The sequence below is a fragment of the Natrix helvetica genome, assembly GCF_964273705.1.
Source record: "Natrix helvetica genome assembly, chromosome: W".
Lineage (NCBI taxonomy): Eukaryota > Metazoa > Chordata > Lepidosauria > Squamata > Natricidae > Natrix > Natrix helvetica.
Window position 1 is genome coordinate 77,084,772 of NC_138555.1, and position 141,761 is coordinate 77,226,532.

The 141,761-nt window shown below is 48.0% G+C and overlaps 4 protein-coding genes across 5 annotated transcripts; 1 reads left to right on the plus strand and 3 right to left on the minus strand.

Annotated features, from left to right (window-relative positions):
• Positions 1-298: 298 nt before the first annotated feature.
• On the minus strand, positions 299-32,049 carry LOC309400717 (ras-related protein Rab-2-like). The gene is made up of 8 exons (XM_081969355.1): positions 31,916-32,049; positions 23,641-23,712; positions 18,171-18,238; positions 16,676-16,758; positions 10,994-11,086; positions 4,442-4,553; positions 2,883-2,951; positions 299-777 (listed from the first exon to the last, which is right to left on the minus strand). The coding sequence occupies exons 1-8, from the start codon at positions 31,959-31,961 to the stop codon at positions 673-675; spliced, it is 648 nt and encodes a 215-aa protein (XP_081825481.1). The 5' UTR covers positions 31,962-32,049; the 3' UTR covers positions 299-672.
• A 321-nt stretch (positions 32,050-32,370) lies between these two features.
• On the plus strand, positions 32,371-72,749 carry LOC309400711 (TOX high mobility group box family member 4-like). Its single transcript, XM_081969345.1, has 9 exons — positions 32,371-32,613; positions 44,138-44,206; positions 57,197-57,439; positions 60,719-60,982; positions 64,388-64,666; positions 66,921-67,001; positions 68,643-69,347; positions 71,336-71,499; positions 72,335-72,749. Exons 1-9 carry the CDS (start codon positions 32,608-32,610, stop codon positions 72,396-72,398), a joined length of 1,875 nt encoding a protein of 624 aa, XP_081825471.1. The 5' UTR covers positions 32,371-32,607; the 3' UTR covers positions 72,399-72,749.
• A 6,012-nt stretch (positions 72,750-78,761) lies between these two features.
• On the minus strand, positions 78,762-109,455 carry LOC309400712 (N(6)-adenosine-methyltransferase catalytic subunit METTL3-like). The gene is made up of 11 exons (XM_081969346.1): positions 109,275-109,455; positions 106,744-106,946; positions 102,630-103,010; positions 102,150-102,325; positions 97,797-98,013; positions 92,173-92,360; positions 86,418-86,456; positions 86,189-86,297; positions 84,518-84,583; positions 82,968-83,080; positions 78,762-79,026 (listed from the first exon to the last, which is right to left on the minus strand). The coding sequence occupies exons 1-11, from the start codon at positions 109,366-109,368 to the stop codon at positions 78,915-78,917; spliced, it is 1,698 nt and encodes a 565-aa protein (XP_081825472.1). The 5' UTR covers positions 109,369-109,455; the 3' UTR covers positions 78,762-78,914.
• A 6,482-nt stretch (positions 109,456-115,937) lies between these two features.
• LOC309400707 (sal-like protein 2) lies at positions 115,938-135,826 on the minus strand. Of its 2 annotated transcripts, none has more exons than XM_081969340.1 (4): positions 135,642-135,826; positions 123,588-125,926; positions 117,115-117,555; positions 115,938-116,233 (listed from the first exon to the last, which is right to left on the minus strand). In XM_081969340.1, the coding sequence occupies exons 1-3, from the start codon at positions 135,706-135,708 to the stop codon at positions 117,130-117,132; spliced, it is 2,832 nt and encodes a 943-aa protein (XP_081825466.1). In that variant the 5' UTR covers positions 135,709-135,826; the 3' UTR covers positions 115,938-116,233; positions 117,115-117,129. The 2 variants fall into 2 exon arrangements, with proteins under 2 accessions (XP_081825466.1, XP_081825465.1); XM_081969339.1 differs by having other exon boundaries at positions 117,110-117,555; positions 135,642-135,825.
• Between the last annotated feature and the right edge of the window lie 5,935 nt (positions 135,827-141,761).

Consider the following 141,761-nt stretch of genomic DNA (forward strand, 5'->3'; position numbering starts at 1 on the left):
CGGGAAGTCCGGTTCCTCCACCATAGAGTCTCCTCCTAGCACGGCCTCCTTTTTCCTTTACCTGTCCTAACCAATTGATAACCCTATCAATTGTGGAGCTGGCCAGCAACAGGGAGCCACAGCAGAGGGATGAGAGAGCCACATGCGGCTCCGGAGCCGCAGGTTGCTTACCCCCGTCTTAAGAGAAACCACATCTCATTCCTGCCCTAGTGTTTTCCACCCCCAATGTTAGGTCACATCCCTGACCCCTGGTATAATCCTTCGCTTCCCTTTCCCGCAAAAAAGAACCAGATGAAAGCAAATGTGAAAACGTTTTAATAGGAAGCGGAGAAAGCGTACATCGCAGCTTAATATTAAAATCAGGTACGGCGACCTGCAAGATCCTCCCCCCCCCCCCCAAATTAAATGGAGTCCAAGGGAAGGATGTTTTCAACAGCGGGGAGAAAAGTCACTGCTGACATAAAGCCAAATTGGAGAAGGGAAATAAATACCTTTCCTTCTAGAAGAAAAAAGCCAGACGGCCCTTGATTGGGGAGACCCAAGATTAGATTCAGGTGAGCCCCAAATTCATATAAAAAGGAGAAAGGAAAACTGGGCTGGAAAATCTTTGCCTTCCCCCAATGCTGTTTGAATAAGAAATACAAAGCACCCTCCTCAGGATTTCAAGCAAACTTAGCAACAGCCCGATCGGTCCCCAGAGCCTTGTGGTCCCGGGCGGACGGATGTCCCAGCCGGAATAATCGCTGGTTGTTTAGCGCCAATCCTGATCCCGTTTCCCTGGAACGGGAGAAGAAAAGGGATTTAGCCCCGGAAACATGGAAAACAAAGGCGCTCTGACCACCCAAAGCTTATACTCTACACCAGGGGTGTCCAACTGGATTTCGTCAAGGGCCAGATCAGCGAGCGGAGATGGCGCAGTGGTTAGAGCGCAGTACTGCAGGCTACTTCAGCTGACTGGCAGTCGGCTGCAGTTTGGCAGTTCGACTCTCACCAGGCTCAGGGTTGACTCAGCCTTCCATCCTTCCCAGGTGGGTAAAATGAGGACCCAGATTGTTGGGGGCAATAGGCTGACTCTGTAAACTGCTTAGAGAGGGCTGTAAAAGCACTATGAAGCGGTGTGTGTGTGTGTGCGTGCGTGCGTGCGAAATGCTACCGGTTCGGGCCGGTTCACCCGAAACGGTAGTAAAAAAAATGCTACTGGTTTGCACAACCGGTAGTAAAAAATACTAAAAAAAAAAGTAAAAAGAAAAGTTCCAACAATCGCACGTCTCACAGCTGATCTTAGCCACTTTAAAAAAAAAAAATTTAAGCATGTTTTTTTGCTACAGGTTCTCCACAAATGGTGGGGAGGGGGGCATGTCCGTTTTTGCACAAGGTTGTGGGGGTGCTGAGAAAGAAAGGAGGAAAGAAGGAGAAAGAAGGGAGAAAGAAAGAAAAAAGAGAGAAAGAAAGGAGGGAGAACGTAGGGAGAAAGAAAGAAAGAAGAAAGAAAGAGAAAAAGGGAGAAATAAAGAAAGAAGGGAGAAAGAAAAAAGAAAGAAAGAAGGGAGAAAGAAGGGAGAAAGAAAAAAGGGAAAGAGAAGGTAGAAGGAAAGAAAGAAAGAAAGAAAGAAAGAAAGAAAGAAAGAAAGAAGGGAGAAAGTAGGGAGAAAGAAAGAAGGGAGAAAGAAAGAGAAAAAGGGAGAAATAAAGAAAGAAGGGAGAAAGAAAAAAAGAAAGAAGGGAGAAAGAAATAAAAAGAAAGAAAGGGAGAAAGAAGGGAGAAAGAAAGAAAGAAAGGAGAAAGTAGGGAGAAAGAAAGAAAGGAGAAAGAAAGAGAAAAAAGGGAGAAATAAAGAAAGAAGGGAGAAAGGAGAAAGAAAAAAAGAAAGAAAGAAGGGAGAAAGAAGGGAGAAAGAAATAAAAAGAAAGAAAGAAAAAAGGGAGAAAGAAAGAAAGAAGGGAGAAAGAAAGGAGAAAGAAAGAAAAAGAAAGAAAGAAAAAAGGGAGAAAGAAAGGAGAAAGAAAGAAAAAGAAAGAGGGGAGAAAGAAAGGGAGAAAGAAAGAAAGGAGAAAGAAGGGAGAAAGAATTAAAAAGAAAGAAAAAAGGGAGAAAGAAAGAAATGAGAAAGAAGGGAGAAAGAAAGAAAAAGAAAGAAGGGAGAAAGAAAGGGAGAAAGAAAGAAGGGAGAAAGAAAGAACGAACAAAGGGAAAAAGAAAGGACGGAGAAAGAAGGGAGGGAGAAAGAAAGAAAGAAAGGAGAAAGAAAGAGAAAGAAAGGGAGGGAGGGAGGGAGGAAAAGGGAGAGGAAGGAAGGACTACAAGCCTGGCACTAGACATAACTTGAGAGGATAATCCAGGGCTGGAGGGGTCCTGGAAGTCATCTAGTCCAACCCTGCTCCAGCAGGACATTGTTAAAGTGAGTTTCTCTCTTTTGATCCTCGAGTTACATGACGACATAGCCACATCCACCCAGTCCCATGACCCCACCAAGCCATGCCTATCAAGCCATGCCCACAAAACTGGTATTAAACTTTTTTTAGATTTCACCACTGATGAAGCGGTATATAAAGCACTATTGCTATTTTAGTTCTCCACCATGAGCTGGCGGGGTTGGGGGATTAGGGTTAGAGGGTTAGAGCTGGGGGGGGGGGGGAGAGACATGATGGATGCCTCCAGCAGCACTTTGCCAGCCAAGAACGGGCCGCACGGACGCCCCCGCGAGGCAACTTCTAGAGGCAAGTTGTCCCACTGATCAATTGTTCTACCTATCAAGAATTTTTTTCCTTAGTTCTAAGTTGCTTCTCTTCCCTGATGAATTAGAATAAGGCGGCTCCGTCCCAGGACGGAATTCCTGGCTACGGGTTTGACCGCGAGCCCGAGAGGCTTCCGTCCAGCTCACCTCATTGGAAATGTCAAGCTCGCCCTGCTGGATCTTTCTGTAGATGGCTTTCGCTGTGTTGAGGAAGGCCTGGGAACGGGAAAACGGGAAAAAAGAAGAAGAAGAAAAAAATTCAAGATCAGGGTAAGAGCCGCTAGAATATAGACTCCTATTCGTCTCTCATCAGAAGAGGTTTTGGAAACTGTTCTGACCCCCTCCTCTTGTATAACAAGTCACTCCGACACAAAGTCTCTTCCAGATGTTTATTGACATACAGGTTCAACTTTGGCAGCAATCCAGCCTGCCAAGGTCAAGATAGCACTCTGGGCAGCAATCCAGCTACAGCGACACCCCTTGGCAGCAATCCTGCTACCAAGCTCCAGATAATCACTTTAGCAGCATTCCTGCCTGCCAAGGTCCAGGGAACAGATTGGCAGCAATCCAGCCTGCCAAAGTAGGACACAGATCTGAGCTTCTCCAACTCCAATGATCAGTTGATTCCTGCAAAGGGTGTGTCCACAAGCAGTCCCTTTATAGTCTGGAGAGGAGTGTAATGATCAGCAGCTGAGAGCAATTACCTCCTGTAATTGCTCAATTGCTCCTTACGCCGGATAGCACGCCGGTAACGAGCATCTAATAGCTCACTGCTGATGTCTGACATACTGTCCTGTGACTCCTCCCCACTGCTCCAAGGCATGACATCAGGAGCCCCCTTCCTTTGGCTTTCACCACTGCTCCATGCCTCAGGCGCCTCCTGGTGGCCAACCAGCCTCTCTGCGCCCTGCTCAGAGTCGGAACCCTGTCCAGGGTCCTCCACATCCTCCTGAGCCGACTCAGAGGGACTCTCGCCGTCGGAGTCTGGTGGCAACTCCAACGGCTCCTGCTGGGCCACAACAGGAAACTAAGAAAGAGACCACAAGGTAGTCCACCTCCTCCGCCGTCTGGCTGACGGGTTCAGAAGAAGTTATGCCGGGATTTCCGACCGCCGAGTTTGCAACATTTTTTTTTTAATCCTCACTGTTCCAACCGAGGTTTCCCGAGAGCATGAAGCAAACTCCTTGTCCCGACCAAAAAAACTCCTTTTATTAATTGACTGTGAATTCTGCTCATTCACATCCAGCAAAGTCTTTCAAGGGAGGATTTACGGTCACAGACTTTCTCTGGCTTGGAGAGCTGCCAGGCCGATAACTGCAAAACTTGGCAAGGAGTCTCGGAGAGTCACGAACCAACGAAGGGAACTTCATTGGCCTCCTGCAAACTCCACTCCCCTTTCGTTCCTCTTTTATTTCCTCTGGGAGGGGCCATTCATCGTCCACTTGTGGCCTTACTCCCAAGTCAACCCTTGTTCTTTAGCTGTTCCCTTCATCTGTCAACTCTGCCCATGGGCACACTGGGAACAGGCTACAGCTGTTTGTCTGACTCTGAAGGCAGCTGATAACTGGCATATGGCTCTGGCCCCCTCTCTGCCTCCGAGCCCTCACGAGAGCCTTCCCCAAACTCCAGGACTGGCCCATGTTCCTCCCCAACCTCCTCACTGTCCAAATCTCTTCCCAGCTCTGCTGGCGGGCCACAACACTCACCTCTTCCACATTGGCTGCTGTCTTTGCCGATGTCTCCATGAAAACCATGCCATGTTCCCGGGCGAAAGCCTCCCCTTCTTCTTTTTGTACAACCCGCCGATGCTCCATGTCACTATGGGAAAAGAGGCAAACACAACGGTCAAGAGAGGATAAGAGCATGAAAAGCTTCAAAGAAAGAGTGATCACTGTCTTCGTTTAATGACCCCATTATCCAATGACGTGTGGTGAGGTTTATGGCTGGTGAGGCACTGACACAGTGGTGGGTTTCAAATATTGTTAGACTTGTGGACTTCAACTCCCAGAATTCCACAGCCAGGCATGCTCAGTTCTGATTTAAAACGACAGCACTTGTTTCTCTCTCCCTTCCTCCCCCTCTGTCAAACACACACACGCACGCACGCACGCACACACACGTTTGGACTATCTCTCCTACCCTCTTCCCTCTCTCACTCACTCTCAAACAAACACACACACACACAAAAGTTGGATTGGATATCTTTTCCAGTGGCTTGAAAGCAGCTTCCCCTGCTGCCTTCCCCGAACAGCTCCACCATTGCAAATGCAGCCTGCTGTCTGGGTGGGAAATGCCTGGAACGCAATAAAGCCCACCCACTCACCTCCTGCTGGCAGGCTAGGGTGAGAGGAGAGGCAGAGAAGCCGGATGGGAGCCGATCCGAGCCTTCCAAAAGAAAGAGGCTGGGGGAAAGTGTGTGTGCTACAGCATGGCTTCCGTGGATGACTCTGCTTAACAGTTTAAAAAAGCCTCTAAAAAAGCGTCCTCTACTATGAGGCAGGAGAACTGCGTGCCTCACCTACGTCAGGAATTTTTAGGCTTTTAACCCTTGCTTAACTCTGCTCGAGTGATCATAAAATGCCTAAAGTCAGACTAGAGGAGACATGCAGTTCTCCTGCCTCATAGTAGAAGGCGCTTTGTTAGAGGCTTTTTTTAAACAGTTAAGCAGAGTCATCCACCGTGAGGCAGCAACTAGCTCAGCTTTTTCCTTTTACATTTTTCTTTTCATGATGAGAGCGGTGAGGCTGTGCCTCCCTTGCCTCACCTGACTGCACGTCACTGCCATAATCCCTTGCAGGGTGGAGTTTGGGCAACTGAATAGAGCAAGCACTGAGTTTACTGGCCAGATGCCCTTCTTGTCCCCAATGCGGAGTTTTGTTCAGCAGATATATTCTCATTGTGCCCAGAGGGAGAATTATCTGCCTCTACTTAGGATCAAACTAAGATACAATGATGATACAGATAAACCACACCTGAAAGTCAGTTAATTCAGCCGCCTGGCCTCAACCCTCTTGGATGGACCCCTGAAGCAAACACGCTCATGTACAAAAAAAGGGTTGCAGGTAGACCTCGACTTACGATCACAATTGAGACCCAAATTTCAGTCCCAAAGCCTGACAGTTGTTATGTGAGTTTTGCCCCTGGCCACAGTAGTTAAGCAAATTGCCACAGTTCTTAAATTACAGTAGCGACGTTGTTTTTAAGTGAATCTGTCTTCCCCCGCTGACTTTGCTCGTCAGAAGGTCGCCGAAGGTCATATGACCCAGGGAAAAGCATCCATCATTAATACATAGAATAAAGAGAATAATACAGCAAATAATGCAGAGGAGAGCAATGGGAAGACTAGGGGACTAGAGGCTAAAACATATGAGGAATGGTTACAGGAACTGGGCACGGCTAGTCTAGTGAAGAGAAGGACCAGGGGAGACACGATAGCAGACTTCCAATATTTGAGGGGCTGCCACAGGGAGGAGGGGATCAAGGTATTTCCCAAGGCACCCAAAGGCCAGGCAAACTGATCAAGGAGAGATTCAACCTGGAAATAAGGAGAAATTTTCTGACGTGAGGACAATCAACATGGAGAAACATGGGCCAGTCCTGGAGTCTGGGGAAGGCTCTGATGAGGGCTCTGTGTCGGAGGCAGAGATGAGGCCGGGGCCGTCCAACAGTTATCAGCTGCCTTCGGAGTCGGAGATCAGTGGGGCAGAAGAACAGTTGGAGCCTGTTCCTGATGTGCGTGTGCGCAGCTGCCAGGAGAAGGGAACAGCTAAGGAACAAGGGCTGGCTCGGGAGTAAAGACACAGGTGGACGGTGAATGGCTCCTCCCAGAGGGAAGCAAGAGGAGTGGAAGGGGAGTGGAGCTTGCAGGAGACAATTGGTTTGTTTCATTGATGTGAAGATTTGTTCGTGACTCTCAAAGACTCCTTGCCAATTATTTTAACCCTCTTAATTTACCTCTTGTGAATCAACTGCATTCACCCACCAAAATGATCAGGCAGTAGTCCTTCAAGGAGTTAACTGCAGTGACAGACATTATCAGTTCCTTGTGATAATTGCGAAGCCGTGAGCTCCCAGCCAAAAGGCTGCAAATTAAGTTCTGGCAAGCAGTCTCTGTTGCACGAAACATGACGACCCAAATCTTCAGAAATATGAACTGTTGTCTCCTACGACCACCACTCACTCTCCTTTCCTTCTATTTATTCCCCAGCCAGGGAGGGGCCATTCAGCGTCCATGTGTGCTTTGCTTCCCGAGTCAACTCCTTGTCCTCCGTTGTTTCCCTCTCCTAACTGCTCTGTGCATACATGCATCTGGAACAGGCCCAGCTGTTCTTCCTCCTCGCTCGTATCATCTTCCAAAGGCAGCTGCCTATCCGGTGGCTGGGAAATGTCGGATGGTCCTCGCTCTATTTCTGCATCGGACACAGAGCATCCAGAAGAGCCTTCCCCAATCTCCAGAACTGGCCCAAGTTCCTCCCCAACCTCATCGTCCTCGTCAGCTGCGAGCTGGCCACAACACTTTCAACCTGAAAGGACTTCTGGGCAGAAAAATTGACATGCAGAGATTAAAGAGGAAGATGTGAACAAAAAAACCACCTGATCTCCAAAATGATCAGATGCTTGTAGGAGGCAAGCATCCCTTCCCGCTGCAAATCCCCTATGCCCGTGATGGCGAACCTATGGCACGCGTGCCACAAGTGGCATGCGGAGCCATTTGTCAGGGCACGCGAGGCACTGCCCTGTCAGCTGGCCAGCGCGCATGCGCGCGCTGGCCAGCTGAGTTCACCTTTTTAAAAGCTATTTTTCGCCTTCCCCAGGCTCCAGAGGCTTTATAGGAGCCTGGGGAGGGCGAAAAGAGACTCCCCCCCCCCGGAGGCTTCAGGGACCGTCCCTGAAGCCTTCGGAACGCTTAAAACCACCCTCCGAGCAAACCGGAAGTGACTTCCGGGTTGCTCGGAGCGTCATTTTAAGCGTTCCGAAGGCTTCAGGGACCGTCTGGACGGCGGAGGGAGGGGGGACTCTATGGCCTTCCTGCCATGTGTCCCGCACAGGAATCCGTCCCCTCGGGGCTTTGCGCGGGCGTCGCAAGGATTAAGCCGAAAGGGGGGGGGACGGGGAAAGCGAAGGGGGCTTTGTTGTCCTCCTTCTCCTCCTCCTTTCCCCCTCCGGCTCGAACGCGGTGCCAGGGCCTGGCAGGCAGCAAATGAATCGGAGCCTGCCGACTGGAGGATTGAGAGGCGGGTCCGGTGAACGGCGGCAGCAGCGGCGGCAATAGTCGCAACTCGGCGGCGGGCCGCCCTGGCTGGGAGACAAAGGAGGGGAAAAGCGGCAGGCAGCTGAGGTGCGACTATTGAGCATGGCGCAGCGCCACCTAAGGCCGGGATCGAGGCGGCTGCGCGGCCTGCCTGGCGTGGCGCGGCTGGAGGAGGAGGAGGAGGAGGCGAGGGCAGCGCGGCTGAGGCCTGACGGCCGCGCAGCCACCTCAATCCCTTGCGCCGCTCCGCCCAGCCTCTGCGCCCTCACCAGGGCCCGGCCTTCACATCTCTGCTGCCGCCGCCGCCGCCAGGACCGGCTCAGCCGAAGGGAAGTCCGTCAGGCCTCAGCCGCGCCCGCCCTGGTGGCGGCGGCGGCAGCGATGTGAAGGCCGGGCCTGAGGCGCCGCAGAGGCTGGGCGGAGGCTGGGCGGAGCGGTGCAAGGACGCCGGGCCTGAGGCGCCGCACGGCGGAGGCGATCCGAGCCCGGGCGATCAAGACGCACGTCTCGTGCCTGTTCAGGGACCATCCCGAGCTTCCCTGAAGCCTTCAGAGCTCTTAAAACGACCATCTGAGCAACCCGGAAGTCACTTCCCTGAAGCCTCCGGAGGGCCTCCGGGGGCCGGGGGAGGCTCTTTTCGCCCTCCCCAGGCTCCTATAAAGCCTCTGGAGCCTGGGGAGGGCGAAAAAAGCATGCAAAAATGGGTGCGTTGTGCGCGCATGCGCACTGGGTGGCACGTTGCATTATGGGTGCGGCACGCCCGCACACGACCCCCCCGTGCTCCCCCCACTTATGGCACGTGAGCCAAAAAAGGTTCGCCATCGCTGCCCTATGCCCTACTGGCTCTGATGATGTTACGTAGTTTGGTAATGAAACGTCTGCAAGAAAACTGCCCCAAGGAGCTTCCTAAGAGAAGTGACAGGCACTGCTGTATAAAACAGAGCAGTGCAGATTCAAATGCCTAAAGGAGGATGCTCCTAGACAATCTATCTTCCAGCTACATCTGTTTCCAAAATTGTGGGTTACCCTTTTGCAGTGGCAGCCAGGGTAGATTTTGATTTAAATTAAGTCGATTTAAATCACTAGGAAAAAGACTTGATTTGAGTCAGCTTGTTGTAAATCATAATTTTTAAAAGAGCAAACGGTCTGTTCTGACCTAGGCTTCCTCCAAAAGCAGAAGGCAGAATCCTGGTCCCAACAAAACCCCTTTTATTAAAAGAACGTGAATTCCTCTCCTTCATATTCAGCAAAGGCCTGGCAAACAGTCTTTCAAAGGAATATTTATGACTACAGACCTTATCTATCTTGGAAAGCTGCCATGTAAATATTTTCCAAATGAGGTGCTGTGCAAGGAAAGACTGGGCACAGAGTCTCTGAGATTCACGGACAGATCTTCACAATCCTGAAATGAATCTAATGACCAAGCGAACGAATTGTTTCCTGCAAAAGCCCACTCCCCTTTCGCTCCGCTTATATGTCCTATGGGAGGGGCCAATCACCTTCCACCTGTGGCTTTACTCTCAAGTCGACCCTGATTTCTGAGCTGTTCTTTTCTTCTGGCAGCTGTGCGCATGCGCACACTGGGAACAAGCTCCAGCTGTTCCTCTGCCTCACTGCTGTCTAGCTCCGTAGGCACCTGATCACTGTCAGACGGCCTCGGACCCATCTCTGCCTCTGACGCAGAGCCCTCGTCCGAGCCTTCCCCAGCCTCCAGGACCGGCCCATGCTCCTCCCCAACCTCCTCACTCTCCGACTCTGCTGCCAGCTCAGCAGACCGCTGGCGGTTCAGAACCCTGTCATCTCTGATCCCGCAGCGGCTCCTCCTCTGACCCGCTGTTGACTCAACCGACAGTCCCAACATTGCAGAAGATACAGCCTCATGCTACATAACTAAGCTCCATTTAATAAACCGAGTAAACCAGATTACGAAGGCAACTTAAATAGAACACTATCTTTAGATAGATGTTCCCTCCAAAGGCATTTTATTAAAATACATTTGATAAAAATCATTTAAAAAATTCCAATTTAAATTTGAATAAAGTCCGATTTAATTTTTTTTAAAAAATCCGATTCTTTTGATTTTTTTTTTAAATCATTGATTTTTATCCACCTTGGTTGCAAAGCCATGTAAAGATACCTTTGGTCGAAGGAACTGTAGACAGTCAGACATGTGTTGATTCAATGATACAACACAATAGCAGAGTTGGAAGGGACCTTGGAGGTCTTCTAGTCCAACCCCCTTCCTAGACAGGAAACCATATACCGTTTCAGACAAATGGCTATCCAACATCTTCTTAAAGACTTCCAGTGTTGGGGCCTTTCACAACTTCTGGAGGCAACTTCTGTTCCTCTGATTAATTGTTCTCACTGTCAGGAAGTTTCTCCTCCGTTCTCAGTTGCTTCTCTCCTTGATTAGTTTCCACCCATTGCTTCTTGTTCTACCCTCAGGTGCCTTGGAGAATAGTTTGACTCCCTCTTCTTTGTGGCAACCCCTGAGATATCGGAACACTGCTATCATGTCTCCCCTAGTCCTTCTTTCTCTTAAGCTAGACATACCCAGTTCCTGCAACCGTTCTTCATATGTTTTAGTCTCCCGTCCCCTAATCGTGTTTGTTGCTCTTCTCTGCACTCTTTCTAGAGTCTACACATCTTTTCTACATCGTGGTGACCAGAACTGAATACGGTATTCCAAGTGTGGCCTTACCAAGGCATTATAAAGTGGTATTAACACTTCACGTGATCTTGATTCTCTCCCTCTGTTGATGCAGCCTAGAACTGTGTTGGCTTTTTTGGCAGCTGCTGCACACAGCTGGCTCCAATTTAAATGGTTGTCCACTAGGACTCCAATATCCCTCTCACAGTTACTACTGTTGAGCAAGGTACCATCTATACTGTACCTGTGCATTCCGTTTTTCTTGCCTAAATGTAGAACCTTACTCTTTTCACCAGATTCGTAGGCTTTCGGTGGGTGGGTGGGCAGGAAGGAAAAACCAGAAGCAATCCTTACCTTTTATTGCCAATCAGCATAATCACCATGTGGGGACTAGAATGCTGCCGAGCGTCTTCTAACCAGGCATACAAATGGTTAAAAGTTTCCCGCCTGCAAAGAGTAAAGGGGAAAAAATCATAATGCAAAAGTCAAACTGAAGGTGAGACGGATCAAAGTGGAGAAAGTTAGCTTCATGGAGACACATCCTCTCCAGCCTTCTTTCTCCCCAGAATCTGCACTGGAGGAACACAGGGGATTGGAGAGGAGTATCACTTCCGTTGTCACTTGGCATCCGGAGCAGAGGTGGGTTCCGGCCAGTGGCGGGTTTCAAAAATTTTTAGAACCTCTTCTGTAGGTGTGGCCTGCTTTGTGGGAGTGGCTTGCCGGCCATGTGACCGGGTAGGAGTGGTTTGAGAGCCATGTGACTGGGTAGGCATGACCAACTTGTAAAATGTGATGAAACTCACTTAACAACGCTCTTGCTTAGCAACTGAAATGTTGGCTCAGGAACTCTGGCATTGAAGTGGGCAAGTCTTAAAGCTGTCACGTTACAAGACCCTTGCACCCCTAACCCTTTAGGAAAAAATAACCCCAGGGGTGTTCAAAGTTGACAGCTTTAAGACTTGTGGACTTCAACTCCCAGAATTCCTCCTCCAGTCATGTTGGCTCAAGAACTCTGGCATTTGAAGCATGCAAGTCTTAAAGCTGTCAAGTTACAAGACCTTTGCACCCCTAACCCTTTAGAAAAAAACCCCAGGGGTGTTCAAACTTGACAGCTTTAAGACTTGTGGACTTCAACTCCCAGAATTCCTCCTCCAGTCATGTTGGCTCAGGAACTCTGGCATTTGAAGCACGCAAGTCTTAAAACTGTCAAGTTACAAGACCCTTGCACCCCTAACCCTTTAGAAAAAAAATAACCCCAGGGGTGTTCAAAGTTGACAGCTTTAAGACTTGTGGACTTCAACTCCCAGAATTCCTCCTCTCGCTCTTCATCTTGATGATGTGCGGACGGGCAGAGAGAGGGAGCTGGAACCGGTTCTAAATGTCACTGTAGATTTGTGGAACCTCTTCTGTAGAAGAGGTTAGAACTGCCAGGAACCCACCCCTGCTTCCGGCTGTTGCTACTGCCACTTCACCAGGGACGCATTGCATGCACTTGAGAAACTGGGTATGCCTAGTTTAATGAAAAGAAGGACAAGGGGAGACATGATAGCAGTGTTCCAATATCTCAGGAGTTGCCACAAAGAAAAAGGTGTCAAACTATTCTCCAGGGCATCTGACGGCAGAACAAGAAGCAATGGGTGGAAACTAATCAAGGAGAGAAGCAACTTAGAACTGAGGAGAAATTTCCTGACAGTTAGAACAATTAATCAGTGGGACAGAAGTTGTGAATGACCCAACACTGGAAGTCTTTAAGAAGATGTTGGATAGTCATTTGTCTGAAACAGTATAGGGTTTCCTGCCTAAGCAGGGGGTTGGACTAGAAGACCTCCAAGGTCCCTTCCAACTCTGCTATTGTATTGTATTGCATTGATGCACAATATGCGCATATCCTCAGTACTTTTAAAAATGCTTCTGCACATGCGCAGAAGCAAAAAAACAAGATGGCGCCGCTACTCCCTACTTGGCCGAACCGGTCTGAACCAGAGTCCCTGAGGGAAAAAGTCCCTCAGATAAAGGACGTGAGACCCCCAAGTCTGTTCAAACCCTTCCTTGTTCCCTTCCTTAGCACTTTTCAAAGCAATATCGACCAATTAAACAAGGTAAAAGCATTGGCCAAAGCGCCGGGCAGAAACCTAATAAGTCACCACACTTATAAAAAAGATGTGGAGACTCTAGAAAGAGTGCAGAGAAGAACAGCCAAGATGATTAGGGGACTGGAGGCTAAAACATACGATGAACGGTTGCACGAACTGGGCCTGGATAGTGACAAGAAGGACCAGGGGAGACATGATTAGCAATGTTCCAATATTTGAGGGGCTGCTACCGAGAGGAGGGAGCTCAAGCCATTTTCCAAGGCACCTGAAGGCCAGACAAGGAATAATGGATGGAAACTGACCAAGGAGAGATTCAACGTGGAAATAAGGAAAAAATTTCTGACCGTGAGAACAATCAACCCACAGAACAGAAGTTGCCTTCGGAAGTTTCGGAAGCTTCATCACTTTAGACTTTCAAGAAGAGATTGGACTGCCATTTGTCAGAAATGATGTAGAGTCTCCTGCTTGAGCAGGGGGTTGGACTAGATGACCTATAAGGTCCCGTCCAACTCTGTTAATCTAAGCGGGACGCCTGTTGGAACGCTACGCCACCCCCTTGGTGTGTTTTTGAAACATTTTTTAAAATTATATTATAGAGTATTATATAATACGAAAGTAAAAAATAGAGCAGTGAGGGGAGAGGGGGAAGGAAAGTGAGGAAAGATAGGGAAAGAAAAAGAAGTATTGACTTCCGACTCTCCGTGTTACAGTAAAATAAGGCATTAACATCAAATCAGACAAGAATTACGGTAGTTCACTGCTCTAACAGAAGGTAGTGTGAGAAAGATGCAGGAAACAGTAGAAAACAATGGTATGAGAATGGGAATGGAGAATATAGAGTAGAGTAGAGTAGAGTAGAACAGACTATTATAGATGGAAAAAAAGAATGGGAATGGAGAGTAGAGTAGAGTAGAGTAGAACAGAATATAATAGATGGACAGAAGAAAGGAATGGAGAATAGAGCAGAGTAGAGTAGAGTAGAACAGAATAGAATAGATGGAAGGAAGAATGGAATGGAGAATAGAGTAGAGTAGAGTAGAGTAGAGTAGAGTAGAGTAGAGTAGAGTAGAACAGAATATAATAGATGGAAAGAAGAATGGGAATGGAGAATAGAGTAGAGTAGAACAGAACAGAAAATATGGAATGAAATGGAGAATAGAATAGAATAGAATGGAATGGACTTGTGTCAGGGGCACCTGTAGTGGCCAAGTACTAAGGCAGAACATCCCTGAGGCCCTCCCTCTCTCTCATTATAACCTTCCTTCCAGTGACGTGCGGTGAGGGTTATGGCTGGGGAGGCTGGTGACGTCATCAGGAAGGCGGGGAATGGGACCACGTGTGCAGACCACGTGGTCTCGTTCTCCGCCTTCCTGAGTGAACATTAAGGGGACCGCGGCGTAGCATTACTTCCTCCACCGGCACCAGTCCCTTTCACCCCGCTCAAGCCTTGCCGCCTGCAGCCACCGCCCGCCCTCGCTGCTCCTTTCGTTGCTTGCCCGCCCGCCTCTAAGGCACGCCAAAGCCTCCTTCGTCCCCCCCCAGCGCGCACCCTTTTTATTTCCCGCGACACCCCCCCCATTTCGGGAAAGCTTTCCCCATTGCCTGGGGGTTGAGGGGGGCGGCTCCTCTCCCCCCACTCCCTCCGTCCCTGCCTCTCTCCTCAGCCCCAAAGCTCCGTCCGCGCGACTCACTTCCAAGGCGATGGCTGCTCCATCCCGCTCCGGCTCTGGAAGCAACCGAAGATCAGGCTGCGTCGCTCGCTCGCTCGCCGGACTGCTTCGGCGCCATTCTGGCTCCCTTCGTCCATCCGCGCCCGGGAGACGCGGAGGGAGAAATGTTGTCGGCGCCTCCAGATGACGAACCAGTCGCTTGCTTTCGTCATCGGGAGGCCGATAACATTTCTGCCTCCATGTCTCCCGGGCGCGGATGGACGAAGGTAGCCAGAATGGCGCCGAAGCAGTCCGGCGAGCGAGCGAGCAAGGCAGCGAGATCTTCGGTCACTCGTCCACCGGACTGCTTCCGCATCTCCCGGGCGCGGATGGACGAAGGGAGCCAGAATGGCGCCGAAGCAGTCCGGCGAGCGAGCGAGCGAGGCAGCGAGATCTTCGGTCACTCGTCCACCGGACTGCTTCCGCATCTCCCGGGCGCGGATGGACGAAGGGAGCCAGAATGGCGCCGAAGCAGTCCGGCGAGCGAGCGAGCGAGGCAGCGAGATCTTCGGTCACTCGTCCACCGGACTGCTTCCGCATCTCCCGGGCGCGGATGGACGAAGGGAGCCAGAATGGCGCCGAAGCAGTCCGGCGAGCGAGCGAGCGAGGCAGCGAGATCTTCGGTCACTCGTCCACCGGACTGCTTCCGCATCTCCCGGGCGCGGATGGACGAAGGGAGCCAGAATGGCGCCGAAGCAGTCCGGCGAGCGAGCGAGCGAGCGAGGCAGCGAGATCTTCGGTCACTCGTCCACCGGACTGCTTCTGCATCTCCCGGGCGCGGATGGACGAAGGGAGCCAGAATGGCGCCGAAGCAGTCCAGCGAGCGAGCGAGCGAGGCAGCGAGATCTTCGGTCACTCGTCCACCGGACTGCTTCCGCATCTCCCGGGCGCGGATGGATGAAGGGAGCCAGAATGGCGCCGAAGCAGTCCGGCGAGTGAGGCAGCGAGATCTTCGGTCACTCGTCCACCGGACTGCTTCCGCATCACCCGGGCGCGGATGGATGAAGGTAGCCAGAATGGTGCCGAAGCAGTCCGGCGAGCGAGCGAGCGAGGCAGCGAGATCTTTGGTCACTCGTCCACCAGACTGCTTCCGCATCTCCCGGGCGCGGATGGACGAAGGTAGCCAGAATGGCGCCAAGACAGTCCGGTGGACGAGTGACCGAAGATCTCGCTGCCTCACTCGCCGGACTGCTTCGGCGCCATTCTGGCTCCCTTCGTCCATCCGCCCCCGGGAGATGCGGAAGCAGTCCGGTGGACGAGTGACCGAAGATCTCGCTGCCTCGCTCGCTCGCTCGCCGGACTGCTTCGGCGCCCGGGAGACGTGGAGGCAGAAATGTTGTCGGCCTCCCGATGACGAAAGCAAGCGACTGGTTTGTCATCCGGAGGCGCCGACAACATTGCTCCCTCCGCGTCTCCCGGGCGCGGCCGGACGGATGTATATAATATTATATATAGTATATAATATTATATACTATTATTCCATGAAGAGAGGTGAGGCCCTGCCTCCCCTGCCTCTACTGACCGCACGTCACTGCTTGCTTGCTTCCTTCCTTCCTTCCTTCCTTCCTTCCTTCCTTCCTTCCTTCCTTCCTTCCCTCTTCTTTCCCCTTCCTTCTTCCTTCTCCTTTCTTCCTTCCCCTCTTTCCTCTTTTTTCCTTCATTGCTTTATCCGAATCATTCCGGCATCTTAACGGGATGACCTGCAAGGACCTGCCTGACCATCAATGGTCATCCCAAACCAAAACGTTGGGAATCACCGGTGTTCTGCCTCGAGCCTTGTAGGCTTGCTCGGGGCATGCAGTTAACTCCACGCTTAGGAATCTCGTCCAGATCAAGTTCATTATCAGGCATTCTTAACAGCAAAACTTACAGTTCAGTGTTAAGATACTTCTGACTTTCCATGACTTGTCCCATCACGTGGTGTAAAAAGATGATGATTTCACTCCCACGCTGAGCGGAGATACAAACACTACTATTCCGATTCACAAAGGCATTTAAACTGACCGGCTATAAACTTTGCATGCAAGCAGAATGCCCTAGCGGCCAATCGGAAACACGGATGTGATCACATGTCATGGAACTACATTTCCCAAAAGGCAGTCGCTGCCTACATTTCCCATGAGGTAGTTTCTTAAAGGAGGCGGTTCTTAATTCCTACACCAGCGATCTACTGCTGGGGCAGCACAGTGAAATCCCGATCCACTTCTAGGTTGTGCGTTGCGGTTGGGCCTCACCTGGTGATGTCATAGACCAAGAGCGCCCCGGCTGTTCCTCGGTAATACGAGCGAGTGATCGAACGGAAGGATTCCTGGCCAGCCTTTGGAGCAAAAGAGAAGCACACAGAATTACGCATCACGTGTTGTGGCCGGCCAGCAAAGCTGGAAGCAGAATTGGACAGTGAGGAGGTTGGGGAGGAACATGGGCCAGTCCTGGAGTCCGGGGAAGGCTCTGATGAGGGCTCTGCATCGGAGGCAGAGAGGGGACCACGGCCGTCTGACAGTTGTCAGCTGCCTTCAGAGTCGGAGATCAGTGGGGCAGAGGAATAGCTGGAGCCTGTTCCCAGTGTGCGCATGTGAGAAGGGAACAGTTAAGGAACAAGAGCTGACTTGGGATTAAAGGGAGGGACGCTGAATGGTCCCTCCCGTAGGGAATAAAGAGGAGCAAAAGGGGAGTGGAGTTTGCAGGAGACAATTCGTTCATTTAATTAGCGTGAAAATTTGTTCGCGACTCTCAAGGGACTCCTTGCCAAGTATTTTCTTCTGCAGTGTGGCGTTTGGAAGAGATCGGCCTGGCAGCTCTCCAAGCCTGATAAGGTCTGTGGTTCAAAATTGACCCTTGAAAGACTCTGCTGGATATGAATGAGAGGACTTCACATTCGCTTAATAAAAAGCAGTTTTGTCCGGACAAGGAGTCTGCTTCGTGATTTGGTGAAGCCTAGGTCAGAACATCAGGCCTAAACCATGAGCTAAACTGCACCACAGCATGGTGCGGACCTGGGATGTGTTGAGGTCTGCCGGCACCCTGCGGAACATGAAGCACTGTCAGACGGTGAGGAGGTTGGGGAGGAACATGGGCCAGTCCTGGAGTCTGGGGAAGGCTCGGACGAAGGGCTCTGCATCGGAGGCAGAGAGGGGGCCAGGGCCATCTGGGAGTTATGTCTGCTTCTGGAGCCTCCAGAATCGGACATCAGCAAGGCAGACGAACAGGGGGAGTCTGTTCCCAGTGTGCGCATGCGCAGGGACAACTCGGCAGTAAGGCTTAGAGACGAATGGCCCCCTCCCATAAGACATAAAGGAGGAGAAATGGCACGCGATCCTTCGCAGGGTGCAACTTGGTTCGTTCTGGTCGGTTTAGATTCTGAAGCTCTGTGTTGACTCCATGTGGCCTTACCAAGCTAATTCCCAATTAAGCAGCGTTTCAAGGGAGATCAAGGTGGGTGCTTGTCAGCCTTATCCCGAAGGACTGTAACAAACTCTTGTGACCGTCACAGATTCTTGACCAACTATTTGTGACTCCCTGCGGGTGAGTCATTCACAGCCTTTGAAATAAAAAGTGGGTTTGGGGGACTTAAGCGTGTGCTTTTTACTGTCTCGGGAAGCCTAGGTCAGAACAGGAGGGCGGTTGCAACTGCTCCTTCCTCCTTCGGGACAATCCAATCCCACTCAATTGGTCTCTTCCACACACCCCTACCAACCCTCCCCGCCCGAAAAGGCTTCTGGGATTGCTCACCGTATCCCAAATCTGCAGTTTGATCTTTTTGTTTTCAATGGTAATCATCCGGGCCCCGAACTCTACACCTGGTGGAGAAATGGAAGAGGAATTAACTCAACGTGGAACTGGCCTTGTTACGCTGGGCTCCCACCTGCACCCCTTTCTTGGCATGATGCAGGCTTTGATGAGGAAGGGGACGGCAGGAATGAAAGAGGAGGGGGGGAAATCTAGAGCAGTGATGGTGAAGCTTTTCAGGACCAAGTACCCAAACCAGAACAGCCGTGCATGTGCATGCATGTGCACAAGGCGGAGCGCCAGAAAACTGAAGACCAACTGGCTGGCGCATGCATGCCTGTTTTGTGGCCATTTCTCGGGCCTGTTTTCAGGCCGTTTTCCAGACGATTTTCAGGCGGTTTTCCAGGCCATTTTTAGGACATTTTCTGTGCGCGCGCTTGAAACCAGAAGAGCAGCTGGTGAAGGTGCGCGTGGCCAAGAAGAGGGCCCTGCATGCCACCTCTGGCACGCGTGCCGTAAGGTTCGACATCATGGATCTAGAGCATTGATGGCGAACCTTTTTTGGCTCACGTGCCAAAAGCGGGGAGAGCACAGGGGGGATGTGCGCAGGAGTGCCACACCCATAATGCTTTGCGCACGCCCCAGCGTGCATGAGCACACGACCAGCACTCCCCCCCCCCCCGTTTTTGGCATGCTTTTTTCGCCCTCCTCGGGCTCCAGAGGCTTTATAGGAGCCTGGGGAGAGCGAAAACAAGCTCCCCCCCAGACACCCTCCAGAGGCTTCAGGAGCTAACCTGAAGCCTCCGAACCATAAAAAACTGGCCCTATGGGCAAACCGGAAGTTTGGGAACGGACTTCTGGTTTGCTCATAGGGCCAGTTTTAGCTCTCCGGAGGCTTCCCTGAAGGCTCCGGAGAGCAAAAAACGACCCTACGAACAAACCGGAAGTCACATCCGAGTTGCTTGTGGGGCTGGTTTTAGCCCTCCGGAGTTTTTAGGTTTTTTATTTATTTGGATTTATTTTGATTTATATGCCGCCCTTCTCCAAAAGGACTCAGGGCGGCGTACAACATTAAAAACACACATCACAAAAGTTAAAAAAAAGATTAAACCCATTTCCAAAAAGACCAAACAGATTTTTTTTAAAGAAACCATACATTTAAAATAAATTAAAATTAACATTAGCAGGCCAGGCCGGCTTGCTAGAAAAGCTAACTTTTTAGGGCGCGTCGGAAGGACCGGAGGTCAGGGATTATGCGAAGCTCCGGGGGCAGCTCATTCCAGAGGGAAGGCGCTCCCACAGAGAAGGCTCTCCCCCTGGGGGTCACCAGCTGACACTGTCTGGCCAACGGCACCCTGAGGAGGCCAACTCTGTGGGATCGTACTGGACGGTGGGAGGCTACTGGTGGCAGTAGGTGGTCTCGCAGGTACCCTGGGCCTAAGCCATGGAGCGCTTTAAAGGTCAAAATTAATACCTTGAATCGCACCCGGAAAACAACCGGCAGCCAGTGCAGGCCGCCTAAAAGGGGTGTAACACGGGAGCACCTAGGTACCCCCATGACAACCCGCATGGCCACATTCTGGACCAGCTGAAGCCTCCGGGTGCTCTTCAAGGGCAGCCCCATGTAGAGAGCATTGCAGTAGTCCAGGCGAGAAAGGACGAGGGCATGGGTGACTGTGCACAAGGCATCCCGATCCAGGAAGGGGCGCAACTGGCGTACCAGGCGAACCTGGTAAAAGGCCCCCCTGGTCACAGCCGTCAGGTGTTCTTCTAAACTAAGCCGCGTATCCAGGAGGACTCCCAGATTGCGGGCCCTCTCTGAGGGGGCTAAAATTTCTCCCCCTATCGTCAAAGATGGAACAAGATGTACAAATCAGGATGACGGGAACCACAGCCACTCAGTCTTGGAGGGATTGAGCTTGAGCCTGTTCCTCCCCATCCAGATCCACACAGCCTCCAGGCATCGGGACATCACGTCGAGGGCATCGTTTGGGTGGTTTGGGGTAGAGATAAAAAGTTGATGATACCGTACCCCAAAACCATGGATGATCTCGCCCAGCGGTTTCATGTATATGTTGAACAGGAGGGGTGAGAGAACCGCCCCCTGGGGCACCCCACAAGTGACGCGCCTGGGGGTCGATCTCTGCCCTCCAGTCAACACAAACTGCGACCGATCCGACAGGTAGGAGGAGAACCACCGTAAAACGGTGCCCCCCACTCCCAACCCCCCGAGTCATCGCAGTAGGATACCATGGTCGATGGGATTGAAAGCTGCCGAGAGGTCTAATAGGGAAGCCTCCTGAAGGCTCCAGAGAGCTAAAACCGGCCCTATGAGCAAACCAGAAGTCCGTTCCTGAACTTCCGGTTTGCCTGTAGGGCCGGTTTTTCGCGCTCCGGCGAACAAATGGCCTCAAAAAGGTCGAAATCAGTTGGCCAGCTTGCGCCTGCACACTGGCCAGCTTACAGGGTAGCGCCTCGTGTGCTCTGACAAATGGCTCTGCGTGCCACAGGTGGCACGTGTGCCATCGGTTCGCCATCACGGATCTAGAGCAAGGCGGGAAGGAACCGAATGTGGAAGAGTTTGTGAAATGAAGAATTCAACAACACGCAGAAGTACAGGATCAAAAGAAGCAATAACCACAGAGTCACAGACACCAGGTGTTGGGAAATTTAGATTTAAATCCACCTCAAAAGTGGGAGAACAGGCTACTTTTTTGAAGTTAAGACCCTTTGCCTATTGCATCAGGGAAACAGAAGGTAAGGGAAAAGCATCAATGGTTTAGCATCTTGAATCAGCTGATTTGAAATCACACCTAACTCTGTTCGCTCATTCAACTTACGTTCCTCTTTCAACTGGGTTCATGATTCACCTGTCATGCGTGGCATTGCTCGTTCCTCTTCTGGGATTCTGGCACTCATGCGCAGGCGACGATCAGCTTTGTGGATGCAGCAGTGCCGGAAACTGGAAGAGCTTCTGTTTTCCGGCGTGAGCATGCGTGCCGGCAAAGCTGATCGTAGCATACACGCCAGTAATCGGTAGACTTGCTCGCCAGCGTGAAGCGGAAACCGGAAGCTCATTTTCCGGCACATACATGCCCCCCGGGCGGCTCCTCTTCTGGGTCGCAGCCCAGAGGAGTGCCTGATCTCCCTTATCGGCGCTGGAAAGCTTCGCCATCGCTGCCATACACTGTAGAAGAAATTCCCCGCTGGTTAGGGAATTCCGAAAGTTCAAATCCACCCATCTTAAAAGTTGCTGAGTTTGAAAAACACGCCTTTACACAAACATCTCAGAGACAACTGTCTCAAAGTGGATATTCAAACTCGCAAACGAACCATTACAAATAGTTCCCGTTTACCCCCCCCCTGAATACCGTATGCCCAAATGACCCCGTTGGGAGTAATTGCGCCTAGTTTAAGAACCGCTGCTACAGATTCTACTAACCCAGAAATCAATAGGCAACCCTTGTGTGGAATACATGGCAAAATGTTGACGTTATGAATTGATTTTGAAGGGCGGGATAAGCAGACGTTATAATCCTTGCTTACAACCATCAGTTCTTATCTATCCTATCCTGGTTTCATTTAAAAAAAACTGAGCTGTTATCTATCTTGGAGATTTTATGTATGTATGTATGTATGTATGTATGTATGTATGTATGTATGTATGTAGAGGGACGTGGTGGCTCAGTGACTAAGACGTTGAGCTTGTCGATCAGAAAGGTTGGCAGTTCAGTGGTTCGAATCCCTAGCGCCATGTAATGGAGTGAGCTCCCGTTACTTCTCCCAGCTTCTGCCAACCCAGCAGTTCGAAAGCACATGAAAATGCAAGTAGAAAAATAGGAACCATCTTCGGTGGGAAGGTAACAGCATTCTGTGTGCCTTTGGCATTTAGTCAGGCTGGTCACGTTACTTCGGATTTTCTGTCCGAAGACCGAGACATCTTCAGACAGCGCCGGCTCTTTTGAAACGGAGATGAGCACCGCCCCCTAGAGTAGGTAACGACTAGCACATATGTACGAGGGGAATCTTTATCTTTGTATATATGTATGTATACATGTATGTATGTATGTATATGTGAGGCAGTATGGTGTAGTAGTTAAAGCTTTATTTCTGAACTTTCTGGACTTCATCTCCCAGAATTCTACAACTACTAATGCTAGCCTGGGAATACTGGGAGTTGAAGTCCTCTTCTCATAGTGGGGGGAGGAGTATCCAGACCCCCCCCCCCCTGACATGGTTATGTTACATGTGTTTGTTTAATGTTGCACTGGTATGTTAAGTTATTCTTCAATTAAAGGTTTGAAACCATACTAAAAGTCTGGAGCAGATGGCATAACGAGTCGGATAGAGTTCTTTGCCGATAACTGGGCGGAGCCTGGTGGGCCAGACTCAGTCCAATCAGCTGGAGGATAAGGAGCTTCTGGATCCAACCAGCAGGGCTTGCCTATGGAAGGCTTGTGCCCTCTGTTTCCTGCTTGCCCGGCTGAAATCCTTTTTCTGAGTGATACTTGTCTCACTCAGATGCCTGGGCAGCTTGTCGCCCCCAAGGGGGCTTTTGACAATTCGTTCCTTCCGCTCTGGGAGCTATTCAGCCCACTGGCGGTCGTTGCTGCTTCTTCTTTTCTTCTTTTCTTTAAATTTCTTCAATCTTTCTGGAGCTCCAGGATGGCAAACCGTCCAGTTGAGGACTGAGTCGATAACTGGGCGGAGCCTGGTGGGCCGGGGCGTGTCCCAAGAGCTTATCTGACTCAGTCCAATCAGCTGGAGGATTTTGCTCTCACAGGGAGGGACTCCTCCGGGTGCCGTCCACCAAGCAATGCCAACGGAAGGCGCCTAAGAGTAGAGCCTTCTCTGTGATGGGCCCAACCCTCTGGAATGACCTCCCCCCCGATATCAGAACTACTACCGACCTCCGCTCCTTCTGACAAAAACTTAAGACTCACCCGTTCCAATTAGCTGGCCTGGCCCATTTATAGTCCCATTTATACCTCCTGGCAAATATTTTACCCTGGGATAGTTTTTAGGGGTGTTTTTTTTTAATGTATTTTAAATTTTTAAAATTTTAAATCTAACTTTAACTATTGTACAGTAAACTATTGCTACCTCCTCCAGCCACATCTATATTTATTTTATATTTATATTATGTATATTTACTGTTTTTAATATGACTGTACACCGCCCCGAGTCCCTTCTGGGAGAGGAGCGGTCTAGAAATCAAATAAAAGTTAAAGTTAAGGTCAACCCATCCGGGATACCCTCCCCCCTCACTATGGAGAAACACTGGCTTAAAGTACCAAGCTAGAAACTGGGGGACCGTGAGTTTTAGTCCCGCTCTAGTCACACCCTAGGGCCGGTCACTTTCTCTCAGCCCTAGAAAGGAGACAAGCCGAGGCACTTTTGAAATCTAGCTAAGCCCCATTCCAACAATTATGATTCCCCAAGACTCACAGAGCCATCTGGCTTTGATTCTCACCAATTGTCAAATCATGGACAGCCATAAACCGTTTATCTGTGAACTGTAGCAAGAGGCATGATTTCCCGACACCTTAAAAAAAAAAGATAAAATATTATTGTAAACACTTCTGGCTAAAAAAAGAGATTTGTGTCTAAGCGAGGCACTCTAGGGAACAAATTTACTGATGCATTTATACTTACCAGTGCAAACTAGACCTGTTTACCTTTATAATCCCTCGGTGTTTAATAAACCACATTGCCCCAAGATATAGATAATTAGAAGTGTATTAGAAAGCTCCCCATTTACTGAACGCAGACTCTGTTTTGGCTGTCTTTCTGCATATTAGATATTTGGACTCTTTGGTGGTAAAACCTTCTAAACAATCTCCTGTTTTGAAGTGAGTCATAAAGAATCCCTCTTGTGCAGAAATACAATACAATACAATAGCAGAGTTGGAAGGGACCTTGGAGGTCTTCTAGTCCAACCCCCTGCTTAGGCAGGAAACCCTATACCGTTACCGTCAGACAAATGGCTATCCAACATCTTCTTAAAAGACTTCCGGTGTTGGGGAATTCACAACTTCTGGAGGCAAGCTGTTCCACTGATTAATTGTTCTGTCTGGAAATTTCTCCTCAGTTTTAAGTTGCTTCTCTCCTTGATTAGTTTCCACCCATTGCTTCTTGTTCTACCCTCAGGTGCCTTGGAGACTAGTTTGACTCCCTCTTCTTTGGGGCAACCCCTGAGATATTGGAACACTGCTATCATGCCTCCCCTAGTCCTCCTTTTCATTAAACTAGACATACCCAGTTCCTGCAACCGTTCTTCGTATGTTTTAGTCTCCAGTCCCTAATCATCTTTGTTGCTCTTCTCTGCACTCTTAAAAATGAATCGGTTGACAATGAAAATAAAGGATAAAGAGGAATCGGAGTACTTCAAGACATGGGGAAGAGTTTATGATTGGCTAGAAAAAGGAAACTAGAAAAAAAAGTAGGGAGAAGAAATAGAACCCAGGCAATGCACTGTTAAATGGAAAAGGGGGGGAAAGGAGAAAACAGGAAAGAAAATATTAAAGTATATATACAAGAGAGAGACACAAAGCGGGGGAGGGAAATATAGTTAGGATAGATTATCGAAGGTAAGGGAATAAGAAATGATTTGGGGTTTGGGGAAATACCATCCCAAGGAAACATAAACTGAGACCTGAAAGAGACACCTACAATAATAGAAAAGAGAGAGAGAGAGAGAGAGGAGAGAAGGAAAGGAAGACGGGGGAAAGAAGAAAGAGGTAAGGAGAGGAGGATGGAAGGGAGAGAAAGAGAAGGAGAGAGGGTAGGGAGGGGAAGTGGAAGAGTAGGAGTAGGAGAAAGGGAAGGGAAGAAGGAAGGGAAACGAGAAACAAAATGCACAGGTACAGTATAGGTAGAAACTTGCTCAGTAGTAGTAACTGTGAAAGGGATCTTGGAGTCCTAGTGGACAACCATTTAAATAGGAGCCAGCAATGTGCAGCAGCTGCTTAAAATGCCAACACTGTTCTAGGCTACATAAACAGAGGGATAGAATCAAGATCACGTGAAGTATTAATACCACTTTATAAGGCCTTGGTAAGGCCACACTTGGAATACTGCATTCAGCTTTGGTCGCCATGATGTAGAAAAGATGTGGAGACTCTAGAAAGAGTGCAGAGAAGAGCAACAAAGATGATTAGGGGATTGGAGACTAAAAGATATGAAGAACGGTTGCAGGAACTGGGTATGTTTAGCTTAAGAGAAAGAAGGACTAGGGGAGACATGATAGCAGTGTTCCAATATCTCAGGGGTTGCCACAAAGAAGAGGGAGTCAAGCTATTCTCCAAGGCACCTGAGGGTAGAACAAGAAGAAATGGGTGGAAACTAATCAAGGAGAGAAGCAACTTAGAACTGAGGAGAAATTTCCTGACGGTTAGAACAATTAATCAGTGGAACAGACGTTGCCTCCAGAAGTTGTGAATGCCCCAACACTGGAAGTCTTTAAGAAGATGTTGGATAGCCGTCTGTCTGAAACGGTATAGGGTTTCCTGCCTAGACAGGGGGTTGGACTAGAAAACCTCCAAGGTCCCTTCCAACTCTGCTATTGCATTGTATTGTATTGTATTGTATTGAGAGGAGGAAGGAAGGAAGTAGCAAAGGGAGAGAGGGAGAAAAGAAAGGAAAAATAAGGTGGTGTTACAAAAGGAGGAAGGGATGGTATTATTTACCCAACCCAAACTGTATAGGACAACCTATTAAATGAAAGAATAAATGTATAAGAATGATCAGTGAAAAGAAGAAAAACCATTATTTGAATGCATACTTAAAATGGTATGTAAGAGAATAAAAAAAATTTCTGGAAAAAAAGAATCCCTCTGTTTTGGCCCACCAGCAGCCATCGGAGTTGGCAGGGGAATCGGACAGTGAGGAATTGCCTGAATTTGGACTAGAAGACCTCCAAGCTCCCTTCCAATTCTTCTGTTCTGTAGGTTCTGTAGGAGTGCCCGTATAGGAGCCCAGGCCAACCCCATCTCAATCCCCCACCTTACTAACACTTCTTGATATTTACCAAGAAACAAATATATCCAGATTATGTTTGAAAAGCTGCTAGAATAGCAATAGCAATAAGACTAAGCGGGTTTGCAGAGCCAGCATGTTAGCACCAACAATTTGGGTCCTCTTTTTACCCACCTCAGGAGGATGGAAGGCTGAGTCAACCTTGAGCCTGGCGGGATTCGAACTGCCAAAGGGCAGGCGGCCGGCAGTCGGCAGAAGTAGCCTGCCGTACGGCACTCTTCACCACTGCGCCACCGAGAAACTTGTCTATAGAAATTCTCAGCCATCTTAGTCAGGGTTGTCCCAAAGGTGCTTTTTTAAAAAGGCAAGTCGACTTTCGTTTTTCCTTTAAGACGTTTCGCATCTCGTCCCAGAAGCTTCTTCCGTTTGGAAGAACTGGGTGTGCCTAGTCTAGCAAAAAGAAGGACTAGGCGTGCTAAGGAGAGCAGTGTTCCAGTATTTAAGGGGTGCCACAAAGATGTGGGGAGGAAAACTCTTTTCCAAAGCACCAGAAGGCAAGAGGAGAAGCAGCAGAATGGAAACCGATCCAGGAGAGAAGCAAATTAGAATAAGATAATACAATACAATACAATAGTAGAGTTGGAAGGGACCTTGGAGGTCTTCTAGTCCAACCCCCTGCCTAGGCAGGAAACCCTATACCATTTCAGGCAAGATGGCCTTTCCTAACGATGAGAACAATCAACGAGGCTTGCTTTCAGAAGTTGTGGGTGCCCCCCTCTCTAGAGACAGGCGATATTATAATTCTATAAAGACTTCTTGTTACCTAAGAGATAATTATGGATTCAAGGAAATAAGGGCCGTCCCAAATGAAAGAACATTAGTGGTAACCTGAACACATAATGGTCAATGAAATATTTCGCTAGGTTGAATGAATAACCAGCGACTTTATTTTTAATTGTAAAAACGGTGGCCCAAAAACTTGCAACCCAACGGCGTGCTTGATGAAATGGAGGAAAGTTGTTTTTTTTTTTCTCCTTGCTTTTGTTCTGTATGTGTTTTCTGGTTTTTCAAAGAAAAATAAATAAACAAAAAATTATTTTTTTAAAAAAGAAGAAGTCGTGGGTGCCCCATCACTGAAGGCTTTCAAGAAGAGATTGGACTGCCATTCGTCTGAAATGGTTTAGATCAGCGGTCACCAACTGGTGGTCCGCGAGAAAATTTTGGGGGTCTGCAGAAAAATTATTTGCGTTACATTGCACTAAATACTATTTCTCTTTTAAAAAAAAAATCGTATTATTGGTCTGCGGGATTTAAAAGTATCAATTTAGTGGTCCCTGAGATCCAAAAGAATAGAATAGAATGGAATAGAATAGAATAGCATAGCAAAGCATAGCATAGAATTCTTTATTGGCCATGTGTAATTGGACACACAAGGAATTGGTCTCTGGTGCAGAAGCTCTCAGTGTACATAAAGAAAAATAAAACAGAAGAGTAAGGTTCTACATTTAGGCAACAAAAATGGAATGCACAGGTACAGTACTATAGGTGGTACCTTGCTCAGTAGTAGTAACTGTGAAAGGATCTTGGAGTCCTAGTGGACAACCATTTAAATATGAGCCAGCAGTGTGCAGTAGCTGCCAAAAAAGCTAACACAGTTCTAGGTTGCATCAACTGAGGGAGAGAATCAAGATCACGTGAAGTGTTAATACCACTTTATAAGGCCTTGGTAAAGGCCACACTTGGAATACTGCATTCAGTTTTGGTCACCACGATGTAGAAAAGATGTGGAGACTCTAGAAAGAGTGCAGAGAAGAGCAACAAAGATGATTAGGGGACTGGAGACTAAAACATATGAAGAACGGTTGCAGGAACTGTGTATGTCTAGTTTAATGAAAGGAAGGACTAGGGGAAACAGGATAGCAGTGTTCCAATATCTCAGGGGTTGCCCCAAAGAAGAGGGAGTCAAGGTATTCTCCAAAACACCTGAGGGCAGAACAAGAAGCAATGGAATCTAATCAAGGAGAGAAGCAACTTAGAACTGAGGAGAAATTTCCTGACAGTTAGAACAATTAATCAGTGGAACAGCTTGCCTCCAGAAGTTGTGAATGCCCCAACACTGGAAATCTTTAAGATGTTGGATAGCCATCTGTCTGAAACGGTATAGGGTTTCCTGCCTAGGCAGGGGGTTGGACTAGAAGACCTCCAAGGTCCCTTCCAACTCTGCCATTGTATTGTATTGTATTGTATTGTTCACTATATGCTATGCAAGAGGAGCACAATATGCATCCATTTCTTTATTTATATTTGTTCTGCATGAATGAAAATGTATGTATGTATCAGTGGTGGGTTTCAAAATTTTTTAGAACCTCTTCTGTAGGTGTGCCCGGCTTTGTGGGAGTGGCTTGCCGGCCCTGTGACCGGGTGGGCGTGGCCAACTTGTAAAATGTGGTGAAACTCGCTTAACAATGCTCTTGCTTAGCAACCAAAATGTTGGCTCAGGAACTCTGGCATTTGAAGCACACAAGTCTTAGAGCTGTCAAGTTACAAGACCCTTGCACCCCTAAACCTTTAGAGAAAAAAAAAACCCCAGGGGTGTTCAAACTTGACAGCTTTAAGACTTGTGGACTTCAACTCCCAGAATTCCTCCTCTCGCTCATGATGTGCGGACGGGTGGGGGGAGGGAGCTGGAACCGGTTCTAAATGGCACTGTAGATTTGTGGAACCTCTTCTATAGAAGAGGTTGGAACTGGGAGGAACGTATGTATGTATGTATGTATGTATGTATGTATGTATGTATAGATGGATGGATAGATAGACAGACAGACAGATATAACAGCAGATGGGGACTGCAGCCAAGAATTGAATTGAATTGAATTTATTAGATTTGTTAGCCGCTCCCTCTCCACGAAGGGACTCGGGGCGGCGTACAATAAATAAAAACACATATTATACAATTAAAACATTGTATAATGAGGAAATTTAAGAAATTAAAAGAGGCTTGCTCCTGGGGAGGAAAGCTATGGCAAATCTAGACAGCATACTAAAAAGCAGAGACATCACCCTACCAACAAATGTGCGTATAGTCAAGGCTATGGTTTTCCCAGTTGCAATGGATGGCTGTGAAAGGTGGACCATAAGGAAGGCTGAGTGCCAAAGAATTGAGGCCTTTGAACTATGGTGGTGGTGAAGACTCCTGTGAGTCCCTTGGACTGCAAGGTGATCCAACCGGTCAGTCCTAGAGGAGATCAACCCTGACTGCTCTTTAGAAGACCAGATCCTGAAGAGAAAACTCAAATACCTTGGCCACCAAATGAGAAGGAAGGACTCCCTGGAGAAGAGCCTCATGCTGGGAAAGATTGAGGGCAAAAGAAGACGGGGATGGCAGAGAATGAGGTGGCTGGATGGAGTCACGGAAGCAGCAGGTGTGAGATTAAAAGGGACTCCAGAGGATGGTAGAGGACAGGAAGGCCTGGAGGAATGCTGTCCATGGGGCCGCGATCGGACATGACTTCGCAACTAACTACAATATACACACACACTAGCTGAAAACCCGGCCTTGTCCGGGTATTTATTTATAGGGGGAAAATGTCCGGCCCAAACGTAATTTCTAATGTTGGATTTTCCCCCTTACCAGAGGGAGCCCCCTTGTGGAGTACTGTGAAGCCATTACCATGGCAACTCCATTGCGCTGTACAGAAGAAGCCATTTTACGGTGGTACAGTAGAAGCCATTTCAAGGCACAACAGGCTGCATCTTAACAGAACACCTCCCCCAAGGGGTGTTAGGAGTGTCTTATCCCCACAGTATTTTTTTTCCAGAGAGTATGTCATCTGTGGCTGGAATACATACATACACAGAGAGAGAGAGAGAGAGAGAGAAAGAGAGAGAGAAAGAGAGAGAGACAGAAAGAGAGAGACACAGAGAGAGAGAGACAGAGAGAGACAGAGACAGAGAGCGAGAGAGACAGAGAAAAAAGAGACAGACACGAGAGAGACAGAGAAAGAGAGAGCCATATATGTGTGTGTGTGTTGCATTTGTGCTGATAAGTAAATAAATATACATATATATATGTAAAGCTCTAAGGCAGGGCTCTAAAAGGGTGTTTATATATTTAGTGACTTCTCTCTGTATTAGTCATTAAAGTGGTTAACTTTAAATGGTTCATTTCTTAATCTTTTAATACACCTGCTATTGTGTTTGTTAGCCTAGAGATAAAATACCAAACTATAAAGAGAAGAAAGGTTACGTTTGTTTCAACCGAGTGTAACTTTGCTGTGATTGTTTTATACTTGTCGTCTTATCAGGAATCTTGGGAGATTTCAAAGCAGCGTTGGGAGAGGTACGTACTGTAAAAGGAATGACTGTATACAGGAAGTCCTCGACTTACGCTAACTGAGCCCAAAATTCCTAAGCAGGGCAATTCAGTCAGTTTTGCCCAATTTTGTGATCTTTCTTGACACAACTGTTCAGTAAATCACTGCAATGGTTACGTTAGTAACACGATTGTGAAGGAAATCTGGTTTCCCCATTGACCTTGTCAGTAGGTCTCAAAAGATGATCACATGATCCCAGAGCACTGCAAGCGTCATAAACACATGCAGTGGCCAAGCCTTCTGAAATTTGATCACGTGACCATGGGAATGCTGCAAAGGTCATAGGCGAGAACAACAGTAGTGCCACTGTAACTTTGAAGTCACTACATAAATGATTGTAAGTCTAAGATTACTTGCAGATCAGTTTTTCCTCAATTTTGGCCACTTTGTGTGGACTCCCAGAATGCAGTAGCCAAAGTGGGAAACAATGCGCAGTCCACAACTTATAAGCTAAACCCAAGATTGTTGTTGCTAAGTGAGACATTTGTTCAGTGAACTTTGCTGTATTTTACCACCTTTTCCGTCACCGTGTTTTAAGTGAATTTAACCCAAGTTGTTCAATTAGACACATGCTCTTTGACTTAACGACCAAGCCCAAAATTTCTGCTGCTAAATGAGACATTTGTTAAGTGAATTTTGCCTGCATTTTACGCGCTTTCCCGCCAACTGGTTTTCAGTGAATAACTGCAGTTGCTAACTCAGCCACGCGGTCCTCGATTTACGACTGCAACCGAGTCTAAAATTTCCGTTGCATTTGTTCAGTGAGTTTTACGACATTTTTTTTTGCCACCGTTGTTAAGTGAATCCTTGAAGTAGTGAAGCAGACGACCCGGTGGTTAAGTGAATCTGACTGCCCCATTGACTTCGGCTTGTCAGAAGGTTCCAAAGCGGGGATCTGGAAACCTGCGACCGTCATAAGTACGGGTCAATTGCCAAACGTCTGAATTTTGATCCCGTGAAGGTGGGGAGGCCCCAAAGGCCATCAAAGTGTGAAAAACGGTCGTAAGTCAGTTTTTTTCAGTGCCGTCTTAACTTCATGCCGTCGTTGAATGGTCACTAAATGAACTGTTGTAAATCGAGGACTACCTGTAGGGTTAGATTAGGCTGCCTGTTATTGATTCAATGTCCATTTCTTCCCTCTGGGTCCAATCTTGGTTAACCTGGGGACTGAAGGAGGCCAGATCCTGGTTTGGCACAAAACCTGGGATTTAGAGATCAGCAAAACCTAACCTAGATTTAACCACGTTCTGATGCTAATGCAACCACGGTCCTGGCACGACCCTGGGGTGAGGAAGCAGCTTCACTGAACGCCCCCCCTCCCCCCAGTCTCGCCATCATCCCCCCCCCCCCAAAGCGTCCCTCCCAAAGTTTAGGACCTCCCCTCAGCCCCTCCCCTACCGGTGTCCCCGATGATAACGTATTTGAAAAGGTAGGCATAGGACATGGCGCCGAAGGCCCCGGAAGCCCGGCCCCAACCGCCGCTCTCATCCCCACTAGGACGCTCTGGTTTTCCTTTTCCGGTTTCCTTTGAATGAAGGCTAAAGGGATTTTAAAAAAAAAAACCTTTGTCTAGTCCCGGCTTCGAAAGGCGGGTAGCGACGCTCTAGCAGCAAGCGGAAGTTCCAAATCCACGGCCTTCCCCCCATTCACAATGTAACCGTTGGATTTGACGTCACATCCGCCGGCTTCCCGAAGGCGGCGCGGCGGCGGCCGCTCTAGCGTGTCTCCTTCCCCCCCCCGCCCGCCCTTTTCGCAGCCCCTCGAGGCGTCGGAGCCGCTTCCCGGCTCGCCGCCTTTAAACGGCGCCTGAGGGGTATTAAAAAAGCCGTGGGGAGGGAGAGAGAGGAGGGGGCGGGCGAAAGAAATCCAACCCGCCTTTCTCACGACCCAAAGGCTTGCTTCCCTGATCATAGAGTAAGGAGGGGAGGAAGGCAACGTGGGGCGGAAGTGACGCGCCCCCCGGCCGTCGCCTTTGGGGGCGGCCTCCGTTCCGGTTCCGGTCTGAGAGCCTGGAGGAAGAAAGCAGGGGGAGGGGGAGAGTCTGGTAAGGGGTCTCCCCCCCTCTTCGTCGCGGCTCCGAACCGGCGGCCATGGAGGTGAGGGGCGAGTTTGAACCGCCTGTCTGCCGCGGGGAGGGAAGAGGCTGTGGCTGCGGAGGAGGAGGAGGAGGAGGGCCGGGCGTGGTGGTGATGGTGGGGTCTGGGAGGAGGTGGTGGGGGGAGGGCTTGTTCCCCTCGTGCTCTTTCCAGCCCTTTCCCGACCTTCCCTTCTCCATTAACAACGCCCAGGGTGGACCTCAGCCCGCTTCCTCGGACACAACCCGGGCAGGTGGGCTTCTCGAGACGGATGGATTGGCAGTAGCCGTTGGGGAGGGAGGGAGGGGGGTTAGTAAGGAAACGGGTTTTGCTCTTCCCTTGAGTCTATGTACGAACACGTGCCCGTCGAGCCCGGGTGTGCATTCATATGTTACTAGAGTTTACCGTGTCAATAGATGGTCTGTCTATCTGTCCTTTGTCTTTCTGTCTATCTCTCCCATCTGTCTATCATCTGTCTCTCTCTCTCATCTGTCTCTATCTATCTCTCTGTCTGTCTGTCGTCTGTCTGTATCTATCCGTCCATCTGTCTGCCTGTATCTATCTGTCTATCTGTTATCTTTCTGTCTGTATCTATCCGTCCATCTGTCTGTCTGTATATCTGTCTGTCATCTGTTTGTATCCATCTATCTATCATCTATCTATCTGCCTGCCTGTCTGTCTGTCTGTCATCTGTATTTATCCATCTAGCCGTTTGTCTGTATATCTGTCTGTCTATATCTATCTGTCATCTGTTTGTATCCATCCGTCCATCCATCCATCCATCCATCTATGTATCTGTCATTGTGTGTATTCATCCGTCCATCCATCTATCTGTCTATCTATCTGTTATCTGTTTGTATCTGTCCATCTAGCCGTCTGTCTGTCTATCTGTCTGTCTGTATATCTGTCTGTCATCTGTTTGTATCCATCCATCTACCTCTGTACTTCTGTCTGTCTATCTGTCATTTGTCTTTCTATCTCTCCCATCTGTCTATCATCTCTCTGTCTGTCTGTCTATCTCATCTGTCTATCTCCCTATCTGTCTGTCATCTGTCTGTATCTATCCGTCCATCTGTCTGCCTGTATCTATCTGTCTATCTGTCATCTTTCTGTATCTGTCTGTCCGTATATCTGTTTGTCTGTCATCTGTTTGTATCCATCCATCTATCTATCATCTGTCTACCTGCCTGCCTGTCTGTCATCTGTATCTATCCATCTAGCCGTTTTTCTGTAAATCTGTCTGTCTATATCTATCTGTCATCTGTTTGTATCCATCCATCCATCCATCTATCTACCTGTCTATCTATCTGTCATTGTGTGTATTCATCTGTCCATCCATCCATCTATCTATCTGTCTATCTATCTGCCATCTGTTTGTATCTGTCCATCTAGCCATCTGTCTGTCTATATCTATCTGTCTGTCATCTGTTTGTATCCATCCATCTATCTGTTTGTATCCATCCATCCATCCATCCATCCATCCATCTATCTATCTCTGTACTTCTGTATGTCTATCTGTAATTTGTTTATATCCATCCATCCATCCATCCATCCATCTATCTCTGTACTTCTGTCTATCTGTAATTTGTTTATATCCATCTGTTTGTATCCATCCATCTATCTGTTTGTATCCATCCATCCATCCATCCATCCATCCATCCATCCATCTATCTCTGTACTTCTGTATGTCTATCTGTAATTTGTTTATATCCATCCATCATCTATCTATCTATCTATCTATCTATCTATCTATCTATCTATCTATCTATCTATCTATCTATCTATCTGTCATCTGTCTGTCTATCTCTGTATCTGTCATCTGTCTGTTTCTATCTATCCATCATCCATCTATCTACGGTATCTATCATCTATGTCAGCGATGGCAAAAAAGGGAGCATGCCTGCTTGCACGCTCGTCGGGGCCGCAACCCGGGAGAGGAGCTCCGCAGGGGGCATGCGTGTGCCGAAAAATGAACTTCTGGTTCTAGCACGCCAGCTAATCTTCCAGTTACTGGCATGCGCGTGTGCATTACGATCAGCTGGCTGGTGCGCGTGCTCAGGCCGGAAAACGGAAGACCAGCTCTTCCAGTTTCCAGCACTGCCGCATGCACGAAGGGCAGCTGATCATCACATGCACACCCTAAACCCGGAAGAGGAACGGGCGTGGCCGCGCGTGCCAGGCGACATGGCTCCATGTCCTACTTCAGGCACGTGTGCCATAGGTTCGCTATCACGGATCTATCATCTGTCTATGTAGCCATCATCCATCCATCCATCTTATCTATCTACAGTATGTGTCTGCCTGTCTCTGTCTAACTAAACTAAGACAGTGAACTCTATGTATTAGAGTTGAGGTCTTCTAATATATATATTAGCGTTCGCCATGTCAGACAAACTAGAATATTTGTCTGAAACGGTACAGGGCTTCCTGCCCGAGCAGGGGGTTGAACTTGAAGACCTCCACGGTCCCTTCTCTTATTCTTTTATTGGGGTGATGTGGAAGGCAACAGTCTTCCACAGTTATGGTTGAGGGCCTTGCTGCACACAGTTGTTCGTCTCTCTCATAGCCTTCACCTCCTTTCTCCAGGTACGTCGCATTTTGAAGGCTAAAATAATATAAACATAGTACAGGTAGTCCTCAACGTACGACCACCCTTGAGCTCAAAACCTGTGAGGCAATTGTTAAGTGAATTGTGCCCCATTTTACGAACTTTCTTGCCATGTTTGTTGAGGGGATCACTGAAGTGTTTAAATTAGTAACAGTGTTGTTAAGTAAGTCCGGCTTTCCCACTGACTTTGCTCGTCCGAAGGTCACACAAGGGGGATCACATAACCCCGGGACACTACAACCATGATAAGCATAAGCCAGTTGCCAAGCATCTGGATTTCGACCCCGTGACTATGGGGATGCTGCAAAGGTCATTAAGTGTGAAAAACACTAGGGCAGGAATGAGATATGGTTCCTCTAAGTGTGGTGCTGACTGGCAACAGGGAGCTGCAGCAGAGGGATAAACGAGCCACATTCAGCTCTGGAGCCGCATGTGACTCTTTCATCCCTCAGCTGCGGCTCCCTCTTGCTGGTTGGCTGCACAGTTGATAGCACTTTTCGTTAGTCCAGGTAGAGGAAAAAGGATGCCACGCTAGGAGGAGACACTATAGTGCGGGAACCGGACTTTCGGTCGGCTTCAGAACTGAACGGGGGGCTTCCGGTTAGGACCTTGAGTGTTTAAGGTTGATGCTCTTAGTGGAAAAAGAACTATATTGGATCAAAGGAGCATAGATGAGAGGCATGGCCATAAAGTGGCAAAAGGTCATGAGGGGGAAATAAAATTTATCCTGAAAAATGGGACGGGATCAGCATGAAAAGTATGGGATGTAATGATTCTCAGAATAAGAACAACATGTTCAGGAATCAAGCATAGCTTAATCATATGCTGTAGGAGCGAAGCCATCCTATACAGTATTATGGGAGGATAACCATTATGGAAAGGGACCCAGTGGCTCAGTGGCTAAGATGCTGAGCTTGTCGATCAGAAGGTGGGCAGTTCAGCGGTTCGAATCCCTAGTGCTGCGTAATGGAGTGAGCTCCCGTGACTTGTCCCAGCTTCTGCCAACCTAGCAATTCAAAAACAGGTACAAAATGCAAATAGAAAAATAGGGACCACCTTTGGTGGGAAGGTAACAGCGTTCCGTGCACCTTCAGCGTTTAGTCATGCCGGCCACATGATCACGGAGACATCTTCGGACAGCGCTGGCTCTTCGGCTTTGAAACGGAGATGAGCACCACCTCCTAGAGTCAGGAACGACTAGCACATATGTGTGAGGGGAACCTTTACCTTTACCTTAATGACTCACAGAATAAGAATAAAATGTTCAGGAACCAAGCATAGCTTAATCAAATGCTGTGGGGAGCGAAGCCATCCTATACAGTATTATCGGAGGATAACTATTATGGACGGAGTGTGTGAAATTTCAATCCCATGCCTCATTGGGTGAGGGATCCTTACCAACTGCCTTGAAGGAGGTGGTGGTGAGGCCCTTACTTAAGAGGCCTTCACTCGACCCAACGGAGCTAGCTAATTATCGTCCAGTCTCCAACCTTCCCTTTCTAGCGAAGGTTGTCGAGAATGTGGTGGCGCAGCAGTTTCCACGACACCTTGACGAATCCGATTATCTAGACTCACGCCAGTCCGGCTTCCGACCTGGGCACAGCACGGAGACAGCCTTGGTCGCGTTGGTCGATGATCTCTGGAGGGCCAGAGATAGAGGTTGTTCCTCTATCCTGGTCCTATTAGACCTCTCGGCGGCTTTTGATACCATCGACCATGGTATCCTATTGCGCCGGTTGGAGGGGATGGGAGTCGGAGGCACTGTTTTGCGGTGGTTTGGCTCCTACCTCTCCGACCGGAAGCAATGTGTGTTGACAGGGGGGCAGAGGTCGACCCTGAGGCCACTCACTTGTGGGGTGCCACAGGGGTCGGTCCTCTCGCCTCTCCTGTTCAACACATATGTGAAGCCGCTGGGTGAGATCATCCGTGGTTTTGGGGTTGAGTACCATCAGTACGCTGATGATACTCAGCTGTACATTTCAACCCCAAACCACCCCAACGAGGCTATCGAAGTGATGTCCCGGTGTTTGGAGGCCGTCGGGGTCTGGATGGGGGACAACAGACTCAAACTCAACCCCTCCAAGACTGAGTGGCTGTGGCTACCGGCACCTCGGTTCAGCCAGCTAATTCCATCGCTGGCCATAGGGGGTGAACAATTGCCCCCTGTGGAACGGGCGCGCAATTTGGGCGTCCTCCTTGATGCCCGGCTGTCAATGGATGACCATGTGGCAGCCGTGGCAAGGGGGGCGTTCCACCAGGTTCGCCTGGTGTGCCAATTGCGCCCCCTACTGGACCGGGATGCCCTGCGCACGGTCACTCATGCGCTGGTGACGTCCCGCCTGGACTACTGCAACGCTCTCTACATGGGGCTGCCCTTGGGACGCGTCCGGAGACTGCAGTTAGTTCAGAACGCAGCCGCGCGGGCTGTGATGGGGAGTACTAGGTACTCCCACGTAACACCTCTCCTGCGCGAGCTGCACTGGCTACCTGTGGTTTTTCGGGTGCGTTTCAAGGTCTTGATTACCATCTTTAAAGCGCTCCATGGCACAGGACCTAGTTACTTGCTGGATCGCATCCTCCCACACACATCCCTGCGGCCAATTCACTCACACAGGGAGGGGCTTCTCCTGGTGCCGTCCACTAGGCAATGCCAGCGGGCGACACCAAGTAGTAGGGCCTTCTCTGTGATGGGCCCAACCCTCTGGAATGACCTCCCCCCTGACATCAGAACCACCACTGACCTCCGCTCCTTCCGGCAAAAATTGAAGACTCACCTGTTCCGACTAGCGGGCCTGGCATAATTACAACTGTTACCTCCTGGTAGACGTACTATTAACTGGTTATTTTAGGGGTATTGTTTTAATTTAATTTGTGTGTTTCTTAGGGGTTTTAAAATTATATTTATATATACTGGCTAACTGTACAGTTCTTTTTAATTCTATTTTTAACCTCCTCCATATTTAACTGTACATATTTAATCTTTCTATTTATTGTATTTTGATGTATTCTTTGCATGGACTGTACACCGCCCCGAGTCCCTTTTGGGAGAGGGGGCGGTCTAGAAGCACAGTAAAATTAATTAATTAATTAAATTAATTAATTAATTAACATGGAAAAGAAAGCCTTGGTGTTATTAAAATTTAGTAGTTTAGGGCTCCCCCCCCCCTTGCTAGAGCTATTTATAAACTTTTTAGGCTACCATGGAATTAGGTTGAAATTCATGTGGAATTTTCTGACTATGGTTAAGAAGGAGCTCGTCCTTTCCGTACGAAAACATCTGCGATCCTTTCTTCGGTTTCTTTCTGCATTTTTATAAAAACCACGATCCAGCTTTCTATTCCTGCCGCAATAATGCTTCCAGGGTTATTGGGTGTTTCGATAGAGCAGGGGTCGGCAACCTTAAACCCTCAAAAGAGCCACAAAGGTCCTAATCGATAGCCCCCTGTTCAATTCTGGAGCTGACCGGAAGTCCACTTCCTCCACCATAGAGTCTCCTCCTAGTGCGGCGTTCTTTTTCCTCTACCCGTTCTAACTGAAACTGAAAGCCCTATCGATTGTGGAGCCGACCGGCGACAGGGAGCAGCAGCAGAGGGCTGAAAGAGCCACAAGTGGCTCCGGAGCCGCAGATTGATAGAACATTTGGATATATTGTGCTTATGCCTTTAAACTTTCCCACTGGACACGAGAAACTGGATGGATTTTGTTCAGGGATCTTTTTAGTCCCTGAAATTAAGATGGACAGGACTCGGCTCTGTATGGGGGAAATCCCTGTGGTTTTTGTTCATCCACACTTCTACAGACATACAACGGAATGTTTCATTACTCATTCTTCTGTAATGTGTGGGTAGCCTTTTGTCCTATATTTGTCCCAGAGTCCTGGTCTTGAATTTCTTACGTCTCACCTTTTTCTGAGAGGGAGGAGTTACGAGCCCCAGTGTACCTCGAACCCTTCCACATCTATGATCTTCCGTGAAGCGGTGCTAAAATGGGACGCCTTAAGCGCAATTCGTGCTATTATGGAACAGCATTTCTCAACCTTGGGAACTTCACTTTCTAGCTGACGAACGGTTGCTGGAATTGGGTATGTCTAAGTTTGATGAAAAGAAGGACTAGGGGGTGACACGATAGCAGGGTTCCGATATCTCAGGGCCTGCCGCAAAGAAGAGGCAGACAAGCAATTCTCCAAAGCACCTGAGGGCAGGACAAGAAGCAATGGGTGAAAACTAATCAAGGGAAGAAGCAATCTAGAACGAAGGAGAAATTTCCTGACAGTTAGAACAGTTAATTGGTGGAACAGAAGTTGCCTCCAGAAGTTGTGAATGCCCCAACGCTGGAAGTCTTTAAGAAGATGTTGGATAGCCATTTGTCTGACCAGGGAGTTAGACTAGAAGACCTCCAAGGTCCCTTCCAACTCTTCTTATTCGAATCATGCTAATAATTCTAATTGACGTTCATACATCTGGAAGCTGCCAAAGGTTGAGACTCATGGCAAAAGAACAGGGACGGGCGATTAATTTTTCCCAAGGAACCACAGGAGAAACTGTTCCTGCTCTTGAGGGCTGAACTAAGAGGACTGTGGAAGTGCAGATAAATTGAAAAGAAGAAACAAAAACAGCCACCCTCAAAGTAAAATCAATCCACGTGGGACAGACGGGAGCAGCCAAAGGCCTGGAATGTGACTCAGAGGCCGTAAAAATGCCCAAGTCTGCTGTAGAATATTTCTGACCGGCGTAATAAATACGGGTTGGCATTGCCCGGATAAGATAAAACGGTCATTTATTTAATCGCTTGAAAACTGAGCGGCTAGAGGGCTCGCAGTTAAACCCTTACCTGCCTCTGCCGACAGTGGTTGCTTCTTGCTCTCCCTTTCCCCACCCTCTCCTCTCCTTATTTTGTATGTTCTATTTTCCTTATCTTTCCCCCCTCCTCTCCTCTCCTCTCCTCTCTTCATTTTCTATTTTCCTTATCTTCTCCTCCCCTCTTCTCCTCTCCTCTCTTTCCTGTCCTCGTTCTCTTTCTATTTTCCTTCTTCCCCTCCTCTCTCTTTCCTGTCCTCATTTTCTTTCTAGTTTCCTTCTTCCCTCCCATCTCTTTCCTGTCCTCATTTTCTTTCTAGTTTCCTTCTTCCCCTCTCCTCTTCCCCTCTCCTCCTCATTTTCTATTTTCCTTCTTTCCGTCCCCTCTCTTTCCTCTCCTCATTTTCTTTCTATTTTCCTTCTTCCCCTCTCCTCTTCCTCCTCCTCTCATTTTCTATTTTCCTTCTTTCCCTCTTCTCTCCTCTTCCCCTCATCTCATTTTCTATTTTCCTTCTTTCCCTTCCCTCTCCTCTTCCCCTCTCCTCTCCTCCATTTTCTATTTTCCTTCTTTGTCTCCCCTCTCCTCTCCCCCCTCCTCTCATTTTCTATTTTCCTTCTTTCTTTCCCCTCTCCTCTTCCCCTCTCCACTCCTCATTTTCTATTTTCCTTCTTTCCCTCCCCTCTTTCCTCTCTTTGTTTTAATTCTATTTTCCTTCTCCTCTTCTCCTCTCCTCCTCATTTTCTATTTTCCTTCTTGCCCTCCCCTCTCCTCTTCCCCTCTCCACTCCTCATTTTCTATTTTCCTTCTTTCCATCCCCTTTCCTCTCCTCGTTTTCTTTTTATTTTCCTTCTCCTCTTCCCGTCCCCTCTCCTCTTCCCCTCTCCACTCCTCATTTTCTATTTTCCTTCTCCCCCCTCTTCTTCCCCTCCCCTCCCCTCTCCTCATTTTCTATTTTCCTTATCTTCCCCTCTCCTCTTCTCTTCTTCCCCTCCCATCTTCTCTCTCCTCTCATTTTCTATTTTTCTTCTTTCCCTCCCCTCTCCTTTTCCCCTCTCCTCTCCTCTCCTCATTTTCTATTTTCCTTATCTTCCTCTCTCCTCTTCCCTTCTCTTCTTCCCCTTCCCTCTTCTCTCTCCTCTCCTCTTCCCCTCTCCTCTCTTTTCCTGCAGTGGTTTTGAAACTTCCGAACTTCACGCTCTGTTTACCTCCGGGTCTTTTGAAGTAAGCAGACTCTGCAGGTTTTCTGGAAGATGGGCAACCTGCCGTGCCGTTGCTGCCTTTTCTGAATATGTAACAGTGCCCCCCCTCCATCCCTGCTGTTGGGTTTTGAAAAACTGCTCTCTGCAGACGTTAGCAGCGAAAACACTATAGCAAGCTTCATATTCATTCATTCAATTCAGCAGCTGTTTGCTCCCCCCCACCATTGGCTGGCGATCCTATGCTTTGGATTCCTGGAATGTGGGCTTCATTGATGCTTCCTGCAGAAATGAGCAAGTGCTGTAAAGATGATATACCTGTCCTCTAAAAAGCCTGTAGAGATTCTCAAGTCATTCTCAGTCATCCAGGTGCTTGTCCCCAAAGGTGCTTTTTTCAGGAGGCAACTGGACTTTCTTGTTTTCTTTGGAAGACCTTTCGCTTCTCATCCTAGAAGCGTCTTCTGCTCTGAATACTCCTTGCAGACAGCTGGTCATTTGCATCCTTTTTAGAGAGTCGTTGAGGCCATTTGGAGTCCCAAAGATGTTTTTTTTCAAGAGGCAAGTGAACTTTCTGGTTGTTTTCTTCTGAAGACGTTTTTGCTTCTCATCCAAGAAATTCCTCTGGAAGTTGCCGACTACTGGGTCCAGGAGTGCCACTCGGATGACCCCCAAGGACACAGATAGCGTCCTCGGGGATCATCCTTAAGTGCTTCAACGACCCTCTAAAAAGGATGCAAACGACCGGTTGTCTGCAAGGAGGATCAATCCTTCCATTCCCCACCATCCTGTCTAAGCTGAAGAAGCTTCTTAGACCAGAAGTAAAACATCTTCAAAAAGAAAAAAAAACACAAGTCCAGTTGCCTCCTGAAAAAAAAATCGACCTTTGGGACTACCTGTCCTCTACCTCCACAAAATGTCCATGCATTATAAAGTCCTTCCTGGCCAAGTCAAACTTTCCAACATTGCCGCGTTCCACTGAGGCTTGTGATAAGAGAAAGCCCTTCTGGACAGCATTTGTAGGTAAAGCTGACCCAGCCAGACTGTGAGTAGAGAATCTGTATTAACTCTGCTCTGTGGTCTTTCATGACTCGCACTTTCCAAACGGTTCAAAGACGGCAACTTAAACCAAGGAGTATCATCTCCGACGAAGATTCTCAGTCGTCCTCCAGACAACCTTCAGAGGTGTCTGAAGGTGGAATCCTGGCAGCTGGATCAGTTTGGGTCCAGTTGCCATGATTCAGTGTCACGCAGCGGCTCAGTGACTAAGACGCTGAGCTGGTCGATCAGAAAGATCGGCACTTTGGCGGTTCGAATCCCTAGCGCCGCGTAACGGAGTGAGTTCCCATTACCTATCCCAGCTTCTGCCAACCTAGCAGTTCGAACTAGTATGTCTAATGTGGGACGCAGTGGCTCAGTGGCTAAGACGCTGAGCTGGTCGATCACAAAGGTGGGCCGTTCAGCGGTTCGAATCCCTAGCACCACATAACGGAGTGAGCTCCCGTGACTTGTCCCAGCTTCTGCCAACCTAGCAGTTCGAAAGCACGTAAAAAATGCAGGTAGAAAAATAGGGACCACCTTTGGTGGGACGGTAACAGCGTTCCACGCGCCTTCTGCATTTAGTCATGCTGTCCACATGACCACGGAAATGTCTTCGGACCACGCTGGCCCCTCAGCTTTGAAACGGAGATGAGCACCGCCCCCTAGAGTCAGGAATGACTAGCACATATATGCGAGGGGAACCTTTACCTGCCATGATTCAACCTTCAGACTATTTGTTTCACGTTCAATTGTCCATGCTCCTGAGTGGTGTGGTGGCGTAGAGGGGAAGCTCCTGCCTCCCAATCTGGAGTCTGTGAGTTCGTTTCTAGGCAGATATTTCTCTTGTCTCGGCACAATGAGAATATACCTGCTGAACAAAACTCCGCACTGGCAACATGAAAGGCATCCGGCCAGTAAACACTCAGCTCCATTGAGCTGCCCAGACTTCACCCCGCAAGGGATTATGGGGGTCATTAAAAGAAGTTCTTTTATGCTCCTATGTCAGTCCCTGGCTGTTTTCTACCTCATATCGTTAAACCTGGTTTGTTGAATAGGTCAGAGTTGGGTAGGCTGGTCTGTCATGCTAAACCAGACTTCTAGACCAATGCAGCGAGTTCTTGCGTTGCGCCAAAATCAAACAAGCCACAGGGTGGCTCAACCTAATATCCGGTGGTTGGCTTTGTCTCTTTTAGTGCAAGGGTCTCCAAATTTGGCAACGTTAAGACTTTGAGGGGTGGGGGGTGGACTGGACTTCAACTCCCAGAATTCCTCAGCCCAGCACTGCTACCTGAGAAATTTTGGGAGTTGAAGTCCGCAAGTCTTAAACGTGGTGGAACCCCCCTTGTCTTAGTGTACCAATTTACACTTTTGTAAAGTGGCCACCAAAAAAAAAAAACCCTGCGTTTTTTAGTGCTGCCTTCCGTTGCCGCGTTCCCCAGGGTTACGGGATAAACGTTCAGGCGCTGGCCACAGGATTCTTATTTATGACGGTTGCAGCATCCGGGGGTGGCGGCGGGGGAAATCACGTGATCCCCTTTTGCGACTTTCTGACGAGCGACGTCCATGGGGAAGCCAGGTTCACTTAACAACGCTGAACTGCGGCGGTTCGCTTAACAACTGTGGCAAGCGAGGTGATAAAACGGGGACAGGCTCATTTCAATTTTGGGCTCAATTGTGGTCATAAGTCAAGGACCACCTGTTATCTTTACCTAGAATTGATATTCCGGCATGGCGGGGGGGGGGGGGAGAGATGGATGGGTTTGGGAGAACAGCTCTACAACTGCAAAAGGCATCCTAAACTTCTAGCTATGCAAATATTGTGAATTTATCCCGGCCGCTTCCGCTGTGTTGCTGGTTGAAGATAAAAAGAGAAACTGATTGACGCTGTTTTCCTTTCTCTCCTAAGTTCCCCGGGGGAAATGAGAATTACCTGGCTATCACGGGGACGACCCACCCTTTCCTGTCGGGGGCTGAGGTGAGATGGCAATGGGGCTGCTTGCACGGATAGTGGGGGGGGGGACAATGGGGGCACCTGTGCTGCATGATTGGGTTTGGAGGCAAAGGGACTATTCGTCGCTTAGGCTGCCGCAAAATGATTTGCATGCCGAACAGGGTGGATAAAAATCAATGTTTTTTTAAAAAAAAATCTGATTTTTTTAAAAATTTAAATTGGATTTTTAAAAATTTAAATTGGATTTTTAAAAATTTAAATCGGATTTTTAAAAAATTTGTATCAGATTTATTTTCATGAAATGCTTTTGGAGTAAAAAAAAATAATCTATCTACAGATTGCCGTGTTTCTCCAAAAATAAGGCAGGGTCTTATTTTCTTTTGATCCCCGAAATAAGCACTCGGCTTTATTTTCGGGGAGGTCTTATTATTTTTGAGGTGCAGGAGACGGCGAACGTGGTCAATTCCACGCTGCTGCTGCGTTGCAATATTTTCGGGGAGAGCTTGCGTTAACACATGCGCTCAAAAGCCCCAATTAGGCTTATTATCTGGGGAGGTCTTATATACGGGGAAACGGGGGAGTTTTCTATTTAAGATTAAGATTAATCATTGAGTTTATTCAGCATGAAATGGAGCTCAGTTAAAGGTAGCATGAGGCTGTATATGCTGCAATATTTACCTTTTGGGGAAACTCAAGCTCGGCAAAGCTGAGATAACATCCACTGCCTTCATACATTCACACAATTTCACAGTAACCGCGAGATCATACATCATAAAACAAAGTTCAGGAATACTCCTTTATCCCATTGTTTTGCAAATCTGCGTACACTACAAACTGTAGGATGGTTTGAAGAGAAATGCACCTGTGCCACCAGGCTCTAAGCGTGAGGAGGAAGGGCAAGCAGTGAAAATGAAAGTGAAACCTTCTAAGCAGCTTATAAATATAATATTAAAGAGCGCCTGTCATTTCAAATCCATCATGGCAGCGCTTTTTAGCAGGCATCCAGTCACCTGCCCGCCACGTCCCTCACCTTGTTGTGTCACAACCGTCTCACCAGCTGTCCCAGTGGTTTTCAACCTTCCCAATTCCGCGACCCTTTAATACAGTTCCTCATGTTGTGGTGACCCCCCAACCATAAAATTGGTCTCTCGGTTCCTAAGACCATCGAAGATATGTGCTTTCCGATGGTCTTAGGCGACCCCTGTGAAAGGGTCATTCGACCCCCAAAGGGGTCCCGACCCACAGGTTGAGAACCACTGCATTAAAGGGAATGGGACTGTCGGTGGCTCAACAGTGGGTCAGAGGAGGAGCCGTTGCGGGACAGAGATGACAGTTGTTCTTTTAAAGATGATGACTTCAATCGACTCGATTTCAATTGGCTCGATTTAAATCAAATCCACCCTGATGCCGAAGGCTGCTGATTTAAGCTAACTGTTTTGTAAGGCTAGACGTTCAAAGCCAGCACTTTTCAAACGGACGAGTTTCAGCTGTATGTTTTTATGAATGTAACTTGCCACCGGGAAGACCGTTCCGCTCGATCCCTTCCCCCAAATAGATGTGTTTTAAAAAATTTGAACGGTCATTTTACCAATCCACAAAAAGTCCCAAAGACACTGAATGTGATTGCTGCTTCTGCCCAGTTTAGGAAATCAAGTGCTCCTCGGATTATTTTACCGTGCCCATCATAATCTCATCTGCACATACCTATTTTTCAGAGTATAAGACACACTTCCCCCACCTTAAAAGAGGGTGAAAATTTGGGTGTGTCTTATACACCGAATGTAGCTCCGCCCACTCACCATCCCCCACCCTTTGCCCTCTGCCTCCCAGCAATGTGCTTCCTTGCAGCAAACAGCCTGTTTCAGCTTCAGCACAGCCTGATGAGCACAAGCAGCTGATTGTCGGTTGGATTGTCCTGATCATCAGCTGTTTCAGCCTGCAGGGATTGTCACTGCCATCTCCGTGTGTCCCATTTTTGGCCTTCGCATCCCATGTTTGGTCTCTGTGCACCCTGTTTTCGGCCTCCACGTGCCCCATTGTCCACCCATTCCAATCCGGAAAACGTGGCACGTGGAGGCCAAAATTGGGACGTGTGGAGGCTAAAAACGGGATGTGGAGGCCGAAAATGGGATGGGCGGAGGCGGCAATAGGCAGTGGCAATCCCTGCAGCCTGAAACAGCTGATTATTGGGAGGCCGATCCAATCAACAATCAGCTGCTTGTGCTAATCAGGCTGTGCTGAAGCTGAAACTGCAACAGGCTGTTTGCTGCAAGGAGGCAAATTGCTGGGAGACAGAGACAGATTTTTTTTCTTGTTTTCCTCCCCAAAAGTTAGGAGCGTCTTATACTCTGAAAAATACGGTATTTTCATTCAAAACTCAGAAAACCTCCCTTCCCTTTTTTGGCGAGGGTGCTAGGCCTAAATCTAGAAAACCACACTTTCCTGATACAAGGGGAAGGAGGGTGTGTGTGTTTTTTTTTTCCTTGACCCAATAAAACATAAACTCACCACAGAGGAGCCTGGGGGAAAGACATTTCCATAGAGTTAAAAACTACCAAATTTTCCCCAATAAATAAATAAATTCCAAGCTGAAAGACCCTGGCAGGATGGAGGAGCAGATGAGAAGCCGTGGCGGTACTGTGGATAGCAATGGCACGTACACTTATATACCGCTTCACAATGCTTTAACAGTCCTCTCTAAGTGGTTTGACAGAGTCAGCCTATGGCCCCCAACAATCTGGGTCCTCATTTTACCCACCTCGGAAGGATGGAAGGCTGAGTCAACCTTACCCTGATGAGATATGAACTGCCAAATTGCAGGCAGCAGGCAGTCCGCAGAAGTAGCCTGCAGTACTGCGCTCTAGCCACCGTGGTTCATACGATGGATTCCCTCTCTCTGACCAATTTCCAAGAACGGTGTTACAACGCACATTAGTAACACCAAGAATGGTGTTACAACGCACATTAGAACAGGGGTGTCCAACCTTGGCAACTTTAAGCGAAGCTGGCGGAGGAATTCTGGGAGTTTGAAGTTCCCAAGCCTTAAAAGCTGCCAAGGTTCGAGACCCCTGCATTAGAAGATCATTCGATCCAGTGCTCCCCAAGTCCTTGCCATGGAGATTTTTCCAGGGATTGAAATCCTTTAATTCCTCTGCATTTCGTCAGAACCTGAGGATGCTTCTTGGATGAGAAGCGAAACATCTTTGAGAAAAAACAAGAACCAAAGTGCAGTTGCCTTTTGAAAAAAACACCTTCCCCAGATCAGAGGATCAGAATTTGGGCACTTGGTAATCCACATGTAATTTATAACGTGGTGTAGCATCCTGGGATCCCCTAATCATTCTTTGAAATGTTCCTAGCTGGCTTCCAACAAGCAACAGCAATTGGGGGAGCGGGGAGATGCTGGATTTGCTTAACGTCCACATGATTCATTTAATTGCCACAATGGTTCACATACCAACCTTCCCCCCATCCCCCCCAAAAAGGCTGCAAAATCTCACTTCATCGCTATGCTTAGCCACAGAAATTCTGGACCTGCTTTTCATAAGTCGAAGAGCATCTGTCATTCAGCTCCCAGCTATGCTTCAACCAACATTTCAGACGAGTTGCACAACAAAGGGGACTTCTCTTTGAGAGACGTCTCAAGCCTCCTGTAGGACAACAATAGTACATCATAATATGTAGAGATTCTCCGTCATCCAGGTCATGGTTGTCCCCTTGGCTATTCTGACCGAGGCTTCCCAAGAGCATGAAGCAAAGTCCGGGTCCTGACAAAACCCCCTTTTAATTAATTGACTGTGAATTCTTCTCATTCACATCCAGCAAAGTCTTTCAAGGGAGGATTTACGGTCACAGACCTTCTCTGGCTTGGAGAGCTGCCAGGCCGGTATCTGCAAAACTTGGCAAGGAGTCTCGGAGAGTCACGAACCAATGAAGCGAATTAATTGTCTTCTGCAAACTCCATTCCCCCTTTCTTTCCTCTGGGAGGCGCCATTCATCGTCCAACTGTGGCCTTACTCCCAAATCGACCCCTGCTCTTTAGCTGTTCTCTTCATCTGGCAACTCTGCTCATGTGCACACTGGGAACAGGCTCCAGCTGTTCCTCTGCCTCAGTGATGTCTGATTCTGAAGGCAGCTGATAACTGGCATACGGCTCTGGCCCCCTCTCTGTCTCCGACACAGAGCCCTCATCAGAGCCTTCCCCAGACTCCAGGACTGGCCCATCTTCCTCCCCAATCTCCTCACTGTCCGAATCTGCTCCACTGGCCGCTGGCAGGCCACAGCAGGTGCTTTTTCAGGAGGCAACTGGACTTTCTTGTTTTTTTGTCCTTTGAAGATGTTTCACTTCTCAGCCAAGAAGCTTCTTCAGCTCTGACAGGATAGTTGGGGGAAATGGAAAAGTTTATAACTGCGGACTACAGGAACCAGTAGTACTACTCCGGTGTCCCTAGCAAGTGAGCGACTCTGGGTAGATGGATAAGAATAGAATGACTGTTTTTATCGATAGTCTGGTTGTAGGCGAGTCAAGAGAAACATTTTGAAAGAATGTTGAATTGTTCTAAAGAACGTTGGAACCCTGGGGAAATTTTACATACATCTTGGTGGACTTGTTATGATATTCGCTCAAATGTTAGCATTCTACCTATTTTGCTAATATTTGTTGTTAGTCGCGAAGTCGTGTCCGACCCATCGGGACCCCATGGACAATGTTCCTCCAGGCCTTCCTGTCCTCTACCATACTCCGGAGTCCATTTACCATATTTTTCGGAGTATAATAAGACGCACCAAGGTTTTGAAGAGGCAAATTTTAAAAAAAATAGTTTTTGCGCTCCCCAAAATGGCCTGTTTTTTTGTCCAAAAAAAAAAGGGCATGCATAGCCTTTAGGAGGCTTATAGAGGGCTCCTGGGGGCTGGGGGAGGGCAAAATTGAGCAAAAAACGGCCCATTTTCTGCTCATTTCTGCCCTCCCCAGCCCCCAGGAGCACACGGCAAGGCTCCTAAAGGCTCTGCACTGCCCTTTTTGTGAAAAAGCGGGGTTTCGGGAGGCAAAAAATGAGTATTCAGTGTATAAGACGCACCCAGATTTTCAGCCTCTTTTTTGAGGGAATACTATGAAAAATACGTTAAGATCACGCCGACTGCTTTAATGACTCCATCCAGCCATCTCATTCTCTGTCCCCTTCTTCTTTTGCCCTCAGTCTTTCCCAGTATCAGGCTCTTCTCCAGGGAGTCCTTCCTTCTCATTAGGTGGCCAAAGTATTTGAGTCTCACCTTCAGGATCCAGCTGTTAGGAGTTGGAATAATGTTAGGGTTCTAAATACCATGCAGAAATAAATCATTGTCCAAGGCAAAACATCCTTAAAGGTCCAATTTATTCTACAGGCAATTTAGCACGGCTATGGAAAATTCCAACTCTGAATTACATCCTGTGGGTTCACCCAGTTGAAAGTTCATGATCTATCCCCACACCCACAAATCCATCACATGTTCCAATCATCATCTTCCACGCTGGCATGTACACCCATCTTCTTCCGGCCAGGTGTCGAGGTGTGGAGACAAAAGATGACCTTGGCTTCTATAAAAGAATGTCAACATACATTCCACAATCCTACTCCTTTCTATTCCCCCCTCCCAACTACTACACTAATGAAACAGCATAGAAAATTATAAGAAAGTGTGGCAGGCCAAAGATCCTAAAAAGAACATAACGACAGGCCTGACACCAGCCCTCTAAAGAGCAGGGTTGATCTCCTCTAGGACTGACCGATTTCATCGCCTTGCAGTCCAAGGGACTCGCAGGAGTCTTCTCCAGCACCAGAGACTTCAAAGGCCTCAATTCTTTGGCGCTCAGCCTTTCTTATGGTCCAACTTTCACAGCCCAACGTTGCAACTGGGAAAGCCATCGCCTTGACCAGACGCACTGCCGTAAAACGAGACAAATAAAATAGAAAATGCAAGCATGCAGCCAACATTCTGCTTTGAATCAAGAGTTCATTTCATGAGCAATTGAGAACACGAAAAGCCAACATTATGCATCAGTACTGCAGTAAGACAATACTTACATCAACAACTTATTGCAATAAGATAATAGCTAGGTCCAGCAAGAAGCAGCTACCATCATTGGTCCCGATACGAAATTTAATCTTCACTTTTATACCTTCATTTAACATGTCTCCTGTTCCCCTGAAATATTACCAGGGTAACTTCCTCATTTCACAGTGCCATCCTGTAGTTGGCACATTTCAATGCGCTCATCTGAAAACTGCTACCATCTGCAACTTTCGGTTCCTTATTTCTTAATGCTCCAGATGTTTCGTGTTCAAAATATCTCCAAAACTGACTATATTTCAATTGCAAGTCACAATACGGATTACAAATATTTCGTTAGTTTGCAAGTTTTAAAGCAAGCACTCTCTTACCAGGTATCTCAATAGGAACATAGGCCAGGTATGGAATCGAAGAGTACAGGTGTAGGAAGAGAGCTAAGGTTATTTTCTCACAACACTTTTGTTGGCAGGGTGATGTCTCTGCTTTTTAGTATGCGGTCTAGGTTTGCCATAGCTTTCCTCCCCAGGAGCAAGCGTCTTTTCGTTTCTTGGCTGCAGTCTCCACCTGCAGCGATCTTGGAGCCCAGGAAAATAAAATATGTCATGACCTCCCATTTCCTCCCCTCTATTTGCCAGGAATTGAGAGCGCCGGGTGCCATGATCTTAGTTTTCTTAATGTTGAGTTTCAAGCCAACTGTTGCACTCTCCTTCTTCACCCGCATCAAGAGGCTAAAATATAGCACATGGCTAATAAGTAAAGAGAGTAGAGATTGGTGAAAACATAGAATATCAATTCTAGGTAAATGGGTAAAGATAACAGGTGGTCCTTGACTTACGACCACAATTGAACCCAAAATTTAAATGAGCCTGTCCCCGTTTTATGACCTTCCTTGCCACAGCTGTTAAGCGAACCACCGCAGTTCAGTTAGTAACACGGCTGTTAAGTGAATCTGGCTTCTCCATTGACGTTGCTCATTAGAAAGTCGCAAAAGGGGATCACGTGATCGATCCCCTCCCCCCCGGGATGTTGCATCCGTCATAAATAAGAGTCCTGTGGCCAGCGTCTGAATCTTGATCCCATGACTGTGGGGAACGCGGCAACGAAAGGCAGTACTAAGTCACTTTCCTCCAGCGCCGTCGTAACTTGGAACAGTCGCTAAACGATGCAGACCCAAGGAAGCATCTAGATCTGTAGGAGGGCCCAGCGCCATGGCCTGTCAAAACAATGGCCGCGCAAGTCCAACGGGGGGAGACGGATTCCGGTAGGAGTATGTCAGATTTGCATAAGAAGAGTGGCAGTTGCCCGTTGAGCCCGAGCCAATCCCGAAATGAAGGCCTCGCCACCGCAAACAGGAACCAATCCGGAGAAGAGGGAAGCCAAGACAGGAATATGCAAGCACCAATGAACAAGCAGGGTTTTACGAAACGCCCGGCAGCAGCCTGGACTCTTTTAAGAGGAAATGGAACTTTTTTTTTCTCTTTTCCTGTGTTAAGAACCAGAAATCATTTTCCTTAGCGCTGCACTCAAGTCCATCTTCTCACCGCAGCGTCTTATTGCTTCTGCTTCTCCGGGATTTTAAATAGACCACCTAACTTGAGCTCAAGTCTGGTAAATTTGCTTATATGCTCTTCTCTCAGGGCTTTTTAAAAAATTTTGTATTTTAATTTTCCCCCTTGAATTTCATTCATTCGGACGTCCGTGTAAAGTTATTTACTCGATAGATTTAATTCAGTTTGGTTTCCTTATCTTTGCTCACCACGACGACTTAAAAAGGAAGTCAGCTTGCCGGGAGGTTTCTTGCAGATGCTGCGTTATAAATAGGGCTAGAAAAGTTTCAACGGTCCTTGATAAAAAGACGAACGGAACCAAACTCACCCCAGAAACTTGGAATATAATGTTGAGATGTTTGAATTGGCTTGTTGATGTTGACTTTATAAACTCTCTTCTTAGTGGCAAATTACAGGCAGACATTTATTGATCTATTTATTTATTTAGTTTGTCAAACATGTACAAGTTAACAGGTATAAGTATAAACATGGGCATGAACAAAGGAAATGAGTACGAATAAATGGGGACAGTAGGATAGAGACGGTAGGCAGCTGGTGCACTTATGCGCGCCCCCTTTACGGACCTCTTAGGAATGGGGTGAGGCCCACAGTAGACAGTTTAAGGTTGAAAATTTGGTGGGTATTGTAAAGAAACCAAATAAATATAGAATAGAATAACAGAGTTAGAAGGGACCTTGGAGGTCTTCTAGTCCAACCCCCTGCCAAAGCAGGAAACCCTACACCACTTCAGACAAATTTTTATCCAACTTCTTAAAAACTTCCAGTGTTGGAGCATTCACAACTTCTGGAGGCAACTTCTGTTCTACTGATTAATTGTTCTCACTGTCAGGAAATTTTGCCTTAGTTCTAAGTTGCTTCTCTCCTTGATTAGTTTCCACCCATTGCTCAAGTGCTTTGGAGAATAGGTTGACACCCTCTTCTTTGTGGCAGCCCCTGAGATATTGGAAGACTGCTATCCTGTCTCCCCTAGTCCTTCTTTTCAATAAACTAGACATGCCCAGTTCCTGCAACCTTTCTTCATGTGTTTTAGCGTCCAGTCCCTATAATTTATATAATTTATTTGGTTTCTTTACAATAGCATCCAGCCCCTCGCTTTGGGGAACCTTCCCTGGGTTTTAAGAGCCAGGGGAAACCTGCTTCTTCCCAATGGAAGGAGTGGTCAAAAGACCCCCTAAAAGTTTAGCATCTTGCTAAGGAATTCTTATTTTAGCTTCGCAGACATTTTACAATCCGTTGCTATAACATAAGGGTTAATGAAAACAGCTTGCTCAGCAAAACCTTCAGGAATGCTTGCTCTGATTAAATGTAGTCATGGTATAAAGTAATTACATAGAACAGAACAGAATCGCAGAGTTGGAAGGGACCTTGGAGGTCCTCTAGCCCAACCCCCTGCTCAGGCAGGAAACCCTACAGCAATTCAGACAAATATGGTTGTCCAAATTCTTCTTAAAAACCTCCAGAAATGGGGGCGCCCACAACTTCTAAAGTAGAACTGTTCCACTGATTAATTATTCTCACCGTCAGGAACTTTCTCCTTAATTTTGATTCGTTTCCATCCATTTCTTCTCGTCCTCCCTCTTTTGGAAGGCTGCTATCATGTCACCGCTAGTCCTTTCCTTTTTTACATTCGACATAATAGTTCATTAAACTAGACACCTCTAGTCCTTCTCTTCTTTAAACTAGATGTACTACTGTTTTTCTCCCCCTGAAAATAAGATCCAGTCTTACATGTTTTTTGCCACCAAAAAAGACACCAGGTCTAATAGAGAATAGCAAATGCTGGAAATTTTGCAAATGACGATTATGCTACAATATAGATGTTCCTGGCAACAGGGGAAAAACTAGCACTGTATAGAATGCCTAGAAAATCTAATCAACTGTGTGAGGTTTTTAGACTAACGTACAAAGAACGGTTGCAGGAATTAGGTATGTCTAGTTTAACGTACAAAGAATGGTTGCAGGAATTAGGTATGTCTAGTTTAACGAAAAGAAGTACTAGGGAAGACATGATAGCAGTCTTCCAATATCTCAGAGGCTGCCACAAAGAAGAGGGAGTCAAACTATTCTCCAAGGCACCTGAGGGTAGGACAAGAAGCAATGGGTGGAAACTAATCAAGGAGAGAAGCAACTTAGAACTAAGGAGAAACTTCCTGACACTTAGAACAATTAACCAGTGGATCTGCTTGCCTCTAGAAGATGTGAGGGTCCCATCACTGAAAGCTTTCAAGAAGAAACTGGACTGCTGTTTGTCTGGCATTATATAGACCAGAGGTGTCAAACTCAAGGCCCAGGGGCCGGATCTGGCCCATGGGTTGCTTTGATCCAGGGCCACTCTGGAAACAGTAAAGGACCAGCTCATGGTGCCTCTGCCAGCGAAAACGAAGCTCAGGAGGGCTGCGCCTCACCCCCCCTCGCTCCATTTTCGATGGCAGGAGGCCGAACTAAAAACAAAACGAGAAATGTTTCCCCTTTGGCATTTGAGCATTCAAGACGAGACAGGAAAGGAGAAGGGGAAAGGCAAAAAAGAAGGAAAGATGGGAAAGAGCAAGGAAGGAAAAAGAAGGAGAAGGAAGAAGAAAGAACGAAGAAGGAAGGAAAAAAAAGGGAGGGAGGAGATTATAATGAGAAGGAGGGAGGCAGTGGTGAAATCTACCATTTTTGGGAGCACCGGTTCTGTGGGCGTGGCTTGGTGGGGGCGGGTCATGTGACTGGGTGGGCATGGCCAACTTTTTTTCACTTTTTAAAGCATTTTCCCCCCTACTTATTCCCCTGAACCGGCAAGGGAAAAAAATGCTTTAAAAGTGGGGGGGGGGGGAGGTTCTGACGATCGCACGGCTCACAGCTGATCTTCGCGATCATCGGAAGCTTTCTCCCCCCCACCCCCCGCTTTTTAAAGCACTTTTTTTTACTACCGGTTCGTGCGAATAGGTAGTAAAAATGCTTTAAAAAGTTATTTTTAAAGTTCTGTGACAATCGGCTGTTGATCGTAGGAACCTTTTTTTTCACTTTTGATAGCAGTGTTCCAATATCTCAGGGGTTGCCACAAAGAAGAGGGAGTCAAACTATTCTCCAAGGCACCTGAAGGTAGAACAAGAAGCAATGGGTGGAAACTAATCAAGGAGAGAAGCAACTTAGAACTGAGGAGAAACTTCCTGACAGTTAGAACAATTAATCAGTGGAACAGAAATTGCCTCCAGAAGTTGTGAATGCCCCAACACTGGAAGTCTTTAAGAAGATGTTGGATAGCCATTTGTCTGAATGGTATAGGGTTTCCTGCCTAGGCAGGGGGTTGGACTAGAAGACCTCCAATGTCCCTTCCAACTCTACTATTATATTGTATTGTATTGTAAGAATCTTAAAATATTGACGTAGAAGGAAGGGGAAACTGCCCCAGTTGCTACCATGTTTCCCTTAAAATAAGACCCGGACTTATTTTCTTTTTGGCTCCAAAATAAGCACTAGGCCTTATTTTCAGAGGACGTCATGCCCACTTACCATAGGACCACCGTAGCCACGCATCCCACACCCCGACACCTGTCGTGCCGCTGCCCGACTTCTTCTTTTTGCAAATAAAGTTTTTTTTTTTTTTTGTTACAAATATTACATTATTTTTGTAAACAAAGCGTTGTCCGGGTTTTTCCCCTTTTACATTCTCTCATATACATAATTCATTTTACATCATAATACCGTATTTTCCGGAGTATAAGTTGCACCCCTTTTCCCTCAAAAAAAGAGGCTGAAAATCTAGGTGCATCTTATACACTGAATACAGCATTTTCACCTCCCGAAGCCCCGTCCCCTTCACCAAAATGGTCGTGCAGAGCCTTTAGGAGGTTTGCAGAGTGCTCCTGGGGACTGGAGAGGGCAGAAATGAGCGAAAAACGAGCCGTTTAAGGCTAAGGGCTATGGATGTCCTTTTTTTGACAAAAAGGCCCTGTTTTTACAAAAAAACGGGCTGTTTCTTGATCATTTTTTTGGGGGGGGTACCCCCTAGGAGCTCTATAAGCCTCCTAAAGGCTATTCATGCCTTTTTTTGGGGGGGGAAAGGACCTGTTTTCGCAGGTGAAGTCTGCAGAATGCAAAAACTTTTTTGTAATTTGCCTCTTCAAAATCTTGGTGCGTCTTATACTCCGGTGCATATTATAGTCCAAAAATACGGTACTATTCCTAATTTCAGCCATATGATTTTCTTCCCATATTTCCATCTTAAACTTAATTTTTTCTTAACACCTAAACCAGTGATGGCGAACCTATGGCATGCGTACCACAGGTGGCACGTGGAGCCATTTGTCAGGGCATGCGAGGCGCTGCCCTGTCAGCTGGCCAGCGCGCAAGCACGCGCTGGCCAGCTGAGTTCACCATTTTTAAAAGCCGAACTTGGTCCGGTTGCCCCAGCTCCAGAGCGGTCATTGAAAGATGCTCCCCCCCTCCTCACCCCCCAATTGGTCTGGAGAGCTTGTTTCTGACCTACCAAGGAGCTTGCCTTTCTCCTTGTGGTTGTTCAAGGCACCTCTCCTGTGGCACTGCCCGACTTCTGTAGCCGGTCGCACTGGTGCCGCCGCTCATAGAAGGACGCTGTGTGGCTTGTTCCGGTTCCCCCACTTGCAGCGGGGGATTGCGTCATGCATTTTGTGATTGCATGTACGAGTGGGGGCACCGGCACAAGGCGTCGCCATGTGGTGTCGTGTGAGCGGGGACACCGGCTCGATGTGCCACATGGCGTCTGGCCACGAGTGGCTGCTAGCAGGTGCAGAAGTCAGGCAGCGGCGTGACAGGTGTTTGGGCATGGGAGGCCTTGTTGCGGCAGTCCTAAGGTAAGCGACTGCGGGACACATGGGCTGCTCCAACCACCCCCACCAACTCCCACCCTAGTTTGACTTTTACGCCTGCACATCGCCTTACCTCATACAACCAGATGGTGGGCAGGGCTTAACTAGGGCTTATTTGGGGGGGTAGGGCTTATTAGGCGCAGGTGTGAAAATCAGGCCAGGGCTTGTTTTCAGTGTAAGTTGTATTTTCAGGGAAACACGGTATGACAATGAGGCAGAATCCCGAAAGTCAGGTGCTTGTGGGATTAGGGTATATAATGTAACATTGTACAGTGGGTCGGGGCCAATGGGCTTCAAGCCATCCCTTTTGATTGGTTGTCTGATTTTCACGGTGGGTTGTCTGTTCAATTTCTAGTAAGTGCAATAATTAGTAATCCAGTGAACACGGCTTGACTTTAATTTTGTTTTTTTTTTATGTTCATTTAGAAAGAATCAGCTCTGTTTTTCCTCAAGTTTTTTTTGGGGGACACTTACTCACCGCAGTAGGCATGTCTGAACTAGCTTTGCAACCTAACCAGGCTTGAATTAAACTTTCTTCCTTCTCTTTTTTCTTTTTTTGCCTTGCACAGACTTTCCACACGCCAAGTCTGGGGGACGAAGAGTTTGAGATTCCACCCATCGCCCTGGACGCCGACCCTTCCTTGGCTGTTTCTGATGTGGTTGGGCACTTTGAGGACCTGGGTGACCCCGTGACTGCCCCCGATGCCACCTTCTCGGCCCAATATGGGGTTCAGGCCCTTGACATACCTGTGGGCATTAGCCATGGCCTTATGGAGCAAGGGGGCGGGCTGCTGAGTGGTGGGCTAGCCATGGTAAGCCAAACATCATAGGAACATGGTTTGGAGAGGTGGAACAAGCAGAAGGGGAAGCATGGTTTTCTGTTGCTGATTTGATCGCGGTTTATTCATTTAGGAAAGCTATTCTGAGTGCTGATTGACACCGTCTTTCAGCAGCATCAGAGGTTTAATTAAACATAAAAGCAGTGAATAAAATCGAGAGTTAAATAGGAACATTGAGGGTTAAAAGGAGCTGTGACAGAGCAGCGGTTAAAATGCAGTATTTCAGGCTGACTCTGCCAATTGCCACCAGTTCAATGCTGGCCAGCTCAAGGTTGAATCAGCCTTCCATCCTGCCATGGTTGGTAAAATCAGGACCCAGATTGTTGGGGGCAATAGGATGACTCTGTAAGCCACGTAGAGAGGGCTGTAAAAACCCTGTGAAGCGGTATATAAGTACTATTGCTAAAAAGGGTTACATTAAGAGTTAAGGGGGGGAATTTTTCAATCCTTTCTCAATGAAAAATCAGCCCTCCAGTTTGGCGGAGAGGACATTCAGAAAAATGTGGTAGTTGTGAAGGCACACTTTTGGGGAGCTATGTTATGGCCTTTGACACAAGCAGGAGTTGGTCCTTAATGCATCCCACTAAATGGCCGGAGAAAGAGGCTGGCAAACAGGAATCCTGTATTTATGAGAAATTATATGGCTGCTCAATTCACTCTCAGCAGACTCTGGGTGGGGTTACAAAGATAAAAGCCCAATACAAAAACAATAAAAACACTATAAAAACTCATCCCCTTGGCAACAGCAATCAAACAAGCCATTTGACAGCCTCCATCCTACTCTGGGGTCCCCAGGCCTATTGAAAGAATCAGGTCTTCTCAGCCCTGAGAAAGAGTATCGAATGGGGTTCAGTTTTACCTCTGCAGGGATGATGTTCCACAGGGAAGGAGCCGCCATGGAAAAGGCTCTTCTGCTTGGTCCTGTTAGATCAGCAGTCCCCAGCAATTACAGCTTTGCAGCCTGCTGGGGTGTGGTGGCAGGCATGTGAGTGGCAAGTGCACCCGTGTGTAAACAGCTCCATTTGTGTGAGCGGTGCATGCGCCCTCCCTTCGTACGAGTGGAGGCCTTTGCCCTTGTGCGAAACTCCATTCGTGTAAATTGTGTAAAAGCGCCGTCTGCTCGCACAAGGGAAGCTTCATGTGTGCGCTCGCCTACTTTTTCTGAAGCCCGGGTTCGAACAAGCCACAGCCCGGTTCTGTTTACTGTTTGACGTAACAATAGTACTTAGACTTACATACCGCTTTACGGCCCTCTCAGCGGTTTACAGAGTCAGCCTGTTGCCCCCAACAATCTGGGTCCTCATTTTACCCAGCTCAGAAGGATGGAAGACTAAGTCGACCTTGAGCCTGGTTCAGATTTGAACTGCCCAATTGTAGTCAGCCGGCAGTCAGTAGAAATAACCTGCAGTCCTGCACTCTAATCACTGCACCACAGTGGCTCATATTTGATGTAGCACCTCCAGTATTGTTCCCCCATTGCGTTAGCTCGTTCTGCTGTGCCATTTGTGCTCGGATGAAAAGCCGAGCTAAGGCCCTGGGAGGAACCAATTGATTGAAGGAATTCCCTCCAGAACTTTGGACGCCCCCTTCCCTCAATCTGATATGATCCTTCTCGGCACTCCATGCAGACCGTAGATGTGACTCTCAAACAGCTGTATGAATTTGTGGGTGGAAGGCACTTTCTTTCCGGTAGTGGGTTGCAGCTTTGGGGTTGAGGACTCCTATGCTAGATGGACCTCCTTAAGGGAGGGGAGCTGGACATTTCCTGCCTGTTTTTCCAATCTGTCAAGAATGGGGAGACCCAAGATACCCCCACATCTCCTGACCATCAGTGGCTTATCTGTCTGGCATGCCAGCGAGGAGAAGGTACTTTGTTGTTGCATAGGAAACGACACAGCCAAATTTCTTTCCCCAGGCTTTGAATCGTTCCAGGATTTCAGAGCATATGCTGTTGGATTGGATTTATTAGATTTATATGCCGCCCTTCTCCCAAGGACTCAGGGCGGCGTACAGCATTAAAAAACACATAGTACAAAAGTTAAAAGGAAATTAGAAACAGTCCAAAAAACAAATCCAATTTATATAACACTCACATTTTAAAAATTAAATAAAATTAACAGGCCAGGCTGGCTTGCTGGAAAAGCCAACTTTTTAGGGCGCGTCGGAAGGACCGGAGGTCAGGGATTATGCGAAGCTCCGGGGGCAGCTCATTCCAGAGGGAAGGCGCTCCCACAGAGAAGGCTCTCCCCCTGGGGGTCACCAGCCGACACTGTCTGGCCGACGGCACCCTGAGGAGGCCAACTCTGTGGGATCGTACTGGACGGTGGGAGGCTACTGGTGGCAGTAGGTGGTCTCGCAGGTACCCTGAGCCTAAGCCATGGAGCGCTTTAAAGGTCATAATTAGTACCTTGAATCGCACCTGGAAAACAACCGGCAACCAGTGCAGGCCGCCTAAAAGGGGTGTAACATGGGAGCACCTAGGTACCCCCATGATAACCCTGTTCATTATATTTTAAGTTTGCGTTTAGTCTGGTTTTGTAAGTGCTTAGAAAGTCAGGGCGCAAACAGGATAGGGGTTGTCCTCCACTTACAGCAGTTTCTTTAGCGACCAAAGTGACAACGGCACCGAAAAAAGTGACTTATGCCCCTTTTTCACGCACAACGACCGTTGCGGCATCCCCACGATCGTGTGATTTGCTTTTGGATGCTTGACGACTGGTTCGTATTTACGACAGTGGCAGCGTCCCGGGGTCACGTCATCCCCTTTTGCGACCTTCTGACCAGCCAAGTCAAGGGTCAAGCCAGATTCACTCGACGAGCGCGCTACTAATTTAACAACTGCGGCGATTCGCTTAACGAACATAGCCAGAAAAGTTGCAAAATGGGGCAAAACTCGCTTAACAAATGTCTCGCTTAGCAACAGGACTCCTTTGTGGTCGTACGTCGAGGACTATCTGTAAACGGATCATGTACAGGGACTCCTGCTGCTGTGTTGCGGGGTGGTGGTGGTGTGGAGAGAAGGGAACCCCAATCAATGTCTATGGAGATTCTCGGTCATCGCGGTCCCAAAGGTGCTTTTTTCAACTTCAGTCCAGTTGCCTCTTGAAAAAACGCACCTTTGGGACCGCCAATCGAGTCTGCAGAACAGAGGTGTGAAACAGCTGACCAGGAAGCTAACGTGGCCCCTGGCTTCACGGCAGAAGCTGCCCTGCCCTACATCTGTATCCTAAATGGATTTCACCCTTGTTCTAGGATTTGGATCACCCCATGGGAACCCAGTACAGCGCCAATCCGCCTGTCACCATTGATGTGCCTATGACGGACATCAGCACTGGCCTCATGGGGCATGGGCAGCTGACCACCATCGACCAATCAGAGCTGAGCTCTCAGCTGGGGCTCAGCCTGGGAGGAAGTTCCATCCTGCCCCCGGCAGCCCAGTCTCCCGAGGAGCGGCTTACACCCATCTCCTCACCCTCCAATTCTCTGCAGGAGGAGGAGCCAGAAGAAATCAGGCGGGTGAGTGTTGGCCGGCCGGCTGGCTGGCTGTTGAAAGGGAGAGAATTCAAGGAGTGTCCTCAATGCTTTTTGAGTTTGGCTGTTTTCTAGTAGATGTTTCCTTACCCAACGAGGTAACATCATCATTGCCCTTTCTAGCAAAGGTGATGCTCCACTGTGTGCAGTTTTTGAAACAGCCCAGCTGCTGTTTATAGATATTTTTTTACTAAAGTTTTTTATTTGTTTTTCAATTTTAAAAAATATAAACATTCCATTTTTCCTTAAGCAGTGTGTCACCCGGGTACAAATTTTTCTGTGTAACATCCTTCCCTAGATTATAATATATTGAACAGTTAAACATTGTAAAGGTCTTCATTTCCTTCCTCACATATCTCCTAATAAAATACAGCAATAGCATTAAACATAGTTATTCTCATCATACTAACAAATTGTCATTTTATTCTTATCTCTATCTTGATATATTTTCTGTTCTTCTTTTTGCCTTCTTGTATTTCCAATTTCCCTTTTTATTCTCTAACCAATGGTAAAACACCTCCCATGTGATATAATAATCAGATTGTTCTTTCCCTTAATTGCTAATGTTAGTCTATTCATTTCTGCACATTCTAATATTTTCCTTTTTTAAAAAAATATGTTGTTTATGCAAACAACATCCTTGCAACACATTGCACTTCTTTTATATATCTGTTGTGTTTCTTTTATCTGTACATGTAAATTTTACATAACTATAACTAACTAACTAACTAACTAACCATATGCCCAAATATGGGAGGGAGCTCACTACTCCCCCTTTCTGTCCTTCGGCTCATTTCAGAATACCATCCAGGCAGAAAACCGTATTTGGGCATACCAGGGGTTGTAACACAAATACATACCTATTTCCCTGGCTCAGCTGATAAGGAGGAGAGCCTGTGGCTTAGTGACTAATACATCTGCCTAATATGTAATACAGCCCAGGTTCAAATCCCAGTAGGGGTATGGCTAGCTGATGAGAGGTAAATAGCTTGAAATAGATCTATACTAGTCTCCCTTTATTTATTTATCAGCACAAATACAACACACACACAAACATATACACACACATACATATTTTATTTCATATATCTTTTCTCTCCATTCTATATATAACAACCTTTATATACAGTGGGGCAAAAAAGTATTTAGTCAGCGACCAATTGTGCAAGTTCTCCCACTTAAAAAGATGAGAGAGACCTGTAATTGGCATCATAGGTAGACCTCAACCATGAGAGACAAAATGTAAAAAAAAAAACCAAACTAGCACATTGGCTGATTTGGAAATAATTTATTTGTAAATTATGGTGGAAAATAAGTATTTGGTCAATATTAAAAGTTCATCTCAATATTTCGTTATATATCCTTTGTTGGCAATGACAGAGGTCAAACGTTTTCTGTAAGTCTTCACAAGGTTGGCACACACTGTTGCTGGTATGTTGGCCCATTCCTCCATGCAGATCTCCTCTAGAGCAGTGATGTTTTGGGGCTGTCGCTGGGCAACACGGACTTTCAACTCCCTCCAAAGGTTTTCTATGGGGTTGAGATCTGGAGACTGGCTAGGCCACTCCAGGACCTTGAAATGCTTCTTACGAAGCCACTCCTTCGTTGCCCGGGCGGTATGTTTGGAATCATTGTCATGTTGAAAGACCCAGCCACGTTTCATCTTCAATGCCCTTGCTGATGGAAGGAGGTTTGCACTCAAAATCTCATGATACATGGCCCCATTCATTCTGTCCTGTACACGGATCAGTCGTCCTGGTCCCTTTGCAGAGAAACAGCCCCAAAGCATGATGTTGCCACTCCCATGCTTCACAGTAGGTATGGTGTTCTTTGGATGCAACTCAGCATTCTCTCTCCTCCAAACACGACGAGTTGTGTTTCTACCAAACAGTTCTATTTTAGTTTCATCTGATCATATGACATTCTCCCAATCCTCTTCTGGATCATCCAAATGCTCTCTAGCAAACTTCAGATGGGCCTGGACATAGACTGGCTTAAGCAGGGGGACACGTCTGGCACTGCAGGATCTGAGTCCCTGGCGGCGTAGTGTGTTACTGATGGAAGCCTTTGTTACATTGGTCCCAGCTCTCTGCAGGTCATTCACTAGGTCCCCCCGTGTGATCCTGGGATTTTTGCTCACCGTTCTTGGGATCATTTTGACCCCACGGGGTGAGATCTTGCGTGGAGCCCCAGATCGAGGGAGATTATCAGTGGTCTTGTATGTCTTCCATTTTCTAATTATTGCTCCCACAGTTGATTTGTTCACACCAAGCTGCTTGCCTATTGCAGATTCAGTCTTCCCAGCCTGGTGCAGGTCTACAATTTTGTTTCTGGTGTCCTTTGACAGCTCTTTGGTCTTCACCATAGTGGAGTTTGGAGTGTGACTGTTTGAGGTTGTGGACAGGTGTCTTTTATACTGATAACAAGTTCAAACAGTTGCCATTGATACAGGTAATGAGTGCAGGACAGAGGAGCCTCCTAAAGAAGAAGGTACAGGTCTGTGAGAGCCAGAAATCTTGCTTGTTTGTAGGTGACCAAATACTTATTTTCCACCATAATTTACAAATAAATTCTTTCCAAATCAGCCAATGTGATTGTTTGGTCTTTTTTTATATATTTTGTCTCATATAGTTGAGGTCTACCTATGATGCCAATTACAGGCCTCTCTCATCTTTTTAAGTGGGAGAACTTGCACAATTAGTAGTTGACTAAATACTTTTTTGCCCCACTGTACATTGAATCATCTTATATCCATTTCCTATTATTTATTTGCTACAGTCTATTTTATATTTCTATCTTTTATTCATTTTATGGTTTTGTAATTATTTTTGATTTGTTGATCTTTCTTCTTTTCTTTTTTGCTTTCCTACTTTTTCTCTCTTTTTCTTCTAGCCAATTTATACCATAAGTCCCATACTAAGTAATATTTAGATTCTTCCTTATCTTTTATATCTAATATCTAATATTTTCCTAATCACCTTTTCGTCAGAAGGGATCTCTTCACATCTCCAGTATTGTGCAAATACAATTCTAGCGGAGTGCATGGGGGCCGCACACGCATTGCATTATGGGTGCCGAAAGTGCACGCTTTCGTCATGTGACGACAAAAGTGTTAACCATCACTGAACTAGCCATATCCAGTTCCAGGAACATTTCTTCATATGTTTTATCCTCCAGTTCCCTAATCTTCTTTGTTGCTCTTCTCTGCACTCTTTCCAGAGTCTCAACATCTTTTTTTACATTGTGGCGACCAAAACTGGATGCAGGATTCCAAGTGTGGCCTTAACAAGGCATTATAGTGATATTAAAACTTCATGTGATCTTCTTTCTATCCCTCTGTTAATACAGTCTAGGACTTCATTTCTTACTGTGTTCATTTCTGTCCCGTAGCAAGTTTCTGTCGCCAAACCAGCCCCACCTGCTTCGGTGGCGCCCCCGCCAGTTGTAGCCCCCGCGGTCGTGCTGGACATCGGGAAGAAGCAGAAAGCGCCCAAGAAGCAGAAGAAAAAGAAGGACCCAAACGAGCCTCAGAAGCCTGTCTCTGCCTACGCCCTCTTCTTTCGGGACACCCAGGCGGCCATTAAAGGGCAGAACCCCAAAGCTACCTTCGGCGAGGTCTCTAAGATTGTCGCCTCGATGTGGGACAGCTTGGGAGAGGAACAGAAGCAAGTACGTCCCAACGGGTTTGTTGCGCCGAGGGGTTATCGGGGCGGGGACGCATACCCATCCCCAAACTTCAGCACCAAGGACAGCACCCCAAAGATTCGGTCTGGAGCCCTCAAAGAGAAAACCCCGCTCATTTTGAGCTCCAAACACTTTGCAGAAAAGTGGAGCCAAACATATCAATTAAGTTGGTAATTGGCAGGAATCAAGTTGAGGAAGGCTAAGCTTGCTGTGAAAATCTCCTGATCTGATCATGATTCCTCCTTTACAAGTTTCCTTACCGATTAATGGTCTTGTGAATGAGAATCAAGCAGGCATTTGGCATTATCCCTAGTCAAAAAAAATCACCGTTATGCAGCAAAAGTTACTGGTCGAATCCATCCATCCACCATCAGTGATGCTCCCATCAATGAGATCAGTTATTTGGTGTTAAAGGAAGGAACACTAAGGTAGGAATATGCCCTGAAATTTGCAAATTGGGAGTTCAGTCCCAGGTCAATTTCTGATTACAGTACTGCTGAAACATTTAAACTTTTTTAAAGAAAAAAAAATACTACCCGAACATGCTGAGGCATGTATCTGTTACTGTGAAAGTCCGAAATCTGGTGAATGTCGACATTCACATAGTCGCTTGGTGTATCCGTGAAAGACCGAAATTGGTGAATGTCGACATTCACCGGTGAATGTCGACATTCACATAGTCGCTTGGTGTATGTCCGAAAATACCCTTATCGTCTCGACACCCTTACCCTAATCCCCTTACCCTAATACCTCGGCTCCTCGCTTCCTTTGAAGCGTCTTCTATTCGCGGACTTTTTTTTTTTAAACCTGCGATCCTGCGCGGTTAGAACGAAAAGCAAAAGAAAAGCGTTACGCTGACTCGTTATATATATGTCACCGTGAAAGACCGAAATTGGTATGTGTCGACATTCACCGGTGAATGTCGACATTCACCAACATTCACCGGTGAATGTCGACATTCACCAGATTTCGGACTTTCACGGTGACATATCCACTCCCTTTTGGGTACAAATAATGTAGACCTGACTTACTTAAGCATTCCAGAAAGTACATAACATTTCATATAAGTATGAACAGAAAGAGTATTAGAATCCAGGAAGGAGGATGTTCCAGTAACAGGAAATAGGAGGAGTCAGGGATACTATTATCTCTGGTTAGAGATGGGAAAGTAATAGTAGAAGGCTGAAGAGAAGATGGTCCAGGAAGTTGAGAGGCAGTCATTTGATTTTGCCCTAAAAATAGAGTAGAGAAGTTTTATAGTAATAAGCTGGTCCTTCAAGAGCAGCAGAGGCTTGGAAGTTAGAGCAATGTTTCCCAATCTTAGCCATTTTAAGACGCGGAGACTTCAAATCCCAGAATACCCCAGCCAACACTGCAGAATTCTGGGAATTGAAGTCCTAAAACGACGAAGGTTGGCAAACACTGTGTTATGGGATTCCTTATAAAGATCCATGTATGTGATATAAACTCTTGGGAGAGGAACACATGAAGTCCTCCTCCTAAAGAAGGGGCAGCAACCCAGGGCTCTGGAGCCACATATGGGTCTCTCATCCTTCTGCTACAATGATTCCCTGCCCAGCCGCGACAAGAACAATCGTCAAATGGGGCAGCAGAACTCGCTTACCAACCGGTCTTGCTTTAACAACAGACATTTTGCCTGAGTTGTAAGTCAAGAGCTACCTGTACTATAAGGGGCGTGGTGGCTCAGTGGCTAAGACGCTAATCTTGTCGGTCAGAAGGTCGGCAGTTCGAATCCCTACCGCCGCATAACGGAGTGAGCTCCCGTTCCTTGTCCCAGCAGTTCTAAAGCATGTAAAAATGCAAGTAGAAAAATAGGGATCGCCTTTGGTGGGAAGGTAAGAGTCTTCCGTGCTCCATCGGCATTTAGTCATGCCAGCCACATGACCACGGAGACGTCTTCAGACAGCGCTGGCTCTTCGGCTTTGAAAGGGAGATGAGCACCGCCCCCTAGAACCGGGAACGACTAGCATGCATCTGTGTGGGAACCTTTACCCGTACTGTGAGGCTGCGTTTCTCAGCCTCGTCGACTTAAAACATGGGTGGATTTCAATTTCCAGGAATTCCAGGAGTTGAAATCCACCCATCTTAAAAAGCTGCTGAGGTTGAGAAACCCTGCTCCGAGGGCTGGTAAGTGAACCCCTGAGTTGAAAATCAGCACGTTAAGGGGACATTGTTGAAGATCCAGCCTGCTTCATAATACCCATCTCTCCTTTTGTAGGTGTACAAGCGGAAAACGGAAGCGGCCAAGAAAGAATATTTAAAAGCGTTAGCTGCCTATCGGGACAACCAAGAGTGCCAAGTAAGGGGACACGACCTCCTCCTCTTTCCCCGTCCTTGCTCCATTGAAAGGCCCGGCCTTCTCCTCCTTATTCGAGAAAGCAAAACTTAGCGTTTCAAAAGGAGCCTTTTACTGACTAGAAGTGATAGCAGGGCGAAAGCAAAGCAGGCTCCGAGGGCCCGAGGGCCATACCGTTAGAATAAAAGGAATTAGAAAGCCCTCCCAACAGTCCAGCGTGGATTCAGCCAATCCGCAGGGGTGAAGATGTTATTGTACTGGCTGCTCTGAGAAAGGGATAAGGGAACTTTCTCAGGGTCATCCTCTGCCGGTTTTCGAACGATACAACACACAGGGCCCTCCCCTTACATTCCCCCAAAGGTGAGAAAATGCCAGGCTGCCTAGGCGCCAGGCTAAAGGTTATAAATCAGTGGTTACGGGATGCAGGATATATAGGAGAGTAATATAAAAGTATACAAAGTACAATAAAGATGCATAATGAATCAAGGCCCCCCTCTTCCCTTGAAGAATGGCAGGTTCACAGATCTGACACTTTCCCCTTATTCTACTCTCCTTCCAAGGAAGAAAGGAAGAGAAGAAACCTCCATGGGCCTGAGGTTTCATTTGCCCTGAACTGCCTTTGCTGATCAATGGTGTCTACGGGGTGTCAACCTTGATTTCATTGAGGGCCACATCAGAGTTGTGTTTGACCTCAGGGGCCAGGGTGGGTGTGGCCAGCTCGATGTCACCTGTGTTGGGGGCGCCTGCGGAGGCCCTGAGCGCTCTTTCAATGAAAGTGGGCTCCCAAGCTCCATTTCCGACTGTAATGTCCTCCTGTGGCCGTCTCGAGCTCCGGTCCCTCCAGCAGCCGAATCAGAGAGAGAGAGAGAGAGAGAGAGAGAGAGAGAGAGAGAGAGAGAGAGAGGGAGGGAGGGAGGGAGGGAGGGAGGGAGGGAGGGAGGGAGGGAGGGAGGGAGAGAGAGAGAGAGAGAGAGAGAGAGAGAGAGAGAGGGGTACAGAGAGGTACAGAGAGAGACAGAGAGAGACAGAGAGAGACAAAGAGAGACAAAGAGAGACAAAGAGAGACAAAGAGAGACAAAGAGAGACAAAGAGAGACAAAGAGAGACAGAGACAGAGAGACAGAGGGGGGGGGCAAGGATGGGCGTCAGCCCCCAGATGGAGAGTCAACAGCCCCCAGATCTGGAGGTGGCTGCTGAGGAAGAAGAGGAACAGATGGAGAGTCAACAGCCCCCAGATCTGGAGGTGGCTGATGAGGAAGAGGAAGAACAGCTGGATCCATTGCCTGATATGCGGATGTGCAGAGGAGAGGAGAGCAGTGGAAATCTATGGGCCGATCCTTGGAACGGAAGATCCACCACTGCTAGCAAAGCCCCACCCAAGATCTGGGGATAAAAGGCAGGGTTCAGAGATGAATAGATGTGGCACAACTATTCATCTCTCGGGCGGTCAGACTTGTTAGCCTGCAGTGAGAAGGAAACGTTTTGCTGGGTCTGCCGGCGCTTCTAATAAAAGAGACTTTGCGTTAACTTCAGAGGGTTTGTTGGGTTTGAGGAGTTGGGTCAGAACACCAGGACAGGAAAGCATAGCGACACACATTTGGTCTCTTCTTGAACTGTATCCCCAATTTTGTCTTCCCTTCTCCAGACCACGGTCGAGACGGTGGAGTTGGACCCGATCGCCTCTCCTTCGGAGCAACCGGCCCCCGTTGTGGAATCGGCTTCTCCTCCAGCTCCGGTGCCACCCAACCCTCCGGCCTTGGAGAGTCCGCCTCCCCCACCACCTCCTGCTATCGTCCCTGCCCAGCCCACGGTGGTGGTGACCTCCAGCGCCGGCCCCCCATCGGCCGGCCAAACCAGCATCACCAAGATCATCATTCCCAAACAGATGCTGCCATCCTCGCTGGCGGTCACGTCGCAAGGAGGCGTGGTGACGGTGATCCCCGCCACGATGGTGACCTCGCGGGGCATCCAGCTGGGGCAGCTGCAAGCTGGGACAGGAACCACTCAGATCGTGACGCGTTCGGTTTTAGCTGCAGCCGCCGCGGCCGCCTCGTCCATGCACCTGCCGCGGCTTCAGCCTCCCCCTCTTCAGCAGATGCCTCAGCAGCCCCCCGCCCAGCCGGTCACCATTCTCCAGCAGCCCCCTCCTCTTCAAGCCATGCAGCAGCCTCCTCTGCAGCAGAAGGTGCGGCTCAATCTCCAGCAGCCCCCGCCCCCCCTGCAGATTAAAATCCTGCCCCCGCCGGCCCTTCAGATCCAGCCCATTCCTCTGCGGACAGAAGAAAGCAGCCCCGAGAGGACCAGCACTGAACTCCAAGCATCGCCGGAGCCCATCGATGTCGTGCCGGAGGTATGGGGCCATACGGGAGAAAAAAAAGAGCGTTGAATTGCAGAATAGCTGAGCAATAAAGTTGGAAGAGGCCTTGGAGGCCTTCTAGTCCAACGCCCTGCTCAGGCAAATGATTGTCCAATCTCTTTTTAAAAACCTCCGGCGTTGGAGCACCCACAACCTCTGGAGAAAATAGAAGGATATTACCGTATTTTTTGGAATATAATATGCTCCGGAATATAAGACGCACCTTAGTTTTTGGGGAGGAAAATAAGGGGGGGAAAAAAAATTCTGCCTCTGCCTACTGGCATCCATTGGTATTCATCTGGCTAGCATCCAGCCTGCTCAACTTTAGCACATTAGCCTGCTTCAACATGAGCAGCTGATTGGCAGGTTGATCGGCCTCCCGGAATACCCCCAATCAGCTGTTCTCCAGAGGTAAACTTTAGGAACAGGTTTGTTGGTTGTGAATGCGCGTTGGGGCTGATAAGCAGCTTGAAAAATACAGCTGATCATCGCTGGGCGCTCAAGTGACTACAGAAGGCGATGCGCAGAACCAGTCAGACAAGGCAGCCGCTGTTCCGGGTTGCCATTTCGGCCACTGCGGCGTTAGCTTTCAGTCTCCGAACGTTCTGCGGGGATCACCGAAGCACAGCGCCACCAATCGCCGCCCGAAAATGCGACGCGCAGAGGCCAAAAAAGGACGTGCGGAGGCCTAAAATGCGATGCGCGGAGGTGGCGATGTGATCTGGCGATCCCTGCGGCTCCGTCCCAAACGGAGCATTCGGAAGCTAGAAACGCGACAAACACAGGCCCAAAACGCAAGCCAGGCAGGGGACGATGGTCTGTGACAATCCCTGCAGCCTGAAACAGTCTAAAACGCGACGTGCTGAAGGGTGGGGGCCGGCGGGTTGGCAGGGCTACATTTGGCGTACAAGACGCACCCAAATTTTCACCATTATTTGGGGGGGGGGGGGAATTGTGTCTTATACTCCGAAAAATACGGTATGTATGCTCATCTCCTTGACTTACTTACAAAGTGATAAAGATGGTATAAAATCTAAGATATATGTACATATATACACACACACATATACATACATACACATACACATATATACATACACATACATACACACACATGCACACTGTCTTTTAATGAGCCCGTAATCCCTTACATCGGGGTGGAATCGCGACAACTGAATAGACCAGAGTGTTTACTGGCCAGATGCCCTTCCTGTCTCCGATGCAGAGTTCGCAGCAGATAATTTACCCATTGTGCCAAGAGAGCAGTGGTGGGTTCCGGATCCCGTTCCAACCGGTACGGTTGGAACGGGCCCGGCGGCGTGCACACGTGCGCATCTCGCGCATGCGTCTTAGTGCCTCTGCGATGCTCCAGCTGCTCAGTGGGACGTCGCGCAGGTGCTGTACATGCCGTGTGCAGAAGCGCCAAAGACGTAAAAAACCAGTAAGGAGCTTGGGCGGAGCAGGCGGGCCCTCCGGAGCAGCGTACCGGAATGGTATCCGGGTTGGCTCCGGTACGCCAGTACCGGGGCTTACCGCCTGCAATCCACCACTGCAAGAGAGAGAAATATCTGCTGCTACCTACGATTGAACTCACAACCTCCTGATTGTGAGGCGAGAGCTCCACCTCTAGGCCAGTGCACCAGATAAATAAATAATAACAATTAATCAATGGGACGAGTTGCCTCCAGAAGCTGTGGGTGCTCCAACACTGGAGGTTTTTAAGAAGGGATTGGACAGCTGTTTGAAATGTATAAAGTCTCCTGCTCGAGCAGGAGGTTGGACTAGTAGACCTCCAAGGTCCCTTCCAAATCTCTTATTCTGTCAAGTCAAAAAGGCAGTTTAATTGGATTGGGCTGGGGAAGAGTAGATCTTGGTCTCTTTTCCTCCTCTGATTTGCAGGACCGAAGCGTCTGTGTTTTCTGTCCCTGGCTCTAGCAGGCTCGTTGGCTAAATCTCAGAAGCGTTCCTTCTTCCTCTCGCAGGTTGAGTCTCCAACGCAAATGCACGTGGAGCTAGTCTCCGAGTCACCGGTGGCCGTGTCACCCCGCCCTCGCTGCATCCGTACGGGCTGCGACAACCCTCCCGTGGTCAACAGTGACTGGGACAACGAATACTGTAGTAACGAATGCGTGGTTAAACACTGCAGGTGGGTTTGCTTCATCGAGGGCCGCAATCAGGGCTGTTGTTGACTTGTGGGGGGGGGGATGAGCAGCCGGGTGGGTGTGACCAACTGGGTGGGCGTGGCCAGCTTGACGCCACTCGCAAAACTGCTGGCATGTTTCCGCTTCGCTGGTAGATTGGGCTGAAGCGAGACGGGTCGACTCTTTACATTATCCAGAATGGCCCGCGGGCCAGATCCGACCACATCGCAGGCTGGATGCGGCCCGCGGGAATTTCTTTGATTTAGCCATAGTGGCGCCAAGGGTCATAATCCAGTACAGGTATTCCTCGATTTACGACCACAATTGAACACCCCCCCCCGAATTTCTGTTGTGAAAGTGAGACATTGGTTAAGTGAGTCTTGCCCCATTTTACGACCTTCCTTGCCACACTTGTTAAGTGAATCACGGCGGTTGATAGGTTAGGTTGTTAAGCGAGTTTGGTTTCCCTGTTGACTTTGGTCGCAAAAGGAAGACATGTGACACCCCCCCCCCCCTCCGGGACACAGTAACAGTCCTAAATACGAGTCAGTGGTCCAAGTTTGTGAATTTTGATCACGTGACCTTGGGAATGCCGGAAAAGCCGTAGCTGTGGAAAATAGTTCCAAGTCCCTTTTTCCTGTGCCGGCGTAACTTTGTACGGTCACTAAATGAACCCTTGTAAATCAGGGACCGCTTGTACATTAATCTTGTTTCAGTTTGGTTTTCTGTTAACTGACACATCTCCCTCTCTCTCTCCCTCTCTCTCTCTCTCTCTCTCTCTCTCTCTCTCTCTCTCTCTCACTCACTCACTCACTCACTCACTCACACACATACACCCAGAGATGTGTTCCTAGCTTGGCTGGCCTCCCGCAATTCCAACAACAACGTCGTCTTTGTGAAATAACACCCCGCCCTATATAATAACAGTGGTGGGGAAAGAAATGACATGGTTTTGGCTTGCCGCGCCCAAAAGGACAACGACCCAATCGAGAAGACAACGAAAAATCTCGTCCTTGCAACTGTGAGGGTGGGAAACAGCTTCTGGAATATCTTCTCGGCCGAAGACCCACCAGCAAGAGGAAAAAAACCCATCCCTTTTGAGAAGGGTGTGAGGAAAAAAAACAAAACTATGGGGTGGCACTGCCTTTCCCCCACCCTCTCTCTTCTCTCCCCCCCCTTTTTTTTCTATAAACGAAAAAAATCTCTTTAATAATGTTTCTCTTGACGGAGCGATTAAAGCTGGAAGAGGAATGTCGCCTGAAATCTGCCATGTACTTTCCTGGGGAGGGTTAGGAAAATAAAAGAAAAAAGCAGGATGGATTCAGTGAGCAGAAGGTCCTCTGCTTAGTGGTCCGAAGGATGTTTTCACGGCGGGTGGTGGGAGGGTGTGTGACAGTGGCAAAAATGGACTTGGTTGTGCGGGTGTGAGTGAGCCTGTCCTGTTTGTTCAGCCTGCAACTCTTTGGTACGAATATCTGGGTCGGTGAAGCTCCCGTGCACTTCGTCCGAGGGAGCAGCTGGGTTCGCGCATCCCGAGCTAAAGCCCAACCACCTTATTAACACAACAGGTAGTCCTCGACTTTAACGGCTGCAATTGAGCCCCAAATTTCTCTCGCTAAGCCAGACATTGGTGAAGCGCGTTTCAACCCAAGTTATAACATTTCTTTACCACGGTTGTTAAGTGAATCACTGCAATTGAGAAATTAGTGACCCAGTTCTTAAGTGAATCTGGCATCCCTGTTGACTTTGGTTGTCCGAAGGTTGCAAAAAAATAACTACATGACCTTGGGACGCAGCAGCGGTCGTTAAGTGTTTTTTTTTCTATTGGGACAACCTGGTTTAACCAAATATGGGGCGCAGCATACTACTTCTGCTTTCGCCTTTCAGCCCCAATGTAGGAGCCTTTGCAGGCAGTCGCTTTCGCGACAAACTGTTTGTGTTAAATATATATTGACCGAGAAAGACATAAAGGGTGACTAGTATAGATCTATTTCAAGCTATTTAGCTGCCATCAGCTAGCCCAAGGGTTGGCAACCTTAAAAATAAATCACAAAGGTCCTAACCGGAAGCCCCCCCGTTCAATTCTGGAGCTGACCAGAAGTCCAATTCCCCCACCATAGAGCAATGTCCTTCCTCTACCTGTCCCAGCCGAAAGCCCTATCAATTGTGGAGCCAATCAGCAACGGGGAACTGTAGCAGAGTGATGAGAGCCATATGCGGCTCCAGAGCCACAGGTTGCCAATCCCTGAGCTAGCCATATCCTTCTGCGGAAGCAGTATATGCTCTGCCTCATATTTGGCTAGACCAGCTTTCCCTGGTAGAAAAAACATTGAATCTCTCCCCTGGTACAGCCGACAAAGCGAGGATAGCCCGTGGCTTAGAGGTTCATACATCTACCTAACGTAAGTAGCCCAGGTTCGAATCCCAGAAACTAGCTAGCTGATGAGAGCTTAAATAGCTTGAAATAGATCTATACTTTATATATATAAATATAACACCACAGTTGTTAAGTCTGAACCGGTTGCCAAACCTCTGAATTTTGATCACGTGATGCAAAAGTCATAACTGAAAATTGGCTGCAAGTCACATTTTTTCAGTGCCGCTGTAACTTTGGTCACTAAGAAAGCAGTTGTAAGTTGAGGACTAGCTGTCAGGTTTCTGAAAGATGCCCTAATTAATTCCTGAGCATTGAGCCAAGTTTCAAAAGAGATCCAGTCATTTATTAGGAACACCTAATAAATGGCTAGAAGATGGTAGTAATTTATAGTAATTGTGGATTGATAAAAATCCGTAATAGTAGCTTGGGGCTCATAACAAATCCAGCCAGTTGATACCCTCCTACCTCTAGAGCTGCCACAGGAGAGTTTTAATCCCTCATCCAAGAAGCTTCTTGAATGAGAAGTGAAACATTTTCAACTTAAGTCGGGTTACCTTTTGTAAAAAAAAACAAAAAAAAACACCTTTGAAATAAGTCTGAGATGCGTTTAAGATGTTCAACGGAGAGCCTGCTTCTTCACCTTGTAGTTTGAAGGTCAACTTGGGATATTCCTGGTCGTTTCCAGCCTCAAACAAGTGTTATTTAATGATCCCCCCCCCAGTCTTTCACTGGGGATACCATCGACAAATCTGGTATGAAATTACAGAAAAACAAGAGTTGGAAGGGACCTTCAAGGTCTTCTAGTCCAACCCCCAGCCCCACTCAAGCAGGAGACCCTACACCATTTCTGACAGATGACAGTCCAGTCTCTTCTTGAAAGCTTCCAGTGATGAAGCTCCCACAACTTCCGAAGGCAACTTCTGTTCCATGGGTCGATTGTTCTCACGGTCAGAAAATTTCTCCTGATTGCCAAGTTGAATCTCTCCTTCAGTTTCCATCCATCATTTCTTGTCTGGCCTTTGGGCGCTTTGGAAAATAGCTTGAACCTCTCCGTGGAAAATATTGAATATTGAAAGACTGCTATCATGTCTCTTCTGGTCCTTCTCTTCACTAGACTAGCCATGCCCAGTTCCTGCAACCGTTCTTTATACGCTTTAGCCTCCAGTCCCCTAATCGTCTTTGTTGCTCTTCTCTGCACTCTTTCTAGAGTCTCCACATCTTTTTTTCATAGTGTGGGGGAGCTCTGGGGCAGCCCGTGGAAAGCAACTTTCCCTAAACAAGGTGCCTCCAAGGTGATTTTTCAAAAGGCAGCTGCACCCCCCCCACCCCCGCGGTCTCCTCAGGCTTGGGTGTACAAATCACCGGGGACAACTCGTTGCGGGCCACGAGTTGCGACCGATATTGACGAAAGAGTGGAAGAGAATCATGAAAGAGAGGCGGCCAAAGAAGGGGACAGAATGAAATGTGAATGACAAAAATTAAATTGTTTTTATTACTTGAAATCATTCGAGTTCTTGAATTGTCCCCATAAACAAGTTAACCCGTGGGGAGTTCTCCTGCGGTGAGTTGCCCCATTCTGCTCTGAGAGCGCCATTGAGGCGACTTGGGAATTCATCTGTTCCCTGAGGGCCACCTCGTCTCCGAGTGAAAATGGGGAGGCGGAATCTTCTTGGAACTGAAAGTCTATGGAGATTCTTCGTTTTCCATGGTTGTCGTCCCCCCCAAAGGTGTTTATTTTTATTTATTCAGGAGGCAACTGGACTTTTCTGTTTTGTTTTTTTTTCTTTGAAAACGTTTTGCTTCTCGTCCAAGAAGCTCCTTCAGTTCTGACTGCGGGCAATGGAAGGATTTATACTCCTTGCAGACAGCTGCTCATTTGCATCCTTTTAGCCATACACTCCCTTTGAATGGGTATTGGGAGTATGAGCGGATTTCCAGAAAAAAAATTGCAGGCTTACAGGAACCATTGACACTACTCAGGTGACACCCCCGCCTCCCCCCCCCCCCGAGGACACAGATAAACCTCCAAGTGGCCTCAACGACCTTCTAAAGGGATGCAAATGACCAGCTGCCTGCAAGGAGTATAAATCCTTCCATTCCCCATCATCCAGTCAGAGCTGAAGAAGCTTCTTGGAGGAGAAGCGAAATGTCTTCAAAGAAAAACCAGTTGCCTCTTGAGAAAAAAGCACCTTTAGGACTAAGATATGGTGGTGCCTTATCTTCCCCACGCTGCTGAGAGGGCTGATCGATCTATCTATCTATCTATCTATCTATCTATCTATCTATCTATCTATCTATCTATCTATCTATCTATCTATCTATCTCTATCTATCTATCTATCTATCTATCTATCTATCTATCTATCTATCATCTATCTATCTATCTATCTAACCATCCATCATATCTATCTATCATCAATCATCTATCTATATCTATCTATCTATCATCTATCTATCTATCTATCTATCTATCTATCTATCTATCTATCTATCTATCTATCTATCTATCTATCTATCATCTATATCTATATATCTCTGTCTGTCTATCTATCTATCTTACTCTATATATAATCTATCATCTATCTATCTATCTATCTATCTATCATCTATCTATCTATCTATCTATCTATCTATCATCTATCTATCTATCTATCTATCATCTACAGTATCTCTCTCTCTCTCTCTCTCTCTCTCTCTCTATCGCTGTGTATGTGTATTTTCCAGCATAACTCTGGAATGCCTCAAGCAATGTCAACCAGACTTGGTACACAGATGACTTATTCTCTGGAAACAAATACTGTGGAGGGTAAGACACCCCTAAAACCCCTCGGGGTGTGGGTTCTCCTGTTGTGCCTTCAAATGGCTTCTACTGTACTACCGTAAAATGGCTTCTACTGTGCAGCAGTGGAGTTACGGCTTCACAGTAGTCCACAAGGGAGTTTTCTCTGGTAAGGGAGAATATCCAACATTAGAAATTACATTTGGTCTGGACATTTCCCCCCCACCCTATAAATAAATACCCGGGCAACGCCAGGATATCAGCTAGCATTAACATAAATGACCTCTTTGAACCCCTCTTCTAAACCAATGGTCCTATCGATCCGGAATGTGGACTTTGTTGTCTTCAAAAGAGTGACCTTGGTTTTTCAAATGTAAGGTGTTTTCGACCTGCCGGTGAGGTCTGCTGATAAATTCCCCTTTCCCTATCCTTCAGCAAGAGGGGACGGTCACCCCCAAATCTCAGAACCAATCCCAAGATCAAGAGTGAAACCTTTTCCTTTTGTTGCCAGCTGAGATGGGGCAATACCGACGGGAGTTCAGTCTCCCTCGACCCTCAACGTCAAACAGTGCTACAGGTAGTCCTCGACTTAACGGCCACCACTGAGCCCAGTGTGTGTGTGTGTGTTGCTAAGAGAGAAATTTGCCAAGTGAGTTCCGTCCCATTTTACGACCTTTCTTGCCATCTTTGTGAAGGGAACCACTGCACTGGTTAAGTTTGAATCTGACTTCCTCCTTGATTTTGCCTCTCAGGTCACAAAAGATGGCTTGACTCCAGAACACTTGCTACCGTCATAAATATGAACCAGTGGTCAAGCATCTTAATCAGTGGTGGGTTCCGGACCCACATGGACGCGCATAACGGGCGGCAGGTGTCAGCGGCTCCGCGACACTTCAGCTGCTCAGCGAAGCGGCGTGCAGGTGCTGTAAGTGCCATGCACATGCATGGAAGCGCAGAAGATGTAAAAGACTGGTAAGGAGCACGGGCGGACTTGTGGGCCCTCCGGAGCACCGTACCGGAACTGCATCCGATGCTCTGGGCTGGCTCCGGTACACCCGTACCGGGGCGTACCGCCTACAACTCACCACTGATCCTAATGTAAATCATGACACATTGGGGATGCTGCAACAGTCATGTGTGAAAAACGGTCACAAGTCCCTTTTTCTCAGTACCGTTGTATCTTTGAGCGGTCTCTAAACAAACTTGTAAGTCGAGGACTACCTCTGGTTAAGACCTCCCCAGATAATAAGCGCAATCGGGCTTTTGAGCCCATGCGCTAAAATAAGCCCTCCCCAAAAATACTATAACATAGCAGCAGCCCTGAGGTGACCATGCTTGCTGCCTCCTGCACCTCAACAATAAGACCTCCCCGAAAATAAGGCCAAGTGCTTATTTCAGGGGTGAAAAGAAAATAAGACACTGTCTAATTTTTGGAGAAACACGGTATGTAGCACTAGCAATAACACTTAGAATTATATGCTGCTTCTCGGTACTTTATATCCCTTCTCTAAGCAGTTTAGAGCAGAGTGTCAAAATCAAAGCCTGCGGGCTGGATCTAGCCCATGGAGTGCTTAGATCTGGCCAGCAGGGCCGGCCTGGAAACACCAGAGGACCGGCCCGCGGTGCCTCTGCCAGTAAAAATGGAGCTCAGGGGCCCCGCGTGCGTCCCCCAAGCTCAGTTTTCGCTGGCAGAGTGCTGCAGGACTCCATCGCAGGCAAAAACGGGTGTTAAGCTGGCCACGCCCACCCTTGCCATGCCCATCCCTGCCCCCTCCCCCCACCTGATGCAGCCCTCAATGAAATCGAGTTTGATACCCCTGATTTAGAGTCAGCGTATCACCTCCAACCATCTGGCTCCTCATTTTATCGACCTTGGAAGGATGGAAGGCTGAATCAACCTTGAGCCTGGTGCGATTCGACCTGCCAAATTGCAGGCAGCCGGCAGTCAGCAGAAGTAGCCTGCAGTACTGCACTCTAACCACTGCGTCCCCGTGGATCGCATGGTACAACTATTGCATTTGGTTTTCTGGCAGCAAAGTGGGCTCACTCAAACGGTTGCAGGAGAGTATTTCCTCTCGCAGGTCTCCTGCTAATCCCCGATGGCCCTTCGGCTCTAGAAAAACACCCATTTTATTAAAAGATTAGAATATACACATCCTTCTTTGCCTTGCTGCCATTTGTACTCCCGAGCCAACGACACGACTCCATGGGCAGTTGTCCTCTTCTCCTTGGTCCATTATGGCAGCCTCTTTTTCGCACGCGGGCTCACATGTTTTTAGGCTTGGAGATAATTCCATCCGGGTACCGTTGCTTGAACTGAGCTACCACATCGGGGTCCAGCAAATGGATCCCATCCAGTTGGTTGCCAAGGGTGATCCTGGAGGACAAAGAGAATAGGCAAAATATCATGAGAAAGGCGGAGGGTCGATCTTCCGTTTGGCATAGGCAGCGTCTTTGTCGGATTTTTTGTGTCCCTTGGGATCTGCTGCAGCCTGGGAAGTGGAAGCCTCCACCGTGATTAGAAGCCCTTGGGCTCCAGTTCCCTCAGCCTTTGGAACAGCAATTGCAGCATCCGCCATTTCAAAAGGGAATTAGCAACCAAAATGGCGGTTCGTGCCCTTTTCAACATTCTCTAGCCGCCCTGCTACAAGCGATAGTCTCTGGGCAGAACACTGCAGGGACAAAGGCCTGGGCCGATTCAGGGTCTCACCTCCTGCCTCTCCGTTTTGAAGGGATCCCCAATAGCACTGCGATCGTTCCTTGCCGTCCGAGATAGGCGGGGATTCGAGGTCCAGGTAGTGACCTTTCAAGAGCGCTACGCTCTCTCCCGCCTAGTCAGGGCCTGGGAGGCAGATGGCCCACAGGGCGAGCTATGGGCCTGAGCCCTCATGCTCCAGCCCAAGTTGACAGCTCAGAATACCATTCCAGTCCCACTCACAGTACAAGGAGTCAATATCAATTAATTCTTCAACCAATCATTAAATCAGCAAAGTGCTCGGGAGACACACCATGACACGACCGTCCATGAAGTGGACTGAGTCGTAAAGCTGGGTGAGGCTAGGAACAAGGGGCGTGTCTAACTTTCATCAGACTCAGTTCAATCAGAAGGCGGACAAGGTCAACCCATGTATGGATGCTACCTCCACCTCTGTTGAGAACAAGCCATGATTTGTGGGTACCAACCAGTGTGTGTTTGCATCAAGGACAAACTACCCAAACAGGCAATGCTCAACTTAAGAACCATTTGTGTCACTGTTCAAAGTTACAACTTTGTACTGTCCCTGTAGTTACGTGAGTGAAAATTTGGGTGCTTGGCAACGGATGTGTATTTAGGATGGTTGCGGCATCCCGGGGATTGCCACTTGCAATCTTCCCAGCCGTCTTCCGACCAGCAAAAGCCGGTGGGGAAAAGTCGCATTCACTTAGCGACGGCGTGCTTCATTTAACAAGCATGGCCTTCGCTTAACCCAGTGGTTTGCTTCTTAATGCTGCAGTAAAACGGTTGTAAAATCAGACAGGAGTCACTTAATGGCTACCTCATCTAGCGACAGAGGTTCTGATTCCAATTATGTTGGTAAGTCGGGGACTCCCTCTAATAGCATCTGGCTGACCAATGAAGAGATTCCTACTTAAACATGGAGGAATGAGAGCAGTTTCAAGCAATCTTGGGGAAACGCCCAATAATGAGGAATTAGAAATAGCGGTTTCATATCTAGAGTGCCATATACTTCTTTGTCTTTTGTCCGTTTTAGAAGGACAAAAGACAAAAGGAGGACAAAAAAAGAAGGACTACTGCATTGTCAGTAGTCTCATAACCTTAAAATAAATACCGTATTTTTTGGACTATAAGACACACTGGAGTATAAGACGCACCAATATTTCGAAGAGTAAAACAAGAAAAAATATAATTTTTGCCCTCCCCGTCCCCCAGGAGCGCTCTGTAGACCTTTCAAACCCACTGCGCCCCCCGTTTTTGGCAACAGTGGGACGCTCAGGGTGGGGTTTGGGGAAGCCAAAAATGGCCGTATTCGGTGTATAAGACGCACCGACATTTCCAGCCTCTTTTGGTGTGTGTGTGTGTGAAGGTGCGTCTTATACTCTGAAAAGTTCCGTATACCTTGGCCGTAAATGGGTTTTTGAGCCTACAGCCAAGAAACGAGGAAGAGGAGCCGATTGGCAGACTCCCAACAACCTTAATTTAAATTCTGGAACCCAGTTGGGCAAATGCTGTTGTAATTTTTCAGAGGTTAAAAAAAAACAAAAACCAAGCCCAGGTCTTTCTAAATTCCGGCCTGGAAACTACGGCTTGCTTCCTATTCAAATTAGATTTCAAGTTAAGTTTGGTTCAACAACGTGAGGGGGGACACCAGAAGTGGTATTCAGCCGGTTCGTACCGCTTAGGGTGAACCGGTAGCTCAGACGATCAGTTGGCCCCACCCACCCGCCCCCGCCCTATCCTGTCCTTTATTTCCTGCTTTCTAGCGCATCTCAATCACGTGGCACAGCTGATTCAGTGGTGGGTTGCAGGCGGTACGCCCTGGTACGGGCGTACCGGAGCCTGCCCGGAGCACTGGGTACCGTTCCGGTACGGTGCTCCGGAGAGCCCACCCGCCTGCCTGAGCTCCTTAAAACACTGTGTTTTAAAGCTTTCGGCGCTTCCGCGCACGGCGAGTACAGCACCTGCGCGACACTCCGCCCAGCAGCTGGAGTGTCCCGGAGGTTTGCGGAAGCCTCGTTTGCCGCTACAACGCATGAGCGCGGCACGCACAAGTGTGCTGCGCGCGTCCATGTGGGTGACGCCGGGGCCGTTCCAACCGTACCAGTTGGAACGGAATCCGGAACTCACCACTGAGCTGATTCCTCCCTCCTCCCCCCCGCTGTTCTACTTACTGTTCCTGACTTTGGAAGATAAGCAGCTGAGCTTCTAAATGCTCCATTTTCAGCACTGCACGCAAGCACGCATCTGAGCACTCACCGAACTAGTTGTTAAACCATCAGCATCCCACCACTGGAGAAGCCAAATTCTGGACCCCCGTTAGGCGAATGCATTTGTAGTTTTTCAGAGATTTTTTTTTTTTTTTAAAGTAGGTCTTCCTAAATTTCAGCCTGGAAAGCTACGGTTTGCTTCCTAGACTGCTAGATTTCAAAACGTGGGAGAAGACACCAAATTCTGGAAGCCAGTTGGGCGAATGCTGTCGTAGATTTAAAAAAAAACACAAAACACCCAGATTTTTCTGAATTTCAGGCTGGAAACTATGGTTTTCTTCCTATCCAGCAAGATTTCAATTTACCGTAGTTTTCGGAGTATAAGACGCACCAAGACTTTGAAGAGGGAAATTTAAAAAAAAAAAAGTTTTTGCACTCTGCAGACCTCCCCAAAACGGCCCGTTTTTTTTGAAAACGGGAACGGGTTTTTGTTTTTTGTTTTAAAAAAGGGCTTGAATAGCCTTTAGAAGGCTTGTAGAGTGCTCCTGGGGGGGTGGGGGCCCTAAAAACGAGGAAAAAATGGTCCATTCTTCGCAAAAACGGGCCTGCTTTTTGTCAAGAAAAGGGTATGCATAGCCTTTACGAGGTTTATAGATGGGAGGGAAAAATTGAGCAAAAAAACTGCCAGTTTTTTGCCCAATTCTGTCCTCCCCAGCCCCCGGGAGCACTCTGAAAGCCTCCTAAAGGCTATGCACAGCCATTTTGATGAAGGGCCGGGGTTTCCGGAGGCAAAAAAATGCTGTATTCAGTGTATAAGACGCACCCAGATTTTCAGCCTCTTTTTTGAGGGAAAAAGGTGCGTCTTATACTCCGAAAAATACGGTAGGTTTGGTTCTCATGAGGGGAGAAACCAACTTTTGGAACCCAGTTGTGTGAATGCTATTGTAGTTTTTCAGAGATTTTAAAAACAAACAAACAGATCTTTCTGAATTTTGGTTTGCTTCCTATCCTGCAAGATTTCAAATTAGTTTGGTTCATTGTGAGGGGAGAAATCAAATTTTGGAACCCGGTTGGGCAAATGCTATTGTAGTTTTTTTTTAAAGAGATTTTAAAAATAAGGCCTTTTTACAATTTTGGCCTGGAAACTCTGGCTCTCTTCCTATTCTTATTCTGCAAGATTTCAAATTCGGCTCAACAACGTGAGGGGAAAAACCACATTCTGGAACCCAGTTGGAGCGAATGCTGTTCTAGTTTTTCGGAGATTAAAACAACAACAACAAAAAAAAACCCACGTCTTTTCTAAATTTGGGCCTGGAAACTATAGCTTGCTTTCTACTCTGTCAGATTTCAAGCTAGGTTTGGTTCAACAATGTGAGGGGAGAAACCATTCACCAGTTGGGTTGTACGTTGTGAGGTCGTCCAAACAGCTCGATCTTGCGGGTGCCTGGAGAAAGCCGCTCGATCATGCCGTAAATCTCATCTGGTTTGTGACTGGTGGAGCGAACCTGCAGGGCAACAGAGAGTAAGTTTCAAAGGCTTCCCAAGGCAGCAACCTACAAGGCTAGAATAGAATAGAATAGAATAGAATAGAATAGAATAGAATAGAAGGATAGGATTAGGGTAAGATAGGATAGGATAGGATAGAACAGAACAGAAAAGAATAGAAGAGAACAAAATAGAATAGGGAATAGGATAAGAAAGGAAATAGAATAAGAATAAAAATGGAATGGAATGGAATAGAATAGGATAGGAAAGGGAATAGAATAAGAATAAAAAGGGAATGAAATAGAATAGGATAGGATAGGATAGGAAAGGGAATAGAATAAGAATAAAAATGGAATGGAATGAAATAGAATAGGATAGGATAGGAAAGGAAATAGAATAAGAATAAAAATGGAATGGAATGAAATAGAATAGGGTAGGGTAGGAAAGGGAATAGAATAAGAATAAAAATGGAATGGAATGGAATAGGATAGGATAGGAAAGGGAATAGAATAAGGATAAAAATGGAATGGAATGAAATAGAATAGGATAGGATAGGATAGGAAAGGGAATAGAGTAAGAATAAAAATGGAATGGAATGGAATAGGATAGGAAAGGGAATAGAATAAGAATAAAAATGGAATGAAATAGAATAGGATAGGATAGGATAGGAAAGGGAATAGAATAAGAATAAAAATGGAATGGAATGGAATGAAATAAAATAGGATAGGATAGGAAAGGGAATAAAATAAGAATAAAAATGGAATGCAATCAAACAGAGTAGGGTAGGATAGGATAGGAAAGGGAATAGAATAAGAATAAAAATGGAATGGAATGAAATAGAATAGGATAGGAAAGGGAATAAAATAAGAATAAAAATGGAATGGAATGAAACAGAGTAGGGTAGGATAGGATAGGAAAGGGAATAGAGTAAGAATAAAAATGGAATGGAATGAAATAGCATAGAATAGGAAATAGAATAAGAATAAAAATGGAGTGGAGTGGATTGGAGTGGCGTAGGGTAGAGTAGGGAAGCCTCCTGAAGGTCCCTGAAGACTGTGGAGGGCTTAAACGCTCCGTTTAAAGCTTCAGGGAAGCTCCTGAAGCCTCTGGGAGGGCAGGGGGAGGCTGTTTTCACCCTCCCCAGGATCCTCTAACGCCTCTGGAGCCTGGGGAGGGCGCAAAAAGCATGCCAAAAATGAGGGGGAGCGCCTGTCATGAGCACATGCGCACTGGGGTGGGTGGGTGTCGCGCATTGCATTATGGGTGTGGCACGCCCACGCACGACCCCCCCCCCTGCGCTCCCCCCCATCTTTTGGCACGCGAGCCAAAAAAGGTTCGCCATCGCTGCTCTATAGAGTCTCCTGCTTGAGCAGGGGTTGGACTTGAAGATCTCCCAGGTCCCTTCCAGCTGTATTCTGATTGATGGACCTCAACCGAAGAGCATCGGGTCACCTCACCTCTGCCACAATGACGTCGCAGTCCAGTCCTCTGTTGAAGCCTTGGGGGTTTCCTTTAACGCCAACCTATCCATCAAAAGCAAACGAAGGCAGTCAGACGCCATCCCATACAATACAATAGCAGAGTTGGAAGGGGACCTTGGAGGTCTTCTAGTCCAACCCCCTGCCTAGGCAGGAAACCCTACACCGTTTCAGACAAATGGCTATCCAACATCTTCTTAAAGACTTCCAGTGTTGGGGCATTCACAACTTCTGGAGGCAACTTCTGTTCCACTGATTAATTGTTCTAACCGTCAGGAAATTTCTCCTCAGTTCTAAGTTGCTTCTCTCCTTGATTAGTTTCCACCCGTTGCTTCTTGTTCTACCCTCGGGTGCCTTGGAGAATAGCTTGGCTCCCTCTTCTTTGGGGCAACCCCAGAGATATTGGAAGACTGCCATCACGTTTCCCCTAGATCATCGCCAGGATAAGCGCCTGATTCACTTAACAACTGTAGACTTTTGATGACCTCTCGTGGGCCAAAAAAGTCAAAAGGCTTACAGGAGCAGCACCGACACATCTATCAAGTGAGCAGCTGGGCCGAACCTGGCGGGCGGTAGCGTGTTATCTAGCCTGGTAACAAAAACCCACCAGCTCGAAGAATGAACCCTTACCTTCGAGAGAAGACATTCTCATCCAGGTGATACTACTTAATGGTGGGGAGTGTCCTGACCTAGGCTTCCCCAGGGCAGGAAGCAATTCCTTCTCCTGACCAAAAAAAACCCCCATTTGTTAACTTATAACGGAGACAATTGATAGTGGGAATTCTCTGGTGCACATCATGTAGAGTGAGTGATCCCCCAACAAAACATGGGGTACATTCAAAAGAGCTTCCCCCTGGCCGCATGTCTTCTCCTCAATAGCAAAGCCGATAAATCTCCGGCACAAAAACAATTCTAGAAAATCCAAATCAATTCCATCCTAAATTTAATACGTGTTGCTATCCAATTCTCATACTATAGTCTCCTTCTGTTGTGACCGAGGCTTCTCGAGAGCATGAAGCAATCTCCTGGTCCCGACAAAAAAACCCTTTTATTAATTGACTCTGAATTCTGCTCATTCACCTCCAGCAAAGTCTTTCAAGGGAGGATTTACAGTCGCAGACCTTCTCTGGCTTGGAGAGCTGCCAGGCCGGTATCTGCAAAACTTGGTAAGGAGTCTCAGAGAGTCACGAACCAATGAAGCGAACTAATGGTCTCCTGCAAACTCCACTCCCCTTTCGCTCCTCTTTTATTTCCTCTGGGAGGGGCCATTCACTGTCCAACTGTGGCCTTACTCCCAAGTTGACCCCTGTTCTTTAGCCGTTCCCTTCGTCTGGCAACTCTGCATGCGCACACTGGGAACAGGCTCCAGCTGTTCCTCTGCCTCACTGATGTCTGACTCTGAAGGCAGCTGATAACTGTCAGACAGCCCTGGCCCCATCTCTGCCTCCAACACAGAGCCCTCATCAGAGCCTTCCCCAGACTCCAGGACGGGCCCATGTTCCTCCCCAACCTCCTCAATGTCTGAATCTGCTGCCAGCTCTGCTGGCCACTGGCAGGCCCCAACAGGGAGCTGGTACATGAGACTTAATGTGCTACATTTTCCAGGTGGCGGTCAGGGGTTGGGCAGGCTCCAATTGTCCCTCTATTTACCAAGCAGTGCTCCTTGCCGTGATTGAGCCAATGGCCCGTCCGTCCGGTTCGGATAATACGCTGCAGCTGATTGGTTTTCACCCAGATGATCTCATCCACCCGCTCGTACCTGATTGGCCGGAGAGGGGGACAGAAAACAGAGCCCGATCAAAGAGGCAAAAGGTTAAGGGGTGGACAAGGTCCCTTTCCTACCCCAGGGAGAAAACGGCAATGACAATCCCATACTCACCCCCACAGATTGAGACACTCACGCCCTAATTCCATGGCTCTGTGGGCAAGATGGAAACGGGTTAGTCAATCAAGAGTTCATCCTTCCAAAAAGGCACACAGACTCTTCAGTGGGAAAGAAAGTTCTCTCCATCACACCAAAGACTGGTACTCCTCAACTCTGCATTAACAGAGGAATACAATCAAGATCCAGGGAGGTACCGATACTTTTATATATTCTGGACGGTATTCAATGTGAGAGTCGGAGACTTTTAACGGAACGGTTTATTCACCACTGCTTCAGAACGAATACAACGAACTCTGGGTTGACCATTTATTTTAAACCCACAGCTGTCAACCCGTTAACCAATAAGAACTTAGCTTAACGTTAACCAATAGAACACAGCTTAACTCATGCTTAACCAATGTATGTCCTTCCCCCTGACATTAGAATGACTACCGACCTCCGCTCCTTCCGTCAGAAACTTAAAACCCACCTGTTTCAGCTAGCCGGCCTGGCCTAATTCCAGCTTTCCCACCTCAGTCTTATTTTTAAATTTTTCTGATTGGTTTTATGGTCGAAGTTTTTAATTTTTATAAATTCGTACAGGGGTTATTTAATCTAATTTTAGCTATGTATACTATTGTTTGTATGGTTTTTTAAATTTATACCTGTACACCGCCCCGAGTCCCTTCGGGGAGAGGGGGCGGTCTAGAAATCTAATTATTAAATTAAATTAAATTAAAACTGTGCTGATTGACAGCTGGGACATAACAGATACCACGCTATAAAGCCTTAGTAAGGCCACACCTAGAATGCTGCATCCAGTTTTGGTCACCACACTATAAAAAAAGATGTTGAAACACTAGAAAAAAGGGCAGAGAAGAGCAAACAGGATGATTAGAGGGCTGGAGACTAAAACATAGGAAGAACGGTTGCAGAACGATATCAGAACCACCACCGACTTCCGCTCCTTTCGACAAAAACTGAAGACTCACCTGTTCCGTTTAGCCGGCCTGGCCCATTTATAGTTTTATTCTACCTCCTGGCAGATTTTAATTTTAATTGGGTATTTTTAGGGTATTTAAATATTGCTTTTAACTACTTTACTTCAGATATGTACAGTTTCTTATTGCCTCCTCTTTGTGTTTGTATTTTCTATTTATTGATGTGTTTTTATTTGACTGTACACCGCCCCGAGTCCCTTTGGGGAGAGGGGGCGGTATAAAAATCTAAATAAAAGTAAAGTAAAAGTAAAGCAGGAACTCGGCATGGCTGGTCTAGTTAAGAGAAGGACCAGGAGAGACATGATAGCAGACTTCCAATATTCGAGAGGCTGCCACAGAGAGGTGGGGTTATTTTCCAAGGCACTTGAAGGCCAGACAAGGAATAATGGATGGAAACTGAACAAGGAGAGATTCAACCTGGAAATAAGGAGAAATTTTCTGGCCATGAGTGCAATCAACCAATGGAACAGAAGTTGCCTTCAGAAGTTGTGGGAGCTTCATCACTGGAAGATTTCAAGAAGAGACTGGACTGCTATCTGTTAGAAATGGTGTAGGGTCTCCTGCTTGGGCAGGGTGGACTAGATGACCTACAAGGTCCCTTCCAACTGTTCATCTGTTACATTTAAAACATTTTTTTTTTTAGTGATTGAAGTTATAAATGGCCCGGAAAAAAGTGACTCAACCGTTTTTCACTTAGGAACGTCGACTTCATGGCTAGTTCCATGCAATACTCATGGCAACATTAGAGGATGTGTTTTGCCTCCTTCGTCTTCTAGGATAATTTTTTTAAAGCCCTGGAATCCAATTTACATATCTCTGACCGGCAGAGATTTCCGGGCAGTTTAGCAGAACATCAGAACAGAATCACAGAGTTGGAAGGGACCTTGGAGGTCTTCTAGTCCAACCCCCTGCTCAAGCAGGAAACCCTATCGCATGGCAGACAAAGGGTTGTCCAAATTCTTCGTAAAAAGCTCCCGAAATGGGGCACCCACAACTTCTAAAGTCAAAATGTTCCCCTGATTTAATTGTTCTAACTGCCAGGAAATTTCTCCTTAGTTCTAGGTTGTTTCCCTCCTTGATTAGTTTCCATCCATCGCTTCTTGTCCTACATTCAGACGCTTTGGAGAATAGCTTGACTCCCTCTTTTTTATGGTAGCCCCCTAGATATTGGAAGACTGCTATCATGTCACCCCTAGTCCTTCTCTTCTTTACATTAGTCATAAAAGGAAAAGGTTCCCCTAGCACATGTGTGCTAGTCGTTCCCGACTCTAGGGGGCGGTGCTCATCTCCATTTCAAAGCTAAAGAGCCAACGCTGTCCGAAGACATCTCCGTGGTCATGTGGCCGGCATGACTAAACGCCGAAGGCAAACGGAATGCTGTTACCTTCCCACCAAAGGGGGTCCCTATTTTTCTACTTGCATTTTTCGATCTGCTAGGTTGGCAGAAGCTGGGACAAGTAACGGGAGCTCACTCCGTTATGTGGTGCTAGGGATTCGAACCGCTGAACTGCCAACCTTTGGGATCGACAAGCTCAGCGCCTTAGCCACTGAGCCACTGCATCCCACATTAGACACACTAGTTCATTAAATTAGACACCCTTAGTCCTTCTCTTCTTTAAACTACACATACTACCGATTTTCCCTGAAATGAAGACCTGGTCTTATATTTTTTTGGTCACCAAAAAAAGCACCAGGTCTTATTTTCAGGGGATGTCTTCCACTGACTAATCTCGCAGCAGCGCTACCGATAGCTCCGCCCATCAGAAGCCTGCGGCCAGCCCACTTCTTCTTGTGTCCATTTGCCGCTGCTTGTGCGTGTCGCCCCCGGGCCTCCATTTTGCTGTCAGAAGCCTCCAAGAATGAGCTTGTGAATCCGGAGCTCTGTTATCATCTACAGGCAGTGACGTGCAGTCAGGTGAGGCAGGGGAGGCACAGCCTCACCACTCTCATCATGAAAAGAAAAAAAAATGTAAAAGGAAAAAGCTGAGCTAGTTGCTGCCTCACCATGGATGACTCTGCTTAACTGTTTAAAAAAGCCTTTTAAAAAAGCGCCCTCTACTATGAGGCAGGAGAACTGCGTGCCTCATGTAGTCTGACTTAAGGCGTTTTGTGATCCCTCGATCAAGTTAAGCAAGGGTTAAAAGCCTAAAAATCCCTGACGTAGGTGAGGCACGCAGTTCTCCTGCCTCATAGTAGAGGGCGCTCATTTGGGTGGGGCTTCTTCAGAGGACCCGAGGCAAGAGCAGAGTTGAAATCCTCTCTGAAACAGCTGGAAAAGGTACGTGTGGGTCGGAGGGAGGGGGAGGAATTCAAACTTCAAAGTGTAGTTTGATTGCAGGCAGAGCCACGTTGCCTTTTCAAACCTGTAATCAGTAAAGCTGGGCTGGATCCTTCCGGGGCTGGGGGAAAGTGTGTGTGATCCAGTATGGCTCTTTGACTGGCTTCCTGCCTCCTCCTGTGGTCTCCTCGCTGGTGCTCTTCCCTCCAATCCAACTTGTGTGTGTGTGTGTGTGTTTGTTTGAGAGAGAGTGAGTGAGAGAGAGGGAAGGGGGTAGGAGAGATAGTCCAATCCAACTTGTGTGTGTGTGTGTGTGTGTTTGAGAGAGGGGGGAGGGAGGGAGAGAGGGAGGAAGGAGGGGAAGGGAGAAGAAAAAGAAAGAAGGAAACTTCTTTCGCAAAGGAGAAAAACAAATGCTGTCGCTTTAAATCGGAACTGAGCATGCCTGGCTGTGGAATTCTGGGAGTTGAAGTCCACAAATCTAAAAAAATTTGAAACCCACCACTGTGTCAGTGCCTCACCAGCCATAAACCTCACGGCACGTCACTGTCTACGGCAAAACGAGGCCAAGAGGCACCGCGCATCAATCCGGAGTCCGCTTCTCAGCTGCAGAGATCATTCCTGAAGGCCTCTGACGGCGTAACAGGGGCTGGGGGCTACGCATGCGAGAAGCGGCAAATGGCCACAGAAGAAGTGGGCCAGCAAATCGAGGGAGGTTTTGGAGTGTGCAATGCCTGGCTGCAATTGTCCGAAGGTAAATTACTAGTAGGTACTTACCTACTGGTACCAGCATCTCCACTACCCTCCCATCCCCACCCTAGCTTGATTTTTACCTGTGTGTTTTGCCTCACCCCGTGCACCCCGGAGTGGTCGGGGTCTTAACTAGGGCTTATTTTGGAGGTAGGGCTTATATTGGGCCCGCATGTAAAAAAAATCAAGCTAGGACTTACTTTCGGGATAGGTCTTATTTTTCAGGGAAACACGGTAGTTCATTAAACTAGACACACCCCTAGTCCTCCTCTTCTTTAAACCAGACAAGAGGTCAGCGACCTGCGGCTCTCGAGCCTCATGTGGCTATTTCATCCCTCTGCTGTGGCTCCCTGTCTCCGGTTGGCTCCACAATTGATAGGGCTTTCGGTTAGGACAGAGGAAAAAGGGCGCCATGCTGGGAAGAGACTCTATGGTGGGGGAACCGGACATCCAGACGGCTTCAGAATTGAAATGGGAGCTTCCGGTTAGGACCTTTGTGTCAGCGTTCCAAATACCATGCAAAAGTAAATCAGAGTCCAGAACAGAATCATCCTTAAAGTTCCAATTTAATACTACAGGCATGTTGGCACTCTGCTATGAAATTCCAACTCTGATTTACATCCTGAGAGTTCACCCAGTTGAAAGTTCATGATCTATCACCACCCCCGTAAATCAATCACATGCCCCAATCCATTTCTTCCACACTGGTATCTACACCCCTCTGCTTCCGGTCAGGTGTCGAAGTACGGAGACAAAAGATGACCTTGAGCTTCTAGAAAGAATGACAACAAAACATTCCACAATCCTACTCCTTTCTATTCCCCCCTCCCAACTACTACACTAATGAAACAGCATAAGAAATTATAAGAAAGTGTGGCAGGCCAAAGATCCTAAAAAGAACATAACTACAGGTCTGACACCTCTCTCTCTTTCTCCCTTTCTCTCTCTCTCCCCCCTCCCTTTCTCTATCTCCCTGCTTCTCTTCCTTTATCTCTCTCCCTCTCTCTTCCTCCTCTCCCTCTTCCCTTTCTCTTTCTCCCCGTCTCTTCCTTTCTCTCTCCCCCTCTCTCTCTTCCCCCTTCCTCTCTCCCTCCCCCTCTTCCTCCTCTCTCTTCCTCTCCCTCTCCCTTTCTCTCTCTTCCTCCTCCTCTCCCTCTTTCTCTCTTCCTCCCTTTCTCTCCCTCTCTCCCCCTCCCTTTCTCTCCCTCCTTTAAGATTCTTAAAGGAACCTCTGCAGGCCTGACAGGCGGCCTCTCTTCAAAAAAGCCACTTTGTCTGCAAAAGAAGCAAAAGTTGAAATCACTACTTCTTAAGGTTCCTTTAAGAATCTTTGGCCTGCCACTTTGTAGCTTTAAGCTTGCCGGCCCCTGAAGTAGACAGACTAGTTTAATTATACTAGACTCCCCTAGTGCTTCTCTTCCTTAAACTAGACAAGTGGCACTGAAAAAAAGCGAGTTATGAGCTCTAACATGTTTTCACAGCGTTTTTTTTTAAAAAATATTGTTTTTTGCATGAGTTTTTTCAGCATCCCTATGATGCACGATCAAAATTCTGATACTTGGCAACCGGCAGGTATTCCTGCAACCGTCCTTTCTATCTTTTTGGGCTCCCGTAGTTTTCCTCCCGGAATTTCCTAGTTCAACCAACCAGAAACTTATCACTTGCCAAGCCAAGACTGGTCCAGGCTTCTTCCTGTTGCCTCTTTCATCAACAGGCCTAGATTCCCCGTCGTCTCACTTACCGGCCAGTGACCCACAGAAAAAGGAACCCGTCGTCTTGCAGGACGGGGATGTTGAGACGTCTCATCTCGTCGTCCGTGAGCGTCCCGTAGGGGAGTTCCATGTGAATGTCCCAGGGCGGGTCAGCCATCACCACAGCAAATTTGCCCAAAATGCTGACGTCCAGGTAGCGGATGTCGCAACAGATCCACTGCCGACACACAAAAGAGGCAACCACGTCAGAGTTTGCTGCAGAACATTACTTCCAGAAAGCACACACAAATAACTGATTTAGCTGGATTCATTAACTTTCTTTACATACGTATTAACCCATGAAGATAAATAAATGTACAGCACCAATGTAGATTTTCTCCAACGTAGTAGTAGTTACACGCAAACACAGGCAACAGTACAGCAGAGAGGAGTTTTCAGTTCTGAGTTCGGAGCACGCAGAGTAGTTTCCGTTTAAGCTTTTTTCTGTTTAAGCTCCCATTGGCTGATCGAGTTGCTATGCCTATTCATTGGCTGACCTTGTTACCATGTTTCTCCCCGTCATGAATATTCTAATAAACCAGGGGTGGGTTAAGCAGCGCAAGCAGATTCTGATGTCCTTTGGTGATTTGGGATCCAGCATGTCCCAATGGTGCTTTTTTTTCCCCAAAAAGGCAATTGGGCTTTGCTTTTTCCTGAAAGACGTTCTCACTTCTCATCCAAGAAGCTTCTTCAGTTCATCAGCATTAATGAAGAACTGAAGAAGCTTCTTGGATGAGAAGCGAGAACGTCTTCCAGGAAAAAACAAAGTCTAGTGTGCACCTTTGGGGTAACTGCGACTTGGGTGGCTGAGAATCTCCACAAATACAATACAATACAATACAATAGCAGAGTTGGAAGGGACCTTGGAGGTCTTCTAGTCCAACCCCCTGCCTAGGCAGGAAACCCTATACCGTTTCAGACAGATGGCTATCCAACATCTTCTTAAAGACTTCCAGTGTTGGGGCATTCACAACTTCTGGAGGCAACTTCTGTTCCACCGATTCACTGTTCTAACTGTCAGGAAATTTCTCCTCAGTTCTAAGTGGCTTCTCTCCTTGATTAGTTTCCACCCATTGCTTCTTGTTCTACCCTCAGGTGCCTTGGAGAATAGTTTGACTCCCTCTTCTTTGTGGCAACCTCTGAGATATCGAAACACTGCTATCATGTCTCCCCTAGTCCTTCTTTCTATTAAACTAGACATACCCAGTTCCTGCAACGATTCTTCATATGCTTTAGTCTCCAGTCTCCTAATCATCTTTGTTGCTCTTCTCTGCACTCTTTCTAGAGTCTCCACATCTTTTCTACATCGTGGTGACCAAACCTGGATGCAGTATTCCAAGTGTGGCCTTACCAAGTATTCCAAGATATTTATTATCCACACAATTCAAACATCGGGTTTGGCTAATCCCATTGCAGGCAGTCCTCAATCGATGACCATAATTGAGCCTGCAGTTTGCAGCAGTCATGGTGCAAACCTATTGTTCGCCATGGGTGGTTTTCTGGCTTGGAAAGCAGAAGATAAATGCCAGTTTTTGATTTAAACATTAGAAAAAAAACAAACAGTCAAAGTCATGTGGCTGCAGGACGCTACAAACCACCATAAATAATAGAATAAGATAGGCTTTCAACAGGTTTTCAGCTTAGAACATAGAATAATAGAATTGGAAGGGACCTTGGAGGTCTTCTAGTCCAACCCCCTGTCTAGGCAGGAAACCCTATACCGTTTCAGACAAATGGCTACCCAACATCTTCTTAAAGACTTCCAGTGTTGGGGCATTCACAACTTCTGGAGGCAACCTCTGTTCCATTGATTCATTGTTCTAACTGTCAGCAAGTTTCTTCTCAGTTCTAAGTTGCTTCGCTCCTTAATTAGTTTCCACTCATTGCTTCTTGCCCTGCCTTCGGGTGATTTGGAGAATAGCTTGACTCCCTCTTCTTGGTGGCAGCCCCTGAGATATTGGAACATTGCTATCATGTCACACCCTAGTCCAGCGATGGCGAACGTTTTTTGGCTCGCGCGCCATAAGGGGGGTAGCGCAGGAGGGGTCGTGCACAACCATGCCGCACCCATAATGCAACGCTCTCCCCCATTTTTTGCATGCTTTTTTCGCCCTCCCCAGGCTCCAGAGGATTTATGGGAGCTTGGGGGGGGGGGTGAAAACAGCCCCCCCCGGAGGCCCTCCGGAGGCTTCAGGGACCTTCAGGAGGCTTCGGAGGACTGAAGCCTCCGGAGGGCAAAAAACGACCCTACGAGCAAACCGGAAGTGACTTCCGGTTTGCTCGTAGGGCCGGTTTAAGCCCTCCGGAGGCTTCAGGGACCTTCAGGAGGCTTCGGAGGACTGAAGCCTCCGGAGGGCAAAAAACGACCCTACGAGCAAACCGGAAGTGACTTCCAGTTTGCTCATAGGGCCGGTTTAAGCCCTACGGAGGGTTCAGGGACCTTCAGGAGGCTTCGGAGGACTGAAGCCTCCGGAGGGCAAAAAACGACCCTACGAGCAAACCGGAAGTGACTTCCGGTTTGCTCGTAGGGCCGGTTTAAGCCCTCCGGAGGCTTCAGGGACCTTCAGGAGGCTTCGGAGGACTGAAGCCTCCGGAGGGCAAAAAACGACCCTACGAGCAAACCGGAAGTGACTTCCAGTTTGCTCATAGGGCCGGTTTAAGCCCTACGGAGGGTTCAGGGACCTTCAGGAGGCTTCGGAGGACTGAATGCTCCGGAGGGCAAAAAACGACCCTACGAGCAAACCAGAAGTGACTTCCGGTTTGCTCGTAGGGCCGGTTTAAGCCCTCCGGAGGCTTCAGGGACCTTCAGGAGGCTTCGGAGGACTGAATGCTCCGGAGGGCAAAAAACGACCCTACGAGCAAACCGGAAGTGACTTCCGGTTTGCTCGTAGGGCCGGTTTAAGCCCTCCGGAGGCTTCAGGGACCTTCAGGAGGCTTCGGAGGACTGAAGCCTCCGGAGGGCAAAAAACGACCCTACGAGCAAACCGGAAGTGACTTCCGGTTTGCTCGTAGGGCCGGTTTAAGCCCTCCGGAGGCTTCAGGGACCTTCAGGAGGCTTCGGAGGACTGAAGCCTCCGGAGGGCAAAAAACGACCCTACGAGCAAACCGGAAGTGACTTCCAGTTTGCTCATAGGGCCGGTTTAAGCCCTACGGAGGGTTCAGGGACCTTCAGGAGGCTTCGGAGGACTGAAGCCTCCGGAGGGCAAAAAACGACCCTACGAGCAAACCGGAAGTGACTTCCGGTTTGCTCGTAGGGCCGGTTTAAGCCCTCCGGAGGCTTCAGGGACCTTCAGGAGGCTTCGGAGGACTGAAGCCTCCGGAGGGCAAAAAACGACCCTACGAGCAAACCGGAAGTGACTTCCAGTTTGCTCATAGGGCCGGTTTAAGCCCTACGGAGGGTTCAGGGACCTTCAGGAGGCTTCGGAGGACTGAATGCTCCGGAGGGCAAAAAACGACCCTACGAGCAAACCAGAAGTGACTTCCGGTTTGCTCGTAGGGCCGGTTTAAGCCCTCCGGAGGCTTCAGGGACCTTCAGGAGGCTTCGGAGGACTGAATGCTCCGGAGGGCAAAAAACGACCCTACGAGCAAACCGGAAGTGACTTCCGGTTTGCTCGTAGGGCCGGTTTAAGCCCTCCGGAGGCTTCAGGGACCTTCAGGAGGCTTCCCTGAAGACTCCGGAGGACTAAAAACGACCATACGAGCAAACCGGAAGTCCATTCCCGAACTTCTGGGCCGTTTTTTTTGCATTCTGGAGGCTTCAGGGAAGCTCCATCCCGGCCCTAGTCCTTCTTTTCACTAAACTAGACATACGCAATTCCGTCGTCTTACAATACTAGACAACACAGTATCAGGTTTCTAGGTTGTATCATATCTCAGGACTTAAAACGGACACCTAACATCAAAAATGTCATCAAAAAAGTACAACAAAGAATGTCCTTTCTGCACCAACTCAGGAAGCTCAAACTGCCCAAGGAGCTGCTGATTCAGTTCTACAGAGGAATGATTGAGTCTGTCATCTGCACCTCCATAACTGTCTGGTTTGGCTCTGCAACCCAGCAAGACAAGACAGAGGCTTGAACGGATAATTAGAACGGTGGAAAAAACAATGGCTACCTACCTGCCTTCCATTGAGGACCTGTATACTGCACGAGTCAAAAAGAGGGCTGTGAAAATATCTACAGGCTCCTCGTATCCTGGACATCAATTGTTTCGACTTCTGCCCTCAAAATGAGGCTATGGGGCACTGCACACCAGAACAACTAGACACAAGGACAGCTTTTTCCCAAATGCCATCACTGTGCTAAACAACTCATTCCCACAACACCGTCAAACCATTCACTAAGGCTACATTGCTATTACTATTAGTCTTCTCATCCTTCCTATCACCCACCTCCTCCCACTTATGACTGCAGGACTGTAACTTTGTGGCTTGTATCCTTACAATTGATACTGATATTGTTTCCTGATTGCTTATTTGTATCCTATGACTATCATTAGGTGTTGTACCTTATGAGTCTTGACGAATGTATCTTGTCTTTTTATGTACACTGAGAGCATAGGCACTGAAGACATATTCCTTGTGTGTCCAATCACACTTGGCCAATAAGGAATTCTATTCTATTCTGTAAGACTCTGTCATCACCGTGCTTAACAACTAGTTCCTACAACACTGTCAAATAATTTACTAAGACTGTATTACTATTCTTCTTCTCTTCCTTCCTAGCATCTATCTCTTCTCCACTTCTGACTATAACCATGATGCTTGTATCTTTCAATTTATATTGTTTTTGTTTCTTTCCTAGTACGATTTGATAGCTTATTAGTAACCTTGACTATTACTCAGTGTGGTATCTTTTATTCTTGATGAATGTATTTTTATTCTCCTTATGCACACCGAGACCATATGCACCGAAGACAAATTCCTTGTGTGTCCAATCACACTTGGCCAATAAAGAATTCTATTCCATTCCATTCCATTTGTTAGGAAAGCTCCCCGTTGGGAGAGCGAGTGCGTTCAGAGAAGCGCTGTGAGAGTTGTGTTGGAGAACACACAATCCAGCATACAGAGACACTGCAGTTTAAAAAGGGTTTTACTTTCATGGAAATAGATGTATCAGAGTCCATCAAACAGTCCAATTCATACACGGATAAGACAGTCAGTCATCAACGTCTTTCAGTTAAGGGATAATCCAAATAACAAGAGTCCATAATCATACAAACAGTTCGGTACACCAAGTTTGCTAGCAGTTGCAAAACTCACAATAGCTCACGCTGATCACTATAAGGCACTTCTAACAGCCAGCTTCCAAAACCCTCAGAGCAGATCAGCATCTAACAGTGATTCTGGCTCCATCTTATGGCCGACTGAGGAAACAGCAGCCAATCACAACATGATTTAAAGAAACAAATACAGCATTGTTATATGATGTATATATTGCCAACCCAACCATTAGATTATATTCCTAACACCAATTCACTGTTTTATTCTATTATGTTCTGTTCTGTTCTGTTCTAATTCTAATTCTAATTCTGTTCCATCCCATTCCATGTTTTAGCCTCCCGTTCCCCTAATCATCTCTGTGGCTTTTCTCTTATTTGGCCTAGCCCTGCATACCTGTGGGGGGAAGAGCCGGTCCACGCTGGAATCTCTCCCCACAGCTTGGGGCATGGCCAGCTCTTGGCCAGAAATAAGTTCCCGCCCGCAAGGGGCATCCAGGTCTGTGCAGGCATCGATTTCGTAATGCACATACTTGCAGGTGTCCATGTGGAAACAGGTGTTGAGGAAGGAGCAGTCGCCTAAGGACTCGTCCGTGTGCTTGTTGATGATGCGACTAGGAGAGGAGAAAGACGGTCAACTCAGGGCCTTTCTGCTTTTTGAACCCATCCAGACTCCCATCCATTTTGACCAGGCAACTTCAGCTTCATAGTAGTAGTAGTAATAGCACTGCATTTGTCAGTGTATGGCTATGAAAGTTGGACCATCAGAAAGGCTGGGCGCCAAAGAATGGAGGCCTTTGAACTCTGGTGCTGGAGAAGACTCCTGTGAGTCCCTTGGACTGCAAGGCGGTCAAACTGGTCAGTCCTAAAGGAGATCAACCCTGACTGCTCTTTAGAAGGCCAGATCCTGAAGAGGAAACTCAAATACTTTGGCCACCTAATGAGAAGGAAGGACTCCCTGGAGAAGAGCCTCATGCTGGGAAAGATTGATGGCAAAAGAAGAATGGGATGAAAGAGAATGAGATGGCTGGATGGGGTCACTGAAGCAGTCAGCGTGAGCTTCAATGGAGTCCAGAGGACGCTGACCACTGGGCGGCGATCTACACAGAGACAGGCAAGCGGCAAAATGAAAACGGCATGCAAAAAAACGGCCCAGAAAATGGCTTCGTGGGAGTGAAGGAAGGAGAGAAAATGGTGCCCGCGATGAGAAAGGGCGGCCAGAAACTTTCCGCGGCTCGTCGGCAAGTTGAAAAGACAAAAAGCTTCAAATGAAACTGCCAACGGCTCTCGGCAGCTGCCAAGAGCCATGCCGCAGCGTTTGGGGTTGAAAAACACCCATGCAGCTCCGCAGCCGCCCGCGAGCGGCGCGGCAGACAGAGCACCCTCCCACGCCTGCTCCTACCTCAATTAGAAGGCTGACCATCAATTTCAAAGAGAAGAAACGCAGGGAAAAGGAGTAAAACAAAATAGAGCAAAAAAAAAAAAAAAGGGAAGAGTGCTAAATAAAAATCCAAGGAAAAAAAAACACACCAAAAATATAGAAGGGAGAGTCCAAGCAATTGGGAAATGAGAAGCTGGAGCTCAACCAAACTAGTCCGAATGGGCCAGACTGAGGAAAAATTCTGGGGTTGAGCAGCACCAGGAGGCGTGGCCAAGGAAAAAAGATTCCTCAGTCCTGGGGCAACCAGGCTAATTTAACCCATTGCTTGGACTCTCCAAGCAGTGCGCAGGAAAATGCCATCTTCAGTGTACCTCAGTGGTTGCCAAAGTGGGCGGTGGGATGACAGGGGCGCTAAGAGGCAAGGGGGGGGGGCGACGGAGGCGCTAAGAGGCAAGGGGGGCAGCAGGCGGCAGAGAAGGAGCTGCGCTGAGCCTACAGCTTCAGCTGGCCAGCCTGCCACAAATGCCCTTTCTTCGTTGATCTACTCGTGGTTCCCAAAGTGGGCGGTACTGCCCCCTGGGGGGCAGTGGGATGACGGGGGGTTGCTAAGAGGCAAGGGGGAGCGACAGGGGGGCGCTAAGAGGCAAGGGGGGCGGCAGGCAGCAGAGAAGGAGCTGCGTTGAGCCTACAGTTTCAGCTGGCCAGCGTGCCATAAATGCCCTTTCTTCGTTGATCTACTCGATACTACCACTGCTGCTTGTCACTGCTGCTGCTACCCGCCGCGGCAACTTAAGCAACAGCAGAATCGATCCTAACTATCAGCGGCCATCAACCACGCAGCAAGAGAGGGAGAGAGAGAAATTTTTTTTTAATTCCACCACTGGGAGGTGGGCACTGAGGATCAGTTTGTAGCACCAAGGGGGCGGTGGACTGAAAAAGTTTGGGAACCACTGGTGTACATCATACATAAGAAAACTGTAAAAAGTAAAACAAAAACACACATCCTCCACACTCTACACAATTGAATTGAAAACTCCTGATATTGCATTAACATTGCATTATACAGTAGAATTCAATATAGTTACTGCCCTGGGAGAGAAGCTGTTTTTCAGCCTATTGGTCCTTGTTTTTATTATCCTGTACCGTCTGCCAGATGGTAATAGTTCAAAAAAATAAAAAGATGCCTGGATCTTTAAGAATGTTTTAAACTTTCTTAAGGCAGCAGGAGCTATAAAGCTCTTCCAAAGAGGGGAGAGGGCAACCGACGATCCTCTGAAGCATTGGTGTTAACCCTATGGAGCACTGTCCCATTTGTCATCCCTTAGCCCCAGCGTTCCTCAACTTTGTCAGCTTTAAGGTGTGTGAACTTCAACTCCCAGAATTCCCCAGCCGTCAGGCTCTCTCCATTATGGCAGATCAGCCACCAGGTGGGCGAGGGATTACCGTTAATCCTCATAAGGACTGTTGGGGAGAAAAAAAATTAATTTGTCCCCTATCTGAAGCCCGTGAGTCATTGGGCCAGGATGAAATCATCAAGTTTCAATTGGGAAAAGTTTTCAATTAGCAATAATCACGCCTCGGATAAACCTCATCGGCTACGATACTGCCACTGCGCAAAGCTAGCCATCAAGAAAATGTCTAGGGAGATTCTCCGTCATCCAAATCATGGTTGTCCCAAAGCTGCTTTTTTTTCCAAGAGGCAACTGGACTTTCTGGTTTTTCTTTGAAGACGTTTCGCTTCTCGTCCGAGAAGCTTCTTCATATATAGATATCATATATATATTAGCTGATAACCCGGCATTGCCATGTATTTATTTATCCTAATCCTGTATTAGACAGGAAAAGGAATGAATTATATCTATAGTGTCAAGTCAAAGTAATTCACTACAGATATAATTGATTCCTTTTCATTTCAGCGGCCCAGGCGTTCCAGAGTTATGCTGGAACACACACACAGAGGTACACGGACACACCCTGAGGGGTATTAAGCGTGTCTTACCTCCACAGTGTTTGTCTCCAGAGAGTAAGTCATCTGTGTACCACGTCATTTGAGCAGCCCAGGCGTTCCAGAGTTATGCTGGAACACACACACAGAAGTACACGGACACACCCTGAGGGGTATTAAGCCTGTCTTACCTCCACAGTGTTTGTCTCCAGAGAGTAAGTCATCTGTGTACCACATCATTTGAGCAGCCCAGGCATTCCAGAGTTATGCTGGAACACACACACAGAGGTACACGGACACACCCTGAGGGGTATTAAGCATGTCTTACCTCCACAGTGTTTGTCTCCAGAGACTAAGTCATCTGTGTACCACGTCATTTGAGCAGCCCAGGCGTTCCAGAGTTATGCTGGAACACACACACAGAGGTACACGGACACACCCTGAGGGGTATTAAGCGTGTCTTACCTCCACAGTGTTTGTCTCCAGAGAGTAAGTCATCTGTGTACCAAGTCATTTCAGCAGCCCAGGCGTTCCAGAGTTATGCTGGAACACACACACAGAGGTACACGGACACACCCTGAGGGGTATTAAGCGTGTCTTACCTCCACAGTGTTTGTCTCCAGAGAATAAGTCATCTGTGTACCAAGTCATTTCAGCAGCCCAGGCGTTCCAGAGTTATGCTGGAACACACACACAGAAGTACACGGACACACCCTGAGGGGTATTAAGCCTGTCTTACCTCCACAGTGTTTGTCTCCAGAGACTAAGTCATCTGTGTACCACGTCATTTGAGCAGCCCAGGCGTTCCAGAGTTATGCTGGAACACACACACAGAGGTACACGGACACACCCCGAGGGGTATTAAGCGTGTCTTACCTCCACAGTGTTTGTCTCCAGAGAATAAGTCATCTGTGTACCAAGTCATTTCAGCAGCCCAGGCGTTCCAGAGTTATGCTGGAACACACACACAGAGACACATGGACACACCCTGAGGGGTATTAAGCGTGTCTTACTTCCACAGTATTTGTCTCCAGAGAGTAAGTCATCTGTGTACCAAGTCATTTCAGCAGCCCAGGCGTTCCAGAGTTATGCTCTGTTACACACATACAAAGACGTACCTCCTTCCCCAAGGGCTGTTAGGGGTGTCTTACCCCGACAGTATTTGTTTCCAGAGGGTAAGTCATCTGTGTACCAAGTTTGGTTGAAATTGCTTGAGGCAATTTCACACACACACACACACACACACACACACACACACACACACACAAACACACACACACACACACAAACAAACAAAGAGACAGACATAAAAAGCACCTTTGGGACAACCATGGATGGTTGACTGAGAATCTCCATAGACAATTTAAGCAGAAATTATACCCCAGCACTCCAACCCCCCCCCCCCCCCCCACCTCCAAACTCACCGGAAGTGCAGCTTACGACATGGGCGTTCGGCGTCACTGGCTTTCATGCATTCCTCCTTGGTTCCATAATCGCAAAACTCTTGAACCTGAGCCCGGCCTCGCGAACGAAACTTTTCTACGATGGACTGCTCCTTGGCGGTCGTCGTATTCAGCAGCTCCAGAATTTCTTGACTCACCTGGAAAGGCCAGGAGGCAAAGCCAGACGGGACAGACAAAAGAAACCAAAATAGGCTCATTAGGCTTTCGAAAAAAAAAAAAAAAAAAGAGAAAACTGAGATCGGAGCCCCGAGATTCCAATAGCACGTTTTTCCCCTCGTATGTGCCTAAGTGATGTACTCAATATTAAGTTTTGCATTAAGAGAGTGGAAATGTCTCGGCCGTGCTTGCTTTGATTGGGTGCATCAACCGGAACGTTGACATCTAATCTAAAAGGCCAGGTTTCCATGCTGATATTGGACCCCCGGAAATACATCCTACTACCTTCTTGCTTTGCTGCTCCTTGGTGGACTGCTGGCTCAGCAAGCTTTCGATCTCCAGATCAAGGTCAGAAGCTTGCTTGCGCGACTTCTTGGGCGGCTCTTTCAGGGGCTCGGAGCTGGCCGACGTCATAGGAGAAACCCCGGGAGCAGAGGTGGAAATCCCGGCCTCCTGTTCCGCTCGCCTCTTGGTGCCTTCTGCCAGGCCCTTCTTCTCGGCCACAGCCCCCATCATGGCCGAGAGCTTGGAGTGGTCGGCATACGTGACCAGCATGGGCTGACCGTCATCCTGGAGGAGGCCACGCTTGACTTCGATGAGCTCCTGGGCAGCAAATTTCTGCAAGAGGCTCTCCACGCTCCGTTGGTTAGCGGCGGCTTCTTCAGCCTGCACGAGAAGAAGGACAATAAAGGATTGTGTTTGTAGCTCCTATTTAAAATGAGGAATTTTTTAGTGCTCTCTGAGCTTGGTTGTTTTTTTGCAGATGTTTCATTACCTGAATTAGGTAATACCATCAGTGCTACCCTGTTTCTCTCAAAATAAGACCTCCCCGGATAATAAGCCCAATTGGGCTTACGAGTGCAAGCGCTAAAACCTTCCCCGAAAATATTGCAATACGGCACCAGCCCGCCACCTCCTGCATCTCAAAAATAATAAGACCTCCTTGAAAATAAGGCCAGGTGCTTATTTCGGGAGTCAAAAGATTAATTTTCATGGGACATGGGTACAATATGCTGATGATACCCAACTTTTCATCTCTACCCCAAACCACCCAAATGATGCCCTCGACGTGATGTCCCGATGCCTGGAGGCTGTGCAGATCTGGATGGGGAGGAACAGGCTCAAGCTCAATCCCTCCAAGACTGAGTGGCTGTGGTTTCCGTCATCCCGATTTGTGCATCTTGTTACATCTTTGATGATAGGGGGAGAAATTTTAGCCCCCTCAGAGAAGGCTCGCAATCTGGGAGTCCTCCTGGATACGCGGCTTAGTTTAGAAGAACACCTGACGGCCGTGACCAGGGGGGCCTTTTACCAGGTTCGCCTGGTACGTCAGTTGCGCCCCTTCCTGGATCGGGATGCTCTGTGCACAGTCACTCATGCCCTCGTCCTTTCTCGCCTGGACTACTGCAATGCTCTCTATATGGGGCTGCCCTTGAAGAGCACCCGGAGGCTTCAGCTGGTCCAGAATGCGGCCACGCGGGTTGTCATGGGAGTACCTAGGTGCTCCCATGTTACACCCCTTTTAGGCGGCCTGCACTTGTTACCGGTTGTTTTCCGGGTGCGATTCAAGGTATTAATTATGACCTTTAAAGCGCTCCATGGCTTAGGCCCAGGGTACCTGCGAGACCACCTACTGCCACCAGTAGCCTCCCACCGTCCAGTACGATCCCACAGAGTTGGCCTCCTCAGGGTGCCGTCGGCCAGACAGTGTCGGCTGGTGACCCCCAGGGGGAGAGCCTTCTCTGTGGGAGCGCCTTCCCTCTGGAATGAGCTGCCCCCGGAGCTGCGCATAATCCCTGACCTCCGGTCCTTCCGACGCGCCCTAAAAAGTTGGCTTTTCCAGCAAGCTGGCCTGGCCTGTTAATTTTAACTCATTTTTAAATGTATTGTCTTATAAATTCGGTTTTTGTTTTTTTGGGATATGTATTTAATTTCTTTTAAACTTTTGGGATGTGTGTTTTTTAACGTTGTACGCCGCCTTGAGTCCTTTGGGAGAAGGGCGGCATATAAATCCAATAAAAACAAAACAAAAAAAACCAAAACAATCCTGGAGTCTGGGGAAGGCTCTGATGAGGTCTATGCGCTGGAAGCAGAGATGGGGCCAGGACTGTCCGACAGTTATCAGGTCCCTTCGGAATCGGCTATCAGTGGGGCACAACAGCTGGAGCTTGTTCAAAGTGGGTGCATGTGCAGAGCTGCCAGGAGAAGGGAACAGTTAAGGAACAAGGGCCGACTCGGGAGTAAAGGCACAGGTGGACGGTGAATGGCCCCTCCCACAGGGAATAAAGAGGAGCGAAAGGGGAGTGGAGTTTGCAGGAGACAATGAGTTCAATTCATTAGGGTGAAGATCTGTTCCTGACTTCTTGCCAAGGAATTGCTGCTACAGAGTGGCATTGGCAACTCTCCAAGCCTGATAAAGGTCTGTAGTTGTGAAATCTCATGAAAGACTGTTGGCCGGGACTTCGCTGGAGAGGAATTCCCTTTGACCTACCATATTTTCCGGAGTATAAGACGCACCGGAGTATAAGATGCAAGGTTTTGAAGAGGCAATTTTTTTTTTAAAAAAAAGGTTTTTGCACTCTGGAAACCTCCCCAAAACAGCTCGTTTTTCAAAAAAAACGAGTCCGTTTTTCCCCCCCAAAAAAGGGCATGAACAGCCCCTAGGAGGCTTGTAGAGTGCTCCGGGGGGGGGGGGGAGCTAAAATGAGCAAAAAACAGCCCATTTTTTGCCCCCAAAAAGGTCATGGATGGCCTTTAGGAAGCTTATAGAGTGCTCCTGGGAGCTGGGGGCAAAATTGAGCAAAAACCGGCCCGTTTTCCACAAAAACCAGCCCATTTTTTTTCAAAATAAGGGCATGAATAGCACTTAGGAGGCTTGTAGAGTGCTCCGGGGGGGGGGGGGGGCAAAAACGAGCAAAAAGCGGCCCATTTTTTGCGAAAACGGGCCTGTTTTTTTGCCAATAAAGGGCATGGATAGCCTTTAGGAAGCTTATAGAGTGCTCCAGGAAGCTGGGGGGGGGGGGGGCAAAACAGCAAAAACGGCACGTTTTTTGTTCATTTCTCCCCAGCCCACAGGAGCTCTCTGAAAGCCTCCTACAGGCTCTGCACCGCATTTTTGCAAAGGGGGCGGGGTTTCAGGAGGCCCAAAATGCTGTATTCAGTGTATAAGACGCACCCAGATTTTCAGCCTCTTTTTTGAGGGAAAAAGGTGTGTCTTATAGTCCGAAAAATACGGTAAATAAAGGAGGTTTTATTGGTACAGGGAATCGGCTTCAGGATTTCGGGAAGCCCAGGTCAGAACAGTAGTTCTATTTTAATAAATAAACAATGAATATCCAGAGCTCTGATCCATTCTACTTAGAATGGCTGATGGATGAATTAACGCCTTTGGCACATCAATTAACCAACTGAGAAACGTTAGATCGTATAAAATCAGACCCTAGAAGCTCAAATCATTAAGACCACGTCTGATTTACTTAGGCCACATCATGCGTGCCATTCATTGGGCAAGGCAATGATGCTAGGAATGGTAAGTGGAACGAGAAGAAGAGGGCAAGCAAAGAACATGCTTGTTTGATAACATCAAAGCTGCTTCAAAGTTGAATACCCAACAGCTGAAAGAAGCTGTGGGGGTGGGCCTAGATGAACTACAAGGTCTGTTCCAACTCTGTTATTCTCAACCTTGGGCACTTTAAGACAGGTGGACTTTGCTGGCTGAGGAATTCTGGGAGTTGAAGTCCACTCGTCTTAAGAGCTGAGGTGGCGCAGTGGTTAGAGTGCAGTACTGCAGGCTATTTCAGCTGACTGCTAGCTGCAATTCGGCAGTTCAAATCTCACCGGCTCAAGGTTGACTCAGCCTTCCATCCTTCCCAGGTGGGTAAAATGAGGACCCAGATTGTTGGGGGCAATAGGCTGACTCTGTAATTCGCTTAGAGAGGATGGTAAAAGCACCATGAAGCGGTATATAAGATGAAGTGCTATTTGTTAGAATATTCATGATTGGGAGAGACATGGTAACAAGGTCAGTCAATGAATAGGCATAGCAACTAAGTCAGGCAATGGGAACTTAAACAGATCTGAATCTGTGCTGAGAATTGAAACTGAAACTATCTCTGATCTCTGTCTGCTCTGAACTCTGAGATGAAACTAACTGTTCTCTCCCGCTTGTGTTCTTCTTTCACGTTGAAAGAATCTACTTTTGGTATTGTACATTCATTCACCTGTTATTAGGTATATAAAGAAGTTAATGGGTCCAGCTGAATCAGTTATCTGTGCGTGCTTCTGGATTTGATTTTTCGGCAACAAACTCTGACACTGTTGCTACTCGAGGTTGAAAAACACTGGATTAAGCTTAGTATCAAATGACAAGCCTAGCCTTAATTGCGATCACATTGCTCACCGTGAAAATGGTTTGGCAGATAGTTAGAGCGTCCGTGGGCAGCGCCAGTCCCAGGTCCGAAAGGTGACGGAGGATTTTCTTTTCCAACTCAGGGTCAGTCACTAAATCTCCAGGCTCTGCGGTGGTGCTGGGCGTGACGGAGGAAGGCACGGGGCTGTCACTGCGGAAGGGAGGACTGAGCACCAAATCGGGATTCCTGAGATCTGGAATAAATCGGGGGAAAGTCCCACAGTGATAACGTCTGCTTTGGGGAAGAAAATAATAATAATAATAACAACTTGCGTCGCAATCATTTCTTCTTCCCTTTTTTTGACAGTTGGAGCAATTAATCAGCAGAACAACTTCTACCAGCAGTGGTGGGTGCTCCAACATTGGAGATGTTTAAGAAGAGATTGGACAATCCTATGTCTGAAATAGTATAGAGCCGTGATGGCGAAACTGTGGCACACATGCCATAGGGTGTGCATACTGCATTTTGGGGATTTGCATGTGCCCCCTGGTGTCCCATTTTGGGCCTGGAAAGCCTATACCAACCTGGAAGCCCAAAATGGTCAAGGGGGGGGCACATGGGTGGGAGCGCGTGCAAAGGGCGCATGTGCTGGGGGCACACACATTGCATTTTGGGGGTTTGCGCGTGCGTACTTTGGGCACTCGGCACCAAAAAGGTTAGCCATCGCTGGGATAGAGTCTCCTGTTCGAGCAGGGGGCCGGACTGGAAGACGTCCAAAGTCCCTTTTCAACACTGTTACTCTATATTTTCCTTTGATGTTTGTTAACAGTCCGGCAAGCAGCCATTCGTAAGACCGCATCCTAAACAAGCGTTCCAATAACTGCAACAGCAACTCAGAGGCTTAGCTCTGTGCCACTTGCGGAGATATACTGCTGCTACAAGTGGAGGTTCCAGTCATGTCAGGATACAACTGGTCTCTCTATGATGAATGCCATAAAGGCCCCAGTTCCAGATTGGGGGGGGGGGGGTTCACCCCTGCTAAACAAGCTCCATTGAACATACTGGAACAGGAACGGGCCTGTATTTTACATCCCTCCCTCCCTCTCTCTTAGAGGCATGGTTAAGATTTTGCTGAGGGCAGCATTCCTCCCCCAGCGAGACCTTCCATTCAAAATTTAAAATTTATTAAAATTTTAGAACAGCTTATATCATGTGACAATCTCTGTAACACCATCACACGCCACGTCTGCCTATCCCAGGCCTTTGGAAAGGATTCGATAGATAGACCAAAATGCCAAATCCAGTTTGAACATCTGGCTGACTGTGCGACAAGCCATATTAATGTAGTAACTGCAATATAATTAATACAGTATAATATAATACAGTATAACACAATATAATGTATAGTATAGTATAGTATAGTATAGTATAGTGTAAATATATTATAAATATATATAATGTAATGTTATAATTAATGTATGTGCTGTAATGTAATGTAGCATAACACTGTAGTATAGTATAGTATTGTATAGTGCAAATATATCCTAAATTTATATAATGTAATGTTATAATATAATTAATGTATGTACTGTAATGTAATGTAGCATAACACTGTAATATAGTATAGTATAGTATAGTGTAAATATATCCTAAATATATATAATGTAATGTTATAATACAATTAATGTAGTATACTGTAATGCAATGTAGCATAACATTGTAATATAGTATAGTATATAATATACTAATATAAGTTGTAATTTATAATGTAATGTTATAATAAATATAATAAAATATCTAATACAATAACATAATACAGTATAATATAACATAATATAATAAATATATAATATACTGTAATGTAATGTAGCATAACACTATAATATAATACAGTATAATATAATATAATATAGTATAATATACTAATATAAGGTATAATGTAATGTTATAATAAATATAATAAAATATAATACAATAACAACATAATACAGTATAATATAGTATAATATACTAATATAAGGTATAATGTAATGTTATAATAAATATAATAAAATATAATACAATAACATAACATAATACAGTATAAAATAATATAATAAATATATAATATACTGTAATGTAATGTAGCATAACACTATAATATAATACAGTATAATACAGTATAATACAGTAAAATATAAAATAATATAATAATATACTAATATAAGGTATAATGTAATGTTATAATAAATATAATAAAATATAATACAATAACATAACATAATACAGTATAATATAATATAATATAATATACTGTACTGTGAAGTAATAAATATAAAAGATATGATATGATATGTGATATGACACAATATATGGTATGATATAGGATATAGGACACCGCTCTGCCATTGCTCTGAGATGGCCTGGCTAAAACCTGTAGGCTTTGCTTTTAAGCGCCTGGGACTGTTGGAACTACTGGACACTGGACCAGAGGGTCCAATTTGGACGTCAGGCAGCCCAGCTCAGCCCTCCTGCGGGGATATCCGCGGGCTTCCCCCATCCCTCCAGGAGCGCCCCACCCGACCGCCCTCCTCGGCCTCACCCAGAGGCTCCTGCTTGCGCCTCCGCTGCAGCCGCTCCCGCAGCGAGTCCAGCTGCTTCTTGTGCGCCTGGATCGAGCTCCAAGTGTCCGACATCGTCCTGGCGTGTCCGGCAGCATCTATAGCAACCAAGGGAGTGGGTGGGTGGGGGAAAGAAATGGGGGATGGCAAGGGACCGGAAGTGCAGACTGGGGGAATGAAAACAAGGTGGGCACGCTTCCGTTTCGTGCGCCCGCTTGGACCCTTTCGCAAGACTGGCAGGAAGTGTGAGAAGCAGCCGCGTTTGGTTAGGGTGGGTTGAAGCGTTGGCGGCCATTTTTGTCACGGGCGCCTCCGCCCGGCTAGAGTTCTTTTCTCCCACGATCTACTTGGTGGGCAGATTCTCTCGATCAATGCTGAGATCTGGGCAGATGATCCGGACAGCCTCAGGATCCCAATGATCCAGACCCCCTAATTTTCTTCCTTATGACGCGAGAACTGGGTATTCTGTGTTACCTTGAAAAAAAAGCAGTGGATTCATGACAGTGAATGAATGGATGGATGGATGGATGGAGGGAGGGAGGGAGGGAAGGAAGGAAGGAAGGAAGGAAGGAAGGAAGGAAGGAAGGAAGGAAGGAAGGAAGGAAGGAAGGAAGGAAGGAAGGAAGGAAGGAGTTAATAGTGTCTTATAGTTTGCATGCACAGCAAACAGGAAAGTTACTGCTGGAAATCTCAAGGTTATATTTATACTGATCATATTTTCTTGGGGGAAAAAATAAAAGGATAAACCTGAAAAGGAAAATCTGAAAGAGGTTCATAAAGATTAAAAAAAATGTTTATGTTTATAAAGATAAAGGTTCCCGACTCTAGGGGCTCGTGTCCGTTTCAAAGCTGAAGAACTGGGTATGTTTAGCTTAAGAGAAAGAAGGACTAGGGGAGACATGATAGCAGTGTTCCAATATCTCAGGGGTTGCCACAAAGAAGAGGGAGTCAAACTATTTTCCAAGGCACTTGAGGGTAGAACAAGAAGCAATGGGTGGAAACTAATCAAGGAGAGAAGCAACTTAGAACTGAGGAGAAACTTCCTGACAGTGAGAACAATTAATCAGTGGAACAGAAGTTGCCTCCAGAAGTTGTGAATGCCCCAACACTGGACGTTTTAAAGAAGATGTTGGATAGCCATTTATCTGAAACGGTATAGGGTTTCCTGCCTAGGCAGGAGGTTGGACTAGAAGACCTCTAAGGTCCCTTCCAACTCTACTATTGTATTATTAAACCAGCGCTGTCCAAAGACATCTCCGTGGTCATGTGGTCGGTATGACTAAACTCCAAAGGTGCACGGAACACTTTTACCTTCCCATCAAAGGTGGACCCTATGATTTTACTTGCATTTTTACATGCCTTCGAACTGCTAGGTTGGCAGAAGCTGGGACGAGTAACCGGGGGATCACTCCGTTACGCGGCGCTAGGGATTCGAACCGCCAAAATGCCGACCTTTCTGATCGACAAACTCAGTGTCTTAGCCACTGAGCCACCCCATCCCTTGGGGTATGTTTATAGCTTTGCTTTAAAAAGGGGAAATTCAGAAGCCAAACCAAGAAATCCCTTTCCAAACAGGAATATTCTAAAATATATATCTAAAAAGCATAAAAAGGTATGAAGTATTAAAAAGGATTTCTGCAATTTGACTGGTATCGTTTATATGGTGACAGTTAAATGACCCAAATGAAGGGCTTGAGTTTTTGAAATAGAAGTAAAGGATAGATTTCTGAAATAAAGGATTGTCATTTATAATCAAGGACTTATGGTCACTGTATAAATATATTGCAGAGAACCACTTTGGTGTACTGTTAATCTTTGACTTATGACTACAGTTGAGCCCCAAAAATTCCCATTACCAATCAAGGCAGTTGTTAAGTAAGTTTTGTCCCATTTTACAACCTTTTCTTACACAGCTGTTAAGTGAATTACTGCAGTGATTAAGTGCAGCATGCGGTCATTAAGTGAATCTGCCTTTCCCATTGAGTTTGCTCGTTTGATACCGTCTGGAAAGCTTACAAATGATGAATACGGGTAGTCCTCGATTTGCGATAGTTCATTTAGTGACCCTCCAAAGTTACAACATCACTGAAAAAAAGTGACTTTTTTTCAAACTTGACAACCATTGCAGCATCCTCATGGTCACATGATGGAAATTCAGATGCTGGGCAATTGACTCATATTTATGACGGTTGCAGTGTCCCCGAGGCACTGGCCTGCTGCTCCACCGCTGCATCTTTGCCGGCGCAAACGGCCGGCAGCCGCAGTCTCTTTGCCAGCACGAACGGCCTGCTTCCACAGCCTCTTTGCCGGTGCGAGCCCCCCCCCCTCGGCGTCCTGTTTTGGCTTCCAGGTTGTTGCAGGAGGCTTTCCAGGCCCAAAACGGGGAGCATACTGGGGACCTCGCACCAGCAAAGAGGCTGCAGCGACAGGCCGTTTGTGCCGGCAAAGAGGCTGCTGCGGCAGGCTGTTCGCGCTGGCAAAAAGGCTGAGGCTGCAAGCCATTAGCACCAGCAAAGAGGCAGCGGCTGTGGCAGCAGGCCAGTGTCATGCCCAGCTGCATCATCGAAGACCGGAAGTAGCCGCCCTCTGAGTTTTACCTTCCAAATTGGTGCAGGAGGCTTTCCAGGCTCAAAACGGGGCGCTGGGATGCCGCGCAAGGTACCCCGCACCAGTGGTGGGTTCCGGATCCCATTGCAACCGGTACGGTGCCTACGGGGCCAGGCGTCCACCACATGGACACCTGCAGCGTGCACATGCGTATTTATCACTTTTGACGCTCCGCAACGCTCCAGCTGCTCGGCGGAGCGTCACGCTGCTGCCGTACGCTCCATGCGCGAAAGCCCCGAAATGGCTCAAATACAGGTAAGGAGGGCAGGTGGGCGGGCCCTCCAGAGCACTGTACCGGAACGGTACCTGGTACTTCCAGTAGGCACCGGTATGCCCGTACTGTACCGGGGCATACCGGTCGTATCCCACCACTGTCCCGCACCCTGTTTTGGGCCTGGAGAGCCTCTTGCACCAACCTGAAAGCCAAAATGGTGCATGGGGGCGGGGGGCGGGGGGGCGCTCGCATTGCATTTTGGGGGTTCGCCTTGTTAGTGCACCTCGGCATGACTCCGCCCTGAGACACTGGCCTGCCGCCATCGGCGCTGCCTCTTTGACGGCACGAACAGCCTGTAGCTTCAGCACTGACGGGGGGGCGGCGGCACTTGCATTGTATTTTGGGGGTTCAGGCACGCACCCGTGCATTCACGCTCACACACACTTTAGGCACTTGGCCCCAAAAAGGTTAACCATCACTGACCTGGGGTGTTGGCTATTCCTGCCAGCTTAGTATCATCTTCAAATTTGGTAAGTTAGGGTCAGATAGGCTGTTTTTCTAGGCTAGGGTTCACGCAATCGGTGTGTTGCTTCATTGCACTTATGAATCACCAAACCCCCAACAGCAACGCCTTAAATTTGCATATCTAATCCAGGTATGCAAAGGGCAAGCAGAAAACACCAGATTGGGAAAAGCAACCAAATACGGGGGGAAACGACTTTTATTCCCTTCAGCTAGTCCTCAGTTTAGGACTAGAATTCGGGCCAGAATTTCTATTGCTAAGTGAGGCCGTTGTTAAGTGAATTGCGTCCAACTTTATGACCATTGCAGTGATGCATGGTCTTTAAGTCAATCACCCGGCCATTATGTGAGTCTGCTCCTCCCCAATTGACTGCTTGTCGGATGGTCACAGATGACCTTGGCACTTTGCAACTGTTGTAAATGCAGGTAGTCCTTGACTTAACAACATTTAGCGACTGTCCAAAGTTACGACAGCCCTGAAAAAAGTGACTTACGACCATTTTTCACACTTATGGCGGTTGCAGCATCCCCATGGGCATGTGATCAAAATTCAGATGCTTGGCAACTGACTCATACTTACGGCGGTTTCCAGTGTCCCGTGGTCACATGATCCCCTTTTGCTATCTCCTGACAAGCAAAGTCAACGGGAAAGCAAGACTCACTTAACAACTGGGTTACTAACTTAACAACTGCAGGGATTTACTCAATGATGGTAGCAAGAAAGGTCATAAAATGGCTCAAAACATCGCTTAATAAATGTCTCGTTTAGCAACATAAATGTTGGGCTCAATTTGTGGTTGTACATTGAGGACTGCCTATATGTGTCAGTTGCCAAGCGTCCAAATTTTGATCATGTGACTATTAGGCATTCTGCAATGGTCATAAGTGCAAGGATGGATAGCAAGTCATTTTTTTCCATAGTGACCATTTCACTTCGAAGAGTCACTAAATGAAACATTGTTAAGTCGAGAACTATTTGTAGGGCATCCATTCTAGTTTAATGGCCAGCAACAACAACCATTGTCTCAATCAGAAGCCAGATTTTCTTTAGAGATGAATATGGTAAAGAATTTCCACTAAAATTCATTTTTGAACTTGAATAGAATTTAAAATGTTATTTAATAGCTGGAACATTAAAGAATATAATGAGCCACAACACAGTTGTAGTTGATTGATTGGAGAGTGCAGGCTCCTCCATGAGGTAATCTACGTTATGATTGGTTGCTGGGTGTAAAGGGGGAGTCCCCCCCCCCCGGCTTTTTCTTCTGTGTGGTCTATATGCTTTTTGTGATTTACCTCATGATTTACCTCATGATGTAATGGGCTCCTGCATGAGGTAAACTACATTATGATTGGTTGTTGGGTGTAAAGCAGGAATACCCCCCTCCCCCGCCGTCTTTTCCTTGTGTGCTCTGTATGCTGTTTGTGATTTACCTCATGATGTAAGGGGCTCCTGCTTGAGGTAATCTACATTATGATTGGTTGCTGGGTGTAAAGGGGGAGTTTCCCTCCCCTCCCCGCCTTTTTCTTCTGTGTGCTCTGTATGCCATTTGTGATTTACCTCATGATGTAATAATGACGTGCCTATCTTGTTGGATGTAAATATAAATGTTAAATATATTTATTTATATAAAACTACATGTTTGTGTCAGCGTCTCTGACTCCGTGTGGACACCGGCTGCGCAATTCCTTGAGATCAAAGCAAGAACCATTTCCGGGGAATAAAATCCACAAAACAGATAGATTACCCCATCCAAAATACGACTTTTTTTACAAAATGTACAAAGTTCATACTCAATTTGATAGGCTATTTAAAGCAGAATAGGGATTCCCAATTTCTACTCAGTCTAACCATAGCTTGCAATGTTAAGGTGTAATGTATTTATTTGCATCCTGCCTTTCTTATTTTTAATTCTTATTTTTACAAATAACTCAAGAAACCCCTGAGGTGGATTAAGTTGAAAGAGTAACTGGTCCAAAGTTATCCAAGCTGGCTTTCATGGCTAAGGCAGGATTTGAACTCACGATCGCAACACTTTGTAGCCTGGTTCTTAACCACGAGACCAAACCGGCTTGATAATGATTTGATTACGGTTCTCACTATTTTTCTTTGCTGATGGCTTAATAACATCACTGAAAGTGATGCCTCAACCGATCAGAATTGATTAAAGATATACCAGGAAACTATACATTCTTTTGACATTTTCTAGACCCCTAGGGCAACTTCATTTGTGCTTTATTCTTTTATTTTCTTCGTGTTTTCCATGTTCTACTTGTGTTGGTTTCTATTATTTTATTTTATTTTTCTATTTAGTTTTCTAAAAAAACTAGACTTCAAAGAATCTGGCCTCCATTTAAAAAATAACAACAAAATATTTGTGGAGATTCTCAGTCATCCAGGTCATAGTTGTCTCAAAGGTGCTTTTTAAAAAGGCAACTGGACTGTTTTTTTTCCTTTGAGGAAGAAGATTTCGCTTCTCATCCAAGAATTCATTCATCTAAGAATCTTGGATGAAAAGTGAAATTTCTTCTTCTTCTTCTTCTTCTTCTTCTTCTTCTTCTTCTTCTTCTTCTTCTTCTTCTTCTTCTTCTTCTTCTTCTTCTTCTTCTTCTTCCCCATCACTCTCTCCCTCCTCCCTCCTTTGGCCTCTTCTTCTTCCCCCTCCTCCTCCTCTTCCCCCTCCTCCTTCCTCCCTCCTCCCTCCTCTGGCCTCTTCTTCCTCCTCCTCCTCTTCCCCATCCTCCTTCCTCCCTCCTTTGGCCTCCTCTTCTTCTTCCTCCTCCTCTTCTTCCCCATCACTCCCTCCCTCCTCCCTCCTTTGGCCTCCTCTTCCTCCTCCTCCTCCTCCTCTTCCCCATCACTCCCTCCCTCCTCCCTCCTTTGGCCTCCTCTTCTTCTTCCTCCTCCTCCTCTTCCCCCTCCTCTTCCCCATCACTCCCTCCTCCCTCCCTCCTTTGGCCTCCTCTTCTTCTTCTTCTTCTTCCTCCTCCTCCTCCTCTTGGATGAAAAGCGAAATGTCGTCATCTTTTTCTTCTCCTCCTCCTTTCTTCTCCTCCTCGTCCTCGAAAAAAATAGTCCACTTGCCTTTTGCAAGAGCACCAATGAGACAACCCCAAAAATAATTTTCACATCTTCCAATTGGCATCTTCCAATTCCCTTTCACTGTCTTTTGCTGAACCAGACTATGTAACGCATCCAACCCATGCATTAAGCTGCTTCTCCTTCCCAAAGAAAATCAGAACTCAAAATAAAGGGACTTCCGTTCCCTGTGGCCAGAAAGAAAACCCACAGACTTGATAATCTCTTTCAAATTTATTTTATTGAGGGAATAAATTCCTTCGGCTGGGGCCATTTGGTATCCTGTTCTACATGAGAGGGAAGTTTATTTAAAAAGAAAAAAATCAAAGGAACAAGGCAGGGACCATCCTTCCCTGCCTCGGGTCAGGATCCTGCCTTTTGGCCGACTGAGCTCCAAACTACGTTAAAAGTAAAACACTAAAAAGTTGCTAAAATTATATTGGAACCATCTCTATTTGCGTCGTCAGATATAAGGTTTAATTGCTGCCGCGTACTTGGTCCTTCTTGAGTGGATCACTCTGGAAGAGAAAAAGAAAGGGATATAGTTATAGGGAGCAAGTAGGTTCCAGGTTTTCTCAGCTCTTCTGGCCTTGCAACTCCAACTATGACTTTTTTTAAATCATAAAAATAAAGACTCCCTCAGATGAAGACCGATTCCCGAGCCATGTAGTTTTCTTGGAAACATTTTGCCATTCGGATTTTTATTGTTATTTTGATTTCACAATCTAGCGCCTAACTTTAGGACCTCCTTGTGGTCTTCCATCCCACTACCGTGTTTCCCTGAAAATAAGGTCTTATTTTCTTTTGACCCCCAAATAAGAGCTTGGTCTTATTTTTGGGGAGGTCTTATTATTTTTGAGGTGCAGGAGACGGCGAGCGTGGTCACCTCATGGCTGCTGCTGTGTTACAATATTTTCAGGGAGGGCTTATTTTCGGGGAAACAGGGTGTTAATAAGACCCAACCTTCTCTGGTTTGTCCAAATCAATCAAATGCCACCATTTAGCTGAGTTTGAAGACCCTCCGTCAAATCACAGAGGCCCAACTTGAAACCAGGTCGTAGATGTTCAGAGATTCCTGCTCTGAGACCAAAAATACAACAAAATCCATAAATACTGACCTGGTTTACGTTTAGGCACCAGGTTAAACTTTTCACCGGGGTCCATACAATTAATATACAGGTGATATTGGAGAAGTGGCCCTTAGGAGCCCAATACAATGAAACAGTGATTATGTACTAGTAATGAACGTTTGATCCAGCTTCCAATATCATCCACTACCTAAACATTTTGATAAAAACGCACAGAGGCGGACATCCTGGCAAAGTGCCACTCCAATCTCATCATCTTGGTCAGGATCGGGTTTCTCGCAAGCGTCATAATCCCCCCACCATCACCTTACTCAGTAGAAGCTCGGTTACTTCTCCCCCTTTCCTTGCTTCTCGGGGACCGTTTCCAAAATGGGGGCTGCCGGCGGGGAAAGGAGCAGCAAATTGGTCACCGGAGGCTTCTCCTTGGACTCCGTGGGGACCACCTTCCCAGGCACATTGCTTGATCCAAAGAGGCTTTGTGGGGTCACGTTGGGGGAAGAGGAGGAAGATGAAACAACGGAAGCCGCTGTGCTGTGGGCAGGCTTGGCGGGCAGGCCCCCCGAGACGAAGGCGGTATATTGATTCCAGAAGGAAAGGGGACCCACGCCCACCAGTTGGGCTGGGATGTCCCGTCCGAGGAAGTCCTGCAGCTTGACTTGGCCCCCGGAGAGCACTGGCAGGGGCCCTTCCAGAGGCAGTCGCCGTCCCCGGCGCGCCGGGTTATTGCTCCAGACGTGGCTTCCCAGATGAACCTTTGGAGAAAAAGAAAGCAGGAGGAGGAAAAGGAAGGTATGAATATTGGGGCGAAAGCCAAAGGATGAATAAGCAATATTTTCTTCCATTCTGAGTGCACAAAGGGGGCAAGCCTTGACATCCCAAGATAGGGAAATAACCATTCTGAAGCAGATTCCCAAGAAAGTGAGGGAAAAAAGAAAAAGTTATTCGCAATTAGCGAATAAATTATACCAGAAGGGGGTGTGGTTCAGATGGTTGATGCCTGAAGGTATGTTAATATTCTGGGAGGAGACAAGAGTTAGAATTAATACACCCATAGAGGCACAGGCCTTTATGGAAAAAAACAAAACACACCTAGAAAAATCAGATGATCCTACAACAGACACGCAGGACACGGGAGGGGCCGGAGCTCTGTCGGCGGGGGGAGATGGGGCAATACCAAGAAAGCTCAGATCACAAAAATGAACAAGAAAATCATTTTGACATAAACTGATCGAAATTACCAATTGAATTAATATGCTGACTATATACTACTATGTATTAATGATTTTTGCTTAGATGTATATTATGAGCATGGAGGGAGGGGGCACCTACCGCACCTTGCAACTGCCAAAACTTGTATACCTTTTCCATTACCTTTTTCCCTGTAAATTTAAAAAAAACCAATAAAACTTCGTTTAAAAAAAAAAGCAGCAATATTTTCTTCCAATTTAGGAACTATGGGATGTCATCAAATACTTTGGCCGGCAAGTGAGAACATAGGATTCATTGGAAGAGACCCTGATATCTGGAAAGATGAAAGGCAAAGGGACGGCAGAGGATGAGAGGGTTAGATAATGCAATCAACGCAATCAACGTGAATTTTAGCAAACTTCAGGAGTGTTGTGACCGGGACAATGAGGGGGTTGGGGAGGAAGTCCTGGAGTCTGGGGAAGGCTCTGATGAGGGCTCTGTGTCGGAAGAAGAGAGGGGGCCAGAGCCGTATGCCAGTTATCAGCTGCCTTCAGAGTCAGACATCAGTGAAGCAGACGAACAGCTGTAGCCTGTCCCTAGTGTGCGCATGCGCAGAGTTGCCAGACAAAGGGAAAGCTAAAGAACAGGGGTCAACTTGGGAGTAAGGCCACAGGTGGACGATGAATGGCCCCTCCCAGAGGAAAGAAAGGAGGAGCGAAAGGGGAGTGGAGTTTGCAGGAGACAATTCGTTCGCTCAATTGGCTCATGACTCTCCGAGACTCCTTGCCAAGTTTTGCAGATATCGGCCTGTCAGCTCTCCAAGCCAGATAAGGTCTGTGACTGTGAATCCTCCCTTGAAAGACTTTGCTGGATGTGAATGAGCAGAATTCATATTAAATTAATAAAAGAAGTTTTGTTGGGACCAGGAGTTTGCTTCATGCTCTTGGGAAGCCTCGATCAGAACAGCAATCAACGCAACCAATGTGAAGTTTGGCAAACTTCAGGAGACAATGGACAATTGGGGGGGGGAGGGGGGGGCTGGTGTGCTATGGTCAATGGGGTTGCAGAGAGTAGGGCACGATTTAGTGACTGATCAACAAAAACAAACGGACGTAAATCCCATCAGGATCTCCTGAGGTTATCCGTTCCTCCAAAGGGACAATATTTAGGAATGTTTAGAGACAAAAGTGCACTTCCCATACGCCAAGACTGTTTCAATGCAAGTAGTCCTCGACTTACGACCTCAATTGGAACTGGACCTTCTGTTGCTAAATGATGTAGCCCTTTAAGTGAATTGTGCCTGAATTTACAACCTTTTTTTTTGTGAATCTGGCTTCCTTCCTTCCTTGACTTTCTTATCAGAAGCTAGCTGGGAAGGTTGAAAATAGCGATCACGTCAACGCCAGGATGCTGGAATGATCATAAAAACCGGTAGTCCTCAACTTATGGCCACAACTGAGCCCCAAATTTATGCTGCTAAGTGAGAAATGTGTTGGGCTTTGCCCCATTTTAGGACTATTTTTTGCTTTTGCGAAAGAAATCACTGCTTGTCAGAAGGTCGAAAAGGGGAAATCACATACTTCCAGGACACTCTTAACTGTCATAAATGTGAGTCTATTGTCAAGCATCCAAATGTACATCATGGGGATGCTGAATCGGTCACAAGAGTGAATAATGGTCGTAACACCCTTTTCTTTAATGTCATTTTAACTTCGAATGGTCACTAAGCTAAATTTTGTAAGTTGAGGATGACTACTTATATATAAAAGTTGCGAAGCCCCAAAATCAAGTGACTGTGAGGATGCTCTGATGGTCATAAGTGCAAGGACCCGGGTGTACATTCCTATTTTCAATACCGTTGTAACTTTTGAGCAATCATTAAAGTTGTAAGTCAAGGATTATTTGTGAAGACTTGCAACCAGATTCAGAGAGACAAGGAAGCAGAACTTTTAAATTTGCCAACATCAGCCTCCCCTTCAAAAGATGGCTAAACAAAACAGAAGCAACTTTCCATAAAGAAATTGAGAATTGTAATTTGGGCAGAGAATAATCCTTAAACGTAAAGGTTCCCCTCACATATATGTGCTAGTTGTTCCCGACTCTAGGGGGCAGTGCTCATCTCCATTTCACAGCGCTGTCCGAAGACGTTCTCCGTGGTCATGTGGCCGGCATGACTAAACGCTGAAGGCGCACGGAACGCTGTTACCTTCCCACCAAAGGCGGTTCCTATTTTTTCTACTTGCATTTTTATGTGCTTTCGAATTGCAGAAGCTGGGACGAGGAAAGGGAGCTCACTCCGTTAAGCGACACTTGGTTTGATAAGAGGAAATTGGGTTAAAATTTATAAATGATGAAAAAAGGGGAAAAAGTTACTTAAACTTAGTCAAACTATTGCTAAATAAATGACCAATAATGATAATGTAATTATTTGTATTGACGGGATAAAAGGGAAATTGGATAAAAGTTGCAAACAATGATTAAGAAAAGAGGTTTCAAAACTTTGTTATGAAACACAATTAATTTTTTATGTTGAATGTGTGATAAAGGAATAATGTGATTGGATGATATTGAAAATAGATGAGGGAATGCCACTATGTGGTTTTGTTTAAAATTTGGGAATGTTTGTTATAAAAGAATGTTAAAACAACTATAATCATATGAAGGATGAGGTATGATGATAACAACCATATATCAATATATGTGATGTAAAGCAGATAATTTGATATGAATTAGAGGTGATGACAGTGGAAGGGATGTACGAAAACTCTGTGTAACCAATTGACAAGCTTTCTACAACTTTGTAATGGAGGATGATTTTATTTGTTTTTATTTTAAAAAGATTTTTTTGGGAAAAAAAAAACGACCTTTCAGATCGACAAGCTCATTATCTTAGCCACTGAGCCACTGCGTCCCGCAGGAATAATCCTTCCTTCTCTACAATTACCAGCATCCTTCACTCCAGTTATGCTAGGTGGGATACTGGCCAAGCTTGCCGATCGGAAGCAATAAGCGGAGGTGAAATCACATAATACCTTCTCAAACAATCACATTCTCCGAATTTCTTCTGAAGCCAGACTTGCGCACAGGGGTAAACTGTGTGAGAAAGGCAAGTACACAAGTGGCGTGGGTGTCTCACAACTCAAAGAGAAACTGACCTGAAGTGTCAAGCATGCTTTTCTGTTGCTCACCACCCGTATGAAGTGTGGCCTTTATCTCAATAATGAGAGATGAAGAGATAAACCTCCAGGTGGCAGTGACGTGCAGTCAGGTGAGGCAAGTGAGGCACAGCCTCACCTCTCATCATCAGGGCAGCGAGTCATTCGATGGGAAACTTGCCTCTTGGGAGGAATGACCCAGCTTGGCTCCCGCTTTCGATCTGCCGCCCAATGACCGAACGGAGAAGCGAAGAGGCAGGAGAGACAAAGCAGGAGCCAAGCCGAGTCATTCCTTCCAAGAGGCAAGTTTCCCATCGAATGACTCGCTGCCCTAGACTCGAGGCTCCAGTCCAGCCTGCGGTGCTTGCAGCCCCCACCAGCTCCTCCAGGGACTCCCAAGCTCGGCACCGGAGAGCTGCCACGAGAGAGGCCGGCCAGGTTGCCAGGGCAGCAGCAGAGGTTCCCTTTGTTCTTTTGGGTGCGGGAAGCAGGGGGGAGAGGCTTCCTCCACTCCGTCCGCTCCCCACCTGTGCTGCCCTCGCCCGACAAGCGCGCCCTGGATGCCGCGCAGCTCTAGCGGGCGGTGCCATGGCCAAATCCCAGGGCGGAGGACGGCAGGTCGGAACTGAGCATGCCTGACTGGAATTCTGGGAGTTGAAGTCCACAAGTCTAAAAAAATTGCTGCCTCACCAGCCATAAACCTCACCGCACGTCACTGCCAGGTGGCCTCAATGACCTTCTAAAACAATGCAAATGACCAGCTGCCTGCAAGGAGTATAAATCCTTCCATTCCCCACCATCCACTCAGAGTTGGAGAAACCTCTTGGATGAGAAGCGAAACGTCTTCGAAGAAAATAACCAGACAGCCCAGTTGCCTCTTGAAAAAGCACACTTGAGACAACCATCACCTGGATGATGGAGAATCTCCATTATTAAGGAGAGATGAACAAGACAAGAAGATGTCCCAAATAATCGTCAGAACAAGCCTATAGAGGTAGTCTCAACTTACAACCATTCGTTTAGTGACTTTTCAAAGTTTCAACGGCGCTGAAAAAAAAAGTGACGTGGCCATTTTTCACACTTAGGACCGTTGCAGCATCCCCATGGTCACATGGTCAAAATTTGGATGCTTGGCAACCAGTTCATCAATGATTTGGATGGGAGGATAAATGGGGAACTCATCCAATTTGCCGATGACACCAAGCTGGCAGGAAGAGCCAACACTCCAGAAGATAGGCTTAAGATGCAGAAGGATCTTGACAGACTTCAACATTGGGTGCTATCTAACAAAATGAAATTCAATGGTGAAAAGAGTAAGGTTCTACATTTAGGCAACAAAAACGGAATGCACAGGTACAGTATAGGTGGTACCTTGCTCAACAGTAGTAACTGTGAAAGGGATCTTGGAGTCCTAGTGGACAACCATTTAAATAGGAGCCAGCCGTGTGCAGCAGCTGCCAAAAAAGCCAACACAGTCCTAGGCTGCATAAACAGAGGGATAGAATCAAGAGTACGTGAAGGGTTAATACCACTTTATAAGGCCTTGGTAAGGCCACACTTGGAATCCTGCATTCAGTTTTGGTCGCCACGATGTAGAAAAGATGTTGAAAGAGTGCAGAGAAGAGCAACAAAGATGATTAGGGGACTGGAGGCTAAAACATATGAAGAACGGTTGCAGGAACTGGACATGGCTAGTTTAATGAAAAGAAGGAGTAGAGGAGACAGGACAACAATATTCCAATATCTCAGGGGTTGCCACAAAGAAGAGGGAGTCAAGCTATTCGGCAAAGCACCTGAAGGCAGGACGAGAAGCAATGGATGGAAACTAATCAAGGAAAGAAGCAAGCTAGAAATAAGGAGAAATTTCCTGACAGTTAGAACAATTAAGCAATGGAACAGCTTGCCTCCAGAAGTTGTGAATGCTCCAACACTGGAAGTTTTTAAGAAGATGTTGGATAACCATTTGTCTGAAGTGGTGTAGTTTCCTGCCTAAGCAGGGGGTTGGACTAGAAGACCTCCAAGATCCCTTCCAACTCATATTCTATTCTATTATTCTATTCTATTCTATTCTATTCTATTCTATCCTATTCTTTTCCTATCCTATCCTATCCTATCCTATCCTATCCTATCCTATCCTATCCTATCCTATCCTATCCTATCCTATTACATTCCATTCATATTTGTGACGGTTGCAATGTCTCCGGTCACATTTTGTGACCTTCTGACAAGCATAATTAATGGGGAAGCCAAATTCATTTAACAACTGGGTTACTAACTTACTTATTATGTCCTCAAAGAAAAACCAGATAATGCAGCATTGCCTATCCCAAGGTCATTGCTAGAGGGCGACAGAAAGCACACGAGGGAAGATATCTTCCTATCCAAGACCACCAGGGGGCCGAGGAAGCCAGATGTCCCTATTCCACCGCATTGATTCTTACCTGGGGATGGGCAGTCATTGCATGTTTGCGCAAGGCTGCCCTGTCGGTGAAGGGCTGTTTGCAAATCCCACAGATCAGCACTGGTTCCTCTTTGGCTTGGCTGCCCTGATGCTGTTGCTTCTCAGATGGACCTTCTCCACCACCTTCTCCTTTCTCCTTATCGGGTTCTTCTTCCACTGGGGCAGTTCCGCCATCTTCTTCCATATCGGCCTTCTCTTCCCCATCCTTCAAGGGACAGAGAGGACTTTGGGGCCCCAGAGGGGAAGAGGAGAGTGCTCCGGGTCCTCCCTCTTCCCCCTCAGGCTGCCCCATTTCATCCTCTTCCTTGGGAGGACCAAGACCTTCAGGGCTGGAGATCTGCTCTGCTTTTTCTCCAATGCTTTCTACCGAGTCTTCATCGGTGGGCTCTTCCTCCTCTTCCTCCTCTGACAGCTCCTCCTCCTGGGGGACAGGTGGCTGCTCCCGTGGCTTCTCCCCTTCTCCCAATGGGGCCCCCTCTGGGGCCAAAGGCTCAGGCAGGAGAGCTCCGTTGGGGATCTGGCCACCCAGGTGCATTCGGACGTGCTGTTGGAGGCTTACGGCGTTGGTGAACTTCTTCTGACAGATGGGACAAGAGTTTTGTGCTCGGGCCGACGGGCTGGTTTTGTGGGCCACAAAGTGAGCCCTCAGGTTCCCCCTGGTGGAGAAGGCTCGCCCGCAGACCTTGCATTTGAAGGGGCGTTCGCCCCCATGCTGCCCGTAGTGAAGTTGCAGAGCTCGGGGACAGCTGAGGACCCTCAAGCAGATGACGCATTGATTGAGCCCTGAAGATGCTGGAGAAGACGACACCGAGGAGCCGGCTGTGGATGGGGCCATGGTGGCCATGCCCGAGGAGGATGAGGACCCTTGGCGGTCGATTTTCTCCACCAGCTGCTGGAGCTTAGAGGTCTCTGAGGGAGAAGCTTCCAGGACGTAGGGGAAGGGGCCCATAGCTGGGCCCGCCTTGAAGTGATTGGCTAACAGAGCCCAGCTGGGCAAGGCCCCCACAAGCTTCCCCAGTTGAAGACGGGGCCCTTCCGTCTCTGATTCAGGAGGGGTGTTCTCATCCCCCTTCCCCTTGGCTTCCACTGCCTTCATCAGGACCAGCTTGTTGAAACCGGGCAAAGCTTGAGCCGCGGCTGACGGAGTCGTGCCGGATAATAGGCTCAGACTCTCGGTGGCACTCAGGGCCTTGCGCTCGGTTGCAGGGAGGGCTCCGTGTTCCTCTCCGGATTCTGCTTTCTCAGGCGGCACGGACATGCCATAAGGGAGCCCCGAAGTGGTGAGGACGTAGTCCAGGTGCTCGGGGACTGGGTGAGGGTTCATCTGGACGTGGGGGTACTTCTCCCGGTGACGATGGAAATGGACCTTAAGGTTGCCTCGCGTGGTGAAACGGTTCCCACAGATGTTACACTTGTAGGGACGCTCGCCGGTGTGGGAGCGCAGATGGATCTGGAGGGCGCTGTCGCTGCCGAAGATCTTCCCACAGAAACGACATTTGTGGCGTCCGCTTGGTTTCTCGCCTTCCAAGTTGGATTCTCCTCCTCCTCCTCCCCCTCCTCCATTCTTCTGTCGCAAGAGTCCTGGAGATGTGGCCTGCTCCAGACCCCGGGCAGTCCCTAAGCACTGAGCTGCCAAGACACCTGTGGCCGTAGGGAAGGCTGGAGCAAGCAGCTGCTCAGCTTTGGGCACCCTGGTGCTGCCAGGGAACGGGTGATAGAGATGGAAGAATGCCGGCTTGGGCACATCTGGAGAGGAGGACACCTGGCTCCTCCCAGGTTCAGTTTTAATGGAAAAGACGGGCAAAGAGGGCTTGGGCGGAGCAGAGGCCACCGGAGCAGGTTCCGTGGTGGAGGCCGGAGCCCCGACCTGTCCCCACGAACTCAAGAGCAACACCTGCCGGCAGATCTGTTCCGTCATCTGCATCTGATGGAGCTGGCGTTGTTGCAAAACACGCAACTCTTCCAGGATGAGAGGAATGTTGAGATGCCCGGTGGAGAGAGTGGTGGTAGGGGGCAGGGTTGGGGGTGGTGGAGGAGGGGGCCGGGAAGAGGCGGGCTCTTGGCTTGGCTCGGTCAGCAAGGGCCCAGGTTCCATGTCCATGCTTGGAGAACTTTCGGCGTGGATCTCAACGGAAGAGGAGGACGAGGAGCAGACGCTGGAGTGCTCCTGGCCGACGGTGGGAGTGGTCGCAAGGCCGGCCGAACTGGGGGCTCGCTCTGAGAAGCAAGTAGTAGTGTGAGCAGATAACTCGGAGGGGTCCTTGAAGGTGACGTGACAGGCAGGGCAGGAGAAGGGGCTGGAGTCATCCCCAGCGTCTCCTGGGAAGGTAGAAGAAAGAAAAAAGAGAAGGAAACAGAGTTAAGTCCAGATCTGTAAAAAAGAAATAAATGAATACAGGAACATAGAAATCTGATGTCAGAAAAAGAACTGATAAAGGCAGACAAATTACAGGAGTTCATTTAGTCATCTTTCGAAGTACCAATGGCACTGAAAAAATAGTCACTTAGGACTATTTTTCACACTCATGACCCTTTCAGCATTCCCACAGTCACATGATTTACATCCAGAGGCTTGACAACCGACTCGTATTTATAACGGTTACAGCGTCCCGAGGTAACGGGATCCCCTTTTCTAACCTTCTGACCAGCAAAGTCAACGAGGACGCTGGATTCGCGTAACAATCGTGTTTCTAATTTAAGAACCGCAGGGATTCACTTAAGAACTGTGGCGAGAAAAGTCGTAAAATGGGACAAAACTCATTGAACAAATTGAACTCACTTTCTCTCTCTCTCTCTGTTCCCTCCTTCCTTCCCTCCCTCTCCATCTTCGTTCCTTCCTTCCCTCCTTTTTCTTTCCTTCCTTCCTTTCCTCCTTCCTTCCTATTGATTTATTTTATAAAATTTTATATAGTCACTTATATAGTCTCTACTCACACATGGTGAGTTTCTTAAGAAGAATCTAAACATAGCAGAACAAAGAGCAGGCTATGCAAGCAAACAATCAAAGCATGCCACGCAGAGTCATAGGTTGGTGTGGCACATTCGTCATCCTGGGTATATCATCAGTTAGATGCTAGATTGTGCAGAAATGGATAGATTGACATTGAAAATTAAACATGTAGAATATTATCAAACAGGTTGCAATTCTTTTGAGTGCTGTTGTACATGTATACAATACAATACAATGAACGTATCGTCCTGGGCAACTGCAACCGTCGCAAATCCATGCCAGTTGCCAAGTGTCCAAATAGACAATAATACAATAGCAGAGTTGGAAGGGACCTTGGAGGTCTTCTAGTCCAACTCCCTGCCCAGGCAGGAAACCCTATACTGTTTCAGACAAATAGATATCCACTCTCTTCTTAAAAACTTCCAGTGATGGAGCATTTACAACTTCTGGAGGCAAGCTGTTCCACTGATTAATGTTCTAACTGTCAGGAAATTTCTCCTCAGTTCTAAGTTGCTTCTCTCCTTGATTAGTTTCTACCCATTGCTTCTTCTTCTACCCTCAGGTGCCTTGGAAAATAGTTTGACTCCCTCTTCTTTATGGCAACCCCTGAGATATTGGAACACTGCTATCCTGTCTCCCCTCGTCCTTCTTTCTATTAAGCTAGACATACCCAGTTCCTGCAATCATTCCTCATATGTTTTAGTCTCAGTCCCCTAATCATCTTTGTTGCTCTTCTCTGCACTCTTTCTAGAGTCTCCACATCTTTTCTACATCGTGGCCACCGAAACTGAATGCCGTATTCCAAGTGTGGCCTTACCAAGGCATTATAAAGTGGTATTAACACTTCACGTGATCTCGATTCTATCCTTCTGTTTATGTAGCCTAGTAGTAGAAATGTCTCTCTTAACAATCTCAATGTTGGGCTCAAAGGTTATAATCCGAGGACTACCTGTATACAATATAGGTAGAAGATGGCAGGATTCAAATAATTTAACAACCGATTTGCCCAGGGTCAGGTTGGCTGTCGTGGGAGGGGTGGTCCATTCCCGTCCTGCAGCACATGCGGGACAAATTTCCCGTGACAGCCAAAACCTGACCCAGCGAACTGGTTGTTAAATTACCCCTCACCACCACTATCAAAGTGGATCCTGGGCATTGCGCTGCGCTGCGATGGGGAAACGGGCAACAAGGTGGCCGGCATGAGGGAAGGAGGAGGGGCATGGAGAAGTAAGAGGGAAAGCGGCAGTGGTGGGTTGCAGGTGGTACGCCCCGGTACGGGCGTAACGATGCCTACCAGGAACACAGGCTACCATTCTGGGTACGGTGCTCCGGAGGGCCCACCTGCCCGCCCGAGCTCCTTATCTGTATTTAAGCTCTTTGGCGCTTCCGCGCATGTAGCATACGGTGCCTGTGCGGTGCTCTACCGAGCAGCTGGAGTGTCGCAGAGGCGTTGTGAAGGTAAGGACGCATGCAGGTTCTGTGTTCCTGTGCTGCGCGCATGCATGTGGGGGACGCCGGGCCCCGTTGCACCATACCGGTTGCAACGGGATCCGGAACCCACCACTGGAAAGCGGCCCCCTCCTTCCCTCATGCCCGCCGCTGCGTTGCCCGTTTCTCCATTGTAGCGTAGTGTCCAGGGTTCACGTTGATAGCAGAGGTGGTGGTGCATGCAATTTAACAACCGGTTCTCTCGAACCGATGCGAACCGGCTAAATCCTACCACTGCAGTACATCAGGAAAAGATCATTTAAAAATGTTCTTTTAAAGAACACGTATCACAATTGTGGTCGTAACTCCAGCACTACCTGTATAATCTTAAATCAGATTGGCTATATATTCAAAGCAGAGATCCACTAACGTTCAGCTTTAGGTGTCTTCCAGATCAGGGGCCCAACCAATAATGGTTTTCTCTTACCTTCGCTACCGGTTCGGAACTAGGAGCACTTGTGCCCAGTCCATGAACCAGGACTGGGCCATGGCATGCCAGAAACCGGGCTGCATAAACGAACAAAGCCCCAGCCGCGGAATGTGAAACCACACTCACTCCGGCCCACGGAAAACCCTCTCTTTCCATGGAACCGGTCCCTGATGACCAAAAAGGTTGCGAGGGGGCCGCTTTTCCAATTGGAATGACGACAGTAGTCCTCGACGTATGACCACAATGGAAGCCAACATTTCTGTCGTTAAGCGAGACATTTCAGTGAGCTTCGCCCCATTTTATGACCTTTCTTGCCGTATTTGTTAAGGGAATCGATCGCTGCAGTTCTCCAGGGAGTAAATGATCTGTTCAGCGAATCCGGCTTCCTCACTGTGTTTGCTTGTCAGAAGGTCGCAAATGGGGATCGCATGATCCCGCAACACGGCAACTGTCATAAATATGAACCCGTTGCCAAGCGTCCACGTTTTGATCACGTGACCATGGGGATGCTGCCAGGGTCGTAAGTGCGGGAAAAAAACGTCATTAAGTCACTTTTTTTCAGGGATTTTGCAACTTTGAACGGTCACTGAATGAACCGTTGTAAGTCGAGGACTACCCGTGTTGGTTTAGCGACCATTCAACGTTACAACGGCGGTGAAAAAAGGGACTTCTGACTGGTCCTCGCACTTACAACGATCACACTATCCCTGATCGCGTGATCTAAATTTAGCCGCTTGGCAACCGCCAAGTATTTACGACGGTCGTAACGTCCCTGAGTCATGTAACTGCCATTTGCAACTTTCCAACCAGCGAAGTCAACGGGGGAAGCTGGATTTTTTTTTAAATTCCTTCAGGGCGTGCGGGTTGGATCTGGACCGTAAGATGTAGATGTGGCCTGTGGGACTGACCTGGAAACAGTGAAAGACTGGCCCAAGATATCTGGTCGCCACGATGTAAAAAAGATGTGGAGACTCTAGAAAGAGTGCAGAGAAGAGCAACAAAGATGATTAGGGGACTGGAGACTAAAACATATGAAGAACGGTTGCAGGAACTGGGTATGTTTAGCTTAAGAGAAAGAAGGACTAGGGGAGACATGATAGCATTGTTCCAATATCTCAGGGGTTGCCACAAAGAAGAGGGAGTTGAACTATTCTCCAAAGCACCTGAGGGTAGAACAAGAAGCAATGGGTGGAAACTAATCAAGGAGAGAAGCAACTTAGAACTGAGGAGAAACTTCCTGACAGTTAGAACAATTAATCGGTGGAACAGCTTGCCTCCAGAAGTTATGAATGCCTCAACACTGGAAGTCTTTAAGAAGATGTTGGATAGCTATTTGTCTGAAACGGTATAGGGTTTCCTGCCTAGGCAGGGGGTTGGACTAGAAGACCTCCAAGGTCCCTTCCAACTCTACTATTGTATTGTATTGTATCTCTGCCAGTGAAAATGCAGCTGTTCATGGCCCTCCCGTTTTCGCTGGCAGAGCATTGCAGGAAGCCATCGCAGCCAAAAACAGAGCTCGGGAGCCTGTTTTCCCTGACAGAGCACTCGAGCCTCCCACACGCGCCCCTGACACAAGTGATGTTGAGGCTGCCCACGCCCCCTGGCCACACTCCCCCCCACCCGAGGTCAAACACAACCCTGATGTGGCCCTCAATGAAATCGAGTTTGACACCCCTGCCTTAACAACTTCAGTGATTTCGCTTTAATAACCGTTTTTGCAACGAAGCTCGCAAAATCGGGAACCACTCACTTAGCAAAGCTTACCAATAAAAACTCTGCTCCCAATCGTGGTCGTAAGCCGAGGACTACCTATAATTCCCCAATTTTTTATCCACGGGGATAAAGGAATGTATCTGGAAAGCACTGGGTTGGGGAAAATTGGCGCCAACTCTCAAGCAGGACAATCTGGGTATGCTGGCATGGCCACCATCTTCTCCTGGCATAAAGGTAAAGATTCTCCTGGCACATATCTAATAGGCGTTCCCGACTGTAGGGGGCGGTGCTCATCGTTTCAAAGCCGAAGAGCCAGCGCTGTCCGAAGACATCTCCTTGGTCATGTGGCTGGCATAACTAAACGCTGAAGGCGCATGGAACGCTGTTACCTTCCCACCAAAGGTGGCTCCTATTTTTCTACTTGCATTTTTTACGTGCTTTCGACCTGCTAGGTTGGCAGAAGCTGGGACAAGTCACGGGAGCTCACTCTGTTACGCGACGCTAGGGATTCGAACTGCCGAACTTTCTGATCGACAAGCTCAGAGCCTTAGCCACTGAGCCACCGTGTCCTGGAATACTGCAACCCATAAACGCCGAGAGGCGCAGATGGAAAATTTCCTTCCGCCAGAGGCCCTCTTCTGACAAACAATACCTCTAGCCGATGTAATGCGATGCGGCAGTTAAAAAGATACCCTCCATTGCTTAGATTGTTATCTAGGCTGTGCCCAGTTCTGGACACTGTACGTTCCTTGGGGAGATGGCGAAACTAGAGAAGATTCCGAGATCTCCCTGAAAATCGGGAAACCCAGCCTTGTGAAGGTCAGTTCAAAGATCTAGGTCAGATCGAGCATGGAAATGACATGAGGACCCTCTACAAAGATCTCAAAGGCTGTTTCTCCACTTCAAAGCCCCTTTAGTCATGAAAATGCCGGTAGGAGCTGAGTGTGTAAAGGCAAGGAAGAAAGTTGAGTGCTAAAATGATAGACCAACCTGCTACTATAAAGGTAAAGGTTTCTCTCGCACATACCGTATTTTTCGGAGTATAAAATGCACCGGAGTATAAGACGCACCAAGATTTTACCAACTGCCTTGAAAGAGGCGGTGGTGAGGCCCTTGCTCAAGAGGCCTTCACTGGACCCAATGGAGCTGGCTAATTATCGTCCAGTCTCCAACCTTCCCTTTTTAGCGAAGGTTGTTGAGAATGTGGTGGCACAGCAATTTCCACGACACCTTGACGAATCCGAATATCTAGACCCACGCCAGTCCGGCTTCCGACCCGGGCACAGCACAGAGACAGCCTTGGTCGCGCTGGTTGATGATCTCTGGAGGGCCAGAGATAGAGGTTGTTCCTCTATCCTGGTCCTATTAGACCTCTCAGCGGCTTTTGATACCATCAACCATGGTATCCTATTGCGCCGGCTGGAGGGGATGGGAGTCGGAGGCACCGTTTTACGGTGGTTTGGCTCCTACCTCTCCGACCGGTCGCAATGTGTGTTGACGGGGGGGCAGAGGTCGACCCTGAGTTCACTCACTTGTGGGGTGCCGCAGGGGTCGGTCCTATCGCCCCTCCTGTTCAACACATATGTGAAGCCACTGGGTGAGATCATCCGTGGTTTTGGGGTTGAATACCATCTGTACGCTGATGATACTCAGCTGTACGTTTCAACCCCAAATCACCCCAGCGAGGCTGTCGAAGTGATGTCCCGGTGTTTGGAAGCCGTCGGGGTCTGGATGGGGGACAACAGACTCAAACTCAACCCCTCCAAGACTGAGTGGCTGTGGCTACCGGGGCCTCGGTTCAGTCAGCTGACTCCAACGCTGGCCATAGGGGGCGAACAACTGCCCCCTGTGGAACGGGCACGCAATTTGGGCGTCCTCCTAGATGCCCGGCTGTCAATGGACGATCATGTGGCAGCCGTGGCAAGGGGGGACGTTCCACCAGGTTTGCCTGGTGCGCCAATTGCGCCCCCTTCTGGACCGGGATGCCCTACGCACGGTCACTCATGCACTGGTGACGTCTCGCCTGGACTACTGTAATGCTCTCTACATGGGGCTTCCCTTGGGACGCGCACGAAGACTGCAGCTAGTCCAGAACACAGCCGCGCGGGCAGTCATGGGGAGTACTAGGTACTCCCACGTAACACCGCTCCTGCGCGAGCTGCACTGGCTACCTGTGGTCTTTCGGGTGCGTTTCAAGGTTTTGACCACCATCTTTAAAGCGCTCCATGGCATAGGGCCTAGTTACCTGCGGGATCGCATCCTCCCACACACATCCCTACGGCCAATTCGCTCTCACAGGGAGGGGCTTCTCCTGGTGCCGTCCACTAGGCAATGCCAACGGGCGACACCAAGGAGTAGGGCCTTCTCTGTGATGGGCCCAACACTCTGGAATGACCTCCCTCCCGACATTAGAACCACCACTGACTTCCGCTCCTTCTGGCAGAAACTGAAGACACACCTGTTCCGACTGGCTGGCCTGGCATAATTCTTAACGTCTACCTCCTGGCATATATATTTCCTACTGGTTTTTTAGGGGACTTAATTTTATAGGACACTGGGGTTTTAAATTTTGTATATTTTAAATTATTCATTTAGCAATTACAGTTCTGTCTATTTTTATCCTCCTCTTATTTATGTATTTATCCATTTAATAATTTTAATTGTTTAAATTTTATTTATGATGTTTTTGATATGGACTGTACACCGCCCCGAGTCCCTTTTGGGAGAGGGGGCGGTCTAGAAGTGCTAATTAAATTAAATTAAATTAAAAATTAAATTTTGAAGAGGCAAATTAAAAAAAAAAGTTTTTGCACTCTGCAGACGTCCCAAAAATGGCCCATTTTTTGCGAAAACGGGGCCGTTTTTTGAAAAAAAAAAGGGGGGGCATGAATAGCCTTTAGGAGGCTTATAGATTGCTCCTGGGGGCTGGAGTGGGGGGCAAAAAAGAGCAAAAAAACGGCCTGTTTTTCGCTCATTTTTGCCCTCCCCAGCCGCACTCTAGAAGCCGCCTAAAAGCTATGCATGACCATTTTTGCAAAGGGGGCGGGGGTTTCAGGAAGCCAAAAATGCTGTATTCAGTGTATAAGATACACCCAGATTTCCAGCCTTTTTTTTTTGAGGGAATAGGGTGTGTCTTATACTCCGAGAAATACGGTATGTGCTAGTCGTTCCCGACTCTAGGGGGCAGTATTCATCTGTGTTTCAATGCCGAAGAGCCAGCACTGTCCGAAGATGTCTCCGTGGTCATGTGGCCGGCATGACAAAACGCCGAAGGCGCATGGAACGCTGTTACCTTCCCACCAAAGTGGTCCCTATTTGTCTACTTTCAATTTTTTACGTGCTTTCGAACTGCTAGGTTGGCAGAAGCTGGGACAAGTAACGGGAGCTCACTCTGTTACACACCGCTAGGGATTCAAACTGCCAATCTTTCTGATCAACATGCTCAGCGTCTTAGCCACTGAGCCACTGGGTTCCTGAGCCACCACGTCCCTCCTCGGTCTAGCCTGCCACTATACCGGGAGCTTAAAAGCAGGATTATGGACAGTGGAGTGCCTCGGACAAGAATCTGATAGCCTGGCTGTATTGAAGATAGTTTGGTGGATTTTTGTTCTGAGTTAACAATTGGATTAGAATCTGTGTTTTTCAACCTTGACAGCTTTAAGACGTATGGACTTCAACTCCCAGAATTCCCCAGCCAGCAAACCCTAGACACACATTTTTTCAATAAAACCTAGAATCTCACGATAGGTCTTTCTCAACCTTGGCTACTGTGAAGATGTGTGGACTTCAACTCCCAGAATTCCCCAGCCAGCCATGACTGCCTAGGGAATTCTGGGAATTGAAGTCCACCCATCTTAAAGCGGCCCAGGTTGGACGATGGATGACTCACAGTTCTAACACAGGAAGCCCAGCTGGTTTTTTCCCCCACTTCCCCAAACTGGTGATGACCTCCAGATTACAACCAGCACCCACTCCCAGGATTTCCTCAGCACGCTAGTCCTCACGAGGCTGGGGATTTGGGGAAATGTAATGGAACACATCTGCAGTTTGAAGGAGCTTGCTCTGCTGTGGCCCTGGCCTTTTTAGAGCTTCCCTTCTAGGCATTTGGGTCATCCTGAAGGACTGAAAGGGACGTGGGGGCTCAGTGACTAAGACGCTTGTCGATCAGAAAGTTTGGCAGTTCGGCGGTTTGAATCCTTAGCGCCGCGTAACGGAGTGAGCTCCCGTGACTTGTCCCAGATTCTGCCAACCTAGCCCTTCGAAAGCACGTAAAAATGCAAGTAGAAAAAATTGGGACCACCTTTGGGGAGAAGGTAACAGCGTTCCGTGCGCCTTCGGCGTTAAGTCATGCCGGCCACATGACCACAGAGACGTCTTCAGACAGCTCTGGCTCTTCGGCTTCGAAACAGAGATCAGAACCGGCCTCTAGAGTCGGGAATGACTAGTAGGGGGGGCGATGCTCATCTCCGTTTCAATACATTCGCACATATGTGTGCGGGGAACCTTTACCTTTTATGGGAGTCCTTGAGCCAGGCTCTTTTTGGGGGGGGGATGAGGAGAGAGAGAGAGAGAGGAGAGAAAGAGAGAGAGTACAGAGAAAGAGAGAGAGAGAAAGAGAGAGAGTGAGACACAGAGAGAGAGAGAGAGAGGAGAGAGAAAGAGAGAGGGAGAGAGTACAGAGAAAGAGAGAGACAGAGAGGAGAGAGAAAAAGAGAGAGAGGGAGAGAGTACAGAGAAAGAGAGAGAGAGAGAGAGACAGAGAGGAGAGAGAAAGAGGGAGAGGGAGAGAGAGAGGAAACGCCAGCACAGCAAAATGGTGGTTCTGCCTTTACTAATAACATTCAAAAGCTTAGAAGCTAAGTTTCTAGCCCTCATGGTGGATCTTTTTTAAAAGAAAGAAAGAAAAAAAAAACGGGGCAAAGCCAGGGCAAAGGATGTAAAGAAGCAGCATCCAACGGGATGCTTGGCGATTTTAGGAAACGAGGATCTCCTCTAGATCGCCTTCCCCCCCCACCCTCCACCCCCCTCCCCAATGGTTGTTTGCGGGTTTCAGGCAACAAGCCACGATCTCCGCCTTTCCTCGCGGATCCGCTGCCAAAAAGGCGCATCCGAAAAGGAGGCAGGATGGGTGGGGAACGCCAAGGGGGTCTCGGATCCGTCCACCATATTGCTGTATCCCCCCCTTCCCCAACCCACCCACCCACGCAGAAGGGGTGGGGGAACGGGGACGGATCGCGTGGTTTGGGGAAGGGGGAAGAGAAGACAATGGGGGAAAAAAAAGGACCCCGCAGAGGAGATCCAACCGGCCGCTCCTGGGAGTGAGATGGGAGGATGGGGAGAAGGACCGGCCTGCTGGGGAAAGAATGGGTCTGGGGGGGAGGGGGTTTGCCGGGGACGACCCCCACCCGTTCTCCCTCCCCTCCCTCCCCGTCCGCAGCCCCCTTCCTCCCCACCTGCGGGCTCTGCCATGCTGGCGTCTGCGCCCTCCGCCGGCTCCCCGCGTCCTCGGGGGCTGCTCATCTCGGCCGCTCCCGGAGGAAGAGGAGGAGGAGGAGGAGGAGGCGAGAGAGATCGGCGGGCTAACCCCCCCCACTCCCTCCCCTCCGCGGCTTCTGCAGCAGGGACCTCTGGTGTCTGGAGGGCGGCTGGTGCCGCCGCCGCCGCCAGCAGGAGCCAGCGCGGGGCGCCCCCGTGCGCCGCTGCTCTGGAGCGCACCTGGAGGAGGAGGAGGAGGAAGGGCGGGAGCGATGGATATCAGGAGGAAGGGAAGGCTGAAGGATGGCGAGAAGGAGGAGGGAGGGAGGGATGGATAGCAGGAGGAGGAGGAGGAAGAAGAGGAGAAGGAGGAGGAAGAAGAAGAGGAAGCCAAAGGATGGAGGAGGGAGGGAGTGATGGGGAAGAGGAGGAGGAGGAGGAGGAGGGAGGAGGAGGAGGGAGAGAGGGAGTGTGTGATGGATAGCAGGAGGAGGAGGAAGGAGGAGGAGGGAGGGAGGGAGTGTGCGATGGATAGGAGGAGGAGGAGGAGGAGGAAGAAGAGGAGGAAGCCAAAGAATGTAGGAGGGAGGGAGGGAGGGGGAAGGGGAGGAGGAAGAGGAGGAGGAAGAGGAGGAGGAGGGAGGGAGGGAGTGTGTGATGGATAGCAGGAGGAGGAGGAAGAAGAGGAGGAGGAGGAGGAGGAGGAAGAAGAGGAGGAGGAGGAGGAGGAAGAAGAGGAGGAGGAGGAGGAAGAAGAGGAAGCCAAAGGGTGGGGGAGGGAGGGAGTGATGGGGAAGAGGAGGAGGAAGAGGAGGAGGAGGGAGGAGGGGGAGGGAGGGAGTGTGTGATGGATAGCAGGAGGAGGAGGAAGGAGGAGGAGGGAGGGAGGGAGTGTGCGATGGATAGGAGGAGGAGGAGGAGGAAGAAGAGGAGGAGGAGGAGGAAGAAGAGGAAGCCAAAGAATGGAGGAGGGAGGGAGTGATGGGGAAGGGGAGGAGGAAGAGGAGGAGGAAGAGGAGGGAGGGAGGGAGTGTGTGATGGATAGCAGGAGGAGGAGGAAGAAGAGGAGGAGGAGGAGGAGGAGGAGGAGGAAGAAGAGGAGGAGGAGGAGGAAGAAGAGGAGGCCAAAGGATGGAGGAGGGAGGGAGTGATGGGGAAGAGGAGGAGGAAGAGGAGGAGGAGGGAGGGAGGGATTGTGTGATGGATAGCAGGAGGAGGAGGAAGGAGGAGGAGGGAGGGAGGGAGTGTGCGATGGATAGGAGGAGGAGGAGGAGGAAGAAGAGGAGGAGGAAGAAGAAGAGGAAGCCAAAGAATGGAGGAGGGAGGGAGTGATGGGGAAGAGGAAGAGGGAGGGAGGGAGTGTGTGATGGATAGCAGGAGGAGGAGGAGGAGGAGGAGGAAGAAGAGGAGGAGGAGGAGGAAGAAGAGGAGGCCAAAGGATGGAGGAGGGAGTGAGTGATGGGGAAGAGGAGGAGGAGGAGTGAGTGAGTTATAGAACCGAGGAAGCTTCCGGGATGAGAAGTGAAACGTCTTCAGGAAAAATCAAGGAAGTCCAGTTGTCTTTAAAAAAAAAATGTTTAAAGCACTTTTGGGATGACTAGACCTTGGGAGGACTGAGGACTTCCATTGACGCAAGACTTGCAAAGGCCTCCATTTGAAGACAGAGGTTCCATCTTGAAGGGGGAATGGGTGGAAATAATTACTTTGACTGGCCACGGTGATGGGTTTTCCTCGTCCCATCTCCCCACCTCCGTTTCCTCCTCCTGTAATAGCATTGCCAAAAAAAGGCATTAAGAGTTGTTAACCTAATTTTGCGAAGCTTCTTCTCCAGTAACATTGTACTGCTCACTAAGGCTAGGCCAAAAAAACATCGGGCAAAAATTCATAGGTGGTCAGAAAGGATGATACAACAGCGTACCGATTTAAAGCCGGAACTGTTTCTGTTGGGTATTTTACCAGAGAGATATAGTAAAAGAAAATGTATATTTAATTATTCACGTAATAACTGCAGCTAGAATCGTAGGTGAACAAAGTTGGGAAAAAATTCCCTCGGAGGGAGAGGTAATTAAAAAATAATAATGAGACAGTGCAGAAATGAACAGATTAACGTTGGCAATTAAAGAAGAGGAAGGAGAGGAGTATTATAAGGTGTGGGGCTGTTTTGATCACTGGATAGAAAATCGGCATGGATCAAAAGAAGCAGAAAATCGAATACTTTGGAAAAGAATGCCGAATGATAGGGGAGGAGTTAGGGTAAGGTCAGGTAAAGGTAAGGTAGAAATAGATTTAAAATGATGTAACTGTTAAAGATGAGGACACAAAGATTGTACCCGGATGACGCACTGTAAGATTCATGATGGAAGAATGGTGATGGAAAAAGAAAAAGAACACTTTTCAAAAAAACCAAAACCCTTGGCTAGACCAATCCTCGAATACAGCTCGCCTGCCTGGAATCCGCACTGTATATCGGACATTAATACAATTGAGTAGGTCCAGAGGTGTTTTACGAGAAGAGTCCTCCACTCCTCTGCTCACAATACAATCCCATATTCCACCAGGCTCGAAATTTTGGGCCCTGGAACTACGCCGTCTACGGTCTGATCTAAGCCAGTGGTGGCGAACCTTTCTGTCTTTGCGTGTTGAAACTGTGTGCCCCACACTCACAATGCAATGCGTCCTGCCAACCTGCGCGTACATGTGTGACACCCCCCCCTGCACATACATGCATGACCGCCCTCCCACCATGGAGGGGAGTTTTTGCCCTCCGCAGGCTTTCCTCGAGCTTCTGGGATGGCGGAAATGAGCTCCCCTGGGCTCAACAGGCCCTCTGGAGGCGGGAAACACACCCGTTTCTGAACTTTCGGAACTCCCGTTCTTCGCCTTCCCCAGGCTCCGGAGGCTTTCCTTAACCTCTGGGAGGGCGAAAACGGCCTCCCCTGGGCTCCGGAGGCCCTCTGGAGGTGGGAAACACACCCGTTTCGGAACTTTTGGAACTTCCGTTCTTCGCCTTCCCCAGGCTCCGGAGGCTTTCCTCGACTTCTGGGAGGGCCAAAACAGCCTCCCCTGGGCTCCGGAGGCCCTCTGGAGGTGGGAAACACACCCGTTTCTGAACTTTTGGAACTCCCGTTTTTCACCTTCCTGAGGCTTCGGAGGCTTTCCTTGACCTCTGGGAGGGCGAAAACGGCCTCCCCTGGGCTCCGGAGGCCCTCTGGAGGTGGGAAACACACCCGTTTTGGAACTTTTGGAACTTCCGTTCTTCGCCTTCCCGAAGCTCTGGAGGCTTTCCTTGACCTCTGGGAGGGCGAAAACGGCCTCCCCTGGGCTCCGGAAGCCCTCTGGTGGCAGGGAACACACCCGTTTCTAAACTTTCGGAACTCCCGTTTTTCACCTTCCTGAGGCTTCGGAGGCTTTCCTTGACCTCTGGGAGGGCGAAAACGGCCTCTCCTGGGCTCTGGAGGCCCTCTGGAGGTGGGAAACACACCCGTTTCTGAACTTTCGGAACTCCCATTTTTCGCCTTCCCCAGGCTCCGGAGGCTTTCCTTGACCTCTGGGAGGGTGAAAACGGCCTCCCCTGGGCTCCGGAGGCCCTCTGGAGGCAGGAAACACACCCGTTTCTGAACTTTTGGAACTCCCATTTTTTGCCTTCTCCAGGCTCCGGAGGCTTTCCTTGACCTCTGGGAGGGGGAAGACGGCATCCCCTGGGCTCTGGAGGCCCTCTGGAGGAAGGAAACACACCCGTTTCTGAATTTTCGGAACTCTCGTTTTTCGCCTTCCTGAGGCTCCGGAGGCCCTCTGGAGGCAGGAAACACACCCATTTCTGAACTTTCAGAACTCCTGTTTTTCGCCTTCCTGAGGCTCTGGAGGCTTTCCTCGACCTCTGGGAGGGCCAAAACAGCCTCCCCTGGGCTCCGGAGGCCCTCTGGAGGTGGGAAACACACCCGTTTCTGAACTTTTGGAACTCCTGTTCTTCGTCTTCCTGAAGCTCTGGAGGCTTTCCTTGACCTCTGGGAGGGCGAAAACGGCCTCCCCTGGGCTCCGGAAGCCCTCTGGTGGCAGGGAACACACCCGTTTCTAAACTTTTGGAACTCCCGTCTTTAACCTTCCCGAGGCTCTGGAGGCTTTCCTCGAGCCTCTGGGAGGGCAAAAACGGCCTCTCCTGGGCTCCGGAGGCCCTCTGGAGGTGGGAAACAAATCTGTTTCTGAACTTTCGAAACTCCCGTTCTTCACCTTCCCCAGGCTCCGGAGGCTTTCCTTGACCTCTGGGAGGGCGAAAACGGCCTCTCCTGGGCTCCGGAGGCCCTCTGGAGGTGGGAAACAAATCTGTTTCTGAACTTTCGAAACTCCCGTTCTTCACCTTCCCCAGGCTCCGGAGGCTTTCCTTGACCTCTGGGAGGGTGAAAACGGCCTCTCCTGGGCTCCGGAGGCCCTCTGGAGGTGGGAAACAAATCTGTTTCTGAACTTTCGAAACTCCCGTTCTTCACCTTCCCCAGGCTCCGGAGGCTTTCCTTGACCTCTGGGAGGGCGAAAACGGCCTTTCCTTGGCTCCGGAGGCCCTCTGGAGGCGGGAAACACACCCGTTTCTGAACTTTCGGAACTCCCATTTTTCACCTTCCCGAGGCTCCAGAGGCTTTCCTCGAGCCTCTGGGAGGGTGAAAACGGCCTTTCCTGGGCTCCGGAGGTCCTCTAGAGGCGGGAAACACACCCGTTTCTGAACTTTCAGAACTCCCGTTTTTCGTCTTCCCGAGGCTCCGGAGGCTTTCCTTGACCTCTGGGAGGGTGAAAACGGCCTCCCCTGGGCTCCGGAGGCCCTATGGAGGCAGGAAACACACCCGTTTCTGAACTTTTGGAACTCCCATTTTTTGCCTTCCCCAGGCTCCGGAGGCTTTCCTTGACCTCTGGGAGGGGGAAAACGGCATCCCCTGGGCTCCGGAGGCCCTCTGGAGGAAGGAAACACACCCGTTTCTGAACTTTCGGAACTCCCATTTTTCGCCTTCCCCAGGCTCCGGAGGCTTTCCTTGACCTCTGGGAGGGTGAAAACGGCCTCCCCTGGGCTCCGGAGACCCTCTGGAGGCAGGAAACACACCCGTTTCTGAACTTTTGGAACTCCCATTTTTTGCCTTCCCCAGGCTCCGGAGGCTTTCCTTGACCTCTGGGAGGGGGAAAACGGCATCCCCTGGGCTCCGGAGGCCCTCTGGAGGAAGGAAACACACCCGTTTCTGAATTTTCGGAACTCTCGTTTTTCGCCTTCCTGAGGCTCCGGAGGCCCTCTGGAGGCAGGAAACACACCCATTTCTGAACTTTCAGAACTCCTGTTTTTCGCCTTCCTGAGGCTCTGGAGGCTTTCCTCGACCTCTGGGAGGGCCAAAACAGCCTCCCCTGGGCTCCGGAGGCCCTCTGGAGGTGGGAAACACACCCGTTTCTGAACTTTTGGAACTCCTGTTCTTCGTCTTCCTGAAGCTCTGGAGGCTTTCCTTGACCTCTGGGAGGGCGAAAACGGCCTCCCCTGGGCTCCGGAAGCCCTCTGGTGGCAGGGAACACACCCGTTTCTAAACTTTTGGAACTCCCGTCTTTAACCTTCCCGAGGCTCTGGAGGCTTTCCTCGAGCCTCTGGGAGGGCAAAAACGGCCTCTCCTGGGCTCCGGAGGCCCTCTGGAGGTGGGAAACAAATCTGTTTCTGAACTTTCGAAACTCCCGTTCTTCACCTTCCCCAGGCTCCGGAGGCTTTCCTTGACATCTGGGAGGGCGAAAACGGCCTTTCCTGGGCTCCGGAGGCCCTCTGGAGGCGGGAAACACACCCATTTCTGAACTTTTGGAACTCCCATTTTTCACCTTCCCGAGGCTCCAGAGGCTTTCCTCGAGCCTCTGGGAGGGTGAAAACGGCCTTTCCTGGGCTCCGGAGGTCCTCTAGAGGCGGGAAACACACCCGTTTCTGAACTTTCAGAACTCCCGTTTTTCGTCTTCCCGAGGCTCCGGAGGCTTTCCTTGACCTCTGGGAGGGTGAAAACGGCCTCCCCTGGGCTCCGGAGGCCCTATGGAGGCAGGAAACACCAGTTTCTGAACTTTGGAACTCTCGTTCTTCAACTTCCCCAGGCTCCGGA

Excerpts from the sequence above, each read along its gene's own strand:
- LOC309400717 (XM_081969355.1), bottom strand. The coding sequence starts at position 31,961 with ATGTCCTATGCCTACCTTTTCAAATACGTTATCATCGGGGACACCG. Across the intron at positions 23,713-31,915 it reads CGTTATCATCGGGGACACCG|GTGTCGGGAAATCATGCCTC; the intron begins GTAGGGGAGGGG and ends TTTTTTTTTAAG. Across the intron at positions 11,087-16,675 it reads TTGGTCTATGACATCACCAG|GCGGGAAACTTTTAACCATT; the intron begins GTGAGGCCCAAC and ends TACTCTTTGCAG.
- LOC309400711 (XM_081969345.1), top strand. Across the intron at positions 44,207-57,196 it reads CTTTCCTGTCGGGGGCTGAG|ACTTTCCACACGCCAAGTCT; the intron begins GTGAGATGGCAA and ends TGCCTTGCACAG. Across the intron at positions 64,667-66,920 it reads TGGGAGAGGAACAGAAGCAA|GTGTACAAGCGGAAAACGGA; the intron begins GTACGTCCCAAC and ends CTCCTTTTGTAG.
- LOC309400712 (XM_081969346.1), bottom strand. The coding sequence starts at position 109,368 with ATGTCGGACACTTGGAGCTCGATCCAGGCGCACAAGAAGCAGCTGGAC. Across the intron at positions 103,011-106,743 it reads TCTGCCAAACCATTTTCACG|GCTGAAGAAGCCGCCGCTAA; the intron begins GTGAGCAATGTG and ends CTTCTCGTGCAG. Across the intron at positions 92,361-97,796 it reads ACCGGCTCTTCCCCCCACAG|TGGATCTGTTGCGACATCCG; the intron begins GTATGCAGGGCT and ends GTGTGTCGGCAG.
- LOC309400707 (XM_081969340.1), bottom strand. The coding sequence starts at position 135,708 with ATGAGCAGCCCCCGAGGACGCGGGGAGCCGGCGGAGGGCGCAGACGCC. Across the intron at positions 125,927-135,641 it reads CAGCATGGCAGAGCCCGCAG|GAGACGCTGGGGATGACTCC; the intron begins GTGGGGAGGAAG and ends CTACCTTCCCAG. Across the intron at positions 117,556-123,587 it reads CAATGACTGCCCATCCCCAG|GTTCATCTGGGAAGCCACGT; the intron begins GTAAGAATCAAT and ends TTTTCTCCAAAG.